At 35.8% G+C, this 144,179-nt stretch overlaps 1 protein-coding gene across 8 annotated transcripts; it reads right to left on the bottom strand.

The window, feature by feature from the left end:
- Positions 1-8,227: 8,227 nt before the first annotated feature.
- LOC131051009 (CDP-diacylglycerol--serine O-phosphatidyltransferase 1) lies at positions 8,228-102,311 on the bottom strand. Of its 8 annotated transcripts, none has more exons than XM_057985345.2 (14): positions 102,017-102,311; positions 96,390-96,613; positions 95,513-95,578; positions 92,927-92,986; positions 92,626-92,716; positions 71,949-72,003; positions 71,671-71,750; positions 71,413-71,529; positions 70,842-70,926; positions 50,487-50,578; positions 47,944-48,197; positions 17,561-17,675; positions 17,224-17,312; positions 8,228-8,619 (listed from the first exon to the last, which is right to left on the bottom strand). In XM_057985345.2, exons 2-13 carry the CDS (start codon positions 96,557-96,559, stop codon positions 17,235-17,237), a joined length of 1,263 nt encoding a protein of 420 aa, XP_057841328.2. In that variant the 5' UTR covers positions 96,560-96,613; positions 102,017-102,311; the 3' UTR covers positions 8,228-8,619; positions 17,224-17,234. The 8 variants fall into 8 exon arrangements, with proteins under 8 accessions (XP_057841328.2, XP_057841329.2, XP_057841323.1 ...); XM_057985344.2 differs by lacking the exon at positions 8,228-8,619 and adding an exon at positions 17,036-17,095 and having other exon boundaries at positions 102,017-102,310; XM_057985346.2 differs by lacking the exon at positions 17,561-17,675 and having other exon boundaries at positions 102,017-102,304.
- Positions 102,312-144,179: the final 41,868 nt, after the last annotated feature.

The following is a 144,179-nucleotide window of genomic DNA, read 5'->3' on the forward strand; positions in this document are numbered from 1 at the left end:
AGGGATAGTGGTTGGTTTTGTTAGTGTTTACAAATAGGTTTGATTTAAGAATACACAATAAAATTAGAGGGAAGGGACTTACAAGTGTTGGTGAGGTGGGCTAGAGGATAAATTGAGATATATTCAGTTGAAAGAGGTTGAGGAAGAAGAACGACATATGTGGAGGGAGGAGAACCTACTTGGTACAAAGAGATAGGATCAACATGAGGGGGAGAATCACATGTAGGTAGGTCTAGTGCTAATAGATTCAAATGATAGACATTTTGGTGTATTGAAAGTGGAGGTGGGATTTGTGATAGGGAGGAGACTAGGCTAAAGAGAAAAATAGAATTCAACATAGGAAGGAGAGAAAGCAACTTGTGACAATACAAAGAATTGGTTTAAATTTTTTTAATTGAATTCATCATCATTAAAGGATGAAACATTAGAAGTTAGTGGAACAACACACTTACCTATAACATCCAAGAGAAGAGGTACAAAAGGAATAGAAATATTAGATATCACCAATGCTACGAGGTGGGATACATGACACAGAGGAGGATGGTTCATAGAATCCAAGGAAACTAATGCAAAAGGCATAGAATCATTGTTGCATAAAAAATCCTTGGTAGAGAAAGTTGCAGTATATTGTAAGCTCTTGGTGTGGTCTCTAGAAGAAATATATAGAGACACAACAACATAAGTGAGAGAATCTACTATTATCATGATTCTTGAACTATTATTAACAACTAGGATGTGCTTGGTCAAGATAGTTTATGGATGCATAAATCATCTTGCTCTTCCTGCACATTCTTGGTGCATCCATCCACAACTAGTGTGAGATTCAAGTAGAAAAGGATAGGTTTAACCTCATTATCTGCTAATATCTATTCATAACTAGGTTCTTTATGGTAAGGAGTATCTACGAAATGGTAGGCAAACCATCTCGTCCTTCCTATGTATTCTTGGTGCATCCATTCACAACAAATAAGTCAAATTATATAGGTTTTAGAACATCAAAATTTATAAAATCTCTAAAAGCTTTGCCATCCATGTCTATGTGCACTTGAAATCTTTTAGGGGTCTCAAATTACACATTCTGGAGCTATTTGTTGAAACCATTCCCCTAAATAGGCAAGGGGTGGCCAAAAAATAAGTTTGTGTTGTCAATTTGGGAAACGTGGCGAAGAGGATATTGGTGTGAAGAAACAACAGACATAGGGACAATCATCATCTAGTTAAACAATTTCAATGACCTTCATCATGGAAATACATGTTGGAGCTTCTAGTAGCATTATGTTACCACTGAGATCTCCATTGAACCATAAGAAGTCAGACCTATATATTGTAATATCTTGATTGTCAAAGGCTTCATGATTTATTGTACATAGTAGATAGTCCAGGAGTTAGAATTTTTGGTAAGAACTAGTAAAAACATTTGTATTCCATTGGAACTCATCAGGTGCTTCTTGCAGAAGAATTTGAATACTATACTCTATGCCTAGCTAGCCTTTTGTACTTTGTTCTCTTTCCAACAACGAAGAGTATGTGGCATGTTGTGTTCAATATTTTGGGATTTTTTATTTCCTATTATTTCTAATTATGCTTTTGTAATATTTAGAATGTTGAACTACATCTTGAAGTTTTAAATTGTGTCTTTTCTCTTTCAAGATCTTTACAAATCTATTAATGGTTATGGATTCCATTATGCATATTTGATTGCGAACCTAGTTAGACTTTGATGCATCACCTTAGAATAGGTTTTTAATTTATTTATTTTTTATATCTTTTCTATCCCTTTTCATTCTCCCTCATGAAATTTGAAGAGCCAACTTCTAAAATACTAGAGGTTGTTTCATAGGCCACAGTCCCATGTCTATGAAATTTCCTTACTGCTCTTTAAGCATTATCTTGGGAAATCAACAATCTTTCTCTCATTTCTCACATCTTGTCCCTATGTTTGTTGTTTCTTCACACTAGAATCCTCCTTCCCATGTTTCCCAAATTGACAATGCAGACTTAATTTCTGGCCACAAATTGTGTATTTAGGCGTTTGGTTTTAAAAAATATCTCAAGGATATGAAGGCTAAGACCCGTACAAGATTGTAGGTGAGCATAGATGTGGATGGAAAAAACATTAGAGATTTTACCACTTTTGATGTTGTAAAACTTGCACTCATTGAATTGTTGGCTATAAACAGATGCACCTAGAATATGCAGGAAGGATGAGATGATTTTCCTACCAATTCACATATAGGCTTTACCAAAAATAAAATGGTTGTGAATAATAGTTCAATGATATTGATAGAAAGAGGTAAAACCTACAATTTTTGTCTTGAATCTCACGTTGGCTATGGATGGATGGGCCAAGAATGTGCAAGGGTGAGATGATTTGCCTACCAATTCATATATAGTCTTGACCAAGGATAGTCTAGTTGTGAACAATAGTTCAAGAATCATGATATTGGTAGACTCTCTCACCTTTGTTGTTGCATCTCTAATTACTTCTTCTAGTGACCATACCAAGAACTTAAAATATACTCCAACTTTCTCTACTGATAATTTTTTGCATAGTAGTATTTCCATGGCTCCTACACAAGTTTCCTTGGATGCTATGACCTAGCCTCCTCCTTGCCACATGTCTCACCCTGGAGCATTGGTGATGTCTAGTATTTCTACACCTTCTAAACCTCTTCCATTGGATGTTATGAGTAAGTGCATTGTCCGATTAACTTGTAATGTTTCAAACTTTAATGGTGATGGATTTGGTTGAAAATCTCAAAACAATTCATCTTTTTTTCTCACATGTCAATGTCAAATTCTATTTTTCTCTTCAACCTATCCTCCTCCTAGCCACAAGTCCCACCTCCTCTCTCAATACACCAAAATGTCTATCCTTTGAAGATGTTAGCACTAGCCTACCCACATGTGATTCTCCCCCTTGTGTTGATCCTATCTCTTTCTACCAGATAAGTCCTCCCTTCACATATGTTGGTCATCTTCCTTATCCTCTTTCAACTAAACATGCCTCAATTTTTCCTCTAGCCCAACTTACCAACACTTGTGTTTCTCTTCCTTCTAAGGTTATTAGTTATAATTTAAATAATCTTAATTTTAGTCCCCCTCCCTCCAAAATTATTGAAGATTAGGAATCTAAGCTAGTGGTTAACCTTTTTAATCTTCTAATTGATCATTTGGCTATTAAATTTGTAAGGTGGGGTTTAGGCTTTGCATGTGCCTCGCCTTTGATCTCTAAAGTAGGTTTCCTTATTGAAATTAAAAAGGTCATCCAATCTCTTCCTAATGACGTGGTAGATTAGATTAGACAAGATTGTGTCATTGGTTTAAAATGTGCCAATCCCCCTAAGCATAATGTCACGAGAAATGAGTTTAATGCTTTTAGAAAATTAATGAATAATGATGATATTGTCATTGTTAAAGCGAACAAAGGAAATACAATGGTCATTCTAGATAAAAGAGATTATGTCAATAAAATTCATGACCATCTTTTCAATAGTGGGAGTTATAGAATCCTCCCTCATAATCTCGTTTTCAAGATTGTTAAAAAAGTTAAGTTTGCTATCTTTAATTCACCTTTTGATAACTCCACCAAGAAATGTTTCTTACCTTATAAAGAAATCACCCCACATTTATGGAACCCCCAAATTTCATAGATCTAACATACCTCTTAAGACTATTAATGGCACTTCCCATTCCCCCACCTACAAATTGGCATCTTTCCTTTCTAAATTGATATCTTCGCTAATAGAAAATTCAAACTGCTTCATTAAGAACTCCAAATATTTCATCATTTTTTTTTAAGATAAAACAATTGAATACAATGATATCCTTGTCTTCTTTGATGCAGTGCCCTTATTCACTAAAGTTCTTGTTGTTGACTCTGTTGATCTAGTAAATAAAAAAAATAATGACGATATTGCTTCTTTGGTTGATATTTTCCTTCACTCCACATTATTCATATTCCAAAATGTGGTGTATGAGCAAATAGATGGAGTTGCCATTGGTCCCCCCTTGTCCACCATCATGATTGTTGCCTAAGTTTTCCACCCCATTTTCAAATTCTCACTTTCCACATTTAAGTCAATCCAAATAATGCTTAGAAGCCTTAGGATCTCAATTAATGCACCTTTGTTCTTCAAAAGCTATTGCAAAACTCAACACTTAATCATTTTCATAACTAGTCAAACTTAGTTATGTTTTCATGATGGATTTTGTGATGATTTATCATGTTATTGCATCAACACTTGGAGGACTTGTCCTAATATCATTGCATCATCAAAGGTATAATCATTTCATGTTAGCATTTCAATTCAAGCATTTCAGATTTAGTATCTACCCTCAAGGGTAAGCTCTCTTTCTAATCATCAATGTTGTAGGGTTAATTCCAACTTGGGGTTTGACTTAGGCAAACCCATATACATCCCAACACCATTTTTCTCTTCTTTTGTGCATGTGTACACTCAAAAAATAGCTTTCAAATTTAGTTTGAATGTACGTGAGCTCTCAGGACATAGAATCAAAACTCCTTAAGGAATTTCATCGGAAAAGGGCAAGATACTGACAACAAGTGCCATAGCTCTCCAAAACTAGGCACCTAGCACCATATTCCAGGTGTTTTGACTTATTAGTTGAGGCAATTTGGAAGCTCCTAAGACCAATTTGACCCATTTTTAATATCTGGAGCCTTGTCATTACTATGGCGCCTATTGACATAGTCTTGTCAGTTTGAGCTCAGATGTCAAACACAATTTCCTCTCTGCATCTTGTTTCCAATTTTGTACCTCTTAGTTAATTCTCATATTTGGATTTGTGTTTTTGTGCTGATTATTGCCACTTTTGCATCATTTGACCTAGTTCTTGCATTTTCAATTTCTAATCTAATCCAAACTATCAAATAAAAAAGAGAACACTCAATCATTGTGCCTAGATTTGCCAAGGGTTTGTAATTGGGCCTATTGGTTGTTCTCCAATGTATTTGGTGGGATTGGGTTTGATTTCTAGTTTGCATGTTTAGACTAGTAAACCCCTCTTACTTGCATTATTGATGTGTATTTTTTACACAAAAGGTAAATCGACAAGTTATAGATGTACATTGAGTAAGATAAAGTTAAAGGACAACAATGATTTGAATTATTTTTTTTAACAGTAAAGTCCCTTAATAAACTATAGCATACATGTATTCCCCTTATAGATTTGGTTCAACTATAATACCTAAGGAAAAAAGGAAAAACCTTTTTCCTTACAATGGGGAGTTTCACTTCTAGTGAACTCATGAAAATAATATTTATAAAGACTAGATGACTACACTAAATAAAAGATCTTGAGTCCATTTCTTCAAACTTGCAATTTACTTATTCAATGATAAACTTGCTAATGGAGATGCTCACCACCTAACTATAGGGTTTGTAGAAAATACAACCCTAAGCTAAGAGGCCCTAAAAAAAAAGATGGTCAGAAAATAGAAAGCTAAAATAAAAACTCACACATAAAACTACACATGGTAGGATACCATTGAATCAATGCATGATTCAAACTAAGGGGGAGTAGAGGGGCAAATCAACAAATCAGGAAGAAAAAAATAAATTTATCCATACACCATACTTAAAAACTATTCTTCCATAGAACCATTCATAACTCTCCTCTAACAGTAAACTCCTCTAAAATAGGTCACAATCCTTCACAAAATACCTCTATTTCAACACCCAAATCCTTTTAATCTAGATTATGTACACAAAGATGCTTCCCCAAGTAGGTTCTTACCTTCCTCAACTTCACACATGGCTTTCTCTCATCTAATTGAGAGATCCTAAACCACCTTGACGTAACAAACATGAACAAAAAAAAAACATGAAAATCAAAGCATTCGTGAACAATGGAAGAGAAACAACCATAGAGGACATACATATGTAAATTTAGTGGGGAAAAAATTAATTAATAAACTAATTAGTAGAAATAATAATAGCATATTTTTAAAAATAAAATAAAAAAGTAAATAAGGATTCTTGTAATAAGGAATCCAAAACATCACTTGGAGATTAATGCATAAGTTAGTAGGATATTTGGAAGGAATGAAAAGTTAATGAAGATGAGTTATAAATTTTATAATTTTCATAACTATCTCATCGGTGAACCTAGACATGAGATGTGGTCAATTAAGAAATTATATTTATTCAAAATAGAGACATATATGAAAAAGAACCCTAATAAAGAATTTGGATAATCAATTTAGATTATAAGCTAGTTCAATTTCATAACTAAATTATCTATCTAGATTAATGGTGTTCTTTGTTGAAATAATTATGGTGTGGTTTAATCTCCTTATTTGAAAAATGATAAGGTATCACCACAAATTATGCATGTTCAACATACAAGTAGGATATTAAATTATCTTCTATATATTCTTATCAAAATTGTATAAAAGAATCATCAAGCCTATAACTCGCTTAAGATGATTGTTGATCTTCTATAAATTTAAATGTACAACCTTAACTATTTAGGATATAAGTGTAGTGGGTCAAATGTACTCAGCATTAAGTGTGAGCCTTTATCTTAAAAAAAATATGAGTGTTAGCAAGTCATTACGCATTTTTTTATGTTTAATAAAAAAATAGGTATATTTTTGTAGCTCTTAGTTGAGATTAATAGGGAAATGTCTATTTTAGTGTATCACCCTTTGAATTTTAGTCATTTACATTTCTACATTCCTCCCCTTTTCTTGGATAGATTTAGGCTTAAGCTAGAATAGACACCTAGAACTTTTTTGATAAATCACTCCCAAGTCTAGAAGACTTTACATATTTTGATTCCCTACATGTAGGTTATTGCAAGATAAATCTAAGCATCGACAAAATCTCTTTTCTTAAAATGTAGTCCTACCTCAAATTTTACTAAAGCTTACACTATCATGCATGCTGATGGGCAACTTGGGAGAGCTTCCTCTACTACCCTGCTAAGTCTTCTCCTAATTTAATCCACCTCTTCTTCCATCCATTTTTCCTTTCCCTCTAGCACTCTTTTTTTGTCATCTATTTAGATTCACCTCAACCTTTAACTCATATTGGCATGTGTTGTTAATGGTGTAGAGTCACAACATACCCATCTCTTCATATATGCCAAGTCACATGTGATTGACATAATTTGCCACCTTTATTAGTCTAAATCATGATACCCAAATAAGAAAATGTTAGTTATATGTATAATTATTTAGTGTACTCTTTTATACCAACCTTCTAGTGTTGTAGGTCCTGTGGCTTATTTAGTGAATCCAATGAGTAGTCCTTGGTAGGAACATAGCCTTCAATCCCATGACCATTTCTCCTAGTGTTTGGTCTTCTTATTGTGATTCCTCACTTTTTGAGATTGTATCTCCTTCCATCAAAATGTTGAATAGCTTTTAAACTTTGTTTAGGTTATTGTAACCTTTTGTGAGTCAAATGTGTCTTTCAACTTGAATAACCCCTCCATCTTCATGATTCAATTAATCAACTCCTCTAGATGTAACATTAAGAAAAAAATGATACCTCTATCCATGCACCTCACCTAATCCTTGATATGACCCTCAACAACATCTTAAAAGTTGCATCAACACTCTACCACTTTTGCATGATACTACTCTCTTTCCTCTTCTCTTTGCTTCTCCTCTAAGTTGCTAAGTCATATTGTTAAAAAAACTAAATCTAACGATCTCATTAACATCTTGTTTAATAGTATAGTGACCTCATCCAATCTTCCAAACACATTATATACACCAACTTAGCCAACACCAATGCTTTTGGATGGCATTGTTGACTATAGGTTAAAAATATTTGTTAGTGTAGCTATAGGAAACATCACACACAAATAAATTCACTTGGATATAGAAGGTTTTGCTCTAATGTCACTTAATGTAGCACAAAGTTTAAGAGTCCAAAGAATGACTATCAAATCAAACAACTTGGTAAAAAAAACACAACAATGCAAGAAATGTAAATAAAATGGAAGAACTCAAAAGTCTTATTATTTTTTATTGACAATAATTAGTACATGACACACAACCTAAAATATTGCACAAGGCCTAAACATCAATATCATACTAATATTTTGTAGTTCAAAATATAAGCTTTTCCTAGAGTAATCAATGACTATAAAGAGAATAGGGATATGTATAGTTACATACAAAAGGGCATGAAAACACATCACAACTCCTAAAGAAAGGGACGACCTCCTAATTCAATGCACATCCCTAGAGTTTACCAATATTTATTTAAGGGGCTATAAACAACCCAAATTCCTCAAGACATGTTGCAACAATTTGAGATCCAAGGCCTTCATTACAACATGATAAGTTAAAGCCAAACTAGATCATGGCCTCAATTGATTTACCTCCTACACACTCAACAAGAAGATGAGGAGAGAAGTATACACAAAAGAGAAAAAAAAATCTCCATTCAATCATAAATGAAGAAACATGATTGAGGATTGTAACTAGAGAAAAACACAAGAATCACACACGAACTCAAGTGACATTCACACCGAGCCAAGTCCCATCATGTCAAGGAAACATCTAGAAATCACCGAGATCACTCACAAGAAAGGCACGCTCCAACTCACGACTCCAACTCATTGCACCAAGAGAGAAACCTACAAAAACAAAGAAAATAAAAAATAAAAAATATATTTTGATTATTTCAAGAATGTTACAAAGTCAAGGATTCTCTTACATTAAGATAGATCACATAGTGGTTAATATAATTGCTATAATATAGTAGTTACTAAAATATAAAGTAAAGAAAAGGCACTTGAATGGTAATTATTTTGTTGTGAACCAAATTTCAATGTTGTTACAATACTTACGAATGCAAGAAAAATGGTTTAAAACCATTAAGCAAGTCAAAATTAGTTTTGACAATTGGGTTTATAACATTGATATTCCTAAGGTTTAAATTCACACAAACTAAATGCAAGTTCCTCTAGGAAAAGATCGAAGAAAGCTTAACCTTCCTATGAATTGGAGGAATGGTGAGAACTCAAGTAGGGAATCAAAAACACCATATGGTAAGAACTCAAAAGGGATCAAATATGTTATGTAAGGGGACATTGAAATCTTACTCTTCCTCCTCCTAACTATGTAATACAAGATAATATTAAAGTTTTAGGAGACATTCAAATAGGTAACCTAGGAGATTTGTTTAAATTGACTAGCTAAGAATGAAAATCTAAATAATGATTAGGAAATAAGTAGGAAGTTTTGGTTCCAACCAACATTTTATGAGAATGTGGATAATGATGAATGCTTAACTGGAAAAAAAGCAAAGTGTACCTTACACCCTTTATTCAATACTCAAATAAACAAACCATCACCCAAGTTTATAGTAAAGGATTCTAAAGATATTGTTGAGTCTAGGTAGTAGGTCTAAACATACACTTTGAGCTGCAAGATTTGGGCTACAATTAAAAAGCTCATGTAGTTATTTTTAATTGGATGATCAACCTTCTCTATGGTGACAAAACCAAAGTACCTAGAATAATTATGCCTCGAAAGCCCTCACTTAAGAGTTGTTTGAAGAACAATTTAAAGAGATACTTAGTTAGCCACCCATACGAAATAGAAAATAATTTCAATTGTTTCAACAAGAAAATTGCACTGTGCCTAAAAATAGAGCCAAGTACTTGAGTCTCCTACACTATGTAGATTTAATGTGTGATTATACCAAAGTTCCTCTTGTTGGTGTTAAGACTTAAAAGTTCTCAATGCTTGCACTAGAAATGACTGAAGCTCTTCTCTATGTCATAAGTGATTGATACTCTCTACGAAGCTCTTCCCTCTCTAAACAATCTTTGAAAGATTAAAATAGAAGCCTAATGTTTTCAACATTTTCTCTCAATTCTTGTGTATGAAAGTGAAAACCTTATTCTTGGTTTTGGACATGATTCCGAATGTTGTGATGAATACAATTTTGTGGAATTTATTCTTCTTGATCTCACAATGAGCTTATAAAGGTATTGAGGATTAGTTGAAACCCTAGGCCATTTTCTTGTGTAAAGGCAACTAGGCTCAATCTGAAACCTTGTCCAACAAATTTTAATAGTACACAAGTGACTTAAAATTCCTAGTATTATATAAAGTTAATTTTGATAGTAACACTTGTTTGGAACCCTAGAGTTTTATTTGTAATCCTTTTACTTAGTTGGGTGGAAACATAAGGATATAAAATTTCCTTGGAGGTTTTATTGACACCTTGAAGTCTCTATAGATGCTAAACTCTACATATTTTGATTCCACCTCTGTTTTAGTTAAGCTTAGATGTTCAAATGCGCATTCCCTAAAATATGATTTTTGACGATGAGGCTGGAGCTCAATATTCCTTTTTACTATGTATCCATAAAAGTTGTGTTCAATCTTCCTTAATCTAAGAGCACCTATGGGCTGACAATGCACTTAGATAGGAAAAGATAATTATGTTTTAGGGCTCTTTCTCTACAACCCTCGTGATTATTTCTCTGTCATGGTTTGGGTTTAATTTGAACTGATTCTCTTACACTATTGGATCAATTCTAGTGATCGCATTCCATGGGATTTATATCCAGTATGGATTATTTTAACCGCTACTCTTTTGTGACGAAGAAGTTAATGTCCATGAATGAAGATCTATTTGTATATGTTGTTCTAGGGACTATGATGTAATGAATTAAAAGTGATTTGACTTGTTCTTATTTGATTCTTGTAAGTCGAGTAACCCATATTGTGGTAGTTAAGATGTTAGTGTGATGTTTTATTGACGTTTGATGTTTTGTTGAATATATTTTGTTTGAGAAATTTGATTGCAAAAGGTTGAGGTGACAATGGGTTTAGTCTTGTGCGCATGTAATGTAGGCACTAACATCATCCCTATAATTCCTCAAGCATTCTGCAATGTTTCGACATTTGACATCAAACAAAATGGTATCTCTATCTCACTTGGGACAAACAAAATGGTATCGTTCTTAGGTCTATGAATTCATATGGGTAACAAGTCCAATTCCAATATTGCCAATAATATATAGGTGTCAAGGTGATGATGAGTCATCTTGATAGGCATTGAATGTTGCTATTTTATTTGTAGATCTAAGTCATAAATTGAATAATTGTATTCATAGGTCTATTTAATATTCTATTATAACTGAATAAAATGTAGTGGACACAACGACTTTGTTGTGTATTGATGTATCACAATGGTGACAAGTAGTTGAAAGTTGTGTATCCTTTAGAAGGAGATTGTAAGATAACGTTTCCTAGAAAAAAAACTTATCATTATTAATGGCACAATAGCTTTATATTAGGGGAGAGGGACAAGTAGTAGTTGTTTGGGGTCGAATAGTTGTACACTCACTTGTGCTTATAATATCTAGTCTTGCCACATATTTATACTATATATTGTAAAGAAATAAAGCACTTGTAAATAAAAAAATTACTAAATGTTAGTCAAAATGGACCAATAATTGAACACAAGAGAACCTATAAATGTTATATAAAAAAGACATAAATACATTATTAACAAGTGAAATAAATCATTTTTTGTTTCAAATAAAATATCATAGCTATCCACTATAAGTGTCATTTATAAAATAAGATTTTCATTTAAACAAGTATTGTTATCATAGTGAAAAAATATTGTTCTTATTTGTACAACTATTGGTATAGCAATGTATATGCATTGGAGTATTTAATATTAATAATTTGTCTTATCACAAATATAAAAGGTGAACACCTTGTTTTTTTCCATGAAATGTGAGAGATGTGAGAGATTGTCCAAAGGTTTTAGTATTCAATGATTGGTCCCTTTGTGTTCAATATAGTTGTATTTTATATGATAATATGTTGTTTTCATAACAACACATAATTTTTTGTTTTCAACTATTGGTCCTTTGGTATTGGATATAAAAGTTAGAGATAACACACATTTATGATTACTAATAAATATTTGGTCCATTTAAGTTACATATAAATCAATTTTAAATAAAAATACGATATTATACTAAATTACAGATGATATTTTTTTATTCAACTACTAGGGATTTTTAGATTAAGTTTTGGTCAAGTCTTTAAAAAATCTTTTTTTGGACACTTCGCACTAAACGTGTTATTTTAACAAGTTGAGTGATAATCATGCCTTCAAACCTTAGTTGTAGTTAAGTGTCCATTTTACATTTATAAAAAAACAGAGGTCTTACAATATTCCGTGTGACGACTACATGTTGACAAAATTGTCCCTCGTCCCTAATGAAAGTTAAATTTGTAAGATGAGATATTGATCCTTGATGAAAGTATTTATTAAAAATTGTTTCCATTGACATTTGTGAATATGACTAAAATGATTGTGATCTAAGTTGGATTTGTAATATGAGATTGATCCTTAATGAACGGATTTATTGCTGAAAATTGTTTCCATTGGCAATTGAGATTGTGACAAGAATGGTAATTGTTAACTACCATCTAGATTCTATTATAGATGCAATCATGTTAGCACTAATCATGTTAGTGCTATTCTAGAGATTTGGAAAGATTAGTTGAGACTTATGATGGTATAGACTTTTAACAATTGTCAAGGAAAAAGGCACATCAGGAGATGTGTTCTTTAGAAGAAGAAGAAGAAGAAAGAATTTTAACGTCCATGAGGCTAAGAATAGCCTATGGGACAATCTGATCAAGCTGAATCAGTTTTTTAAAGTCTGATCTCTGCTTATTCACGCTGATGATGAGAGCACCCATCTTCACGATATGCTCCTCGCTGAACAGGTTATACCATGTGCTGGCAGTTAGGAAATTGGCAAACTTCTCCCAGATGACTTTAAGTGCTTCACACTCCAAGATAAAATGTTTTTCAGTTTCCATGCTCCCGCTGACACAAAACGGGCAAACTCTTTCTTCCCAAATCTCTTTTGGCCTTTTCCACCGGTCTCACACCGAAGTTGGTGAGAGTTGGTTCTAAGCTGTGCGATTAGAATTTTAGCCTTCCATGATATATTAGACCCTATATAGACTTTTTGAAGATGATCATAATTGGGGTTGAACTCATTAATATAGTATTGTTTCTTCCTTCCTAACCCAATACTCCAATTTTTCTTGTAAAACTTTTCCATAACGAAGACCTTTATCTCCTTGTTGTTTGTGGGGCATGAGTTCAAAAAAATATCCCATTTTTTCAACCATTTGATGTTTTGTTTCATCCACGTCTTCTTCCTTTTGCACAAAGTGTCATTGACAACAACCTTAGGCCATCTATCTTCTCCCATTTGCTCGGTTCTTTTTAAATAGCTAATGAGACGCACCATAGCAGCTGCCTCAATAGGGGCAGCACCCGTTTCACTTAACATGATATCATATGGGACCGTGCTTTTAATTTTGAACTTACTTGTGATCAAACGTTTTTGAATTCTCTCAATTTGCTTCCATTGAGAATCTAAGGTACTGTTGGCCCAAACTTCACAACCATATAGAATAACTGGCAACACCAAAAGCCTAAAAAGTGTTTGGATGGTTTTCCAATCCCAAAGCTTAGCCTCTCTGCATCTATTTTGAAGTGCATAGAGTGCCCTCTAGCCGCCTAGAGTTCTCTTCTTCCTGCAACCTTCCCAACTAAGACTCTTGTTGAAATCAATTCCAAGGTATTTGTAATCTGCAACTTCTTCAAGAATGCTACCTTCAAACTAAAACTTATGTTGCTCTTGTTTCCTTCTACTTGAGCAAACCATGATTTTCATCTTGCTGATATTAACTTGCATTCCCACAATATTGCAAAAGCGCTCAAGGGCAAATAAGTGCTCTTGCAAACCAAGGGCAGAATTAGCAAGCAAAATGAGGTCATCAGCATAAAGGAGCAGCCTTATCACAAATTCACCCAATTGAATACCATCACCATTCTGCATGTTTAACCATTCTTCAAGTTTGTCAATGTATAAGCCAAACAAGGTAGGGGAAAGAGGACACCCTTGTTTGACACCAATATCACTCCTAAAACTAGTTGAAATGTCATCAGGAGTTCTGATTTTCATTTTAACCTCCTCATAAAGCCTATGAACAACAGCGCTAAGATGAGCCGGAATACCAAGCTCTTCCATTCTGTGCCACAGTTTGTCACATGGGACTGTGTCAAAAACTTTTTTGAAATCAACAAAGCAATAGAAGACATCTTCCTTTTTCTCCCAGGTTTTTTCGATGATGTGTCTCAAAGTAATACCGTGATCAACTATGGAATGTTTAGGTCTGAAACCAGCTTGGCCTTTTGCACGTTTATGATTTTCTTCTACCCATTTGCTGATTCTATTTTCTATCATGCTGCCAAATAACTTAGCAAACAAATGATTGATCATTATAGTCCTATAGTTGGAGGGGTTATTGACATCTCCACTTTTGAAAAGAGGTATAGCAAGACTTGTAGTCCAATCTTTAGGAAACCCATGAGGAATGATGTTATCGAATATTTTTGCAATATGAGGGGCAAGGACTTTCATGCCCCACTTGAGAAACTCTGCTTGAAGTCCACCTAAGTTTTTAGCTTTACCAACACCAATTTCTTAATACCCAATTCAATTTCTTGCACAGTGAAAGGATTAGTAGAAATGTTGACCAAGGGTGGGGGAGCCACCTCCAAATCATGTTCATAAAGTTGCCTAGCATAATCAAACCATTGAGTGGTTGTGATACTATTGTCAATCTGTTTCTTTTTTGATTGCAGCTCTTTCCAAAAAAGTTTGGGATTATATTTGCTAAGAAAAATTAACTCTTACCTCCTAGTACACATAAAATCGGCTTTCTTTTTCTTTAAAATTTGCTTGTAAGCTTTGATGTGAGTCTCTTTATTATTTGGCTCTTTATTATTTGGCTTTCTTAAACCTCTTCTAGCCATTTTGCATTCCTCATCAAACCAAGCATTCATCGGGAAACAATTTGTCTCAGATTTTTTGTTTTTTGTTCTTTTGCATTTTGAGAGGGCCACATGGATCAGATTTGTTAACTTATGACTGTTGAGATCATGAAATGTCTTTTTATCCCATTTAAGAAGTCTCTCCAAAGCAGCCTGGAAGATACAAGCATTTTCTTGCGTCAAAAAAATTTTGCCCTTTGAATGTTGTTGTAGGGAAGGTTGATTTTTTTCCACATAATACCTCTTTTCTGCCCAAACAATACTTAAATAGATCGGTTTGTGATATGATTTGAGGTCCCATAAATGTTCACCAATCACCATATCTTCGATTTTTTCACATAGGCTATGCGAACAAACAACGTAGTCAACCACACTTGCCCCATTGTAAGTGTTGCAAGTGAAATTGCTGGAATTTGTCCATCTAATCAGACCATTACAGATAATTAAGTCAAACATGCCACAGAGAGTAAGCAACTCTTCCCCAAATTGGTTGCAATCATTGGTGTCTTCTGACACTCTCTCCCATTGATGATTTTCTTCTTCTAGGAGCCAAATAGGATTACAATCATCTTTACAGCTAAAGATGAAAGCCTGTTCACTTGCAGTTCTAGCATTGAAATCCCCCACAAGGAGGACCTCGCCAAGCTCAGAGAACACATCAATATCTTTTTTTTGGGCAGCAAAAGGGTCTTTGCTGTCAAGACCACATTTCTTGTAAGTTTTGGAGACCTGCGGAGCAAAATAACATGCTACAATCCTAATAAAATTGTAATTTTCTGAGATCTTAAACCATAAAAACTGTTTATTGGAGTCCTCTTTTTCAAGCTGAATGAGACGCCCTTCTTTTTCTTTCACTAACACCAATATCCCACCATGACCCTTGCCATTGCTAGCTGCTTTGTTCCACACTGTCATTTTTGAATAACCTTCGAACATGGGAGTTTTACAACCTTTGTGTTCATGAGTCTCAACAAGACAAATAACGTCTCTACCTTCCGCAATAGGCCCTAACCTAGGCCCACGTCTCCAAGGGTAGCCTCTACAGTTCCAACAAATAACTTACTAAATAGTTGGCTGCATAGCCCATTACACACTTCTTTTAGGGATCATGTGGTCAGTCACAGTTAATTGCTACCCAGCTAGTTGTTGCTCTAGAAACATATAAAAATAAATCTTTGAACTCCACAAGACTAAACATTGGGACAGTCAGCCTTACCATCTTTGCCATCTTTGACTTTTGCAATTCAGTCCTTTTTTCTATACAAAAAAATGACCCCATTGACAAGAACAACAATAATGAGGTCGTCCTTACTGGAATGACCCAAGATCCAAGATTGCTATCTAAAGTAGGAATGCTTTATTTGAGGATCTGATGAACTTGAAAAGAGGAATCATCATGTGGTTAAGATAATTGTTATAATGAAAACTCGGTGTTGCTGTAATTCTTAGAAAACCAATGCAAACGATAAAAAAATACTTCAATTACAGACTCTGAAAACTTTGTCTCTAATAATAATAAACAGATTATAAAAAGGCATATATTATGATTCTTTCATTTTCTTAAAACAAACTTGTAGTATTTATCTGTCCACCCTATCTCTCGTTTCAGCTAAAGCTTCTTTAGGCGTCTTTCATTGATAATGGGACTATTGCATTAATTTGTTCGCACATGTTATGCACATATCCATCAAACTGATTGTCATTACACTCACTTAGATCGACAAAAAGGTATCCTACTACATTCAGTAAGAAAAAAATGAAGATATCTGTATGAAATGGATCGAAAACCAGTGTTGCATCTGGTGAACCAAATCTCCACACTTAGCCTCAACCTAACCACTAATATCTTGCTTAAATTTGTGTATTTCTTAAAGAATAAAAACAAAAAATGAAGCCACTCAAAAAGGTAAATAAGTTCAAGATTTTTAGACCATTTCATTAATTATTTTAAAATAAATAATAGTTAGCAAAACAAAAAGATGTAAAAGAATAGATATTTACAAAATCATTTTATAACCTGCTGAGAGAATGAAGTGATTGGATAGGGAAGGTACAAATTATGTTGCTTGTTTACGAATGCTTCTTTTTTCTATCCATAGTTCTTAAGTTCTTATGCAACTGTAGTGACCAACCTATCAGAAAGAGGACAAGCACAGTTGCAAAGGATACCCAAAACTTAAAAATCCATGAAGGCATTGGCATGGGGTAAAGACCTGTTCAAACACAAATAGGTTCATAGTCACTCACAAACCATTTCAAAAGATCTCATGTATAGGCACGGTCACCTTTAAAAAAGAATGATAACAGAAAAGACATGGAATAAACGGATAAAGAATATTACCATGTCCAAACTTAATGCAAATTAATAGCTCCACAATACAGATGGCAAGAGAGAGCCAACAAAACGTCCCCACCTTCTTTATTGATTTTCTGCAATCATCCAAAATGTTATGGTTTCAGTTCACAGTGTGAAAAATAAATAATTAGTGAAAATTCATTTGTTCGAACTATTTGATTGATTTATCTTTTAGGGTATTATTTACCAAATCTTATATGCAGGCATATACTGAAGGTCTCTATGCCTACTCAGAGGAAAAGCCACTCTTCAGGTTTGAAAGTATGTGGTTAACATCCAGAATTTTAGGATAGGGTTAGCAATGGTGGCCAGAAATTCCAACCTGCCAGAGCCAGTGTAATTCCACAGAAACGAAATGCCTATCCAAAGATGCATACACTCCTGGATTGTCAATTCCTTTGGCAATATTTGTTGACGAGCAGAGGTGGAAACTGTATCTGTCAGAGCCACAGTATCATTCCACAAAAGATATACCTCTCCAAAAATGCATACATTACCAGATTGTCAATTCCTTTGGCCACATTTCTCGGCAAGCAGAGCAGGTGGAAGCTTTATTAGCAGCCCTTCAAAGAAGGATAAGGGAAGATGAATTTACTGAATCTATGGCCATAGAAGAGCACAGATTAATCTCCAAATTGGCCATTCTGTCCTAGAGAAGAGCTGTATTAGAGGTAATGCTCCTGTAGGAGACTCCAATATTGCTTTTTTCCACAAATCTACCTTAAACATGCAGCAGATAAATACATTGCCAACCATAAAAGACAGCAATAGTAATTAATTATGTTCCTAGATTGAGATATACTGGAACATGCAACAAAATACTTCAAAGATTGTTCAGTAAAAAAATTAAAACAGAAGTACTTCACACACATCCTCACTAATAAAATATCCAATCTAGATGCTATTACAGCTCAAAAAGAAATGCTTCAAAATATTCCAACACTCCTGAATGAAAAGGATAATAGTACTTTATTCAAGCTTGTAATTGAGGAATAGATGGGCTGGTGTAGCTGGTTGATTATCACACCTCCAGAAAGGAAAATCATGATTGGATTATGAAGTAACTTCCAAAATTACCACAAAATACTCAACATCTAAGAGCAAAGCTCACCAACAGAAGAATCCTCTTGGGCAAGAATAGAGAAATGAAACTGAGGGGAAAAATAGCAATGGAAAGTGTACCAAGGCTTCTGGATATTCAGCCAGCTAAACACAAACCCAAAAATGGAGAATGCTGTAAAAGGTCCAAACTCAGCCACTTCTTATAGACAAGATTCTATGAAAAACTTAACAACTACTGCCCTCTAAAAAGATGTTGGGTTTGTTGTTTGCTCAAACTGTATGGGAGGCAAAGAAATCATTAAACATCTTTTCTTACAATGCCCATTAGTGAGAGAATTCAACAAGCAAGGAATCTAGTTTTGTATCCACTATCTTTATTAGCTCAAAGAAAAGATAAATTGCTAAAAATTTGGTATAGAATGGCCATGAATCCAAATTCAAAGCAATTCCAAAGCTTGATCAGATTGGCTACAGAGGTTTGTATGTGGAATATTTGGTATGAGAGGAACAAAACAACCCTCAAAAATAAGAACCTCAAGGGATCATATCCTCATGTTGGCACAAAATAACATCATAGAAACTGCCATAAGACTCAAAGACTTGTAAATATACTTCTAATCCCTACCATAAAATAAATGACTTCAAGATCACATCATAACATGAAAAGATCCAACCCATTATAAATGGCAACATGTCTAGGGCCAGTACTTGAAAGAATGTGATCGGCTTGAGCAAGGATGGATCAAGGATAGTTTTGATGGTGCTTCAAGGGACAATGCTCCACAATTGGATGGGTACTCACCCACTCTTCTATTACAACCACCTTGGCCAGCAGCCCAAAAATCTAGCAAAGCTTCTCAATGTTGATGTTGGATCATCCTTGTTCTTCATTAAGGTTACAAACTCAAGTGATAAGAAGGGCTCTCAAATAATCAACGAAATGATACAAAATAGCAAATAACCAAGATAAAATTAACATTGGAACTGAAGCCAATTCTTAACAATATTTGTAAAAGCCTCACAAAATTTGACCCCTATATAATCCTTGCTGTTCCTAAAATCCCCTATTTGTTTTCTCCTAACTGAGCCCTACACCTACTTCGCTACATTTCCTTTAATGATTTATGTGATTTAAATATAAAATTAGCGTTTAATCACCACCTATCCTTAGCAATTAGCAATTAGCAATTTGCATTCTTTTATTAACAAAATTGTGTATCTCCTGATGCATTGACACACCACTCACAATTACTATGGCACTTCTATTTTTTACCCAAAAAGTTTCAATGATGTGACAAATTCCATTTAATCTCTATTTAAATGGTTGTGTCGTAGCTTCACTGATGGTGGCTTGTGAAGTAATGGTGTCTTCTATTGAACATTCAAAATCTAATTCTCGAAATCTTAAAGACTTCATACAGCTTCAGTGGGGCTTGAAACCTATGTTACCCAGAGTTTCCGGGACGGGGACAGGGGTACATGTTTCCGAGACAGTAATTTTTTTTGCCAATTTTGGGGACAGTTAGGGGACGACTATATAAAAATAGGAAAAAATTAAAATATATAGGGAAATTTAAAATACTCATATGTAAACATGGATAAAGCATACACATATACATTATAGAACCTGAACATATAAGAACTAGCAGAGTTCTTATGCCAAATTTGTGTTAAATTGAGAGTCAAAGTCAAATTGCTTATAAAATTCACTGTCAAAATTCATTGTCAATATGCAGAATTTATGGGGACATCCCCTAGGAGTCCCCTGTCCCCGGGGCGTCCCCTAGGAATCCCCTATCCCCAGGACATCCCCGAGACGGGGACACCTGAAAAAAATACAAGGGACGTGTCCCCTGGTAACATAGCTTGAAACCTCTTCCACCTCTTCCATCTCTTTAGGGAACTTACAATGTTACAAAATATTTCTCATTCAATGATATTAATGGTCAAATCCAACGTTTATTTAGGGTTAACATCATCAAAATAGATAAATAACAATTGTGTCACCTTAACACCCACACCTTGAATTGGAATTAAAATGCATCCAATTCACCTCGTGGATTCTCCAAGGTTCAATTTTCTTAAATCAAAATTGTCCATGTAAATCCATGGATGTATTTGGCTGATTCAAAATTCAAAAGATTGAACCCAAGATAAATCCATGGCAATTCCAATAGCTTTGAGTACTTTTTTGGTCTTAAATTTCAATCAATCAACCTAAAAACCTAACTCTAAACACTAAATTTAACCTCAAAACAACTTAAAAACACAAAATTTAAACTCAAAACAACTCAAAAACACAAAATCAAAATATAGCCCTTCCTCTAATTTGTATAAGATTAGATAGAACATTAATAAAAGGCGCACACACACAATTAACATATAATTGCTACATATCTCATAATGTTTATACTCATATATAGTTTCATTGTCAAAGCAAAATAAAATACACTAATAGAATCACAGCTATCAAAAATATTTTCACTGTTATCTTGCAATTGGGGTTCTAGATCATCAAAATTCTTTGAAGAGCCAAGATAGTTGGATTGAATGACCACCGACTCTCAAAACCAAACGAAGATGTAGTATAGGATCCTCCTCCTATGTCAAAATTCTCAACAATGGTATTGAGATGTGTGAATACATTTATGGATACATCAATCACTTATCTCAAATTGCACATCCTAAAGTCTACTAGGCCCCTTTCATGTAATCAATGGAGGAATGTCACAAGAGATGAAAATTGGAATAAACATATACACGGTCCTTTGCCAACTTATTATATCATTTCTAAGTTCAAAATTATGAAGGACTTGGTGTTGCAAAAGAAAAGTGATAAATTGTGAAAATGACATTTACTATGAAAATTATAAAATTTTGAAAATGACTTTGCCCCCAAACCCCTTCGCCCATTGTTTTCTATGTTTGATGCAATCATTGCCATGTATTTAATTTTTAGCGGTTTACACTTTACTTAGCATGCCAAAGTTTTTATTTGTAGTTCTTATACATATTCCTTATACATCATTTTATAACTAATATTTCAAGTATTATATGTATTTTGGATCATTGTTAATAATTTCCACAAAACTGTAAAAATAAAATAAGCAAAAAAGTGAAGGGCAGCAAGGACTGCGAGATTAATAGCAGGTCCTTCTCAGTCATTCCTCCCTTTGCCACGAAGGCAAATAGGATCCCACTACGAGGGAGACAACGCGAATTGGAGACAAAACCAAGATACCGACACCTCAGCCAGGCATCAGAGTATAGCACAACAACGAAACATGTGGCATCAACAGATACAGAGACAAGATGAGAGGAAGGTGAACCAGAGTCAAGGTGCTTGAGGAAATAAGCAAAACAAAACCAAATCACAAAGGAACCCTAGATCTCAGAAGGATTGGGAGTAGAATCCGAAATCGAACCAAGGGCATAGGAGGGAGCTAGGTAGGATTGGTCACTGTCAAGCTTGTATTTTGAAATCCAAAATCCTTGGATCGGCATGGGCTCATTTGCAAAGCTTCGCATTCTTTGCCAGATGGTGTGGCAAACACTGCTCGATGGATAGGATTGCAGAATGGTGGGTTGATACATTCAAAGGATGGGTGAGTATCATATCTCTTGACCATGAATTTTTCATTATTAAATGCATAGATGAATTTCTAAAGCATGAGATCATATCGTAAGCCCTTATTTTTTAAAAGTTTTAATTTCTGCTACATGGATTGGGAAACAAACTTTGATCCCAACAAACAATTTATCAAGAAAATGCCCAAATGGATAAAACTAAAAAAAATGTCGTCGAAATATTGGAGCATGGAAGCCCTTAGCAAGATTGGAGAACAATGGGGATCATTCATTAGGGTGGAGGAAGATTTTTTCTTTGGTAAGATAGGATAGAAGTGAAAATTTGTATAAATGTAGATAGGGACCTAAAAACCCTAGATACTTTGGAAATTATTACGGCAAAAGGAAGATGGATTCAATTGGGCAGAATTTGGGGCAAATCCCTCTAGGGGGAGATGTATTCTTGGGCCAGGGTTTCAAAGTAATTGTTCATCTCGTATGCAATGTCACCCCTCGTCATTCAAAGCTTCATCTCAGACCCCCAATCTAGATACAAATGCTATGGCATTAAAGATAAAGATTAGGTCAAAGGGGAAATCTGCGGAATTGACACCCACGGAACTAGTGGTCCCTGAGGATTGCCCTAAAAAGAGGGGAATAGATATCTATCATTCACACCCTAAAATAGATACTCTAGATCCAATGTGCTTTGAGAGTCTGAAACCTATAATATTAGGGCAATAGGAAAATGAATTAATCCAATTGTTGGAAGAGACCATAGAACTTCAAAGGGATATCAATCTAAAACTCCAGGTTATTTCAAATGGCGAAACCCTTCCAAATGCCTTGAATTATGACAAAGAACCCCAAAAAATTCTAATCCCAAAGGAGCATGGTTTAGGGTATTAGGAGATAGAAGGGGAAATTGTGGAACATGTGCCTAATATTTTTTATAGCAATTGGACTACCGGTCCATCAAAGGTGGAGGTAGATAATATTGAAATCAAGGAGATTGAATAATCGGAAATAAATAGTGTGTGAATTCCTTGAAATTATTGAACAATATGGTAGAAGTGAACTAGAGCTCGAATCAACCACAAATTTGGATTCAAAGAAACAAGCTCTCTTATAGGAACTATTGGAGGGAGGATAATGTGAGAATCGAGAGAATGACCTCTTATTCAAAGTGTAGAGCAAACAGGGAATGAGACAAGCAAACAGATGGAGATGGAAAAGCTAGGAATCCACCAAATTCCATCATCCAAAGTTAAACTGGATTGTGGGAACAATCCAAATAAGAAGGTGGGTAGGAAATCTCTCCAAGAAATCAAAGCAAAGATATGGTGGTAGAGGATCAGCTCAAGATTACCGCTCTTTTTTAATCGGGGAAGGGAAACCCCTTTCGCCAGGGGCCATGATGCTCCTATCATGGAATGTTAGGGGCTTAAATGCCCATAACAAGAGGTGCTTGGTCAGGCGGAGGGTGTGCTTGACCAAGGCTCTTATAATATTATTACGAGAAACTAAACTATCAGTCATAGAAATGGAATTGTTCACAAGAGGATTCAAGATTGGATTCAATAATCAATGGATCAATTGGGTCTTTATTTGTATTTCCAATCCCAGGTTTTCAGTTCTAGTCAACGGTTCTCGCGAGGGTTTCTTCGAATCATCCAAAGAATTGAGGCAAGGAGATCCCCTCTCGCCTTCCTATTCATCATCATGGCAGAGGCCCTTGGTAGGGCAATAAGGAATATGCAAACATTGGGTTTGATTGAACGGATTAAGGTGACCAGCAACATACAAGCCATCACACATCAGCAATTTGTAGATGACACACCACTTTGTAGATGATACACCAAGGTTCGGGTCAACAGATTAATCAAGCAAAATCATAGGCATTCTTCCTTTCAACCTCTCCTAGTTTGGAAACCGATATATTGAGCATCCTCAACTTTAAGAAGGGGACCCTACCTTGGTCTTACCTAAAGCTTCCTTTAGATAAAGGACTGAGGAATACCAAGTTGTGGGATCCCCTTAAAGGGAAAATGGAGAAGAGGCTTATTTCTTGGAAAGGTCAATGGCTCTCTTGGGCCGAAAGGATCATCATGCTTAAGACTGTGATTTCATCCTTGCCTATATACTTACTCTCTTTCCTTGCTCTCACCTTTAGAGTAAATCATTTTTTAGTGCAGATGATGAGAAGGTTTTTTTGGTAGGGCTTGGCAAAAAAAGACAAAATTGTCCTCATCTCCTGTGAGAAAGTGTGCAAGCCTAAGGAATTTAGGGGGGTGGGTTTGAGGAATCTATTGTGGCAAAATAAGGTGTTTGGGGCCAAAATTGTATGGAGATTGTATAAGGAAACACAACTTAAATGGTCAAGGATACTACAGGATAAAAGTCTCAACAACAATAACCCAACATATATTCTTAGGATTGCCAATCATCCTAAAGGGTGAAGGCTTTGGAATTTTCTACTAAACTGCAGATTGGTAATCTCAAAATATGTCACTTGGGACTCTTGGAAGGGGTATTCAAGCATAGACAGTAAAATTGAAGTCAATCAGACCAAGGACTTTATCAAGAGGCACTGGGGCAACATGGTTAAGGACCATGTAGTTGTCTTTCAAAATAACCCTGCATTGGGTTGGAAATGGAGAGATATGGATTCACTCCCCTTGCCAGAGATAACATTATATAGGTAATGAATGTTATCTTAGATAAAAGGATTGTTTTCAAAAGTGGTGTGGATAGACTTATATGTGCAGGACCAAAGAATGGCATCTTCAATGCCAAAGATGGTTATAAGGTGGTGCGGGTTTTGAAGAACGGGTCGAATCAAACATCCCAACCCAACTATGTTAGAGAAAACATTGTCTTCCAAAGGTTGGAGTATTCACCTAGGCCGCTATCAAAAGGAGAATTGTGACAATCGAGAAATTTAGAAAGATGGGTTTTGTAGGACCCCATAAGTGTGTGCTCTACAAAAATGAAGAAGAATTTGTGGATCATTTTCTTTTGGGCTGTCCCGTTGTGCAAAAATGTTGGATATGGTTATGCGCAAAATTAGGGTGGATAATTGCCCTGCCAAATGATATCATGAGTTTGTTTAAAGGTTGGCCAATCATGTCAGGGGTGGGACTTTTTGGAGGTCTGTGGTTGTCAAGTCCCTCTCTACTCATGTAGGAGATTTGGAAAGAAAAGAACCATAGGATATTCAAAGATAAAAAAATGTGCATTGCTTCTTTCCAAAACAAAGTGGAAGCGGCAGTGGTTGAAGTGGTTAACAATAGAGCCAAGGGTCTCACAAATCGGTAAAGCATATTCATAGATTGGCATGGGAAAATGAGGTTCAATTGGTTTGGTCTCCACATTCCTCCTTTTGTGGGGATCAAAGAAAATGAAACTTCAAATGCTAGAAGCATGGCTAGATGGCAATCTCCCAAATTTGGGTGGTTCAAATTAAATTTTGATGGAGCCTCACATGTGAACCATGGTCCTTTAGGTGCTAGCTGCATCATCAAAATGCAGGATAGGGAGATTGTTGGCAGGTTGGTTGTGCCATTGAACGAGGACTCCAACAATGTGGCAAAACTCAATGCATTCACTCAAGGCCTATAATTTTGTAAAGATCTTGAGATTGACGGACTTAAAATTGAAGGGGACTCAACCATATCCATCAATGTTGTCAGAGAATGATCTACTCCTAATTAGAGACTTAATGCAATGGTGGAGAGAATATTGGAGCTCTTGAAATTTTTCAAGGAATACACCTTGAATCACCTTTATAGAGAAGCTAACACGGAAGCATATGCTCTAGCTAATTTGACAGCAAAGAGCAATGCTTTTGGAGCAATTGGGCCTCCATCGAATCAATGTGATCTTGGCTCCTAATCATTTCTTTATAAGGAGAGTTGGCATTGAAGGTGATTTGACATCTTAGGGCAAGTCTCGAATTCGGATCTGATAACATCATTTCCCTTTATGGTTAATGGATTCTGTGCGAAGTATAATCTTCTAACGATAGCTACAATCCTATTTAAGCACGTAAAATAATGATAATATCGTTTACTACCTCAATGAGGACCTTTCGTGGCATTTTGGTGTGCGCTCGGAGGGACGATATCAATCACATCATTCAAGAATGGTGATCTAGCTCTCAGATTGGCATTAGATAAAAGTACTAAAATGTACATCATAGGTGGCCTACAATGGTGCTCGGTTTGCGTGCCTTAACCTATCTATTTAACGGTGGTGGCCATTCTCATTGTCATATCAATTTTAGTAGTAACCATGGACACCCCTATCATTTTGCGTTGTGTTAAGATGTAGATGGCCTTTTTAGGATATATCTTTGATTTACATTTACATTCCATTAGTAAAATCTCGAGGCTTATCACCAATGAGGTCATTTGTATGGTCTTGGGGTAGGAGTTCTTGATCTCTACTAATTGTTATAGGTTCCATTCCAACATTACCTCCCGTTTTCTAGCCTCTTAGATTTGGGGGGAAACAAGGTGGATATTTTTCTACTGTTGCAGGAGTTATTCAAAGCAGAGTTCCTCCTCAATAACATTGACATGGTGGTGGTAGTTGAAATGGGTGTGGGGATTGAAGCTTTGACAACCTGGGGCGGCAGTGGTGCAACATCCCTTCTTGTTGAATATGGATGGCACTAATGTTGCTCATCATCATCAATGGGCAAGTGTGGGCCGAGACTTCTTGAGGAAAGGGGTGGAGATAGACGATTATGATGATTTCCATTGGCTTGATGACTTTCGGGAAATTCTCTTTTGTGATGCCTTCTATGAAGAAGGTTGATATGGGGTTGTGTTGACGTGTATTTTGTACACCATCATACACAGAATAAAATACCTTAAGGCATCTTATCCTCTCTTGAAAAAAGTCTCTAATTGCTGAACATTCGCATGAAGGATCAGTTAGGATGACTCCAATGTTCTGGTTAGTAGGGTCTCTACGTGTGGATAAGCACCAGTTGGTGTGATGTGATTTGCTGTGTCCTCGAGGGGATCTTACACTCCGAAATTCCGAAATCTTACTAAACTAAGAAGCTTTCAAAAAATAACAAAAGGGATAGGGTTTTGAAAGAAGTTTAATCTAATCTAATCCTAAAGATGACTTCATGTGGACAAGATTTGGCAAGATTCAACCAACTTCAATTTTGCCATAAGATAACAACTCAACTGAAATTGATGCGATCTTCTAAGGTAACAAAATGATATTCAATGCATCAAAGATCAAAGATACTACCACGAAGGTACATATCTAAGAGACAATAATGATTGAAGATTAAGGGATTCAAGGTATTCTCCAGTCGACCACGCAAGGCGTTCCTACAATCAGCAAGAAGCTAGTGGTTTGGATTACGAATCCTACCAAAGATCAAGTCTCACACTATGTCCTTCAAATTAACACACTACTTTGATTGAGCATGATTCAAGTAAATTGAACAACCATGAAGATAACCAAGAAAGTTGCAACAAAACACCATAACTTCAATATTTCATTGATTTCCAAGTCATCATGTACAACAATTGCTTGAATTTCTCTCTTCAAACTCAATCTTGCTACAAAGTAAAATTGCTTTTAACTCTAATCTCTCTAATACAACAAACTCTCTGATATCTATCTATTATAAATGAAATGAAAAATGAGGGTATAAATAGCATCCTCAATTACAATGAAAGGTCCAGATTGAAAGTAGATCAACGGTCAAGATCATGACACCTAAACCCTAATTAGGGTTTGTTACAAATGGCCTCCTTTTTACTGAACAATATTAAATGCATAGCCAAATATTCAATTTGGCACAAAAACCTAGGAGACATAAACCAATGACAATTAAGATGCCATGTCATCTATAACAACCTTTCATCTAGAATCTTATTGCCTTTCCAATTCTCTTTTTTAGCATATGCAATGAATCTTGATACGATTCCTTCGATCTCTGCAATTGGAATCTCGGGAAGATTCTTCATACTCTCTTCCAAGTGGATGACCTGATCGAATGCATCTAGAAGAGCTGCGTCCCATGAAGATTCAAGTTCCTTTGTTCTTTCAATCAGGAGCATGGTGGCAAACATTTGATCATATTGCTCATCTGTAACATTAGCGTCCTTGCAAAAGATGACCTTAATTCTATCCTCTAATTCCTGCATATCCACATCTGTCTCGACCTCGATCCTTCTGCCAAGAATGGTACGCAGTACCTCAAATACTCTGTCCTGGATCGGATTGATCACCTCCTCAACTTGGCCACATCTAGTACTGATGTCCTCAAAGAAAACACTCTTCATATGGAGTAAGGTTGACCACTGAAGCAAACTGTGAGGTCCTCCATCGATGATCTTCTCTTGTGCTAAGACCTTCCTTGATGTGTGTCTTATTACTTTCAAGACAGGAATGATAACATCTTTGGTATGGGCAAATGCGGCTACTGTTATCATCAAATTGTGGATTATCTCAAGAACCTGGATAGCTTGATGAATAATCTTCATCATCCTTGTTACAAACTCTAAGGCAACTGTATGAGATTTATCCATCCAAGTACTTGTACGTTGAACCATGTTCCTGAATCTTTCTGCTTCATTGATTGATTGAAGTGGAAGTGCTTGCACTGGTGATCTAGCTGGATCCTGACGTCCTAAAGGTTCATTGATGTGACTGAAATATGTCCTCCATGCACCGACCTCTCTCTCAAGCTTTCTATTCTTCTCCATTTCTTCTCTAAGCTTGTCTTTCAACGCTTCAAATGAATCGATGGCATCATCCAATGTCTGCTCTGCTGTGGATGGTCCTAGCTCAAAAGTCTGTATATCATATTCCTCTGCTAAGATTTCACCTTCATATTTGTCCACTGCTGGTGTAGCTATCTGCAGTTTTCTGGATCCAGTCTCATCTCGAATCATCTTGGACATCATGATAGCCTTCCTCTTCTCTGTTACTTCGTGTGAACGTCCAACAAGGCTCTCTAAATCAATTGCATTGTCCTCGTCCTCTACTACAATCACCTTGGTTAATCTTTCCTTCAACCAATCTGGGATAGCCGATCTTGTCTCTTGAACTTGAATTTCTTTATGCACTATTTCTTCTTGTCTGGGAGGAGATGTTATTTCATTGTCTTCTTCTAACTCATAATCTTGGAGAGATCCATCTGGTGACCCTTGCTGTGCCTGTCCTTCTTCCTGCCTGTCATTCTGTACCATTGACTCCATGGATTCTTCCACTTGAAGTGTCCTCTTCTTTGGTCTAGAAGAAGTACCGGATGATCGATCTTTGTTAGCCTCTTGTTTCTTCTTGGAAGATTCCCTCTTTCCAGGTCTCTCTTCCAAAGTGAAAGTCATAGCTATGCCTTGTTCTCTCAACTTTTGATGCTGTACGTCAACCCATCTGCGAGTACAAGACAAGACTGGTGCCATCAAAGTATCTAAATCCACAACCTCGGGCTCATTCCAATCCAACCTTATTGATTTGCTTTCTCGATCATAGGAAGACTGGATATGTCTGCCACTGTCCTGTGCTTGGTCGGCCACTCTGTAAATCCTGCATTTCCTGATGAAATCCAAAGGCAATCTAGAATGCATTTTTCGTTTCACTTCAAGATCATCTAAGAGATTCATCATAAAATCTTCAATTTCGTACTCATGCTTAAACTTCCTGCCGACTGTCTCCTCTAAATGTCCATGCGGATCAAAACTTTCTCTCAAAGCAAAAGATGAAAAAGAATACAAGGCTAACTCCTTCTCTGCGTCATCCATAGCTAAAGCATTAGGACATACCTCAACTGAATTGCCCAATATGATAGGTACCGGAATTCCATTCTGATGTCTGTGTCTGAATGCCTTCGCATATGCTGCCAACTGTCTTGTCACTTCAAGTAACACAATTCTGTCTGTCGGATATCTCGGCAACATGTATGGTGGTAAAGGACATCCATGCACTCTAATATAAGTGAACTTCGGAAACTGAATGAACCAAGCACCGTACCTCTTCACCAATTCCTGTGCATCCTGAGATAATCTGTTGTGAATCCCTCCTTGCAATGTCCTTGTGATGTTCATCGTGAAGGTATCATTAACTAACTTGTAGTTGCTTCCTGGCGGATGATGCAAGTGGGCATAGGAATCACAAGCTCTGACCTCGCCGGGTCCTCTTCCAATCACTCCTCTGTGAGGTAGTCCTGCGTACTCAAAACTCCTGATCAAAGCATAGATGACGTATGAACTCATGTGGAAGGACTTGGTAGCCTTGAGTCTCCTCAACTGTACGTCTAAGCAATGGCTAATCATTCTAGCCCAATGTATCGTACCTTTCCCTTGAACGATCACCTGAATGAAATAGAACATCCACTTCTCAAAATAGAAGGCGTGAGGGGCTCCTGTGACTCGGTTGAGCATTGTAATCAAATCTCTGTACTCCTCCTGGAAATCAATCCTGTGTGGTGTGTTCGGTACCTTGCTCAGGCAAGGACGACTCTTGAGTAACCAGTTCTTATTAATGATGCTTAGGCAAGTATCTGGATCATCTTCGTACATTGACCTGGCTCCCTCTATGCTCTTGTATATCATGTCCCTGTGCTCTGGAAGATGGAAAGCTTCACTTATAGCTTCCTCTGAAAGGTACGCCAAAGTGTTTCCCTCATTGGACACGATCGTTCTGGACTGTGGATCATAATGACGAGCACACTCGATCATCAACTCATGGCACTGAACAGCTGGAGGAAAGCCGGCCGCCTTAATGATGCCACTCTCGATTATTCTCCGGGCGACAGGTGATGGCTTGCCAATGTAAGGGACCTCTCGGAACTTCTTCGTGTTGAAGTTGCCTAAGTTTGTATCTCCAATGTTGCCCCACTTCGACACGATCTTGGTCTCCACTTCTTCGGTCTTTTGATCTTCCTTCATGAGAGCTGAACGACTGGTGGATGCTCCCGCCTTCGGGGTCACCATACCTACACAACATTTCATAATGAGAAACTAGATCTTGCAATAAATAACGTAGATTAGAGAATAGATTAATTTTAGGAAACCTCATGATAAGTCTTAGAGTTATCATTTCCTAAAAAAAACGATTGAGCTAGGAATTCAAAATTCAAAACTCAAAATTCAAAATTTAAGTTATGACGATCTAAAATTAAAACAATAAAGCAAATATCGCCATACCTCAATAGAGAGCTAACTCTAGAATGCAAAATGAATAAAATTCGCCTAGGCAAAATTGACGTTAGATAGTTTTGATGTGATCTTCAAATCAACGTTCCTCTTATCAACTTCGCCACCCTTCAAGTATTTGACGTGATCTCCAATGCCTTGGCAAATTCGCCACCTTTGGTATGTCCTTGACGTGATCTCTAAATGATCGATCCTTTGTCAATTCGCTCAAGTGAAAACTAAGTTCGCACTCTTCAAACACAATTCGCACTTTCTCCTTCAAGATCGCATGTAAGAAATGATAAATGATGATGTGAAAATGACGATCTTCATCTCCCTTTTATAAGCGCTTCTCACCACAATTACCTTAAGCCGACTTGTGCAAAAATAAGGCAATTTAAATGATTTTTAAATAAATAATAAAGCCGACTCTCATAAACCAAGCGCTTCCTTTGATTTTTTATTAATTTAATAATTAATTATTAAATGCCTGTTGACGTGTATTTTGTACACCATCATACACAGAATAAAATACCTAAGGGTATCTTATCCTCTCTTGAGAAAAAGTCTCTAACTGCTGAAGATTCGCATAAAGGATCAGTTAGGATGACTCCAAGGTTCCTTTTAGTAGGGTCTCTACATGTGGATAAGCTCGCCGTGGTATGATGTGATTTGTTGGAATCACAAGGGGACTTACATTTGGTGATTGAATTTCCGATCTACTTTGCTAGAACACAAGCTCTCACTAACTTAGATTAAAAAAAGGGAAAAAGGAAGGGGGTGAAGAGAGGATCTATTCCTAATACTAAGAATGTAGGAGCAATGATTTGATTTTTGATGAAACTCCAACTAGGTCTTGTTTTGACATCAATGGAACATCTACACAAGGCTAGTGCGATCTTCTAAGGGAAGCTTTATGATGTTCAAATCATCACCGCAGGCATAGATACCATCCAAGTTGATGCATATCAATGAAGAGGCGACAAATTGAAATTGAGCTTAAGCTGAATGATTCCAGTTGACTACACAAGGCGAGTCTGCAATCAACAAACTGCTAGTAGTATGGATATACGAATTCCATCATCAATCAATCACATTTCCTCCATTCAACTAATCATCTACCATCTAAGATTGAAGACTCAATAAGAAACCATGCAAATTGCAAGAAAACGACATATTTCACCATTACTTCAATGAAAATGGAGTTTGTTTACAATCAATGGCAACAATTTCTTGCCTTGTCCTCCTATTCTACTCTAATTACTATTCTATCAACTATATTCTAACTCTTCCAACTATTTACATGCTATCTCTAACTTATTGCTAATTATATCTTTTTTACAAATGAAATGCCTGGGCTTATATAGTGCCCACAATACAATTTGATGGCTTAGATCAATTCAAGATCAATGGCCAAGATTCAACAATGAAAACCCTAATTAGGGTTTGTTACAACCATTACATAATATTTAATGCTTGACCAATGATAAAATTGTATTGCTTGGACACATGTCCCCTCTAGAAAAATCGACCAATGGATAGCCGGGGTAGGTACATCGGAGTTTGTGCCACCTTCCATGAGTTAAGTACATTGAATCTGGACATGCTGAGGTGGACCACACTGATTGGAGAAATGATGACTAGGATGCCACCTCATCTGACACTTGTAACTTGGTAGATATTCAACTTGATGTTGTTGAGAAGTTAGCCTTAATTAATTCATCTAGTATTATCTGCTTCCTCAACGAGCCCTTGTTCTAACTCCTTTTGTCCTTGATGTGCAAGACGATGATGTACCTCGCCTTGGAACGCTGGATTGAAAGAGGTCACCCCTGTCCTGGCTTGATCGTCCCGGCGAAGACCGTCCTTGATCCGGCTTGATTTTCCTTGATGAGATCTCCATTTGATGCCTACACAACATTTCAAAATTAGAAACATGATTTTGCAATGAATAGCATAGATTAAATTTAGGAAACTTCATAATAAGTCCTTGAGTTATTATTTCCTAAAAACGATTGAGCTATCGGAATTCAAAATTTCAAAATTCAAAATTTGAAGGCTATGACGATCAACAATCAAAATCAAAACAATAAATCCATATCGCCATACCTCACTTGAGAGCTAACTCAAGAATGCAAAACAAGGAATTTGCCTAGGCAAAATTAACGTTAGAAGCCTTCAACGTGATCTTCAAGGATAAGGAACGTCCTCTTTATCAATTCGCCACCCTTGGGGATGTCTTTGACGTGGTCTTCAATGTCCTTGGCAAGTTCGCCTAACTTGAAACTCGAACTCCTTTGATAATGCTTGCACCTTCCCTTTGAAATTCGCTCCTCCTCTTGAATGATAATTTCGCACTTCCTTTGTATGAAATTCGCATATGAAAGAGGATGCTTGAATAATGATTTAGAAATGAAATAAACACCTCCTTTTATAAGCACTTTCCTCATGCATTACCTTAGGCCGACTTTGATAAAATGAGGCAATTAAAACGATTTTAAATAAATAATAATGGCCGACCTTGACAAAATAAACCCAAGCGCTCAACTTGATTTTATAATTAATTAACTTTATGCCTTTATAATTAATTTTTTCGATTTTTAATAGGCAAAATTAATTAATAAATGTTATGCGTTATTTTTAAATGCCATTTAATTAAATTTTGAAAACCCATCGAATTTAACATTTAAAAATAAATTCAAAAACTTGTTTGAACGCCAAAATTGGAGAATTGAGAAGAGTACAAACCTCATCGCCCTGGTCCCTGACTGGGGGACAGGAGCGATCCATGTCTTCTAGCTTGAAATTCATCGTTTTTGATTTTAACTCTTCGTTCATTGCCTTCCAAATGGCGTTTTAGACCCTTTGCAACTTTGTTTTGTCATAATCTTTGAAGAATAACAAGTGACTTAGCAAATATCGCCCTGGTCCCTTGGAGAGGGACAGGAGCGATCCATGTGTCCTGGCTCAAATTTGCTAACTTTCAAGCTTTACTCCTTGTTCATCACCTTGCAAATGACGTCCTTGACCTTGCCTATCCTTGCCTTGTCTTGGTTTTGACGGAACATGAGTGTTTTAATGAAAATCGCCTAGGTCCTTGTCCAAAGGACAGGAGCGATATAGCTTTTTTATTCAAATTGGTATACTTTTGACGTTTGAAACCTTTGTATATCATCTTCAAAAGACACCTTAGACCTTACATGATCTTGCAAAACCTTGACTTAACGTGATTTTCAAAGGATTTGGTCAATATAATCAATATCGCTCTGGTCCCTTCCTGAGGGACAGGAGCGAACTGGGATATTATAGTGCAAATCTTTCAATTTTGGCGACCTTCGTAACTTTGTGCTTGATTGAGATGCCTTAAAATGTCTTCACCATCATGTATCCGAACTTGGAGTGTCCCGAACTTGAAGAAAAGGCAACATAATCATCATATCGCCCTGGTCCCTTGGAGAGGGACAGGAGCGATCCGGGGCATTTAGGTCCCTTGTTGACATTTGGTAATCTTCAATTTGTCTTCAACAGTTTCAACTCACCTCCTTTCTTGCCTTCAAACCTAAAACTTGCTTGATCTTTGCCCAGATCGTACCTTATGAAGAATTTCGCTCTGGTCCTTCAGTGAGGGACAGGAGCGAATTTGACCCTCTAGGTAAAAACTTCATCATTTCATTGTTTTTGATCAAGTCTGGATGCTCTATCATGCTCATTTCGTCCTTCACCATGCCTTTGATGTCTCAATTCGTCCAAACACGGTCAGGAATGGCTCAAATAAGTATTTTCGCTCTGGTCCCTTGGTGAGGGACAAGAGCGTTTCGCCTTGGTCCTCCTGAGAGGGACAGGAGCGAAATTCGCTCTGGATCCTCAGTGAAGGACAGGAGCGAAATTTGACTTTTCGAACTCTCTATCAGGATAAATTTTATGGAATAAGTATAAGTGACATTTCCTTCTATGTTTCTTCTTTCTTATACTTTAAGTTATATTCCATATATACTTTCAGGATGTTTGAGAGTGGTTTCAGACCTCCAGGAGTTATATAGCAAAATCTAGTTTTTTGAGGTTTTTCAGTTTCCAGACTTAGTCAAATTTCAGGATCAGGACATTCCAGACTTAGCCAAATTTCAGGATCAGGACTTAGCCAATTTTCAAGATCAAGACATCACTCACGCCGGACTTGCTATCCATGTGATCCCCTGGGCGACACTCAAAATGCAAAGGCTAACTAACAAAACCCTAAAAGACCAAAAACAAACCCTAAAAAGCAAAAAACAAGGGTCCCCATTTGCAATGGGGCGATGTGTGAAATGGTCACAACAATGCCCTTGTTTATTATTTAATAAATTCGATTTTTCTCACAAGGCAAAAAACAATTAATTAATGAATATCAAGCGCAATTTTAAATGCTTTTAATTAAATATCGATTTTCTTAGCATTTAAATAAATTCAAAAATGTGTTTGAGCGCCAAAATTTAAAATGCAAACCTTATCGCCCTGGTCCCTTGGAGAGGGACAGGAGCGATCCATGAACTTGTCTTGATTCTTGCAATTTTTGACGTCCAAAGTCTTCATCTCCTCGTTGCATTTGGCATTTTCATTGGGTCCTTCGAGCTTAATTGACTTATCCTTGCGAATGAATGTCCTTTTGTGGTGATATCGCCCTGGTCCCTTGGAGAGGGACAGGAGCGATCCAAGTGTTTTCTCCTTTACTTTGCATCTTCGATCTCAAATTTTCATTGTAAGGCAAAAAATAACATTGTTTCTTTACTCCACGCTTGTTTCACTTGTCTTTTACAAGGCGTTTAGATGTTGGAAGGATCATCGCCCTTGTCCCTTGGAGAGGGACAGGAGCGATCCTTGTCTTCTAGCTTAAAATACTTCGTTCTTGATTTTAACTCCACGTTCATCACCTTTCAAAAGACGTCTCAAACCCTTTGCAACTTTGCTTTAACGTGATCTTCGAAGGATAACTAGTAACTTAGCAAATATCGCCCTGGTCCCTTGGAGAGGGACAGGAGCGATCCTCATAATTTCTCCTTGACCTTTGTAACTTTGAACTTCAATCCTTGTTGTGAAGGATAAACAATGCTATTCTCTCATTCCACTTTCGTTTCGCTTGAATTCCATAAGGCATTTAGATGTTGGGAGGATCATCGCCCTTGTCCCTTGGAGAGGGACAGGAGCGATCTTGAAGCTTGAGACAAAACGCGTCATCTTTCAACCTTAATTCCTCGTTCATTGCCTCTTAAAGGACGTCCTTGATCTTGCGTGATCTTGCCTTGACATGCATTTGAAGGAAAATGAAGGATCCTATGCAAATCGCTCTGGTCCCTTGGAGAGGGACAGGAGCGATATAGCCTCTTTGTTCAATTTGATGATCGTTTAACGTTTGAAGCCTTTGTATATCATCTTCTAATCATACCTTGGACCTTTTACGACCTTGCAAAACCTTAACCTTACGTGATTTTTGAGAGATTTGACCAATATAATCTATATCGCTCTGGTCCCTTGGAGAGGGACAGGAGCGAACTTCAAGATTTTGAGCTTGTCCTTGTTTCGACCAACTTGCAATTGTCTTCATTGGGTAAAACGTAGTCCTTTGATCCTTCTTGGTCGCTTGATATGTGATAAACTTTCAAAATTTATACCTTTATGGAACTTTCGCTCTGGTCCCTTCCTGAGGGACAGGAGCGATCTTAGGTGCTTTGGTCTCGTCCTTGCCCTCTTCAACTTGCTATCGCCTTCATCGTGTAAAATAAAGTCCCTCGATCCTTCTTAGTTGCTTGGTACTTGGCAAACTTTTGAAATCTAGGCATTTATAGGAATTTCGCTCTGGTCCCTTCCTGAGGGACAGGAGCGAGTTAGGTGTCTTGATGTAAATCCTTCAATGTTGACGACCTTTGATGCTTCGTGCTTGATTGAGACGCTTTAAAACATCTTCACCACCTTGTACTTTGTCTTGGAGTGCCTTGAACTGGGAGGAACGGCAATATAATCATCATATCGCCCTGGTCCCTTGGAGAGGGACAGGAGCGATCTTGCTCTTGTGGGCTTTATTTCACTTTATCACCTTCAAAAATTATCTTCAACGGATTCGTAATGTACCTTTCCACCCATCCATGCCTTGGAATTCACTGTAACTTGGCAAGAAATTTGTCTAAGACAAAAATCGCTCTGGTCCCTGCCTGAGGGACAGGAGCGAACTTGGGCATTTGGGTCCCTTGTTGACGCTTCATAATCTTCAATTTGTCTTCAATGGGTTCGATTGACCTCCTTTCTTGCCTTCAAACCAAAAACTTGCTTGATCTTTGTCCAGAACATGCCCTATGAAGGATTTCGCTCTGGTCCCTGCCTGAGGGACGGGAGCTACAAAGAACTTCGCCCTGGTCCCTGGCTGAGGGACAGGAGCGATTTTGGCATTCTGGACCATTCTCCTTCATGACGACACCTCAAGTTATATTCATTTGATAAAATGCATCTCTTTGGACCTTTTCAAATCATCAAGTCGTTAAAATCCTGCAAGTACAAGGTAAAATTTGATTTTAAGCTCCGGTCCTTCACTGAGGGACAGGAGCGATTTTGCTTCCTGAGGCATTTCCGTGTTCGTGAAATTATTCAATTTATATTCAACGGAAAGATCACGTCCTTCTCTATTACTTCCATTTCGAAATTCATCTTGACTCTGCAAGGACAATAAGATATTTGAAAACGAGCTCCGGTCCTTCACTGAGGGACAGGAGCGATTTTGCTCCTACAGGCCAAAATATCAAGATTTTACAAGTCTAATCACTTCCCAAGGCAAAAACAAATCATTTCCAATGCCCGGGATCAAATATCAAAAAGGTCAAAATTTGGTCAAAATTACTCAATTGGACAAAATTTCACGTTTCATCATCAACACTTAGACAAATTTAAGCTCTGCACTCAAAATTCCAATTGAAAATAGACCATTTTGGCGAATTCATTCCATTCAAAATTGCATCCAACAAAAAGAAGCTCAAAAAGCTCTCAAAACTGACTGGATTCTGGCTTGAAAAGACGGAAAAGGAAACCCTAAGGCCTGACCCTAAATCCAGACAACTGGCAAACTACCAAAACCCTAAAAAGCAGAGCGAAAGGCGAGCAAAAACGAGCAAAAAGAGGGGGGTCCCCATTTTAAATGGGGCGATGTGTGAAATGGTCACAACAGGTTGGAAGTTCAAAAGCTGGTTTTTTGAATTGCTTCTTTTTTATCTCAGCTCTAGTTGTATTGGCCTCCTTCATGGGGCTTGGCTTGGTCGATGGGGCTCACTTTCAGCAATGGTAAGAGGGATTTGCATGAATTAATCTAGAATGCTTGGTTTTAAGGTTTCTACAAGGTGGTTGGCTTTTGTTTAGGTTGGTTCTATTTTTTGGGTCAGCTTTGTAGGCGGTTGGTAGGAAAAGCACTTATGTTTGGCTTAAACCTATTTTGTGGGATTTTTGGCTATGATGGTAAGGTCTCAACCCTTTTTGTAATATGAATAGCAGATATCCATAATATTGTAAATCAGATGTAAATTTGATATATTTTAATATAAATTCTCATGGCTCTGCCATGTATTACAAAGCAAAAAAAAAGGTATTATATGTATTTGCATCAATCCCCATACCTCATCCCCCAATTGTCCCCAAACTTGTTAAAGAGCCCATTCATTGTCAAGGAGATCATGTAGCAAGATAATTGGATTGGAAGTAAGCTTTTTCATTTTTTCATTCTTCTTCATATATATGAGTTAAGATCTTTTCTTCTTCCTTGTTGATTAGAATGTCTTGTTTTCTAACTTGTTGCCACATGGATTAAAATGGCATACAATTCTAGCTCCATTACGCAATCCCACTACAAATCAAACCCAAAATCACCCTCATGGAAATAAGTTATCATGATAGATTAGGTTCCAAATGATAAGACGTATGTTTGGTTTTATACTAGGTGTAGTGTAAAATATACAAGCATCCATTTGGTATTCTTGGCATGGCCATCAAAGCTTGCCCTGTTAAGTTTCGATCAGATTTGAATAGTAGGTAGATTTAATTTTTGTTTACACCTTGATGACAATCTGATATCAATAGATGATATCAATTGAATCCTTCTAATTTGTTGTGTGTAATTCTGAATTCACTGAGTGTATAATCCATGATATGTTGTATGTGTGATTCTGAATTCACTGAATATCTATCTTCCACGATATACTAAAGGTAACAATCTGCAATATATATCTATATGCCACAATTGGTATATGTTCACGGACTGCAGTATATCAATTTCCCACGATCTATATATTCACGGATGCTTGTGTGTTATTGCTCATCACCAAGTGAGGGAGAGACGTATAATAATATATAGAATTCAAATGGCATCCTTCTAGAGATCGTGACCCTTCATAACATAAGACGTCTTTCTATAATCATGATCAGTTATACAAACCGATTCATACAAACCCGATAATAATGATTAATATTGATCACTAACACAAACCCGATAATGATAATAATCAATCCGATAAATAACATACCCGATAATAGTAAGTTTTGATTAAGGCAAATTTAATCATAGAAACCCCGATAATATATAATTGGATTTAATAATAATATTAAGGGTGAATGCAGATTGATTGATATAATCAATGTCGATAGGCCACTTACACATTTGATTTGCATAGTCGGCTTTATCGGATTCTGACTGAAGCTATATAATCAACACTCCCTCTTAGCTAGGGAGGAATCCTCCTTAATGTTTACAAGTTACATCACCTTATTGTGATGATTGACCACAATGGCTACATCCATGTGGAAAGAAAAGATATCACCTCTCTGTGATATCAACCATCATGGCTTATCCATAGATATCACCTCATGTGATATCCATCATTATGGCTTATATATAGATATCTCCTCACGAAATATCCACCATTATGGCTTATCCATAGATATCACCTCACGTGATATTCACCATTATTGTGAGATCGTCACCTCACAATGATGGTAAGATGCACAAGTGTTCATCATTGTGAGATCGTCACCTCACAATGATATTCACCATGGCTCATCCAGAGGGTAAACACACAAGTACAAGAAAATCACCACGGATTCTCTCACGTGGTGTTATCATGGCGTCACACACATGACATCCACCATGAACCATATCAGAGGGTGGAGATAAAGGCTTACACCACAAGTCTCTCTCAAAGAGAAATGCATTAACAAGAGTTTACACTTTAAACATCTTTTGAAGAGAAGAATACATTAGTATGCATATAAACAAATCAATGAAGCTGAGACTCAATCTCAACTAGGGCTTCATTCTCCACCATACCAAGCTTACCTCGAAGGTAAACAAACTTTATCTTGGAGAGAGGCTTGGTGAGAATGTTTGTCGTTTGCTCATCAGTACTAATGTATCTCAATTGAATAGCATTTCTTTCCACCATGTCTCTAACACAGTGATACTTGATCTCCACATGCTTTGTTCTATCATAAAAAAAAAGAATTGACAGAAAGCTTCACACAACTTGATTAATACAACGGCGAGCCCCAATGATTGCTCAAGCAATCCTGCAGGGATGTTTTGAAGCCACACTGCTTCTTGAGCTGTCATACATGCTATAATATACTCTACCTCTGCGGTGCTCGGTGTCACTGAAGTCTGCTTCCTGCTAAGACATCAAGGAAGACCCCAAACTGAAGCAACAGTCAGAGGTGCTCCTCCGATCAGTTATATTCCAGCATAGCAAATATTTGGTCTTGTATCAACAATCCAGTCTGCTGCCTATACATGGTAGGATCCATCAAATCTCCATGATGATGTGGCTCCCTCTGAAGCTCCAACCTTCTGACCTCCTTGTCTAAGGTTGCCTCTAATGAGATGTCAGACTCCCTCTGAATTGAATATCAACCTTCTGACCTCCTCGTTCAAGGTTGCCTCTGATGAAATGTTAAACTCCCTCTGAATGTTAATTCCTCCTCTTCAAAGAAACTGATCGTAATGACAACCTGAATAGGTTCTTACTCTTCGAGAGATGCCTCCAATTATATATCACCAACTCAAATTTCTCAGACACATTATGTAGCCAACATATTCAATATTGGACTAGGCCTCTCAAGGCACCATCACAATCCATGCATATAGAGAATGAAATCGATGTGACCAACCAATCACAATCGAGTTGCAATTCTCCTTCACTCTCAAAAATTTCTACAACTAGCATGAACCAACTCACAATGACTCTTTATTGCAATGTAGCTTGGATGCTTGCCATACACATGGTGCACTTGCACTGCATATCATTCCTATAGTGTGGATAGTAGCTCCCCCTACTTGGAGACCTCTAAGGCCAACATGGCTTCCTCATGGACTGTTTCACTTCTGCAGGCAAATACTTATAAAAATGGAAATGCAAGATCACAGAATCTCCACTAAAGTCCCCTCCATATTCCTCCTGAATTTTAATCTCTTCATCACAAATAGAACTCCACTACTCTTAACAGACTCTTTATTACTTTTAGCTTCTTTTGATGTGGTTCTAAAGATGTCTTGCATAGTAAGTTGAAGAAATTGAAAAAAAAAACGAACATCTGATGACAATGAACTTTCACAAATAACATGCATAATGTAAATACATATGAAATTCATGAACATCAATCAAACATGGACTACTTATCTCTTTATAGTAGTTTGAATAATCAGCAATTTCAATGTATGTAAAGCTGCTCCTGATACACGTTCTAGTCAATCATAGATGATGATCACTGGAAGTTAAAGACTTCTCACCACTCAATAACTGCTAATTTGAATCACCACAGAAAGTTCTGGGTACTCCCGTTGTAGGATGCTTGGCAAGATATTCTAGGCAATATAGTCTCAAAGTATGCTCCATGTGTAACCATAAAGCTCTGTCATAGCTCTTCATATTTGCCTACGCAAATCATAATACCTTCATACTCACGGCCTTTCTCTGCATGAAAGTCTGTTATTCTCTATCTCCCATATTTGGCAATATATCTCTAATGAAGACTTTCGAACATCATACGGATGGAACTCGATCAGACACGATCCGACTGTAGCAGTCATGTGCATTGTGCTAATGGACCTTCTAAACTTTACCGCCAATTGCACCAAATGATTGCTTTGGAAGTTTAGCAACTCCATCTAACATTCTAGAAGCCATGTTTGTTGTTTTAGGCAAAGGTAGCTTCCCTTCAACTTGAAGAAACAACATAAATTCCTTACTCTTACTAACAACAAGGTGTGTAGCCAACCGCCGAAGGTACTTCTCCAAAGCTATCCTTTGCTGCTCAATAAATTCTTCCTTGTGCATGACCTGACTTTCTACTATACTATAGTTTGGGCGAGAAGGGATGATAAAACCTCCATATGACTCAGCAGGTCGATCAGCTAGAGTCATAACATCGTGAAACTGCCACCTGACCTCTGTCTGAAGACCCCAAGGGGTCTTTTGTAGGCGACATAGGATGAGCTTCCGAATATGTAAAGCCCCCTAACAATACACTTTTGTAATCTCTATTGGACATATATGTCTGTGGGGTTTAATCAAGTGAATCACTCACCATAGAGTCTGCCATTAACATAGGTAGAGCCTTTTCAGACATGTAATTTTCAGTCCCCATCATGTTGAAGAGAAGCCCTAATTTCCACGCCTGCGTACCAAATCCTCTCAATCAAGCGATCCTCGATAATGGCAAAGAATGCAGCAACATTTCCAAAGACTTCACGAAGTTTGATGCACCTATCTTTGAACTTGAGACTGTTCACCATTTCAAGGCTGGAAATTGCTTCTTGAAGGTGAAGAAGGAAGGCTTTGTTGCTATCAGTAAATCTGATCACAATCGATTCAAACCCGCTCTGATACTATGTTAAGTTTCGATCAGATTTGAATAGTAGGCAATTTTAATTTTTGTTTACACCTTGATCACAATCTGATATCAATTGAATCCTTCTAATTTGATGTGTGTGTAATTCTGAATTCACTGAAGTGTATAATCCATGATATGTTGTATGTGTGATTCTGAATTCACTGAATATCTATCTTCCACGATATGCTGAAGGTAACAATCTGCAATATATATCTATATGCCACAATCAGTATATGTTCACGGACTGCGCTATATCAATTTCCCACGATCTATATATTCACGGATGCTTGTGTGTTATTCACTCGTCACTAGGTGAGGGAGAGACGTATAATAATATATTGAATTCGAATGGCATCCTTCTAGAGATCGCGACCCTTCATAACATAAGACGTCTTTCTACAATCATGATCGGTTATACAAACCGATTCATACAAACCCGATAATAATGATTAATACTAATCACTAACACAAACCCGATAATGCTAATAACCAACCCGATAATAGTAAGTTTTGGTTAAGGTAAATTTAATCATAGAAACCCCCATAATATACAATCGGATTTAATAATAATATTAAGGGTGAATGCAGGATTGATTGATATTATCAAATGCGTAAGGCTGATAGGCCACTTACACATTTGATCTGCATAGTCAGCCTTATCGGATTTTGACTGAAGCTATATAATGAACAGCCCAAGCAAGAAGGATGTACCTGTGCCAACATCTAGAATGTATGAATGTTTTGAGAGAAAAAGTAGAAACAAACGCCCTTGTACGAAGTCATCATTTGACAAAGAGAGCATCTTAATCAAGGATAACCTCTCTTTTCCCATCTCTTAGCGTTCATAAAGTTGAGGTAGGTAGCCAACCATTTTTTCCATGCACGAGGAAACCACTTACCCTAAATTTTGCCCTAGAATCACAAGTTCAATGAAAACAAGAAATGTAATATAGTTAAAGATGTAACTTTACCCAAATAAATGTTTAAGAAAGATAGATCCTAGTTGAGATCTTGGAATCTTGTTAGACAATGATCAAAAATATAATTCATAAAATCAATCATTTCTACTAGGGTTAAAGAGCATACATTCATAACCATCTTAATTTAAATAAATCATACAAATAATTCAATATCGGGTTTCGACCATAACAGGGCTTGGATGAGGAGACATGATAGGGTGCCTGAGACAATCCTCTCACTAAGCCCAAGAGTGGATGTACCATCCCTCTCAGCCCCATGCCATCCATCCATCATGAGGTGGTGTACTTAGTAGGGGAGATTGTCTCTACCCTCCCTATTTGTGCCACCTTATTCACCCTCCTATTATTCAAACTTCTTTAAATGCATTTCAACAATCAACATGTTAGAGGTTGGAGGAGAAACCACAATAGGATGTCCGGTGCATCCTTCCCATCTAAGCCCAAGGCCAAGGCACACCTTGCCCCCCTTGGCCTCATTTGGCAGGCCACCAACCATCCACCATGAGATGGTGTACATAGATGAGGATTTCACATCTGTTCTCCCTCCTTGTATTCCCTTACTAACCTTGTCTTGATTGAATAGACTAGGAATCTAGATGTTTCACATTATTGCCTATATCCAATATATATGAGAGGTTATACACCAAATATATTATTATGTTGCATACATATTACTGCCTATATCAATATGTGAGGAATTATGCATAACAACATTATCATGCTGCATACCACAAAGATGAATAAGATTGCTATTGTCTGCAATATATAGTAAACCTCTGATGTGATCAATTTATATGCTTGATTGCTGTTATCTTATAAACTGTTCTGCTCTCTTATGAGTACCGATGTTGCTTGGATTTATTGCTTGATGCCTTCCTCCATAGCGGTCTTCTACCTTTTATATCTTCATGTCTCTTTGAAGAGAGAACTTTTAAAAGTTGTTGTCCTTGAAGAATGGTCATACCCTTTCTTAATGATGCCTATTCGAAACCAATGCCCTGTTTTATAATGATTGCCGCACTAGACTTTCCTAATCGCTGACTATCACATCTACGTTTTTATCCTTTATTAATGTCTGTGATTAGCATATTTTATATGCCTTGTCTTGGAAATGGGTCGGTTAGCATAGGGTGTATATTTCATAATACAAAAACTAGTCAGCCCATTACTAGCGATCACAGTTAACTTTCACATCGACCAGCATTAAACAAGGAATAGAATGAAGTCTAGTTTAATGATTTGTTGAACCTTACAGGTCTGTCAATTAAAGGGAGAAATTAATTATGTGGTGGTCGACTTAATAGAAGATGGCAAAGTCTTATGAATAAGGCCATTTTCTGCATAGTTAAATTTTATTATTTTATCCTTTTTAGGGACGTAGTAGATGAAACATGGCATAGGCATGACACCACTACACATAAAAGAATGAAGGGGGCATTGGAAAAGGTATTTCAAAATGAAGCTTGATAAATTGTTGATCATCACATTGATGTGTCTATGCAAATAAATTATATTTCAATATTGTTTGATTACCATATTGGTGAGAAATGGTGAGAAAAAATAATGAGGCTCCAAAGACATAAAGGGCCCAAGTCTTAAGAAGGAGAAACTTTTAGACTATTGACTACAACCTAATAGGAATTTATGGATCAAGACAAAATGAAGACAAAAATGCCCATCATTTTCAATGTAAGGAAGGATGGTCTTGATCAATGTGATTGTAGTGTTCCATAAAGGGTTGATGCTTTTCAAAGTTGTGGATTATAATAGAAAGATGAAGAATGAACGATTTATTGTTGATATCCTTCTATGGGCCATTAAGAAAATGGAGAGCTTAAAACATTATCCAAGTCATAACAAATAAGTTATAACACAAAAATTTCTAGAGCGGCTAGTTTATTGGTCAACCTAATGCTAATATGAACAAAAGAAAGAGATGAGAGAAGAGATGTGTAATCTTAGGCAAAGATCGCATCCTTATATTATTGAAGGATATCTAAAGTATAAACAATAATAACAATAGGAAAAATAAAGGCAATTACATAAGGAGCGACTAGAAAAAGAGCTATTACACTATCACATTATTTAAAATTATTCAAATATACTAATACTCCCTTTAAAGACTAAAATGGAAGGATTTAAAGGTTTAGTCATTAAATAACTATATGGCTCCCAAAATGTGTAGAAATGAGAAGATATATATGCATAAGCAAGCTTCATGATGGTAGGTACTTGAGAAAGATATGCAAAAAGAACACAATGAACGTGCTATACTACAGAATTATCAATTGGTCTGCATGTCCTCTAAGGGATGCATCTAATTTTGTGAAGACATCATCATTCTTACCTTCAAAATACCACTGGGGCCTCCAAAGCACAAGAAGATATGAAAGACAAATTCTAAATTAGTAACAAACTTGGTATGGACTGATTTTCAATCAAAATAGAGACAAACTCAGTATGATGGGCTGATTCTCAATCAAAATGGATACACCTTTAGTTCTACAACATTGATTCACAAGTGGAGAAGAAACACCCAAAGGTTAATGCATTGGATTACCTCATGTAATGAAAGGTACATCTATCAACGGCTCTTCAAGTTTATGATTAGACCAAGTTTTGTAATGTCCCTTACTGGGTTCAGGCTTGGTTCAACCATAATTAAGCTATTTCAATATACTTATGACTTAAACTAAGTTGATTAGGAGACAAATCTATCTTAACGTAAATCAAATCAGTGATATTCCATAGTTCACCCAAGGGATTGGGGTTTTGTGTTAAAACCCTCTATTTGTTTTGCCCAACCCAAAAATAGAGTGTTCCTCCCTAGTCCCTACGCTCTAGTCAAGCCCTTATGTCAGGCGAGCCATCCTTCCTAGGGGAACACTTTGCAGTAATAAAAATCTATGGGTAAGATCTTGCCCCAATGGATCAATTTGCTACTAAGTAAATTGTTCATCTACCCCAATAGATAATTAACATGTGTCACCCTTATTTTGCAGAAATTGAGATGACTAGGATTGATTGTAATTGCAAGTAGATCCATGTTTTTGATTGTCACAACTACAAAATGACTGATTTTTTGTCTTCTATCTGATTGTGCAAGAACCAACGATTCTTCTATCATCACTCTTGCATAAATATAAAAATACTACAACAACTAATTTCTCTACCCACAACCCTCTAGGTAACACAATCCTGCAACTCAAGATTGGACTTTGCACAGCCTACAATCCTTCCTCCCACTTTTGCAAATTGCAACTACAAATGATAAATGTTTGGTGCGTGACTTTCCACAAATTTATTATGACATCCCACTATTTTCAATCTACAACTTCATTATTTTACAATCACATGAACTTTGCAACTCACAACAATTGTGTAATCTCACGACATCTATGCACCAACCCATGAGAAATATGCATGCAAGTGCTCTATGCATGACCCATGATTTACAGCAACTTTCTATTCCCTTAAACTTCTCTCCTCAACTTATTTCAATATGGAAATGTGCACGTCATTGCAATATCACAAATGCAATGGAGCTGTTATGATTGGTAAACACATGTACTCAGAAAGATGAAACATGCTAATAGAAATTATTAAGGATATTAGTAAACTCCATGCTCTATGCTAAAGATAGATTTGAACCACTTTTCAGTGGATACTGAACTTCAATTCTTCCCTCTGCATTCATAAAGAACATCCATGGATGAACAATTAAAAGAGTAAATTAAATTGAAATTATAAGAAATTGAACATGGCTGAGAATACAAACACAAGAATTGCTGAAAGACAAATTATGGTATCTTGATAAGAGCTATACAATAATAATTAATTTTTTCATATTAAATTTTTTCCTTGGAAAAATGAAAGGTTTCTCTAAAACTCATTCAAGTTAGCAAAACAACTATTAGAAAGTTTTTGTATAGAAGTTTATAGAGATCTGTGGATATGGCTGCATGTGTCTGCAGTAGGCATGGACAATGAGAGAGAGAGAGAGAGAGAGAGAGAGAGAGAGAGAGAGAGAGAGAGACCTGTCCTGCAAATATGAATTGTATTCACGAATGGTTGGTACAGCTATAAGCCACCATATAATCAATCTATAGGCATTTAATGGATTTCTAGGAGGAATCCAGAGACAAAACTTCAGGAAGAATGCATTGAGCTCCACTGTCAGGAAAACGATGATCAAGCCAAACACTTGAAAAAATCGCCAAGGACCTGATAGAGGTTGCCACTCATCCTTGTCCCAATTTGCAGGAGTGAACTGACCCAGTGTGCGTTTTACCTACAAAAGAAAAATTAAAAAAAGAAATCATAAATTTACTGACTAGAAAAATAAAATTTCATGCAATAGGTCTGCACAAAGCCATGGGATCTAAATATTTAAGCACTTCATCCACTTTCAAGTTCTCATAACCAGCTCAAACTTCGGTTTTACAATTATGCATATCAATTAATGAGTCACTGGCATAACAGAACATTATTTGCATCTTTTCCCTACATGTGTCATGGTAAAACAACTCAATGAGATTGTAAGTAACAACGAGACCCAGTTCTTCAGTTTTTTAATTTTATATAACATTTATTGTCTTTTCTGGGTCTTAAATAATGAGACTGAGAAGAATAAGGGACTTAGTTACTCTTTTTTGGATCTTAAAGAGTCTACAACATTTTATTTTGTATTGTTGATATATTAAATATTGGCTTGTGATAAAGTTTGTAAGAAATGCAATTTTATTATGAATATATTTTTTATAGTTTGTAGTCATTCTACCTCTGACAGCTTAATAAATATTCCCAAAATGGAAAAAACAGCAAGAGTAAGTGTTGTTTTCTTGGGAAAGAAGCCAGCTTTTATATTAATGTATTGCATGCATACAAATATGAAGTTGCTATAGGGTGAAAAGCCCCAAAGCATTTGATAAAATTCATTGTTCCTCCCCTATTAACAAATGCTTAAACGTGCTTGATGCTTAAGTGGTTCCTCTTGTCATGTACATATTGCCAATATGCATCAAGCAAGAATTCATTTGTGTTTGACTACCATGGAGGTCATCTTGAGATGTTCTTGAAACACAAAAGTCAAAATTCCTCAAAATTTAAAACCTAAAATACAAAGTTGCTTCCTCAATTGGATTAAGCATTAAAGTGCCTAAACTTTTAGGCCATGCTTTTTATTGCCGAAAGATCTAAGATGGACTACTATCAAACATGGAACTTGCATGAACAAGATTGTAACTTTATAGACATACTTCAGTTTTTATGTAGCATGTGGAGTGTGTGCTACCCATACGGTGCCTTTATTGGCAATATAGTGATGAAAAGAGTTCACTAGCATGGGGAAACAAAATTACAGAAGGAATTGAAAACTAACAGTTATAGACTAGACCTAAGGCAAGATCTCTAAAGATGGAAACCGGATATTTGAGACATACTGGTTCAATAGGAAGTCTCAAAAAGAAAAGAAAAGAAATTTATACTTAATTATTATAAATGATAGAAATGTTTCTCTCACCCTAGTAGGACGATGCAAGTTTGCAACACTAAGAGCCCTAATTATATTCTAATATAGATTGTATGAGGCAAATTTTGCAGGAGACAAGTACTTAAGTCAGTACATTTACACCAAAGTTACAAGGGAATGTGCATTGGAGTATTAGTTTGTTGCAAACCACACTTGGAAGGCTCAAACTAAGATCTGTAAACTGGAGAATTGCAGAATTTGATGACTGAACTGAACACATTCCAAATGAACTAGGAAACTATTAGTGCACTTTCTTATTAAATATTGGCTGTTTCAAATTTTGTTCGTGGCTGCTGACATTGTAATTTGTGACACACATTGCAAGGTTCTATTGTGAAGCTATTGAGGACTGTTGTCTTTGGGTAAAGGCTTGGGAGGATGTTATAATTTCTTGTTAACAATTACAGTAGCTAGCAGATTTTCATGTTGTCACTTATGAATTGTCAACATATACTGTCCCATAGCCTTGATGTCATATTGAGAAAAATTGTACATCACTGTAGTTGATAATCCTAGATGGTATTATCTCTTAGGGACTGAATTATTCATTTTAGCCCTCAACATATTGTTACTATTTACTAAATGTTCCCTGGAATAGTTGGGTGTTATTTGCTCATGTGCAAAATAGTATTCAAACACTAATTACAGAAAGTTGTTTTAAAAGCTGGGAAGAGAAAACAGAGAGTGATTAGGTAAAAAGACATTTAAGCTCAACCACCTTAAGTAGAATCATCTTAAGTTGATAAGAATCCTTATGTAGGAATAAGAGCAGCTAAAGATTTGTGAAGTATTTGAGAATCCTTCGAAGCATGCTATACTTGAGAATTTCAATTATAGAGAGGGCAAAAACATTTAATACTTGATAAAGCCTGTGCAGTTTGCCGTAAATAATGAAACAGATACATTCCACAGTTTTAAAAGATGAGACAGGTAAACATTATGCCTTATAAATACATCTTTTCCAGAGCATTGTGAATAGATTAAAAAGTTCAAAACACAGTGTGCTTTCCTACCTGGATAAGGAAAAGCCAATATGAAGGCAATACTTACCTTACCCATAATACTGCGCTGTCTACTTATTCCCACCCATTCATAAGTTTTCCCATCAAAATAGCGCACAGTTTTCATACCTGCCCATATACCTTCACAACAAAAAATAATAATGACTTTAGGACTAGATTTGGAAACTGCTCTAAACAATTTCATGATATAAAAGGCAGACAGTAAGGTATGTGGTTTTTTCTAAAAAATTGATTCTTCAATTTAGGCTAATTTACAATGAGGTGATAAATTAAGTATGATATTAGTGGCCCTGCTTATATTATTCTAATATTTTCTTGATGTCTTTTTTACATAACCATGTTCAATATTGTTTGCAGATAACTAGAATTCAAACTATATCCCTTAAAAAGATCAAAACTACTAAGAAACTCGATGATGCAATCTTCTAAATTGCAAACACAAAAGCTTCTTTTTTTCATTTGAATATGTATTTAGGTAAAGAAGGATTCTACCTTCTTGATACATGCTAATAAAAGCAATAAAAATATTAGCCATTATCATGATGTAAAATTGTCATTTGCTTGATCCTTAGGAAAAACAATGGATGACATATATAGAATTAAATACTATTCTTAACCAAAATCATGCAGATATAGTTTTCAGATGTCAAATATATCATTTCTTGATGTCTTTTCCCCATATCCATGTTCAATATAGTTTGAGACAACTAGCATTCAAAATATATCCATTAAAAAGATCACGAGTACTAAGAAGTTAATGATGCAATCTTCTAAATTGCAAACACAAAAGCTCCTTTTCTTTTCTTTTTCAATTTTTTTATTCTGCTAAAGAAGGATTGTACTTTCTTGATACATGTCAAATGTAAAACATCAATAAGAGCAAAAAATATATCAGCCATTATCATGATGTAAAATTGTTATTTGCATGATCCTTTGGAAAACAAAGGTGGACATCTATAGGGTTAAATACTATTATCAACCAACATCATCCACGTAACCACAACTAATTGATAATAAGATATATAACTAGCAAATCACGGTTAGCTTCTCAAACACCCAAATCAGTAAAACACTAAAGCCTCTAATAAATATGAACAGCATCCGTAGTTCAGTGGGATATCTTTTAAATGATGTTGGGATATCCCATTGACCATTTAATGGTGATATCTTTCCAATGATGTTGGAATATCCCATTGAACACTATGGTGATTTTTGAATTTTTTAACTGTCAAAATAAAAATTATATCTAATATTAATGGGTAAAAAAGATTAGTTATAAAAAGCAGAAACATTTTTTTCTGAATTAAATAAAAGATCTAATATATTCTCTCAAATTGTTTGCTTCTGTCCACAAAAGATCACACTATCCTCGATATGATCTCATCACTCACCCCACTTACACTTACTCCAACCATGCATTCATCAAAATTTTAGAAGTTCCATATTTTGAGGGAGGAAATTAATGTGGGGCCAAACACTAATACAAGCTTTTTAAAGGCAACCAAAAGAAAACTAAAGTGATCAATAATGTCAAGCCATGTAAAAGGAATATTGAGTATACATTCCTTATGATAATTCACAGTTGCCAAGAAACTCCACTATAGGAAAATGAACTATGTACTCATCCGTGTATTAACAATTTCTAGTAACTATGTTTATACATAATATAGTCATCTCCTTATCCATTTGTTCACATATCCTAATTTGATTGTTGTTCCCATTCCCATCGTAGTTCCGATACTCATGTCTCCTAGTAACTACATAGAGGTTCTTATTGTATGCTATGAAAAGAAAGATAAAGTGATCACTAAAGAGGAGCCAAGTTTTAAAGGGTAAATAAAACCCAATGAAATCAACTTTACACACTTTTGCCAAAAGTGTGTAATTAAATGGGAAAACTGAAACACTATGGCAAGCATTAAAAGATACATGCCACTAAAATGTTGTGAAGAAATCTAATGATATAATATTCAAAAAATTAAATCATTCGTTGCTTTCAATGCAAGCATCAACTTATGTCAGCTTAGATTTTATCCACAACAAACTTCAGATATAACAGCTCATCTCTCCAAAAAGATAGGATCATTCTCTCCCCAATAGCTTAATAAAAAAGAACATTTAATTTTCAATCTTTACATCTATATGGTATTTCAAGGAGGTAGTACTGCATTGTTAGAGATTCAAGGAGTTCCATATCTATATTCTTAAACAACCTAACCTGAAATGCTTGGCTTTGTTTCTTAAGGAGATGTTAGCATTTAGCAATATTCCTGGAGTTCACATAGACCCACTATATTGATTACATCTTTCATTGCACCTTGGTTAGTAAGAGTGACGGGTGGCTAGTACACAGTGATGTGAGAGTCTACATACTTGTAAAACCAAGGTTCAACAACAGAGCTCCTTCTACACATATATGATATATTTTTTTAAATCTAGTGGACGTCGAATATCATTACTAAATCTTGCAACCAAGCCAACTTGCTTGACTAGGCCCATATTACCAACTCAATTACTTTGGTAGATCTCAAATCTTGCATGTTAGAATAGCCTCTTCTCATTGGCATCTCAAGATTGTTCCTCAGATAGTTGCTTATTGCTTGCTAAGGTCTGATCCTTGAAACACTTAATCACTAATTATTTGCTGTGGGTTGCCATAATGTTAGGTTTGAAAATTATTGCCAAACCATTAAAAATATTTTTTTATAATTATATTCTAGTTTTCTTATTAGCACAGATTTCATCTACTGCAATCAAGTGGCAGAAACAAAATTCTCATTGGAAAATCCCACTAAAAGGGCTTATAATTCTTGGTCTATCTATTTTTCTAGCTGCCCCTTGATCCTCAAAGGTCACTACCAAGGAGCTCAAAATCTATATTCCTTAACCATTATCCATTTTCCTTTATTGATCATAACTGTCCATTCCTTTATTGGTCATATCTAATTCTAATCCCATATACTATTCTCATCGTTTCATCCCAACCTTGCTTATTTATCTTTTCACTTGCTTTGCTTCTTACCTTACAAGCCACCCATGCTTTAGCCCTTAACTAGATTTTTGGGAATCTATTTCTCAATGTTTCTAGTCACTTAAAACATGTTTCTAGTTGACTAAAGTACATTGAAAACTCTACATATAAATTCAAGAAGATGGTAGGTAGAGATAGCATCTCATAAGGTTGGATGCTTCCTCAGGTTTTTGAGGCCATGCCCTAGAATAGGGTTGTCCTAGGAGCAGCAAGATGGTGGTGAAACATCCCCCCATTCTACTCTTTGTCCTTACCCCAAAGGGGTCTCTCCCTAGGATGGCTCTACACATGCAAGGGAATGTCTCCTTCTAGGGTGACAGCAAGGCACCACAATAATTTGTAGCATCCAAACATCCCTCAACTATCTAAAGGATGGAAAGATGTCCTTTTATTCCTTAAAATAAAAAACCTATGGAACTTAAAAAACTTACGAAACCATAGCCCCCATGTCCTATGGCAATTCCAAGCGAGAAAGAGAGAAAAGGGAAGAGGTAATGCTGTCATTTCCCAATTCCCATTTTCAAGTTTCCACTTCAAATTAAATAGTTGCTTTTCTCATTTCTATAAAGATAATGTCAAATGGGATTGAAATTCCATGTATCCTTCAATTTTGTGCCTCATGCAATTCAAAGTAAGAAAAACAAAAAGAAAATTTGTGTTCATATAAATACAAAATATTTTAAAAATATGCTAAATGGGATAGCAAATTGTCTACTTTTGTGCCTTGTACGATCTAAAAAAAGATAAACAAGGAAAATCTTTGTCTCTAAATGACTAGTAATTGTCCTTGTGTTTGTGCAGCTAGTTAACTTTTATTTGTACTAGGTTAACCAAATAACGTCTTATGAGTCTTAGATAGCTAAAATAAGGATAGAAACTGTTGCGTATTCTTTGCTTCTATAATTCATGCAAACTGAAGTATAAAACTTTTATTTGTACTAGGTTAACCAAATAACGTCTTATGAGTCTTAGATAGCTAAAATAAGGATAGAAACTATTGTGTATTCTTTGCTTCTATAATTCATGCAAACTGAAGTATAAAAAAATAGCAGGAGCTTGGGAATCTAGAAATTTCTAGTAGAGGGATGAAAGAGGAAAAGGTCATCCCTAAAAGTAGTAGAAATTTCTAGTAGAGGGATGAAAGAGGAAAAGGTCATCCCTAAAAGTAGTTCAATTGTGAGTGCTATGGATTTTGATTAACCTTCCAAGATTTTGGAAGAGTTTTTCAAGGGTCCATTCAATAAAAAGAGCATATTTACGGCAATTTAAAACAAGATTAGATGCCAACAAATTTGCAAATTTAGGGGTGACTCACCCTTGTAACTTGAATATTATGAAATCATTACAAGAGTGAAAGCTCACTTCCTACACATCACTTGTAAAGGGATTTGCCAATTTGGGTATAATGTAATCTCTCACTTCAACAGAGGGAAAATATAATGAAATTGTTTAATAGTGATGTCTCCACATCTTTTGCTTCCACGACACCAACACCAACACCTTCTATCACTACCACCACCACTAGGAAAGTTCCTATTTTGTGTTGAGTATACTACAGCCTAAGGGTAAACATAAGGCCAAGGGTTTAGCTCCAAACCTAGTAGCACATATGATCAATTCATAGTAGCAAAAAAAGTCAATTTACCTCAATTATTTGTCACTCACTTCCCAATAATTTTCTTGCTCAAAAATTGCAAATTTTTATTTATAGTCAACCCAATTTTGACCAAATTTTTGGCCTTTTTAGAAAAATAGCAATTTAATCACAATTTTATCAACTAAAAAATCTTCTTTTTGTTTACCAGTCAACCCAAATATTTACACATTTTAAACAAGCTTTTCAAGGAAAATCACAAATGGAAAATGGTGATTTAATCACATTAAAAAAATGATCCAAATAATTAGGTTTTCTATGTTTTCCTTATTTTAAAAAAATTGATCTAACCCTAACCCAATTTTTCCTTGATTATTACCTAATTTATTGAAAAAACTCTTATGGTTTACCAATTTATTCCCAAGAAAGATTTTTGCTACTTTGATTCAATTTGTAGGCCAAAGATGAGGCAAATGATACCATTTAAAAAATCTTATCTTCCCATACTATTCCATTACACATTGCCTTCTCTCCATATTTTAAGAGACCATGTCAAGTGTTGCACAAGAAGGCCCTCCATATGTTCCACTAGGGGAGATAAAATTGACGATTAATATCTTGGATAAGAACTATTCTAAGACGATTGTATTTATTGAGGGAATGAAAGTCGCGTGGTTTTGTTGTGACCATTTCACACATCACCCCATTAGAATGGGGACCCCCTCTTTTTTCTTTTGGTTTTGCTTTCCTTTTGCTTGTTTTTCTCTCTGCTTTCTAGGTTTTTTGAGTGAGAGAGTGATTTGCCTGGGCTGGCTAGATTAGGGCTAATCCTTGGAAGCTCGTTTTAGGGTTTCTTTCAAGCTAAGTCTACTCTTGTTTTGGGAGGTTGTTAATCCTCTGCTTGGAACCTCAAGTTTACCATAGTGAAGCATGCCTTTCAAGAAAGTCAAGTTGGTTAGATCAGGGGGACAGAGCGAATAGGTCTCATGTCAGGTTAGGTCTAGTTTGAGGGTTTTCTTGTCGGAGTCATGTTTGTTTCCCGGTACGAGTCAGTTGAGCAGAGTCAGTAATCAGAGGAAGGTTGAAATGGTGAATGATAAACAAATGCCCCTGATGATGACTGGAGGCGTTTTAGAAGGGTATGACCAAAATTGTTGACTTTTGAGACATGATGGAGAAAGTTGTCATCTTTTGCATTAAAAGAGAGTTTTAAGCTTTGATGTGATGAAAGCCAGTCAAGGACAAGATTTTCGCTCCTGACCCTTCCAAAGGGTCCAGAGCAAAATCTCTCCTTGCCTTCTCTTGGCCCTGAAAACCTAGTAAAACCCTGCCTAAACCCAGTTGAGTGATAGATTTGTCCTGATTGTGAAGCAAGGGAGTTAGTTTGATCAAGTTTGATGGAAAATGAAGTGAACTAAGGTAAGATCTGGCCTGAGATGTCAATTTTGCTCCTGACCTTCCCAAAGGGTCCAGAGCGAAATTTTGAAAAGCTCTCATTTTTGCCTAGTGAAAAGCAGGATTTTGATGGGGATGCATGAAGGTCGGTCTTTGTTTACCTCTTAAGGAGATTTGGAGTTCAAAATGTCCAGAATCAAGCCTAAAATAGGATTTTCGCTCGTGACCCTTCTAAAGGGTCCAGAGCGAATTTCATCCTAAACCCTATTTCTTGCCTTGGATAGACTTGCAACCTTGTTCCCAGCCTGGAAAAGGATCTAACTTTGCCTTGAGAGGTGGTTTGAAACTTGAAAACTGAGCAATTTGGCTTGGAATGGAGATTTCGCTCCTGACCCTTCCAGAGGGTCTAGAGCGAAAATCTTATTAGAGCTTATTTCTTCCTAACTTTGGCTAAGTTTTGATGTGCAGGGTCTCTTGGAATGAAGATTGGACATTATTTGATACCTTTGAAGATTTGGAAGCTTGTAAAAATGAATAACTTTGGACAAAATGGTGAATTTCGCTCCTGACCCTTCCAAAGGGCCTAGAGCGAAATTCCCAAAAGCTCTTATTGTGCAGTGAAGAAGGTCAAGTTTTTGGCATGAATGAAACAAGAACAACTTGCTTTTGCCTCTTGAAGAGGTTTTAACTTGGAAAAATGAAGGATTTTGCCCAAAAGGAGAATTTTCGCTCCTGACCCTTCCAGAGGGTCCAGGGCGAAAATTCCTCAATCACCTATTTTTCTTGCAAAATCAAGTCAAGTTTTGGTTTTTATGGCTTGGATGAGAGAGTAGTGTTTTCTTCCTTTGAGAGATAAATTTAACTTGAAATGATGATGGAATAGGCCTAAAATGAGAAATTCGCTCCTGACCCTTCCAAAGGGTCCAGAGCGAAAATCTCTATAAGAGATATTTCTTGCCTTGTTTGGTCAAATTGAGGTATCTAAGACATGATGAAAGGAAGAAAGAGCATGTTGAAACCCTTGGGCATGTTTAGAAGTCATGAAAATGAAGGATTCTGGCCAGGAAAGGAAATTTTGCTCCTGACCCTTCCAAAGGGTCCAGAGCGAAATTCCTTATAAACCTATTTTTTAGCCTTTCTTGGACATGAAATCCTATTCCTAGCACAATCAGACATAAAATCCCACCTTGCAAAGAAGTTTCAAGTTTAAAAAGTTGAGTATTTTGGTCAAGATTGAGAAATTCGCTCCTGACCCTTCCAAAGGGCCCAGAGCGAATTTTCTCAAAATCACTCTTTGCTATCAAGTTTTGCTAAGTCAAGTGTGCGATAAGGTGAAATATAGAAGGAATTGCCCCTGGAAATGACTTGAAGTGCTAAGAAATCATTGAAAAGTGAAGGAATTGAGCCAAATAGTGAATTTCACTCCTGACCCTTCCAAAGGGTCCAGAGCAAAATTCCTAAAAACACCTATTTTCCTTGCAAGGTCAGGACAACTTTTTGGTTTTTATGGCTTGAATGGGTGTGAGGAGGTGTGTTTTTGCCTTTTGAAGATGATTGAGGTTGAAAAGGTGAAGGAATTGAGTCTAAGAGAGATTTTCGCTCCTGACCCTTCCAAAGGGTCCAGAGCGAAAATCCTAAAAACTATCCTTTATTCCAAATTTTGGACAAAACTAAGCTTGGAAAAGGGTGTGAGAAGAGGATTTGGATTGCCTTAGAGTGGAATTGGGTTGCTAAAATGCCAATTTTGAAGCCAAGAGAGAAATTCGCTCCTGACCCTTCCAAAGGGTCCAAAGCAAAATTTCCAAATTCTCCTTTTTCCTTGCAAATTTAAGACAAGATTTTGCTTTTCATGACTTGAAGAGGAGTGAGGAAAGATGTTTTATGCCTTAGAAGTGATTTGAAGATGAAAGGATTGGAAAATTGCTCTAAAACCTAATTTTCACTCTTGACCCTTCCAAAGGGTCCAGAGCGAAAATCCTAAAACCAATATGTTCCTTTCAAGTTTGTGCTAAGACAAGACTAGACCAAGGTAGGAAAAACCCTTGAGACAACCTTTGAGTGGATGTTTGTTTCAAAAAATGATGATTCTAGGTCATAGAAGGATTTTCGCTCATGAACCTTCCAAAGGGTTCAGGGTGAAAATTCCTAAATACCCCATTTTGCCTTGCAAAAACAAACCAAGCTTGGGTGGAGTGAATGAAGAAGACCATTGCCTAGCCTTGAGGGGTGGATTGAAGTCAGAATGATGGAGGAGTAAGCCTAAGAAAGGAAAATTGCTCCTGACCCTTCCAAAGGGTCCAAGGCGAAAAACATCAAAGACACCTTTTCCTCCAAAATTCGAGTAAAACTAGGCCTGGACTACAGTAAAAGAAGCCATTTGGAATGCCTTGAAGAAATTTAGACCTTCAAAAAATGAGAATTTTGAGCTCAGGAGAGAATTTCGCTCCTGACCCTTCCAAAGGGTCCAAAGCGAAATTCCCAAAAAGAACAATATTTCCTTCAAAAATTGATAAGCCAACTCAGTGATTGAGATAAATAGACCCCGGAGATTGCCTTGAAGGAGCTTAATGATCAAACTAAGGTGACTTTTGACCTAAAAGGTAAAAATCGCTCCTGACCCTTCCAAAGGGTCCAGGGCGAAATTCACATTTTCACCCAAATTACTCATGTGAAATGCTAAAATTTGGAATGCAAGACTTTGTTAGGTCAAAACAAACATGAGCTCGCCTTCCGGAAGATTTTGGAGTCAAGAAATGAGATATTCAGGACCTAAATGGAAAAAATCGCTCCTGACCCTTCCAACGGGTCCAGGGCAAAATCATCAAAAAGCCTATCATTCAACCTTGTTTGATTAAGTCAAGGGCAAATCGCAAGATTGTGAAGACAAGGACATTAAATTTGCAAATATTGATTGTGAAAATTTCAATTCATGAAGTGAACAAGCTTGGATGTAAAGTTCAAACAAGCCTTGAAGTGGTTTAGACCTTCATCATCTTGGATATTTCAATGCCTAAGGAGGAAAGAAGCTTCATTGAGCCTTGATCAAACCTCAACATTCCTCAATTTTCACTAAATTTGTCAAAATTAAGACATTTGGGAAGTTAGATCAAATTCACATGAATTAAGGCATTTGTAATTGAATCAATTAATTTTAAGCCTTAAAACAAATGAAAAAGAACACCTTTCAAGTCTTAAAATTAATTTTAAAATTTTAAAAATAAAGGTGAGCGCTCAAATTCATTTATTTGCTTTTACAAGCAAGTCGCCCCCCTTCTAAAAGGGATTTTATCTTGTTTTATTGCTAATTTGTTAGGTTGGCCTCATGGTTAATAAGGGTGAGTGCCCTATATAAGAGAGGAGTGTTGTAGCATTTTCAAATCATTCATTCATTATTCTTCTCATGCGAATTTCAAGAGCAGATTGGAGGAGCGAATTATACCAGATTGGAGGCGAATTTCTTGCTAAATTGGAGGCTAATTTCCAGAATTTACTAAGTGGTTGGAGGCTAGTGGAAGGCGAAGTTCTTTTGAAGGTTAATTGAGGCATAATTCATCCAAAGGGAGACCAAAATTCAATCCTTATCCAGCAAAATCTGATCTTCTTTCTTCATTTTTTCCAAGGTTCATAGTTAAGCTTTCAAAGAAGGAGGTATGAAGAATCAAATTTTTGAAGTTTCTATTCAAGACTTATTTCGATTTCCATAGCAATCTTTTAAAATCTAAGGCTTGAAAAATCTAATTTCCATTCATAATTAATTTGAGAATTTATAATTCTTGATTTATCATGTCATTTTCAAATTAATGTTTTGAATTATTCCGTTGAAAGGTCTTAAATTCTATGCTTTAAGGTATGATGCTTAAAGACTAATTTTAATTTTTTTTGTATAGGCATCAAATGACGACCCCCAAAGCCAGAGGATCTACTACTCAGCAGGCTCTCATCAAGGAAGATCAGAGGAGCGACGAATTGGAGACCAGGATCGTGTCCAAATGGAATAATATCGGAGACACCAACTTAAGAAACTTCAATGTGAAGAAGTTTCGAGAGGTCCCCTACATTGGCAAGCCATCACCTGTTGCGAGGAGGATAATTGAGAGTGGCATCATCAAGGCTGCAGGTTTCCCTCCCGCAGTCAAGTGTCATGAGTTGATGATCGAGTGTGCTCGCCACTATGACTCACAATCAAGGACGATCGTAACCAAGGACGGGAACATCTTAGCCTACCTTTCAGAGGAAGCTATAGGCGAAGCTCTTCATCTTCCGGACCATAAAGACATGATCTACAAGAGCTTGGAAGGAGCAAGGTCGATCTATGAAGATGATCCTGAGTCTTGTTTGAACTTCATCAATAAGAATTGGTTGCTCAAAAGTCGGCCTCGCCTGAACAAGATTCCCAATACACCACATAGGATTGACTTCCAGGAGGAATACAGGGACTTGATAACTTTGCTCAATCGAGTTACAGGTGCTTCTCAAGCCTTCTTCTTCGACAAGTGGATGTTCTTCTTCATAAAAGTGATCGTCCAAGGAAAAGGAATCCTTCATTGGGCCAGAATCATTAGCAATTGTCTAGACGTGCAGTTGAGAAGGCTAAGACCCACCAAATCATTCCACATGAGCTCATATGTTATATATGCCTTGGTCAGGAGTTTCGAGTATGCAAGGCTACCTCACAGAGGAGTGATTGGAAGCGGACCTGGAGAAATAAGAGTTTGTGATTCTTATGTTCAACTGCATCATCCGCCTAGAAGTGACTACAAGTTAGTCAATGAGACCTTCACGATGAATATTACCAGGATATTGCAAGGTGGGATTCACAATCGACTGTCTCTGGATGCACAAGAGCTTGTGAAGAAGCATGGTGCATGGTTCATTTAGTTTCAAAAATTCACATACATCAGAGTTCATGGGTGTCCTTCACCTCCCTACATGTTGACAAGATATCCAACAGACAGGATAGTACTACTTGAGGTGACTAGACAGTTGGCAGCTTATGCGAAGGCATCCAGACACAAGCATGGAAATGGAATTCCCGTGCCCATCATACTAGGGAATTCAGTTGAAGTGTGTCCTAATACTCAAGCTGCGGAAGATGCAGAAAAGGAATTATCTCTATACTCATTCACATCCTTTGCCTCGAGAGAGAATTTTGATCCTCATGGTTATATGGAGGAGACAGTCGGTAAGAAGTACAAGCATGAGTTTCAAGTGGAGGACTTTTGGATGAATGTCCCAGACGATTTAGAGGTCAAAAGAAAGATGCATTCCAGGCTACCCTTAGATCTCATCAGGAAATGCAAAATTTATAGAGTAGCCAATCAAGCCCAGGATAATGGTAGATACCTCCAGTCATCCTATGAGAAGGAAGACAAAGAAGTGAAGATAGATTGGAATGAGCCCGAGGTTTTAGACTTGAGAGCTTTGATGGCTCCCGTTTTATCCTGCACTCGCAGATGGGTGGATGTACAGCATCAAAAGTTGAAGGAGCAGAATGTATCTATGACATTCACCTTGGAAGCAAGACCAGAAGAAGGAGAAGCAAGTGTGAGTGAGAATACTTCTCATTCCAAAGGCTCAAAGAGGAAAGAAGGACCTGAGAAGAGAGAACCTTCCAAGAAGAAGCAGAAAACAAATCCTGATCGCCCACCAAGCACATCTTCTAGGCATGAAAAGGAAGCAAGTCAAGGGGAAGATCAGAGGCAGATAGTATATGAAATTGACGAGTCTATGGAATCCATGGTACAGAATGATAAACAAGAGAAAGGACAAACACCTCAGCATTCATCAAGTCAATCTCCCCAAGTTGGTGCTAATGAGCAACATGAAGAAAAGAATGATGATGAAGCAACATCTCCTTTCCGGGAAGATAGACCTCTACCTAAAGAAATACAAGTGAGGGAAACAAGATCTGCCATTCCTGATTGGCTGAAAGAGAGACTAACAAGGGTAGTTGTGGTTGAAGATGAAGAAGATGTGTTTGACTTGGAAAGCCTTATAGGAAATTCTCATGAAGTAATAGAGAAGAAGAAGGCCACAAAGATGTCTAAGGTAATTAGAGATGAGACAGGATCCAGGAAAGTGCAGGTAGCTACACCAGTGGTGGACAAATATGAGGATGAGATTCTTGCAGAAGAGTATGACTTAGAAACATTTGAGCTTGGTCCACTTACCTCCGAGCAAGCAATGGAAAAAGCAACTGATTCATTTGAAGCACTTAAAGACAAACTTAAAGAAGAAATGGAAAAGAATAAGAAGCTTGAGAGAGAGGTCAGTGCTTGGAGGAACTATTTTAGTCATCTTAATTAGCCCTTGAGATGTCAGGATCTAGCAGTATCTCCTTTACATGCACTCCCTCTTGAATCAGTAGGTGAGGCAGAAAAGGTGAAGAGCTTGGTTCAACTTATGAGTTCTTGGATTGATGAATCTTACAAAGTAGCTATTGAATTTGCAACAAGGATGATGAAGACAGTTCATAGAGCTATCCAGGTCCTTGAGATTATTCATAATCTAATGATAATGGTAGCTACATTCACTCACACTAGAGATGTTATCATCCCAGTCTTACAAGTGATAAGAGAAACACCAAGATGGATTCTGACGCAAGAAAAGATAATGGATGGAGGAGCCCATAGCCTCCTACAGTGGTTAGCTCTACTCTAGATGAAGGAAGTCCTTTTTGAAGACATCAACACCAGATGCAGCCGAGTTGAAGGCAACATTCATCCAATTCAAGATAAGGTGTTTGAGGTGTTGTGTACCATTCTTGATAGGCAGATCGAGATCGAGACAGATGTGGACATCCAAGAGTGTATACTACTATGTTCTTGATTGAGAAGACCAAAGAACTTGAACCTGGATGGGAGACGACTCTTCTCACTACTTTTGATCAAGTCCTTCACTTGGAAGAACGAATGAAGAATCTTCCTGAGATTCCCATTGCTAAGATTAAGGGAATTGTGTCCAGATTCATTGAATATGCTAAGAAAGAGCATAGGAAAGGGAGCAAAATTCTAGATGAAAAGTTGTTATAGGATGATGTGGCAACTTAATTCCTATTGGTCTATGTCTCCTCAGTATTTGTGCCAATTCTTTATTGGCTCTGGATTAGTAATGTTTATCTAAATGGGGAACTTTTTGTAACAAACCCTAATTAGGGTTTAGGTGTCAAAATCTTAGTCGTTGATCTTCTTTTGATCTGGGCCATTCATTGTATTTGAGGATGCTATATATGCCCTCACTCATTTCATTTTAAGGGGTTTGAGAGAGAGAGCTTAGAGTAAAGAAAGTTAGAAAGTTAGAGAGAAATAAGTTATTGTGGTAGCAAAATTGAGTAGTGAAGAGAGAATTTTGAACAAATTGTTGTCCATTTGGCTATGAGATCAATAAAATATTGAAGTTATGGTGTTTTATTGCAATACTTGTGGCTATCTTCATGATTGTTTATCTTCTTGAATCACTCTCAGTTGAAATAGCATTTAAATTTTAAGTTTGAAGGACAAAGTGTTGTGCTTGATCTTTGATAAGATTCACATTCCAAACCACTAGCTTCTTACTGATTGTAAGAACGCCTTGTGTGGTCAACTGAAAACATTGAGATTGATTAAGAATTCAATCATTATTGGAAGCATTGATATGTATCTTTATGATAGTATCTATATCCTTGATGATTTGAAAGCTATTGAATCCCCTTAGAAGATCGCATCAATTCCAGTAGAGTTGTAATTTCTTGGCAATACCGAAATTGGTAGAATCTTATCAAGTCTAGCCTTCATTGAGTCATTCTTAGGATCAGTTTAAGTCTCTATTCCCCGAAACCGTTATCTTTTGACATTTTTTGAAAATCTGTTAGTGTTAGGAAAATCCTGTTCCTTCATTTGGAAAGAGAGTAACACGGACAAGCTTTCTCTGAAAGTACGTAAGGCCCCTTGAAGAAATAGCAAACACAACGACCACTGGTGCTTATCCACACGTAGAGATCCTACAAAAAAGAACCTTGAAGTCATCCCGATTGATTCTTTTCGCGACATCTTCAACATTTGGAGACTTTATTCAAGAGAGGATAAGATACCTCTGGGTATTTTATTCTATGTTTGGTCGTGTACAAAATACACATCAACACGTTCTCACATGGGTGCAATTAAATCATGCAAAGATGGACAAACATCATTCATCATCCACTCATCCATATCATGGTCATATGTACAAAGGGCCTTTGCTTCTTTAGGTCAACTGATTGTTCAAGGAACCACAAGGATGTAGACTTCATGTTTCATATACTCAAAGATGTCATTGAGATTTCCCTTGATAATGTGGTGCAAGTTGGAAAATTGGAGCCAATGTGTGCAAGGCTTTGAAAATGTTGGTAAATGTTACCTACAAGCATATATATTTTGTGTGCATGTTGTAAACAATGCATGCAAAGACATCGAAAAATTGTGTGGATTAAATAGGTTGCAGCCAATGCAAGAGATGTGTAGATGTTTATTTGCAATCACCATGCTACATACACTACTTTGGTCCTCCAAGAAAGAATTTGTGTTAAACCTATTGAAACCAAAAATGCATCCTCTTTTATTCTCTTGAATAGAATGATTGAGATTCAAGAGCCCTTGTGACTAGCAATCAAGATACAAGAGTGGAATTACTGGACCAAGATGGAGATTAAGGGCTTGGGGTTAGGGAAATGATGGAGAGTGACTTTTTGTCAAACTCCAAATAAGTCACCTCTATCATATCCCTAGTTTTCACAATGCTTCAATGTAGGAGCTTTGACACTACCATCCTTGGGGAGATATATGAATGCATCGATAGCATGTTTGGCTAAATGAAGGTTGTTCTATGATAGAGAAACCCGTAAAGAATTTCTACAATGAGCATATTGAACCTATCATTTAAATTTTAATAAAGGTGGGAATAATCTCAATACTCCTTTGGACATGGCCACCCGTGCAATGAACATGAAGTAGCATGTGTAGAGGCTTGGTAGAGTTCACCCCATAGATAACATGGAGGTAAAGAGAGGATGCATAACTACCATTAAGAAGAGCAACAATACAAAGGAGGTTGCATCAATATGACATGAGTAGGTCAAGTTTGTCAAACTAAAGAGCTATTTGAGTTCAAGAAAGATAGATAGGAAGATTTCATGCAAAATAACCTAGTGATTTGGTGGCACTTGGATGCGCCTTCACCATTGCTTTGCACACTAGGCCTTTAGTTCCTATCACAAGTTTGTAGTTCCTCAAGTTTTGAGAGGAACTAGTTGTCACAACCTGTTTTTATTTTCTCATTATGTGGACAATATTTTCAATGTTTAAATAATTATTTAAGTGTGTGTATTTGATGTTTTGATATAATGTATTAAACGTGATGACACTATGCTCTACATGTTCTTATGTTAGTATTTTGTTGTTTTATGAAATATCCATGATTTCAATTGATATCTTGTTGCTCTAAATGTTTTGTATAGGTTGACATTTTTGAATAATTGAGGAATAAGATAAAATTGGTTATTTTTGGAAATCATATATAGCTATTATTATTGCTTTGCAAATATGAGCTTTTGATATTGACATGGACTAACTACTATCTATTGACATGAGGTGGAGGCTGGTTATATTTTTCCCCTCTCGCTTGTTGAGTTAGACCATCATCTGGGAGGAGGCTGATCATGATAGCGGGGCAATTGTAGCATACACTTTGAGAACCCACACACTTGCATGAATATATAGGTTGACTGTATGATGATGCATCAAAGACATGTAGAGGTTTTCTTAAGTATCATCGCAAGTATGTGTATGAAGTCTTTGATTGCCTTTGTATGGTTGCATGAGATCTCTTTCTCATGAGGGTAGTGTATATGTTTGTTTGAACATGGTATTGTGTGTTGTTTGGTGACTAAATTATTTAAAAAGAAAAGAATAAAAATATGTAAGCTGAAATGTGCATCCTTCTTGTATGATTAAATATCATAGTTTAGCTATTATTCCTGTTAAAAAGGTTAACTAGATATGAAGAAAAAGTATCAAATGACATATATCCGCTTGTTTTTGTTCCCTTGCCTTCATTTGGAAATGATAGATTCACTCAACATGGACAAAAAAAGGAGACTAGGAATAGTGGTCAATCTATTTAGTTTGCCATTGGAGTTTTAGAGGTGGTTGCGGTGGTTGGTAAGGCTAACTACATTACAAGAATCTTGGAGTTTTTGGGATCATTATATGTTTTCTTGGAGTAGAGGGTAGTGGTGTGAGTGTTCTGTGGGAAAAACTGCACTTTGTTGTCTGCCATGAAGCCCATGAGAGCATGAGAAGTACCCAAAATATGGAGACCATTTTGCATTATTTGGAAGGGATTTGTATTGGTTTAGGAGGAAGCTCCATAGAATACTAGTTTGCAGCTATCAATTGACAACTAATATTGTTTATCTAATCTTAAATCGACCTCTTCTTGGATGAAAAAATAGTTATGAAATTATTTTTTGTATGTTAGGTAAACCATGATGGGTGTTTGAGCAAGTCTAATTCATTTCATATACAAATCATTAGCATTCATGTATATATATGTGTGTGTGTGTGTGTGTATGTATGTATGTATGTATGTATGTACATACATATATGTATATCTATAAATACATATATATACATATGTGCATATATTGAAGAAAACACACACACTTATACTAAGAGGTGGGGTGAATCAATATAAGAACAACTTTTTCAATTTATAACTTTAGCAATCATACGCAATAATCAAAACATCCACAAGTAAGATCTAGCAAAATAGAACACAAGATGCACACACAATTTTACATGGAAACCATTGTAGGAGCAAACCATGGCAAAATATTGCTTTTTATAGAAAACTTCTTAAATCTTTGTAGGCACCAACACTCAGGAGACAACAATCCCCTCCACTATGCACCAACTCAGCAAGAGACTCCAACTTCAACAAAAATCTGATTTGAAATTCTGTTCTAAAACCGTCACTCAGATCTGCAATATAATCTTAAAAAATACTCACAAATCTGAAATATTCCTTCACACAAATCTGCATGGAGATCTTCAATAATTGTTCGCTAATCTGAATTATACCTTCACACAAATCTGCATAGTATCGCCTTGAATATCTTCACTAATATGTGTTCATAAATCTGCATAGTATCGCCTTGAATATCTTCACTAATATGTGTTCATAAATCTGCTCAAGTATATGATGAATAATTGCTGCAATAAACCTTTTGTTCTGCCATTCATACATAAGCAGGTCTGCTCTAAAAATCAGAATGATATTGCAATAAATTGGTGACCAATGGAGTGCCAAAAGACTCCTTTAAAAACATCTCACATACACTTTTTTCCCAACAGTCATCTCTCTTTCAAAACACCTCTTTATCATCAGGCACATCCTCGTAATGCAGGTCGGCCAGCATAGGCAGAAATATATTTATTTAATTTAATACCTTGCACAAAGTGGGCACTTGCTCCAAGGAGGGTCAGTTAAAATTATTTTAATTACCCTTCACAAGGGGCGGCTCCAAGAGGGGGTTCGTCCATAAAATAAAATATTATTTTGCCATAGATAAGTCACCTTTATCATGGATGCTATAATTTATTTGTGCAATTTATAAGTAAATTGTCTTCCCTTTGATTTATGAAATCTTGATCTTGGTGCCATAGATTGGGACACGGTAAATCATACGCCACCAATTGGCCTTTTGACATCAATGACAATAAATCCAACATATATAAGTTCTATTTCTTGTAATATTATACTTGTGTTTGTGGTCCTCTAGATGTAACCCCTACAACTATGATGAATACGTCTTTGCATCTGCAAAGTGTTGTCACTATGCAAATATGGCCATTGCAAAGGGCCTTTGGATTTTAATTTGCTAGTTTTTTTGGACATCTTTGGGCCTCCTATTTCTATTTCTATCCAAATTTTTTTATAGCAATGTCTTATACAGGTGGTTTCCACCTTTTTATTTAAAAGAAAACAATACGCATAACGCAATTTGAAGAGTTAACTAACATATGAAATATTGCCCTCAAAATAGTTTCAAGAGTCATCAAGGTATATAGCCAAGATAATATGGGCTATAACCAAAAAACACATATACATTCAGTTCATAGTTGAGTTTATTGTTCTTCATGCACAATTTCCAGCTATCCTTTGTTTGGTATTTAGCCATATAACTCCGCATATTTTACCATGTGTGTTTGTTTTAACGTGTCAGACTTCTAAATACAGATGTCCTCTCATCAATGATCTAAATACACAAAAGAAAGCCTTTATGCATTGCCACGCATGTATATACATTCAAATAATTCCAATGGTTGTTCACAACTTTGTTTATCAATAACTTAAAAAATATAAATGTATAGGCGCATTGAATGTACTTACCCATTTGGTATAGCAAAAAGATGGTATTTAATACCAATTAAGTTTCTTTATATTTATTGTAACTATTTAATACCTATCAAGATGGTATTTTAAATTATGGTATTTGTTGTACCTTACATTTTAATAGTTACTTTATAATCATTTTGATGATTAAAGCAATAGTAGCGTTATGAACAAATGACGACATTTTTGTATAGTTAGAATGCAAACATTATTGAATGCTTTTTCCAAAATGATGCTATAGTTGTATGCATTGTTAGTTCATTGTACACTCTAGATTGCATGTTTGCTAGAAGTCATCGATACCCAGAAGGTATTCAAGGTGTGCATGACTAACCATATGTGGTAGTGATTCTAAATACATACACTTGGTTCTCCAATTTGGTTTAATTGTCATTATTTGCCACTACTAGAAGGAAAACGAGTGGGCGACCACCTAGCCTATGTTTCGAGGTAAAGCATTTGGATGATGTTTCTACTTACAATTGTTACAAAGACAATATTGCTAGCACTCCAAAAGTTGAATAAAATAGTGGGTCTAACTATATTGTATTAAATCGAAAGTTGGATTTTGTATAGAAAATTCTCACTTGCTGCATGTACTTTATAGGAAAACAATCTTAATGTTTTATTGTATTACATTCTTTTCATTCTCGAACCTCATAAATGTTGATCCATGCCAGTTATTAAATGTTTTATCTAAGATAAGAAACTTTTGTGTTTTAGTTCTATTTTAATATATATACCTATATATATTAAGTGTCGATCTATGCCTTTTGAAGAAATATAACTCTTTTAGTGAAATTCTTTATTTGCTAAAGTATTATTAATATTTATTAGTTTTAATTTAGAAGCTTGTTATACTAGTCTGTATACCACTTCATCCACCCTATACAAAGGCACAAGCTTACCGAGTAAAGAAGCTTGTAGTTGTACACAATGTTTTGTGTCTCATAGACCACAAGATGATTGAGTAAAAGGAGAGCCTAGTAGTAGTGTGGGATGTTAATTCAAAGGAACTACTGCAAATTGATGAAAATCAACCTACACATACAAGGTCAGTCAACCTTGTAGTTGTACACAATGTTTTGCGTCTCTTAGACAACAAGATGATTGAGTAAAAGGAGAGCCTAGTAGTATTGTGGGATGTAGATTCAAAGGAACTACTGCAGATTGATGAGAATCAACCTACAGATACAAGGTCGGTCAACCTCTAGTTGCAAGAGTTAGATGAGCCTAGTAGATCTTGCCATGAAATTTGCATTAGACAATGAGATAAGTTAGACATTGTACTTTGTTTCCCTACGTGATTAATATTATAATCCATAATTGGAAATTTGGATCAGTTGATTGTCAAATTGTTTACAGAAAGCATAAATTATAACTTCCTTTAATAATATTTGTAATTGATTTTTAAAATATTAATTTCTATATTTTATTTTAAACGTAATCTCCTATCTCAATATTCTAGAAAAGAAATTCCAATCCTATCCCCACATTTCCTTGTCCCAAAAACATAGAGAAACACTGAAAATAACTAAATAAAGACACCATAAATATTTTGGAAACTAAAAGAAACAATAAAAATAACTGAATTGCCCCTTAAATGATTTACCAAATATAAATCAAAACATGTATAATGTTAAAACACTATAAATATTCAAGATAGCAGAATTATGCAAGTGTCATATCTAAAGGACAAGTTGGTATAAGCTGCCTCATATTTAAACTCATTTGCCAATCTCATTTGCTTAAGATTGGTGTTAAAAATAGCAATTTCAAGCTCTCAATAAAATATATAAGGTAATTTGGATTTCGGGAACTTCATTAAGATTTGCAAATTTATTGAATATTTGAAACATTTTGTACGGTCAACCATAAGATATTCAATGTGAATTAAGGGCCTAAAATGAGGAGATTTTGTAGATACAACATTAATTCAAGAAGAGAGGACTAACCAAACCAGTTGCAGATGAATATATCCAGAATAATACTGTCCCACCAGCATTCATTGAAATTAGGCAGCATGTGATTGAAAGTAACCTGAAAATATTCCAATATGATATTTCATCATATAACTACAGTCAAAAACAGATGGTAAAGCCCTTGCTCTTGACCATATAAAAAGTAGAAATTCTGATAAATTTTATTGCTGCTCATTTGGTTGCTTCTAGCATTCTAGTATTCCTAAAGATTTCATTGTTGTTTGAATAAAGATCTATGAATCAACATATTAATTTTATAAAGAAAAATAAAAAAATCAATAGCCACTGATTATCAGAAATAATGTGTGTTTCATCCATAGTTCAAAACCCTGCGAGTAACTTACTATATCACGAGTACTTGTAAGTAAAACCAGCAAGCAGTTACACACCAATAACTCACCACCAAGTTGTTGGCAAGTACTCACCACGTTTTGGTCCTATACTCTCCAAAACCTTTCTAGCTATGGAATTGAAGTAAATTCATTTCTTCTGCTTTTTAACCCTATTTTACATGTTATTTAACTTTAAAAAAAAATTAATATACCTCCATCATTTCAAAGCCAATAGACAGTAACCACAGAAGTGGTTGGTTGCGGAACATTATAGCTTTTCCCCACCATCCAAGAACATGAGCAATGACAAATTCATCGAACAATGTTTCCTGAAAAACAACAAAAAAACTATTAGTAGTGGGCCAACAAAAAGCTTCATTGGTATGCTGAATTGTAAGGTTATGGGAAAAGAGCAGCAGTTAAATGTATCTTATGAAATTTAGTTGAGGAAGTGACCGAAGACATCATACATAAACATTATTAAACCTTCTCTTCGGGTTCTCTGGAGTGTAAATACGACAATCTGTACCATATGACCTCTCTGGGAGTTCTACATTCAATAGAAACATGTGCCAAAACTCAAAATCTGAACAAATTTCAAACTCCAGGGAAACAGAATATACAAGATAAACAACAAATCAATGAACTAAATGAAATTAGAATCAGTTGTAACATAATTTTAACCGTCTTCCACTACTAATTTTTAATGTATAGAAAAATATTTAGTATTAAAAGGTTAGCACAATACCAACACCCAAATCAGGATGAACAAACTTCATGAATTGCCGGGCATCATCACGATTCTGAAAATTAAAAAAAAAACATCATTTGTGAATTTGAATAAGGTGGTTATGTGAATAAGGAGTTTCAACAACTTCACAAAGATGGTTTAAAGTTTAGTACTCATGAAAAACATTACAGTTCATCATCAAAAACAACTGCAACAGAAATGGAATTCGCCAACATAGTACAATAAAATCATATAATTTCATGTACAGGAATCAGCAACAGAGAACAAATATCATATCCAAACAATGAATATTTACCTCCTATCAATGACATTCTCACATACTAAGGGTCACTCAGAAACAAAAGTCATTTAGCAACCACAGAACACAGCATAGACAATTAAAATATGAATACAAACAATTGAGATTGTTGAAATTTTCTTTTGCATCAAATAATCAGAAATTTTTGTTATTAACAGCAAAATAAAATAGCTGCACTCATAGTTGTGATGATCCGAATTATGGATTCAGATGACAACACCTGAGTGAGAACCTGCAGTATTGTAAATTCTGTTACAAGAACCAGAAATCATAGAATTGAAGCAAGCCAAAAAGTACTCTATTTCATTCGAAAACCCAACATATAGAAGTTCACGAGATTCCAAGAGTCACAAAAAACCTCTTGGGAATTGAAGTCCAACAGTCATATTTGTTCATTACATAATAAAATCTAAAAACTACGAAATTTTCAAAAAACTATATGAAATTTTATCCTAACTTCAACTAGACATAACTTTCTGCTCGGGACTCAAAATTACGAGCCGTTGATCTCATTGGAAAGGTCTCCAAGAGTTGTAGACACGAATTTGAAATAGCATATGCTAGCTATGCTCTTTCAAGGGCTAAAAATGCCCTTAAGACCTTCAAAAATGCAAATTACTAACATATAGACAAACTAAAGTAAAAAAATATATAATTCAAATTTTCTTCTGATCATGTGACAATGGAAGTTCATCTTCAACAAGGAAGACCTTTTGATCAAAATAAAGGAGTTGGATTCAAGCCTGAATATGAACAAAAAATATTCATATACAGAGAACCCAAATTCCACACAACTCAATAATTGGAATGGAAACTGAAATTAAAGAGCACAATTATAGATGAACCAGTAGCACTATGATCTGCTTAGTCTATGATTGGGATAGAACTACAATCTAGAGAAAATTTCAACACCTAAATCAATTTAGAATACTTGAACTGAAAATATCCCAAACAACACAAGCGTAAACTATTAAATATAAACACAAAATATATATAGTAAAAGTTTAAAAGATTATCTACAATGAAACATTGCACACAAAAAGAAAGAATACAGATGCTACAATTATATGGGAAAGGAATATACAAACTTCACCATCACCGAGAACTTCACCATCACCGAGCCTAAGTGGAAAATGGAGATCCCAAAAGTACATATGAGAAATCATTATACAATGTTTAGATTTATTGGTTCATTTTTAACCTTACCATATTTAGTTAACTATGAGCAAATGTAAGAGTATAAGAAGATACTCAAATAATCTGCTTCAAGCCACAACTTATTCTATTTGTGTAAGACATCTACCATGGTTGCTAAGTTTGACTACTTAGTTGGAGCATTTATTACTATTAAGTATTAAATTTCCATCTCATTTTCATGTTCAGCATCATCCATCTACACAATCTTCACTGAAGACCTAGAGTCCTAAACAATTTTCCATGGGGATGCATCCCCAAAAAAAAACCAGACATTTTTAGGACAAGGATGTCCCCAAGACACAGGGACCACAAAAAAAGATCTCCTTGCCTTTGTGCCACCACCACCGCTTGTTAGGTCATATTTCTAAGATGCCTCTCTCCAAGAGAGGATGTCTATGAAACATCTCCCTATTTTGGGTACTTCACAAAGATGCCAAGATCCCTAGGACCCTCAAGTGAATTAGCTGTCTCTCAAATGCACCAAAAACGCCTAGGCATCCCTCACATCAATTCAAGCAAAAAGTGAATTTTTTTAAGAAATTAAAAAAAAAAAAGTTTGTGCCAATAACCCTAACCCTAATGGTCTATGGGCCCCACCCACACCCTAAGAAGTCACAAAAAAAACTATAAATAAACATTTAATCTTTACTCCAAATCACTCTCAACTTCAAATATTCAAAACCAAGGTTGGAAGTTGTGAGAGCATATGCCAAATATTCATTGGTTGAGTGAGAGCATTAGGAAGAGTGAGAGTAAGAGCAAGAGCAAGTACAAAGTCTTCATCAATCAATCATTAAATCAACACATCCTTCAAGCCTCAACATAAGAGCAAGTACAAAGTCTTCATCAATCAATCATTGAATCAACACATCCTTCAAGCCTCAACATAAGCTTTGGACCTTCATACTTCATTCCTAAATCTGAAATTTCAAATTAATGATCATGTGGCAATTTTTTTTGTTTGTTTGTTTTCAGATTAGTATTTAGCATATTAACTAATTTGGGGGTGTACAAATGAAATAGTAATAATAATTAAATTTTAATTTTGTCAATTTACAATTTTATAGTGTTGGCGTATGTATAGCTGCGGGAGAATCCTTGAGGGCCCAACTTCACCAAATGTGCAATTAGCCTTTGGCTTTGCACATTTGGGGGTTGGCCGACTAATAAAGAAGGGCGATTGTTTTTTATTAAAATAAAATATAAAATCATATTAGATAGCTTTTAGGGCCGACTCTTTGTGAAAGAATGCCTCTCCCTCATATATATATGAGTATATATATGAGGAGCAATCTCATTCCTTGTACAATAATCAGTTGTAGAAACATATGTAGTGTGCTCGGGGGTGACGATAGGAGTTTATCGTCTATGGTTGGGAAGGCAACAGATCTGATGATTTACCTGTGATTAATCGAGCACTACCATTCAACATGGTATCAAAGCAAGGAACGGATGAGGGTAGAAACTTCTTCTATGCGTAGGTACTTGAAGGAATTGATTCTTCTAGGAGAGAATATCTTGATGGTGCAAATCCTCCGCAAATCAAGCACCTCAAAGGCATTTCAAACTGAGTCGAAAAAACACAAGTTGTGATTGGACACCAACAACGACTATGTTTTCATTTGGTGGGGCGCCATTCCATTCGTCTCTGGCTACGTGACCACCTAATGCGGAGCTAGCACTTCGAAATCGACTCATCAGCGTCCTCAGTTGTATTAAAGCCTGTAGATATTAGAAGTCATCGGATTCATAGCAAACAACGCTCAAGACCTAGCAAATTGCTAGTATGAAACAATCTAGAATGGGGCCAATATGGGTTTAGCACTTGGGTGAGTATTAATTGTACACTAATATTAGTTATTTTCCATTGGTTGTACATCAGATATTTAAGCTCCTCTGATCACCGCTCAGAAAATTTGAATATTGAAATGATTATCTCAATTGACCGATTACAATTAAAAGTGTTCAATAGGGTTCTATTCTGCCTCTCACAAAGTTAATTCACCAAAAGATAACAGTGAAGGATTTTCGCAATATAGAGTTTGGGTTGCATATCACAAGTGTTGGAAGGATATTTATGTTCTGTGAAGCTTGTCAGATCCTCCACTCTTCGCGTCTAAAGACAAGTTTGCGAGGTCTAAAGCAAGCAGTGCTACGAGTGCGAGGTCTTCATTTGGCAATGAGGGGCGAGGTCGCCGATCTGGTAATTGTGATTACCGAAGAGATGGAGGCAGAGGCAATGTAGATTGCTATTCATTGTAGTGGTGTGGTAAATACATACCGTTCGCCTACAAATCGGGTGAAATGCGATGGGGGATGTGGTAGCAATTCATTGTTTGTGTCAGGTGTAGACAGTTATTTATATTAAGCCAATCGACTATAGTATGTTGTGCAAGATTGTAGCGAAGCAGCGTATCTTGGCATTATGTTGGAGACTCCCGTTTGTGCTTGGAACGGCAAACAATCTGAACGGAGGTTAGAAAGTTGATATCAGATTCAGAGGGAGTCTGACATTTCATCAGAAGCAACCTTGGACGAAGAAGTCAAAAGGTTGATATATGTTTCAGAGGGAGCCACATCATCATGAAGATCTTCTTAATGCATTCTTCTTTGTGAGAGAAGTTTGAGGTGCAAGCCCTTGTTAATGCATTCTTCTCTACGAGAGAAGTTTGAGGTGAAAGCCCTTGTTAGTGCATTCTTCTCTGTGAGAGAAGTTTGAGGTGAAGGCCCTTGTTAGTGCATTCTTCTCTATGAGAGAAGTTTGAGGTGAAAGCCCTTGTTAGTGCATTCTTCCTTGTGAGAGAAGTTTGAGGTAAAAGCCCTTGTTCCACCCTTTGGGAGTAGCCATGGTGGATGTCATGTGAGAGACTCCATGACTTAACACTTGTGTTTATTCACCCTCTAGGAGTAGCCATGGTGAACGTCATGATGAGATGACGACATCACGCTGAGGATTTCGTGATGGATACTTGTGTTCATTTGCATTTCCACTCATGGGAGTAGCTATGATGGACCCACCCTTTAGGCGTAGCCATAGTGGTTATGTTTATTTGTATTTCCATACATGGATGGTCCCACCCTCTGGGAGTAGCCATGGTCGTTGTCACTATGTGACTCTGATATCGAGAAGGATTCCTCCCTAGCTAAGAGGGAGTGTTGGCATATGTATAGTTGCAGGAGAATCCTTGAGGGGCCGACTTCACCAAATGTGCAATTAGCCTTCGGCTTTGCACATTTGGGGGTTGGCTGCCTAATAAAGAAGGTTGATTGTACTTGATTAAAATAAAATATAAAATCATATTAGATAGCTTTGGGGGTCGACTCTTTGTGAAAGGGTGCCTCTCCCTCATATATATATGAGGAGCAATCTCATTCCTTGTACAATAATAGAAACATATGTAGTGTGCTTGGGGGTGACGATAGGAGTTTATCGTCTATGGTTGGGAAGGCAACAGATTTGATGATTTGCCTGTGGTTAATCGAGCTCTACCATTCAACATATAGCAGGAATAATTAGGCATTTAATTTTATTTATTGATATTTTATGTTTTTGCAAATTTATATAAATATTTGATTAAAATTTTCATATTTAAAAGTCAAATTAGGATTTCATCTTTTGTGTATCCTCTACTTCTAAACTTTATTTAACCTAAAGTAATAAAAACAAAAAATCCTTGTGTCTTGAACCTATGCATAACTTAATGACATTATGGCGTATGTATGATAACCACAAATTACACTTGTTACAATGACACTAAGAGTTTTATTTCTCACTGCATGAGCAATGAAGAGGCGTTAACAAGAGGCTAAGGGGGTTGAATCTAACACTATGAGCATAGATGTGAACATGGTGACACAACTAGTTCTATAAGTAGTGCACAATGCAATTGCCCTTCCAAGTTATTAGAAGAATTTGCAAAGGGTCTCTTGATAATAAGTCCCTTTTAAATCAATTTGTGAGCAAATTTCAAGAAAAAACCTAGGGCAATGAGGGCAATAGGCTATGGATATGTCACTTCTCTCAACTTGAATTTCAACTTAGTGTTACAAGAGTTAAACCACACCTTCTTCATGTCCCAAGAAAAGGTGTGGGAGTATGTAAGAATTTGTCACATGAAAAAAGAGTTTAATATAAATAGGTTGTAGGGTTGCGATAACTGAACACTTTTACCTACTACTTTACCATTAAGGGGTTCTACTTCTACTAATACTAGGACTTCTAAAGATCCATGATTTAATTCCTCTTCCACTAGGGGAAACATAGAATGCCTAGTAGTGATGCTGCAAACACGATGGCAAAGTTATTCAATGTACAAAATAGGGATAAGGCAGATAATGCCATTGGCAAATTCTTCTTTGGAAATGGAATTCCATTTCATATGTGGTTCATTCCCCTCATTATAAGGAGGCTATGGAAAAAATAATAAAAGCAAGACCATCATAGGTGCTAACAAGGGAGAAGATGTTGAGGACAACAATCTTATATTAAGAACTATTCCAAGATTAATATTCTAATGGAGAAAATGAAGGCTACCTACGTCTCTAGTTGATGCAACAAAATCATAGACGGGTGGACAAACATTAGCCATTGTCCACTCATCAACATAATGGTCACATGTATAGAGGGCCCTTACTTAGGGCCATCAATTGTTAAAGAAACCGCAAAGATTCTCATTTTCCATTCCAAATCCTATTGAGGATGTTGGGCCAAAGAATGTGGTGCAAGTAGTGATTGAAAAATAAATTGAATGAATGATTCAATAATCGGATAATCTATTCAACAATATACAAGCGTATATATAGAGATTACAAGACGACGTTCTAAATTAAGAACAAGTCGTTAAAAGTGAACTGCTAAAAAGCTAAACGCTAAATAAAGCTTAAAAGCTAATTAACTAAAAAGAAAAAGCTAAATGCTAAATAAAGCTTAAAAGCTAATTAACTAAAAAGCTAAATGACCATTAAACAAGGAACTAAATATAGGTGACTAAAATATAATTAAATATTCTAATAGTGATAGATGCAACTTTCTTTTGAAAACTACATGAAAATTGATTAAGGCAGCCTATAAGCATATTTAGTAGACTTCTTTTGTGCATGCCATGACTAATGCACTAAAGGAAATGGGAAAAATCATTTGGATCAAAGAGGTGGTTTAAGATGTGCCAATGTTTATCTACAACATCCAAACTTCACATGCACTCTTCAAGACCTTCTCTGGGAGTTTTTGAAACCTTTAGAAACTTGATATGCATTGTACTTTCTCTTGGAGAGGTTTCTTCAATTGTTAGAGGCATTGCAACTAATGGTCAAGATAGCAGGAGTGAAAATGGTGGCCTAATTCCAAGTAAAAGTAGGGGAGGAGGGTGAAGATGGTAATGAAAAGTGATGCTTTGGGGCTGATGTGGGATACATTGTTGCCATCATTACTCTAGTCTCCAAAGTTATTAAATATGGGGATGCTAATGTACCTAGCCTTGGAGAGGTGTACAAGGGCATTGACTATATGCTTGGCCAAATGAAAGACATTGTACATGAGAAAGATCCCACATTGCAATTGTACGATGAATATATTCAACTAATGATTCATTGTCAATGGAAGAAGCTCAACACTCCCTTGCACATGGCCACCTATGCATTGAACCCAAATTAGTATGTGCAACAGTGCAAAGACATAATAGAGTTAACCCTATACAAGATGTTGAGGTGAAGGTAAGGTTCATAAAGACCATTCAAATGATGTATGATTCTACACAAGCTAGTGTCATTCATACTAGGTGGAAAAAAATTGCCACTCTTAGGGGATATTCGAAAGAGGCCAATGTGGAAAGGGAGACTATTGCACAATAAGATCCAATTCTATAGTGGACAATGCATGGGCTTAATTCATTGACAACCACATTAGCCATTTGTCTACTATTTTATTTCTAGTTCTCTTGCTACCAAAAGCAGTTGGTCTACTTTGATCCACTTTGTTAAGAGGAACAAACTTACCTCTAAGAGGGTAAAGAAGCTTGTAGTTATATATAGCATCTTGTGTCTCATTGAATGCAACATGCTTACATACAAGGAGAGTTTAGCATCCCAAAATTATGTATAGCCAAAGGAGGCAACACATTTTGATGATCATGGAACACAAACAAGATTGGTTGGTATTGTTAGTTAGGAGCTTGACCCTCAAGAGTCCAACAATTAAAGTGACAATAAGTTTGGCATAGAATTTTTGGATGAATGATGATTAGAGGCATTGGGTCATTGGTCAATTGTATTTGAAGTTTGAATATTGAATGTAATCATCATTTTGAATAATATAAAAACATTGATATTTGACATTTTCATTGTTGAATGCAATAAATTCAACTATTTCAAAGCTTGGCCCATTGATGGGCTCCCTAGGGTAAATCCTATTGGGGATGAAGCCCCTAATGTAAGTTGGAAAAACCGGAGAAGGGATGGGTGAAGATAAATTTTGATGGTGCCTCAAGAGGTAACCTGGGTATTTGAAGAGTGGGATGTGTGGCTCGTGATGATGAAGGGAAAATTTTAGTGAAAGGAGCTTAGAGATTGCAAAATGGGACAAACAATGAGGCGGAGGCTCAAGCGGTGTTACTAACAGTTGAGTTAGCTGGTATTCTGAAGGTCTCTAAACTTCATCTTGAGGAGGATTCAAAGATAATTATGGATGGAATTTCGAAAGGATCAACCCAATGTTGGTGGATTAACAAATTTATATCAGTTATTTGCTCAAAGGTGGCTGCCTTCCAAGATTTCAAAATTTCACACATTAAGCGGGAGGGAAATGTAGATGCTGATTTGTTGTCCAATGTGGCTTGTGACTTGGACCCCTTATTGATCCGATGGTGGGACAGCTTAGATGTGGAAGTGTTTTGGCAAGTCTAATTGGTAGTTGTCATGATGGTTTTTAGATTTTGTGGTACCGAAACATCATTTCATTCTCTGTGGGTTGCTCTTGGCACATATTTTATTCTTGCATCATTAAATTTTATGTTGTCACCTTACTTTGTCATCAATTCAATAGTTTTCGGGATTGGTTGTACTTGAGGTGGCACGTTTTATGGCAAAGGAAGGGGTTGGATGCATTTACATATTTAGAATTCTCCAAACTTTTTTGGCATTGTGAAGTTGGTTTCCTTTGAAGTGAGAGTGGCATTTACTAGTTTTGGGTGTAAGTTTGCCTTTGGTTTGCCCTGTGTGTGGAAATGGAGGCGAATTTTACTCTCCATTCATCGAAGCAGCAGTTGGCCTTTCTTGGGGTCATCTCGAACAAGCAACTAGGGGGAATTTTTCATTGTGATGAGAAGGCCTTTCTTGACATTATCAAGTGCCTTCTGGGACGGGAATACCTAGTCTCTAAATATAGGTACAAGACCAATATGGACATAGTGTCGATGTTGGTGGCCTGGGGGTTGAGTTTTGGAACCAAAGCTAAGGTTGAATGGGTTTTGAAAGCTTGTGTACTGGCCCATTCTCTGTGTGGTCTAGTTTCTTTGATGGCAAGGGCGGCCCTAGGGCAAGGTTTGAGGAGACCCTTCGAGGAGGGAGTGATGTCGGACGAGATTAATGTCCAGTATCAACCATTCATGTTGTGGAGGGATGGCGCGGATCGTGTGGTAAGGACTAATGAAGCTCGAGAAACATGGGAGGACTTACTGGTTTATGTTCGGTCTGTGGAGATTGAACGAGACATGGCATGAGCAGCAAAGAAAAAGCATGACCGCAATTTGAAGCTGAAGACAGAGTTTGCTGATGGACCGGGGTCAATGTCTAGCACAAGTGTGATTTGAAAAAAATGTGGAAGATGAAAGATGCGTGGTGGTGAGGGCTCGAGTGAGTTTTAAATTTTTTGCCCTAAATTTAGTGTCGTAGGGATATCGTGTTGTTTGCCCTGTTTTTTTGAGTCTTTATATTGTTTACTTCCTTAACTGATTATGTGTTTATGCCTTTTAAGTCTTTTTTAGCAGTACTTGTAATTTGGTGGGCAAGCTACCATTTTTGGCTTGATAATGTATGTATGTAGGTTGTAATTTTTGGTCTTGGGCCAACTGATTGTAGTAAGGGGATGGCGGGGTCTGTAGAAATATGGTTTTGGGGTAGTCAACTAGGTTTTCAAGCTTTTTGTATCCTGTAATACTTATTTCTTATATTAAAAAAATACTCATAATTATCGATAAAAAAAAGTATTTCAAAGCTTGATTTGTCATTTGTTATTCATTTTCTATAGCTATGTTTTATGTACTATATATTTGCATCACCATCCCTTGTCATCCCCAAATCTAGGCCCATGGTCCCCCATCCCTAAGGCCCATGGAATACTAGTGCTAAACCAATTTGAGGATATGTCGAGGTAGCTTCATAATTTACACTACATTTAAGATTTATTAATATGTTTCATTCATAGATTAAATTAAGAGTTTTTTAGATCAATGTTTTAGATCACACTTTGTGATCCATCATCAAGAAGATAGAGAGCTAAAGGGGCGATAATTGGTTAGTTGCAGAATTAGACATACTAAAAGATGAGGGGCAAGGGAGGGATTGCACATAGATCAAGGCACGAAGGATGACTCAAGCAAGACAAGAAATAATATGGGTAGCCAACATCACATAAGGAATAATGAATATAGGAAAGTAAATAAATACTTTTCAATGTGCAAATAAACATTTGAGCCACAATAAAATTCAATAAGACCCTTCATTGTGAGAACAAAACTCGACAAACTAGTGCACAACTCATGAATGATAATATAACTTAATTAAATATAAAGATATTTAACCTATATATGTATGTATATGTGTGTATATAGATACACACCCATATATACATATATATGTATATATATACAAAACAATTAAATGAGAATTGAATAAGGAGGAAAAATGACTATATATATATATATATATATATATAGTGATGTATGAAGGACAAATTAACTATGTAAATATTAGCCAATTAGATCTAAAAATATAGGTAGCCTATAACTACAACAACCTAGGAATATATAAGTATTTACTGGATCAATAATGATGAATGGAAAAGAATGAACAAAAAGACTACGTAACTGTATATTGATCAATTAAATATAAATATAAAGCAATGATGCAAATATAGCTAAATATATTGATATATAGCTATATATAAACAAATACAAATAGGTATAAAGGACCTCTCTCTCTCTCCATATATGTGTGTGTGTGTGTGTGTGTAAATAAATAAAGTAGGAATGAACAAATAATATGTAAATGAAAAGGTGTGTATAAATAATAATAAATATAGAAGACGATGTTCTATAATTAGAACATAATGTTAGAGTTAAAGACTAAAGAGCTAAACGCTAAATTAAGCGTGAAAGCTAAATTAAGCTTAAAAGCTAATTACATAAAAAAAAGTAAATGACCATTAGCCAAGGAACTAAAAATAGGTGACTAACATAGAACTAAATATTCTAATACCCTCCCTTAATGGTCATGCTATCTATCACACCAAGTTGCCCTCTAAATTTGAGAAACTTTGTCGGGCTCAAGGACTTGGTGAGGATATCTGCAGTCTGATCTTCTGTAGGAATGTACTGCAGTATCACTGATCCATCTTCAACATGCTGGAAGATGAAATGACAATGAAGCTCCACATGCTTTGTCCGCTCATGGAAGACTAGATTTTTGGCTAATTTTAGAACCCCTTGATTATCACAAAACAAGGGAGTAGGTCCTGGTTGAGACATTTGCATGTCTGCAAGCATCCTACGTAGCCAAATTGCCTCACATGTTGCCTTAATAGTTCCCGATACTCTGCTTCGATCGAGGAAAGAGCTATTGCCTGTTGCTTCTTGCTGGTCCATGTGACTACACTTGTACCCAAGCTGAAAACATACCCAAAAGTTGACTTTTTGTCGTCAACACAACCTGCCCAATCTGAGTCTGTGAAACCAACCAGCCTAGGATCTTTGCTTCTGTTGCACAAAATGCCAAAATCAGGAGTGCCCTTCGCATATCTAAGCACACATTTCGCTGCAACCCAATGTTCAACTTTTGGGGCTGACATGAAGCAAGAAATATAGCTCACAGCATAACTGATGTCAGGTCTAGTGGCGGTGAGATAGATGAGGTTGCCCACTAGTTGCCTGAATGAAGACTCATCCACTATAGGTGAATTTGATTTGGCTGATAATTTGAGCCCTATCTCCATAGGTGTAGATGCAAGTTTACAATCTCGCATTCGAAACTTATCTAGTAGGCTCTTGGCATACTTTGACTGAGAAATGAATATGTGGCTATAAGTCTGCCAAACCTCTACACCGAGACAATAATGGAAAAGTCCCAAATCTATCATATCAAAATGCTGACACAAATTATGTTTGACCTGCATGATCAGATGTGTTGCATTGCTAGTAATGATGAGATCATCAACATAGACTACTAGAAATAGAATATCATCACTAATATGTTTGACATACAAATTGGGATCTGAAGGACTCCTTTGAAAGCCTTGATCAATCAAGTACTTATCAATTTTGATGTACCATGTACGAGGAGCCTATTTGAGGCCATAGAGTGCTTTGACTAGTCTACATACCTGGTGTTCCTTACCAGCAACTCTTGACGTCCATTTGATGGACTTTCCATCCAAATTGAGCTGAGAGAGTGAGGACAAGCCTAATGGTACTCATCTTGGCTATGGGAGCGAATGTCTCCTCATAGTCAATGCCCTCCTTCTAAGAAAACCCTTTTGCCACCAACCAAGCCTTGTACTTATCAAGGCTTCCATCAGCTTTATACTTGACTTTAAACACCCATTTGCAGCCAATGGGCTTCTTCCCTGGAGGAAATATCTTCAATAAAAACTTCGAAAAATTTTAATAACAAAAACTTTCGAAATTTTTAATTTCCATGCTCTGATACCATGAAAAATAAATTGAATGAATGATTCAATAATCGGATAATTACATTGAACGATATACACACGTATATATAGAGGTTACAAGACGATGTTCTATAATTAGAACATAACGTTAAAGTAAAAGACTAAAGAGCTAAACGCTAAATTAAGCGTGAAAGCTAAATTAAGCTTAAAAGCTAATTACATAAAAAAAAGTAAATGGCCATTAACCAAGGAACTAAAAATAGGTGACTAACATAGAATTAAATATTCTAGTTGCATCATTCTGATCGCCATCAATCAAATTAGATCTGTTATTAAATTACTGGCACTAGCATCTACGTTCTTGGTGGTAAGCATGGGATGTGCTTAATATATATATGAAGCCTGATGATATTCTTATGCAGAACTGAGTAATAAACAAATATATATATAATTATAAAGGATAACATAATGATTATAACTACTATAATATATAGTATATTACTACCTAAGAATAAATTAATTATATGTATGTATATATTCAGAAGTAATAAATTAAATGAACAAGTAAAATTGAGATTATAAATCAGATTAAATTGTCAATTCGATATAAGGGAAAGATTATGATCGGATCCATGTTAAGAAGGTTTGTCTTCTAATCAATATAGTTTAAGTGTAAGAGTGTTGTGAAGGCTTAATTATGGTTTAAACAGCCCTAAAATTACTAGGGGACATTACACTAACACTATTCTCCATGCCACATAACACCCTCAGATACAAGGAAAAAACCATGGGCAGCTAGTTGATTAAGCAACGTAATGATTGGAGGATGTGAAATCAACAAGGATTGGAAATTGATGGTAGATACATATAGAACAACAAACAATCTCTACATCCTCAATAAAATCAAAAGCGAAAAATGTTATATGGGGCAAGAAGACGAGAGTTGGTTATGGCATAGGACAATGGAGCACCTATACTTTGACAATCTTCTCAAGATTTCAAAGCTCACAAACATCACTTGTAAGCAATGTCAGCTTAGGAAGCAAACTAGAGTGAGTTTAAAATCAAGGGAACTTTCTGCATCAAAACTATTGGAGCTTATACATGCAAATCTCTATGATCCAACCAGAACAAGAAGCATGCAAGGAGAAAGGTATTTTATGTTACTAATTGATGACCATTCTAGAATGAGTTGGGTCACATTTTTAATAGAAAAATCTGAAGTTCTTGACAAGTTTAAGGCATTCAAAGAATTAGTGGAGAACAAATCAGGTTTTAAGATCAAATGTCTTGGATCAAATAGAGGAGGAGAATTCACTTCCAATGAATTTTAAGACTTTCGTGAAAAGCATGGGATAAGAAGATAGTTTTTTAGTTGCAATAATTCCACAACAAAAATGGATTCATGCAAAGAAAGAATAGAATAGTCCAAGAAATGGATAGAGCCATGTTAAACGAGTAAAAGTTATCTGACACTTTATGGAGAGATGTGGTTCATACAACAATCTATATTTTGATCATGCATAAATTAGAGTAAATGATAACAAAATGCCATATGAGTTATGGAAAGGAAGGTTTGCAATAGTGAAGTATTTCAAAGTGTATGTGGTTCATACAACAATCTATATTTTGATCATGCACAAATCAGAGTAAATGATAACAAAATGCCATGTGAGTTATGGAAAGGAAGGTTTTCAATAGTGAAGTATTTCAAAGTGTTTGGAAGCACATGTTATATGAGGAGAGATGAAGAAGATCTAGGAAAGTTCAAAATACCATATGAGTTATGGAAAGGAAGGTTTGCAATAGTGAAGTATTTCAAAGTGTTTGGAAGCACATGTTATATGAGGGGAGATGAAGAAGATCTAGGAAAGTTCAAAATACCATATGAGTTATGGAAAGGAAGGTTTGCAATAGTGACGTATTTCAAAGTGTTTGGAAGCACATGTTATATGAGGAGAGATGAAGAAGATCTAGGAAAGTTTGATTCTAGAGCTGAAGAAGGAATATTCTTAGGCTACTCCACGAGAAGCAAAGCGTACAAATGCTATACTAAGAAGGTTGCACAAGGTCATTGAAAGTGCAAATGTGAAAGTAAACAAGGGAAGACACTATGAAGAAATACACAAAGATGTTCCTCAAAATGAGAGTTTGTAAAGAAGAGGAAAAAAAGGAAGAAATTGAGAAAGAGACAATTGAGCAAAGGGACCCAAAGACACTATATAGAGCACCATTCAAGATTCCATCTAGATCTGTCCAAAAGAATCATCTAGAAGACTTGATCATTAGAACAAAGATACAAAGATTCAAACAAGAAGGAGATTTACTAGCACATCAAAACATGTGTATCTATGTTTGCTCCCCAAAATAGAACCAAAGAACTTTACAGAAGCAAGGAAGGATAAACATTGGATAAAAAATTATGGGAGAGGAACTAGATCAAATTGAGAAAAATGAAAGTTGGAAACTTGTCCCAAGAATCAAAATTAAGAATGTAATTAGCACCAAGTGGGTATTCAACAACAAGCTAAATGAGGATGGACAAATTGTGAGAAAGAAAGCAAGATTAGTTTGCAAGGGGTATGCTCAAGTTGAAGAAAATGATTTCAAAGAAAAAGTGTCCCCTATTGTTCATATGGAGGCAATAAGGATGTTTTTTACTCTTGCTCAAAGATGCATAGAGATGGATACAAATATAGTATCGGATACGGATACGGATACGGATACGGCCTTTTTTAAGACCCCCAATATGGATACAACATTCATAACAACAAACACATACACATATATTTAACACAATTTTCTAAGTTATTAGAGGAGATTTTCATTACTTCAAAAGCAATATAGACACAGTTGCTACATAAATAATTATAAGTTGATTTAACAATTTACAATATGCAAAAATAGTAGAATTACATTCAAAGTTAACCCAAAAATATGGATCACTAAAATAGAAAAACATTCCATGTCTTTCTCATTCGTTGTAAGTTTTGTTTATACCAAATTTTTAAAAATATTTTTGGAAGATTTACATCAAATTTTAAAAAAATAAAAGCACATAATATTTGGCACGGTTGGAAAATCAAGGTTTTTGGGCACACGTGGATACGATATCCAACGTGTATCTAGGCCGTATTGGACATGTATCCATTTCAGCTACGAGGATAGGCACGCCCAAGGAGGGACAAAGGAGTATATGGCTACTCCGCTCTTGCTAGCTTCAAGAATTTCAAATTCTACCGAATGGATGTGCAATCTACTTTCCTTAATGGCAATCTAGAGGAAGAGGTTTACAAGGAACAACCAAAAGGGTTCTTGTTGTCAAAAAACAAGGATTGCGTGCAAATTGAAGAAAGAACTCTGGACTAAAACAAGCTCCCAAAGCATGCTATGCAAGGCTAGATAAATACCTGCAACAAGAAGGATTCAAGAGAGGAGTTGCTGATAGCAACCTTTATGTCAAAACCGTTGATGAAGATCACTTGCTAGTTTGTAATGTCCCCTTTTGGGATTGCCCTAAATGTTGCCCTTGTAACTATCAAAGTCTGTTAATTTTCACCCTCATTGATTTTGATATTAGATATTGGTCCATTGACTTTCTTGTCTTCTTTGATCTTATGGACGATTCCTCCAATCCCCCCTTCTCAATTGAATTAGTCTCTTCTTTATATCTTCACTTGTGGGAAGTCGCACCTCTTCATAAGAAATGAGTCATCACTCTTCATTGCTGCCCTTTGAGAATAATAAATTATTCTCCAAATTGATATCCCTTGCATGTCCTCCTTAAATGAGACCTTTTCCTTTTTCCTTTTTCCTTTTATATGTGTTAAAACTTTGCTAAGGAGATGTAAAAAGAATTTGAAAGGTCTATTCTCGTTGAGTCATCTTTCTTCCTTGGGCTACAAATTTCTCAATCAGATAAATAAAATTCATCTCACAAACCTAGTATATTAAGGGAATGTTGAAGAAGTTTAGAATGGAGGACAATAATCCTGTCAGCAAACCCATGGTAACAAGATGTAAATTAAGTGAGGATGATGAATCATCAAAGGCAAATCAAACACTATAGGTCAATGATTTGAAGCATGTTGTATGTAATAGCTTCAAGGCCTAACATTATTTGGCACTTGGTATGGTAGCAAGGTTTCAGGATGCACCTAAAGAAACTCATATGCAAGCAATAAAAAGGATATTCAACTATTTGAAAGGCATGTTGGATTTTGGCTTATGGTATCCACGAGGTGGAGATTTCACCTTAACAAACTATACAGATGCAGAGTGGTCTAATAGTGTTGATGATAGTAAGAGTACAATTTTGGCAGTGCATTCTTTCTAGGAGATAATCTTGACTCTTGGTTGAGTAAGAAACAAGCGTCAATTTCCCTATTCGTTGTAGAGTCAGAGTACATTGCAACAACATCTTGTTGCACAAGTTTTATGGATGAAGCAAATATTGAAAGATATCAAAGTAGAATACAATCATCCTATCTGTATTTTGTGATAATACGAGTGCAATCAACATTTTGAAGAATCCAGTCATGTACTCTAGAACAAAGCATATTCCCATTAAGTATCACTTCTTAAGAGAACAAGTGGCCAATCAGCAAGTAAATTTGGTATATATTGCTACAAAGGAACAGATTGCAAACATCATCACAAAATCCCTTCTTAAAGAGACTTTTGAGTATCTAAGAGAGAAATTGGTAGTCATATCACTCTCATCCACTCACTAAGTTCTTTGGAAGAAGCATGTGTTCAAGGGGATCTATTCATTGTCTTATGTTTTGACCCCGAAAAGCCTTTGCCATTGATGTCAAAGGGGGGGCATTTTAGTCAAGGGGAGAAGGTTGTTTCGGTTACATTAAGATTATTTTCTTTATAGGGTTGCCATCAATGACAAAGGGGGAGATTGTTGGAAATTGTTGTCATTGATGGAGGGGAGTTTATTAATTGCATAAATTTGTTGCTCTCATATGTTCACCCTCCTATAGGTGCAAGGAATAAGAAGTAAAATAAAATAATTAAATGTCTCTAAGGGCCAACCCTTAGCCTCTTGGTGCCCTCCCTAAATGATTTAAGAATTGCAAAATATTTTTTTATTGATGTGGCTGGCCCCCCTCTTGGAGTCAATCCAATTATGGGAATTAAAAAGCGTTTAAATATTTTTTCAAAGAGGAACGACCCCTTGAGAGGTATGCCCTACCTTGTGGTTGCAAATAAATTAAATAAAAAACTTTTTGCTTGAGCCGAACTTCATTGGGATGAGCACTCACTTTGGGCAAGAAGATGAAAAATAAATAAAACATTTACATGCTACATTGGCCGACCTGATGCAATTGTTGGTTGAAAAAGTGCATTAGCATGTATAAATAGATCGTTTGAGGTCTATTTTACAAGTAGACTTTAAATATATTTCATATAGAAGAGCAGAAATAGATTGTTTGTAGCAGATTTTTGAAAGACATTGTTGCAGATTTGTAGAGAGATATTATAGAAGACTTAAGAAGAATATTATTGCATATTTATGAGCAGAAATTTGTGAAGATTCTAAGCAGATTTGAAGAAGAAATTTGGGCAGATCTAAGAAATATATCGAGCATATGTTAAAGCAGATTTTGGCAGAGTTTTGAGCCAATTGTAAAGGTGAATTAGATCTAATTCAAAACGAAGATCAAGTTCTCATCACAATATTCTTTTGGAGGTTGATGCCTTGTATTCAAGTAGAATGTTGTCTCATGCTAAGTTAGTGCTCAATTATGGGGATTGGTGTCTCCAATGGGTTGGTGACAAAAAATCATCTAAAAGTGTTTGGTATCTCTTATGGGTTGGTGCCTATGAGGATTGAAAAGAGTTTCTAGTACAAAAGAAATATTTTGTGGCGGTTTTCATCCACAAGGGTTTCTATGTAAATTGTGTGTTCTTGTGTTTCTAATTGTGTCTCTTGCATATGTGTTACTATTGTTGATTATTAAGTTTTGAAGTATTGCTATTAAGGTTTTGAAAAGCAAAAGTTTGTTGTTATATTGATTCACCCCACCCCTATTAGTATATTTGAGTTCTCTTCACTCCCTCCCCTATATTCAAGGCATCTCCCACGAAATTTCCAAGATCCTTCTTAAAAATGGCTTCTAATGTGCCTTCAAGCCCATCTTGACATTGAGAAACTGTATCTCACATCTCAAAGACTCAAGGGACATTCTTCTTGACTCAAGAATCTACAAGGTTGTTTGTTCATGTGGTACACCTCATATAGGTGAAATGGGTTCCTCTTTTAGCAATAGAATCAAAGAGCATAGTGTCAACAATAGACGTGAACGAGTTCTCAAATCGGTCCTAACTGACCACTCCCGTTCCACCAAACACCATTCTATTTAGAAAACACACAAATCTTGTTCAAAGAAGATAACTTCTTCAAGAAAAAGCTCAAGGAAGCCATAGAAATGAGTAATCATCCCTCAAACCCTAATTGCAGTAAAGGGTGGAGTCTTAATTTTGCATGGCATCCCTTGTTATCCAACCTTAGAAACCAGCATTGCCCCCCCTTCTTGACCTCTCTTTCCCCATAGTCCACTACTAATATGGATTCCTTGAGGTTAAATGGATAAACTAAGACACGTTGCATGTTTAAATGTATAAATGTTGAATGTTAAATGGATAAACCTAGGTGTGGTGTGCCTCAATGAAAGAGGCTAAGTGCAAATCCTAGGTGAATTTAACAGAAAGAGATACCACTTAGTCATGACATCTTGTAATGTCCCTTTTAAAATTTTCCTTATTTTTGCCTTAAATAGATATTCTAGAATCACAAAAATACTTGTATAATTAACTGCAACTATTAAATTAACTTCAAACTTAAAATTTAAAAATATTAGACTTATAGTCTGCTATAATATTTCTTCCAATCTGCAGCTTTCTTATTTGTATAATTGTCTTGAAATGTTTAATAACTTTGAATTTAAAGCTTAAATACAAATATGAAAATATTCAACTTATAGTCTGCTAAAAAAATTCTTCCAATCTGCAGCTTTCATATTTGTATAATTGTCTTGAAATGTTTTCTAAATTTTTTTCTAACTATAGGGATTTTTATCCACTGGGAATGGAATCAAGGGTTTTGGAGTTTCATCCTTAAATCTCTGGTCTTCGAGGGGTTCATCCTTTGTTTGCTGAACCACATTTCACATTCCACAAGGGATGAAAATTAAATATAAAATATATTCATCGTATTGGTGAATCTCCTTGTTTGGTGTGTCTTACATATCTTTTTCCTTCAATGGTCACAATTCTTCACATGCCCCTAGATTTCAATTAAATTAAACTTTATTTTTTTATTTTTTCAATGTTTTAATCAAACAAAGAAAAAGATACTTTTATAACAATTAACTGTTAGCTATGATTGCAAATTGTTCCAATTGTTTCCAATCACCATATTTAATCAATGTTGTTCTCCAAAGTTTCTCAAGACTGCTGTAATTCGGAAATCTATTATTAAAAGTAAGGAAATCTATTGTTGTTCTTGATAATTGAAGCTAACATTATATCTAACCTTACTCTTTGATGACCCTTTATTGTCCATATGACCTTAAAGCAATGTTGATGAACTCTTGATAGTCATCACCAACAACAACATGCTGGCCAGCATCAAATGCATTCAAATTTCAAGTTTCAAAACAAGTACCTCTTTCCAAGATTACTTCTTTCTCTCACCACGTAAGGACCCACTATATCATTCTCACATAGTAAATACAATAATAATAAGGTTCATCCACAAACCAAATGATGACACCATTAATCTAATTGGAAAAATAAACGATACACTATATAAAAATGATTGTATACACGCAAAGAACACTATAAGCTAACCAAGAAAATTAAGAACAAATACTAAAAGTAGAAATTTTTAAATTAATAAAAAACTGCATGTAATATGCAATGAAGCTCAATGCTGCACTTCATTTTTGTTCTAATTGATTAATCTAGGAGGACTCGACAATATGAATCGTTTCTCTAATACCTTGTTCTTGAATTGAATTTGATTAAGTAATCAAAAACGAATGATCTCATGTACTTTCATTTTGCAACCGAGATGATGGACCAAGGATCGTTGGCCTTACAGAAAGGCTTGTGCAAAAAAAGTCAATTCAAAAATTAAAAAGGACTATGACATACCTTAGGATTGAAAAATTACCAGTCAAACAATTTGGCCATTTTTGAGGGTTCTCTTGAATGCTATAATATAGCAAAACATTAAAAAGAAAAAAATCAAGGTATATACTTCCGTTTGAGATCAAAGTCGGTACCTGAAAGAGCAAAAAGGTAAGAGATACTAAATAAATAACCGCTATTCCATGAACCAACCGCCAAATTGCTGGATGAGGTCTAATCAATATTCTGTTAAAGTCAATCCATATCACGTTAATCAGCAACAAGGCACATAATACTTTTGTTTCCAATATAAATATATGACAAATATATTGCACGTGGTGTTTCAAATCAACCCAAATCCCATGTAACGAAAGAGTAATCCATGTTCTGCAAAAACTAGTGATATTTCCAAATGCACTGCGAGAAGTATTAATAAGAAAAAGGTGCATTACTTACGTTGAAGGTGCTTGCAGTAAGCAATAACCAAGGAAAACAGCTACCATTGCCCAAACGCCCCTTAAAAAACACAAGTTAATATTATACACAATATTAGCCAAATATATATTTATGTATAAAGACTAAATCTTTCATAGATCTCAGTCACTGCTTATTCTAAAAAGCTCCGCCAAAACATGTAAAGTGATGCTACTATGTATTAAATCTGTCCTTACTGTTTAGTTATTAAAAGAAAGCGTGGTTTGTTTAACAATGGTAGGATCAGAAATGAATAAAAGCAAGTAATGAAACCAAATTCCAACAGCGTTTGGAAAGTAAAAATGAGTGTAAATGCAAAGTAGAGACTCCTTTCTGAGCTGTAATCAGCAAGATTACTCGAAGAAGCATGGAAAAAAATATTTGAAGCAGTTATAGTAGAGTGCCATTCTTTGGAAAATTTATTTCTCAGTGAAAATTTAAGAAAAGTATTACAGAACTAGAATTCACACCACTTTCTAAATTTACCAAAACTTTGTGCACTGATTCAAGGCAAAAAATCGTCAGTACATAGATATTCAAATGAAAACAAATGAAAAAATTAATGATAGCAGAATAATAGTTTATGTTAATGACAAATGTGCTTATATAAAAAAATAAGGTGGATAAAAAGTCAAAATTACAGGCAGCTACGTGCATAAACCAAGCTCTACAACATGCATTTAAAAAAACTACATTAACTATACAAGCAAGTAACAATGAAATAGAAAGGCAAACTAAAAGGTTATTTTAAATGTAAGTGCTTTATAAATTATCCTCCAACAAATACAACTTAATCTGCTCTGCCCAATCAGCACATCAAATCAAGAAGAACCAATCCATATTTCAAACTCAAACTATTCTTCCGACGATAGTGGCTAATATACATCCTCCATTTATCTTGAACCTCCACTCAAGAAAGAAAGAAAAAAGAAATCATATCAATGTCCACGAGTAATCAAATAAGTCAATAGACTTCAAAATTCATTCAGTTACAGCATAACAGAGGTAAAGGAGAAAATTATCCTCCAAATTGCATTTAAAGTTTAAATCTCTCTCTTTCCAATAGAAAGTGTTGATGATTTATAGATTCAGTCGGATAAAATTAAATGTTAAATTGGCCTTAAGGCCTTCAACATTTAATTATATATATCATTATGTTATTTATTATTATTATTGTTAAATTGATTAGATAATAATAATTAATACTATATATTTTGGTTATGTTCATCGATCTATTAAATCTTGTATTTAGATATATATCGATTAACATTAATAATATTAAATAAATGATTAATGAAAACACCGATTAAATATTGAGTTGCATATAATATATTGGGCTGCATATATTATCGGGTTGCATATGATAATCGGGTGGCAACATAACGAAGATCACCGATAGTTATCGGTGTGTTAGTCTACACCGATAGTTATCGGTTGTTAAGGCTAACACACCGATAACTATCGGCTGTTAGCATTAAGCCAACACCGATAGACATCGGTTGTAATACTACTTACACCGCTTGGCATACACCGATTATATCGGGTGTAAAAGGAGACAATGCTCTGCCATTTGGAAGGATATACAAATTAGTTCGTGGCCTGCAGAAGCATATCCGTGTGGAATCAGATCCTTCACTTGCTGTATAATTCATAGAGTTATTTGCTGTTCATATAGACACTACATAAGTATACAGTCTGCTGTCATAATTGGGGAAACCAAACTTATATATGCTGTGCATGATCATCAGCAAATTCATATAACTAAATTTAGCAGTCTAGGAGAATCTAGCGTCTAAAAGAGGAATTAATATCCTCATCATATTAATATTTTGCTTCAGAACTATAATATCAAAGATAAATTTTAATTCTGATCCATAAATTTAACAGTAAGCACAAAAGTGCACCGAAAGTATATGAAGTTTTGCCAGTCAATGATATACCTAAAATTCTGAATGTAAGCCAAATTTATCACATAAAAAACAAAGGGTATGCTCATAGCAAACACAAAGTTGCGTATTTTGGTGAAGCCCAAACAAAATTAATGGTTCGTCCTATGATCTGGTCATTTGACCCTTAAAGTTTTCAGAGTAGGTGTAGGAGAAAAGCAAAACAGTAAGCACGAAAGTGCACCGAAAGTATATGAGTTTTGCCAGTCAATGATATACCTAAAATTCTGAATGTAAGCCAAATTTATCACATAAAAAACAAAGGGTATGCTCATAGCAAACACAAAGTTGCGTATTTTGGTGAAGCCCAAACAAAATTAATGGTTCGTCCTATGATCTGGTCATTTGACCCTCAAAGTTTTCAGAGTAGGTGTAGGAGAAAAGTAAAACCAAAAACATAGTCTCTTCAAACTTTTTGCTTACTGTCTTATTATAATGGGTCAAATAAACACAATATCAATCATGTGTACACACTCAAATTATGAAACAAATCCAAAATTGTGAATCCATAAACATTACTGCTAACATTTCATCATAGAAAACCCCAATCATAATTCAAATTCCAAGCCTCCTAAACATCATTTTGAGAATAAATGAAATCCAGAGTAATATAGACAGTTACCTCTTAACAGAAGTTACTCGATCAGTGTCTACTGTTTTCGCAGGATCTAGTGCTCCACAAGCCCATCTAAAAACAGCATGCAAGTCAATAACATTGTGTGGAGTCAGACAAGAGCAGCACATTAGAACTTGCATTAATTACAAAATATATAAATTACGCAATTTACTTTTTAACAAAATGAGAGTCCCCCTGCACTGGAAACTGTTTCATCCTAACATTTCTAAGCACAAACAAATGGATCATCTTTTTTGTGCAAACATAACCTGAATAGCACAAACCAAGTATGTCCACATACACAATAAGCCAAGCATTCTAAACAGATTATACAAACACATTTTATGTTGTTTTTGTGTTGGGTATCAGTTCAAGTACATATATGATTAACAAAGCTTATTTTGAAGTAACTATAAAAGGAAAATCATACAGAATCCTTAGTGATATTAACATTATTTGCTGATTCGGTGGAAATTTTCTGCAGAGGGTGTGTTATGAACTGGAAAATTCCACAAAAGCTTCAAGTAGAACATGCTGGGGACTGGTTTAATTCCATGCACAGAAAGCACGAATTGTTACAAATTTCTCAAAATCAATAGAACTTTGGTGCTCTGTTTAATAACTTTGTTTTGTCTATCTTACCCTTTTTTGTATGTGGAGAGTGAGTAACCACAGTTATGTTAAATGTTAAAAACGAAGTGTCATTTCCTGTAACAAACTGTTCAGCTATGTTCAAAATAGGCATCATTTCATCTGCATGTTCAACTGGGTAGATCAAAAAAAAATTGGAATCTTTCCTCCATTATCAAAATCTTTATACAAAAGAAATTAATTACACCAAGAAAGGAAGCAATTGCCTGCAAAAATATGGATTTGCACTCACATTAATAAACCTGCACCTACGAGCAACAAGGATATGGTATGAGGCCTGTAAGCCCATGCTGTCCAAGGATCCAGTTCCTCTATACTGCTGCACAACTTTGTATCATCATTTTGTTCAGTTGTTTGTGCTTTTGAAACCATTGACATGGTAGCTTTATGTTGCATATCCATCTACACTGGTAACTTTGTCCACTGTTGAATAGCCAACAAAACAAAAATCTATTCCTGCAAAGAATCAATCGAAGTAAGTTGTGTTTGAATTCAAATATCAGTTCATACCTTCAAAATAATAAAGAGTAAAGAATTTAGAGAAGTCTTCAAGAGGCTAAAAGCAACATATTGTCTTCAGACTCTATCGACGCACTGTTGGGACAAGCTTCAACTTACCCATAAAACGTTATGTTTAATCAGAGAAACTTATTCCCTCTTAGTCTGGAAAGCATTTCAAGAAAAAAGTAAGATAACGTGAACTTTGTCGACATTAAGAGATTCTAAAGAAATGGAAACAGACATGTCATCTTTAAGAGAGTTTTTGTAACTCTACAAACTGTTTGTCAAACAAAGTTAGAAAGAGGTACAACTTGCCAGCAAAGAGAGCTTAGAAGCCGTTCCTGCTTTCCAACTCTTAAGTTTGAATCCATAATAATAGTCACGCTGGCCCAGTGATGCAGTCATACGCCATAGAATTCATCCATGTCTTAAAGTAAGGATCATGTGCAAAGCTTAACTGGCTAACAAGAGCGTGATGCCTTTTCGCCAGATGTGCTGTTTTGAAACGTACGTAAATATACCATAAAAGAAAAGGTCACAGGATTGACCATCGGGTTTATAAATGCTAAGACGTTATTTCTTCCCCTAGAATCTAGATTGAGACTCCTATGCTTTTTGATCAAAATGTACACCTAGCGCCTACATCCAACCACGGTGTTTTACAGTTCAGACTTCCGTATGCCTCTACAGTAAATGCAAGTGTGCTTTCATAGGAATTGCATTTATTTAAAATTATTTCAATAAAAGCCCATGTGACTTCATTAATTTTAGTTCTGCCAATCGATTACTCTATTCTTGTATTGTGGCTGGGCACTTAAATAAATGAATAAAATGTTAGTCTACTTATCCCCATTTTTGGTTTGCATCTCCACAAAAAGTTTAAATCCACTCTTGAATTATTATCAGAATTATCTATTTACTCCACAGCCATCCCCGTTTTGCAACAAGGGTTCTCTTGACAATCCTCACTCAAACAAGAAGATAATTTGTAGCCTACTTATCTAATTTCTTAGGTTCAGATAATTAAACCTGGCTTTAGCAATTTCCAACTAATACAAAACACTTACTGTAGCATGTCAATATATATTTCTCCAATCCTGGCTTTGCATTTAGATAAGAGATTTATAATGTACACAAAGCTTTAGTTTCGCACATATACATGCTAATGAATGCAGATTGACATAACTTTGAAGGGTGGAGTATACTAACAGGAAAAAATGAGCAACAACAAAAACAATAGAAGATCATGGAAGTACAAAATACTCCAATTAACAAGCTATCGGTAATTAAGGATTACATGTGATGGAGAAAGAATACTACTAGTATGGAAAAACTTTACTAATGGACCTGTCGACATGTAAAACTGGCCGAGCATATGCCTCAATTACTTGTGATGTGAAGAAAACATGTAAGCAAATGCAATGAACACTTCCGTCATAGTGCATGCCAGGATGACATCCTCATCCTGGACAACTTAGGACTTAAGGACTTAAAGGGATATCCATTTTTGACAGCCTGCTCCATTCGGTTCATAAAATTGAAAAAGAAAACAATACTAAAAATCCCTACCATTGTAGCTCCCTATTCGTTGAGTTAAATACAAGATTCCACAGGGACTCGTTCCTATGGAGCAGGGTGATGGCCCAGACATCCCGGGACTTGGAGGGGACATCTCTTTTTATAGGACTGGACAGCCTGCTGCATTTGGTGCATAAAAAATTAGGAAAAAAAAACGATTCTAAAAACCAATATTTGATGTTCTATTGGGATTAGTCTGCATAGCTTTTGACTCAAAACTATGTAGTTGAATCAGAATAAACATCATAATTTGGTACTGAAGAAACATGATTTAATAGCTGTGTTGCACGGGTACCCGTACCCAACCCCCTAGAACGCGTACTGGAGACTGGTACGCGTCTCCCGTACCAGAGACTCGTCAGGAGACGTCTCTACACATAGGAGACTCCACATCAACAAACCCTCTCGTCTCCACCCTAAATAACATGCGCAAAAGTCAAAAAGTTTGACGCAATGCATGGGCAGAAGCAAAAACCACCGATGCGAGCCCCTTTTTCAGACATTTGTATGACATTTTGAATGGACTCATTTCACATTTGTGTACTTAAACTTCAAAGTGAATGTTAATTCTTGTTTTGAAAGTTCAGTGCCATTATTTTTTCAGATTTTCTATAAATTATTAAATTATATTTAAAAAACAATTGGCGTCTCCAAGTACCCCCGTCTCCTATTTTGAAAAAATAGCAGTACCTGTACCGGTACCAGTCTCCAACATCTCCAAGTACCCCCGTACCCATGCAACCTTGTTTAATAGAGATTTGACTTAAAAACTATACAATCAATCATCAATAAAACATAATATAATTTGATGGTTAAAAATTTTTACACAATCAAATCCAGAAACTGTACACATTATCATATAATTTGATACATTGAAAACACTATCTATATTTAAATACTAGAAACCACAAAAAAACTAGGAAGGGGAAGAATTGTAATTACAAATTCAGCACATTGCAGTTTTTTTTTTTAATTTCAGCTGCTTTAGTTGTTCAAGTAATTTAAATGGCCGTCCCCTCCAACCCCCAAAAATTCAGCAAATTTTGTATACACGAAGAAACAATGACTAAATACTGAAGGGTTAACATATGTGGGCTAATCGGTAGTAGAGGTAATTCAAATGCATAGTCTTAAGCTGTAATAAAGCACTTCTGCAATTGGTGTTCTGCCATTTATAACTCGAAAGTTGTCAGATAACACAACTTAGCAATCCTGAAAAAAGGGCACATTCAAATCACTAATTCAAGGCGAATATTAAAATGGCTCAAAAATATTGGCGGACCAACGGTGCAAATTCATTCCAGAATGTTTAAAAAGAATCCAAGCCGTCCTATAAACCAGTTATTTGAACCTTATTACGCACTTTGTCTAATTCAATTCCTACAACGTAATTTAATGAGCTTGAAACAGAAGTACACGAGTACAACCTGACCTGTAAGAGTTCAGAAACTACTGCCGAAATAGTTCTGGTACACAGCTTTAAAACCCAAGAAAAGATTATTTTTCTTCTTAGGTCAATGTACGAAATATTAGGCTGACGCTATAAGAATGCCATTTGTTCAAAAAAATTTAAAAACGTTTCCGACAAAGCAAAACGTCCTTTTCTCAAAATAATCCTGTAAGATACCACGACCTGCTTATAGCAGCTTTCCTCTGGACACTTGAATAAAGGTGCCACTTATCTTCGTCGAGTCTTGTGGTTGCGCTTCAAAAACTTAATTGTCAAAAGAAAAAAACACGCTTCAAATAAATTGTCTCATGGGTTATGATTGTGCCAAGTTGTATCCCATTTTCCCGTAATCAGGGGCATCTTGATGGACGAAAAGATAAACAATCTTTATCTTCGAAAAAGCACCACCAATCCATCTTACAATTCACCTCATGGGCTTGATTTAGTAGATTCTCATCGCAGGTCTTCAGTAGATAACACGCAACATATACTTATGATTTATTATCAAGGGTGCAGTGTATTATAAAAATATTCTAAATTTTAGATATTTTAACTCATTAAACAACTTCCTTCTTAACTAATCAAAGTCCATATTTTATAATGTACTATACTGTTATCATTACGAAAGTGATCAATTTCGACTATAATACGCACATTCTGAAGTACGTTTGCGACCTGATTGGGCAGAATTTCCTTTTTAATCCGCTAGTATTTCACTCCGCTAAATAGCTTAAGGGCATATGATTCGGTCCATTTACAATTATTAAGTAATCATTAGAAGCAGACAACTGAAGAAACCAATTCTGACAGTAATGACCCACAGTTTGGTCATACCCACTGGAATGACAAGATCGAGGAACCACATATTTTATTTGGTACGAAACAACAAGATTTTGAATTAGATATTAATGACCACAGGTGATCAAAGAAGGGCTATTAAGACTGAAAGTAAATAACATCAAAGAAGGGCTATTAAGACTGAAAGTAAATAAGTGAAAACTGTAAAAATGGCCATCTCCGCTGGACTCTGGGATGACAAGACGGAGAGTACTCAGATTGCATCCGGTACAACTCAATCTTATTTAATTTTAAATATGTTCTCGTATGGCCAAGAGGGCTGAAAACAATACATAGCTGGAAAGAAAATATAATGAGAATCCTTGATGCAACTCCATTAAGCATAACAAAAGCTCAAGAAGAAACCTCTTTAACATTAATTAAAGACTCTAAGTACAGTATGTAGCTAGTAAACTGTAAAAGTATACAAAGAAAATCTTTAATGCACTAAAGCTCCATAAGTAACAAATGAGGCAGCCTACTTGAATGGTATGTAGAAATTTGGAAAAAGGTTTAATATTATTTTAAGTCATCCATACGTAGCTGTGAAAAGTATACAATGAGAATCTTTAATGCACCACCCATTAAAGAAAACAAAAGCTCAAGGAGAAACACATAGGCAGCCTAGTCAAATGATAGTAAAAATTGAAATTTCCAATTCTCTAATGACCACAACAGGTTAAATGGGATTGGAAGATAAGTGCATTTCACACGAAGGTTGAGAAAAAAAGCGATAAATCCATTAAAAAATATCCTGAATCAAGATATAATGTTCTTGTTGTGCCTTGCTGGGAACAACAAGAAGTTACAGTTGAGAAAGAAACTAACAATACAATTCACATTGAGATTGCCTAACTGATCTTATATATCATATTTGCTGACAAAAAATATTTTGCTGCTAAAGAATCAAAACAAAACCGACTCACACTTACGACAAGAACAGTAATCTCGAAGGTAAAAGGAAAACACAAACGGCAAAAATTATAAAGACTATGCACCATCAATCAAACAGAAAACGCCAAACGCCTCAGTCAATTGTAAAACCCTCCTTCCCAGGCAAATAAATAAATTATGCGATTAATTTAAACCTGAATAAATAAATTATGCAATTGGTTAAACCTATAACAAATATTCCACCAACATTTAATGTCCAAAAACATTAAGAGAACGATTTTGTTTTAATATACGTCCGGTGCTGCTCCCACTGATAACAATCAACTAAACCAAATCTTAACAATTTAAACAGAACATAATCCATCTTCACCATTTAGAACCAACTAAAGCAAAGCAAGATTAGCGACTCTCAAGAAGACCACAGTTAACCGTAAATACGGTCATACGGCCACCAAATTTGACATCTTTTGAGTTATTCGAACCGAAAACATTACGGCAGAAAATTGAAAGCGTTAACAACCAAACCCTAGCCTTAAAAACTACGAAAAAGAAGGCAAAGTTTTAATAATAAATGCTAAAAAGCGAAACTAAGACCTTACCTGAGGTCATATGGCAGAGCAAGAGCCTTAAAAGCCTTTATTTTCCCCAGCAACCAAGGGCAGCAGGCCACGAATGGAGCAGCGGCGGCAGCAGCAGCACTAAAACATGAGTATTTCTGTTTGCAGAGATTACGCAGAGTACTAAACCTCTCTTAAAATCGTTTTTTATGTACAGAATTGGCTGAGAGGCTCAAATTTACTGTCACTTCTTATGTACGGGACGGTGTACATGCATTCCATACTCTCTGGAATACACCCCATGCTCTCTGGAAATAATCTGTACAAGCCGCTTCTCTACCCTTTTTAGAACGCCATCTCTAGTGTACTCTTTGGCGTGCTACACGTGTGAATATCTCACTAGCTGTCAGTAATTGCTTTCAGTATTTTGGCTTTTTCGCACTAATTGTAATGTAAGTAATTTGATGAGCGCGTGTTTCCATTGAGAATATGGGTGCCTCTCCTGTTTCTTCGGCGGTTACGTGTTTTTTGAGGATTTCCTTAAAAAGGAACAGTTTAAAGTATTTCAAAATCTTTCAATTACATGTTTAAGAAGGATTTTTAAAATAGGTTTAATTGGGTTATATAGATGTTTGTGTCTTGTCTTGTGTTTTATATATATATATATATTTAGTGTATTACAATTTATAGTAAGATATGCATCTATATTTTGAAGGGAAATTTCAAATGAATGACGAATTTTAAAAAAAAAATATTTGTTTTATAAAGAATCAAGAGTCGATCTCCAAATTTGAATCTTAGTGTAGTGGGGAGTGTTGCATATTATGATAACCACTCTTGTCTAATGTTTTTGTTTTGGAGGATATTATATTATCCACAAGGAACTTTTAGCTATCCAATATGGGAGCATGAGCATTTGCATCAAAACCTCTTCAACTAAAACCTAAGAAGGGGTATCCTTTCCACTAAATTCATCTTGGCCATATTTCGAACCTCATCCCTTATGATGTCAAGGCTTTGCACTTAACAAGACTTGATCCCTAGTGGACTCATTTAGAACCATTCAACTTTACTAGCAAACCAAGGCCCCATTGACTTGTCCAATGATTTTTGAAGAAATGAACATATTTTTTTATTATGGAAATGTTTTATTTTGTTATTCAATAGACATGCATGTGTGTGTGTGTGCTTTGTAATTAAAGAGCTAAAACAACTCATTTGTGTGTGTGTGTGTGTGTTTGTGTGTGATTAAAGAGCTAAAACAACTCAAAAGTTGTTGTGGCTACAACTTTTAACAAGAGGAATCAGGAGCTTCTTAAATTTATTGTTTAAGAAAACATGAAGGTGAAATTTGTGTCCCTAACACTTATCACTACTCATTTTGGACTTGATTTGATTGTTTGTCTCTAATGTATGGTCTAGTATTGAAATGGCATATTTTATGTAAGCATTGGCATTTGGCCTAAACTTGGTAATAGTTAAAACCTAATCTTTAAGCACTACCTACTCCAAATATACATACAAAAACATGATTCTAATTTATAAATACATAAAGAGTAGGGATACCATTACAAGATCAAGGCCACATAAAATTTTAAGGTCACAAATGCCTAGATTAATTTCACTTATGTAGTTTTAATCCTAGATAGAGAACAAACCATTTTTCAAACTGCGAGTGTCTCACTATTGCAAATCTAAGCATAGATTCTCAAGACAAATTATAGAGTATGTTTTATAATAGAATATTAAATACACACAAAATTAAGAGCATTTAACCTTCTTTATTGATTTGAGAATTTATTTTTTATACTTATATAAACACGACTTTTTTACGTAGGTCAATTGTGATATTGATTGTAATATTTAGTTGACTTGCCTAGAAATTTAATGTGGAATGTATTTTGTCTCTAAATAAATTGATTAACTCAATCAAGCCTACACCCCTTAGGGTTTATATTATCTCAATTTTATTTTAATTCCAATATTTTATCATCTTTATAATAGATTGAAAACTTCCCTTGGTTTGCATTTCATTTTCATTATTTTATCTTTTACTTGTATGCCAAGGTCAACCTGATTCCACTAAGAAGAAGCCTTAACTCTACAATAGCCTTGACTTAGTATGAGGTTAAGATTGATGATTTGAATACTACAATGTACATTTTAATGGGGATTTTTTTTTATCATGATTCACACGTTACACATATAGATAGGAAAGACATTAATCTTACTCCACGAAAACTTATATCAAATATTTGCTAATTTCAATAGTGAAGATAATTATTCAAATTTGGTTGATGTTCTTGATAGTTCTGATACTTAATGTAAGTACATATGCCAAGCTAATAAGATGAGAGGGGGGGGTGAATCATACAAACTTAATTTTCCATAAAAACATCAGATTCAACCTCAATAACATATATTCAGTAATATATCCAAAATTGCTAAACATGCAAACTCAAAAGCATATAAACATCATAACACTCATAACACCAGATTTAACGTGGAAACCCAAATAGGGAAAAACCACTGTGGGATTTCGGACCCACTAAGAAATATACTCTTCTAGAGTATGCTCGGTTAAAAGCAAATCCTGTTAAAGATTACAAACACATTGCTAGATGTGACCCGGTTAAGGGATTTCCCTCAGATCTATTAGGATCTTCACCTTGTTAGAAGTGACCTTGTTAAAGGGTTTCAAACACTCAATCAGAATGTCACCTTGCTAGAGGGTTTTACAAATAAGACTATTAAGTCCACTCGATTAAGAGATTTTCTATCACTTCACAAAATAACAGTAATAAAAATATATCTGCAACTTCACATCTAAAATGCTAAAGCAGATTCTTATTTGCTCAATACAATATGGGACTCATCTTGTCCATCTGCTAGGCTCTATACTCTGTTATACATAACAGGTTTTCAAGCTTCAGTGCTCGGTAATCACTATGTAGCACCCCTGTGCATACACTTGCTCGCATCCATTGTTTATCAACAGTTCCCTATTTATAAACAATTTGCCAATCGCTTAATCTCCTTGATCGCATTTCCCATGATCAATCATAGCCATTAGATCTTCAAACTTTGTCCAAGTTCAATGTATTCACTGATCTGAAAATGTGTTACCCCGCCTTGGAACTTGCGTACATTTCTTGGAACTTGTGCTAGGGTATTGCAGTTCAATCTAAGTTGTAGATCTTCCTCCTGATTTTCCTTTGCCATAGATTCTTTAACAAACTTCATTCACGACATACCAATCATTTAATCATAGCCAGCTCATCAGCTTCCTTCATTAAATAATGCTTTTATTCATTTAATGCATTCTATTATTACTCGGTTGCAACTCGGTAAATACTAAACTTTACTTGGTAGACATTTTGCCTTCATTAACCAATAGCGATAATCTTAGGGTTTACCGACTAGGTTCTTTGCTCAGTAACATAGCATAGTATTAACCTTACAATCAATAACATATGTATGATATCAAAACAATCTAAACATCATGATCTCATCATTGTCTAACTCGGTAATAGTTGCCCATTGAATAACTTATTTCTCCCCTTATTCATCATATTCTTTTTGTGTCTTTTACCGACATCTTTATATTCATCAAATCATACTTCTTAAGATATGGCAACATCATACTGGATTAGAAAATCAATTTCTTGACATCAATGACAAAATAATAATATTAAGACAGTAAAACATCCTTGATCAGTTTTATCCATAATCATCAACAACCTTCTCAATATCCTTATTGAAATGCTAACAATCTCTCCTTGTCTGTTATAATGCCAACAATCTCCCCCTTTGGCATTGATGGCAAAACCAATTGATTTGACCTAATTGATTCGGATTGTTGCGAGATTCTGAAATGTTGAAATGCTCTCCTTCTGTCATCAGAATTCTCCCCCATACATTAGTCTTCTCCTCTTTTCTCTTTAGTCTTTTTTTTCTTTTCTTCAGTCTTCTCCCCCTTTGACAACAATGCCAAAAAGTAAAGAACTAAAACATAATTTCTTCTTGTATAAAGTGAATTCCTACTATTATGTATCAACTTAGTCTCGGTCAGAGCATTTTGTCTTCAATTCCTATTCCCTGTATTTGTTTCCTGCACACCTTTAGAAAACCTCCTAAAGTGTGTAAATCAGCATCAACTCCTAAAGATATTCTGTAGAGTCATCGAATTGATGCCTTCACCAAACTCGGTTAGTGAGTAGAAGATATGGGTGGGACCCCTAACTTCTGAGATACTCAAAAGTGTCCCTTGGCAGTGGCTTGGTGAAGATATCTGCTATTTGTTCCTTTGTACTAACATACTCCAACACCACTTTCTTCTCTAAGATAATGATATTTGATAGAGATGTGCTTTGTCTTAGAGTGCATAACAAGATTATTTGAAATGTCAATGGCACTAGTATTGTCACAAAATATAGTTACTAGCTCGGTAACTTTCTCATTTATACCTTCCAACAGTTGTTTGATCCATACTATGTTGGTACAATTCAATGTTGTAGCAACGTATTCAACTTCTGTTGTTGACTATAAAACACATCCTTGTTTCTTGCTAAGCCAACTCACTAGTCTTTCTCCTAAAAATAAAGCTCCTCCACTTGTGCTTTTCCTATCATCAATGTTGTCTGCCCAATCAGCATCAATATAAACTTTTAAATCGAAGTCATTTCCTTTCTGATATACTAAGCCATAATCCTCAGTGCCTTTTAAGTATCTAAAAATGCTTTTCATGTCATCAATGTTGCCTGCCCAATCAGCATCAGTATAAACTTTTAAATCGAAGTCATTTCCTTTCTGATATACTGAGCCATAATCCTCAGTGCCTTTCAAGTATCTGAAAATTCTCTTGATTGTTGTCATGTGTGTTTCCTTAGGATCTGCAAAGAATCTTGCAACTATACCTACTGCATGTGCTATGTCTGGCCTGCTATGAACAACACATTGCAACTTTCCAATCATGGATCGGTAAAGTGTCTCATCAATAGATGCAGATTCATCATTCTTTGATAATTTGCAGTTGGTAGTCATAGGAGTACTTACTGGTTTTGAATCCTCCATTCCAAATTTCTTCATGATTTCCTTTATGTACTTGAATTGAGTAATGAAAATCTCATTTTTCATTTGCAGTATATGTAAGCCTATAAAATACTTTATCTCACCGATTAATGACATCTCAAATTCTTTGCTCATTTCATTTCCAAAGTTCTTACATAGAGATTCATTTCCACAAAATATAATATCATCAACAAATATGGCTGAGATCAGTATTCCATTTTCATCATTCTTCATGTACATATTGTTGTTTTCACTTGTTCTTATAAAACCAATCTTGATTAAATAAGAGTGTAATCTTTCATACCATGCTCTAGGTGCTTGTTTCAAACCATATAAAGCTTTGTTCAATTTACATACCTGATCTTCATTCTTGTTTTCAACAAATCCTTCAGGTTGTTCAATAAAAACTTCTTCTTCTAATATACCATTCAGAAATGCAGATTTGACATCCATTTGATATATCTTGAAATTTGTGTAAGTAGCATATGCCAACAATGTTCTTACTCCTTCTAGTCTAGCCACAGGTGCAAAAGTTTCACCATAATCAATTCCTTCTTCTTGAGCATAACCCTTACAAACTAGTCTAGCTTTATTTCGAATGACCTCTCCTTTTTCATTCAACTTGTTTATGAAAATCCACTTTGTACCGATTACATTTTTGTCCTTCGATCTTGGGATTAGTGTCCATGTGTCATTCTTCTTGATTTGATCAATCTCTTCTGTCATAGCATTTATCCAATCTTCACTATTAAATGCCTCTTTCACTATTCTCAGTTCAAATTCAGATATCAAACATGTGCTCTGTCTCAGTTTGTTCCTTGTCATCACTGGATCATCCTTATCTCCTATAATCTGACTTGATGCATGATGTCTTCTGACATACTTGGCTAATACAGGCTCAGTAGGCTTTGTATGATCTTCTTCATCACTCAGTAACTGGATATTCTCTTCATTTTTTTCAACAGTTCTCTCGGTAAGACTTGTCGGTTGAACATAGACAAATTCATCATAATCTTCTAGTTCCTTGGAATTTCCTTCATCATTTCTTTCTGCAAATTCATCAATTTTCACATTTGCACTTTCTACTATTTTGTTAGATGATTTGATCGGACATTTAAATTCTTTACTCCTAGAAGAATAACCAAGAAATGTTCCTTCTTCACTTTTCTGATCAAACTTGCCATTTATATCATCTTTGTGTACATAGCATCTACTTCCAAAGATTTTAAAATAACTTACAAAAGGTTTCTTGTCATACCAGATTTCATATGATGTCTTCAAAGTACCTTTCTTCAGTTGTACTCGGTTCAGGGTGTAAACTGCTATGCTTGTTGCTTCTCTCCAAAATGTTTGTGGTACTTTCTTTTCAATCATCAGGGTTCTGGCACAATCCATAATAGATCTGTTTCTTCTCTCAGCAATTCCATTTTGCTGTGGAGTTCTTGGTGCAGAGACTTGTCTTTTAATACCATAATCATTGCAGAATAAGTTGAACTCATCAAATGTGAACTCTCCTCCTCTATCTGATCTAAGACATTTCAGTTGTCTTCCTGTTTCATTTGCAACTCTTGCCTTGTACCATTTAAACATTTGAAAAGCTTCTGATTTTTCTTTAAAAAACATAATTGACATCATCCTTGAGTAATCATCCACAAATAATATGAAATAATTATCACCATAATAACTTTGAACTTTCATAGAACCACAAAGGTCGGTGTGCACAAGATCTAAAATTCCCTTAGAAGTGTAAGACTTACTTTTAAAGCTTGATCTTGTCATTTTACCCATCTGGCATCCTCGACACATAGCATTCTCAGGTTTTTTAAGACTCGGTAGACCTCTTACTCGGTGCTTCTTGCTTATTTTGATCAGATTATCAAAATTTACATGACAAAACCTTTTATGCCATAACCAGGTATCATCTATCTTTGCATATAGACACTTATTCTGAGTTGAGTCAAGGTGAAATGTATTACCTTTTGTTTGTGTCCCGATGGCGGCTAACTTTCCATTCTTGTCATGAACTTTGACAATTCCTTTCTAAAATTCTATTCGGTAACCTATGTTGTTTAGCTGTGCTACAATCAACAAATTGTATTTCAAACCTTCAACCCAATAAACATCATTGCATCTTGCATTGTCAAGAAGTGTTATGGATCCTTTACCTTTTACTGGACATGGTGCATCATTACCAAATCTTACATAGCCTCCGTCATAGTCTTCTAACATAACAAACTTGTGTTTATCACCTGTCATGTGATGTGAGCATCCACTATCTATGATCCAAGAGTCATTAGTATTTATGTGAGATATTAGGGCTTTTTCTTTATACCTTTCTTCATCTGATCCATCTTTGATAGCCACATAAACTACTTCCTCTGTATCAGTTTCATCTGATTTATCATCATTGGATTCCTCATCAGCTATTGAGCATGTCTTTCTATCTCTTCTTTTGAAGTCTCGGTGTCCTCTGTAATGATTATCTTTCTGTCTGTCATCTCGGTAATCTCTCTTTTCAGTAGATTCTTTTGTCAGGACAGTTAGAAGCCATATGTCCTATCTTATCACAATTGAAATATTTCAAAGGTAGTTTTCCTTTATACTTACCTTTACCTCTCAGTAACCTTCTGGCTAATAGTGCTTCAAACTCTTCATGCTTTATGATTTCCTCATACAGTTTGTGTACTTCCTCCATGTTCTTGCGAAATCTTTCACTTGCTCCACTATGATCTCCTTCAGAGTACTTATACTTTCTTTCTTTGTAATCATTAGTGTAAAGCGGAAAATCGCGATCGAACCCTAGTTGCACTCCCCTCTTCCAACTCCAAGGAGAGAGAAGGGAGATTTACTAGGGTTGATGGTTTTCACTTAGGGGAGAGACTTTACATTCAAAAGAGGGGTTGAAACCCACAAGATCCAATCCCACACAATGCAAGATTGGATGCTAAATGTGTTTCAAGGGTTAAGAAAGCAAGGCTACCCTCTTTTGTAAAGAATGTTGATAGAAAGATTAAGTTAAGCATGCATAGAAAGTGACAAAGAATCACTTATAAACTGAGATAGGGATATAGGATGAAGCTGCGGACCTGGAATTAGCAGTAAAATGTCGATACGGCGCTGTCCTGCAAATTTGAGTAAAAGTCGCCGGGACGATGGCGCCCGACCGCCACGGTCCTCCGAAAAATCCGCGAAACGAAGGGGGATCTGTTCGTCTCTGCACAAGGATTCCAGATCTTCAATTTCAGCCGCGTACCTGCAACCTACACACAGAAAAGCGAAGATGATTGGGGGGTTAGGGATTAGGGGTTTGCCTTTAGGTCAAACCCCGGTTTTGGAATTAACCAAGAAATGAGCAAGTGCTGTAAATGTAAATGTATGTAAAACAAGTACTAATACCTTGTTGTAAGGATGTTTGTATCCTTATGTGCGAAGGTATAGATGTTGTTGTTTGCTGTATGTTGTATGTTGTATGTAGTAAGTGATCTCCTCTTCAATGGTTGAATCCTTGTCTTGAATGCAACACTTAGCCTTGAATGGAGACTTGAAATGATCAATTGCTTGAAGGAATGCTTGAATGCTTGAATGCTTGAGTATAATTTCCATGCCTTTTCCATCATGTCGAATGAAAGAGGAAAATGTAGTTTATATACTTGTCATTTAGGGCTGATAGATTGATTTTCCCGACCTTAGGCCGACCAAGGAATGTAATTTCCAATTTGCAAACAAAAAGACCCGAGACCCCTTAGGAGACCGGGCCCAAAATAGGACCCAGGGACCAGGGCGTTGGGCGCCATGGTCCTGGGGCGCCCTGGTCCTGAAGGACCAGGGCACTGGGCGCTCTGATCCCACCTCCCGGGACAGCAGGGTGCAAAGGAGGTTCAGGCCAGGGTGCAAGAAAATGCAGTTTTCAGTGTCATAATCAGGTTTCGGGGTCTCCATTTAGATTGTGTGTTGCGTCGCCATCGTGAAGACCGAAATGCAGTTGAAATTGCAAGTGTCGCAATTTTAGGACGCTACATTTAGCCCCCACTTTAGTGGGAGTATGTATGCTCATACTTCCAGTAAAGTACAAGGAAACAACATTGAAAAACTTTCACCACGTCAAGGAGGCAAGATACACCAAGCCCCCAGTGGACTAAGGATCTTACGACTTCGATTGACAAAGTAAAAGGGAAGATCACGAGGGAGAACCATGACTGTCAGTAGTAAGGTTCCCTCACTATGAGTCATGCAAGAAAGATATCAAAAAATTTCAAGGCAAGGTTAAATTTGCCAAGAAATTTTCAAGTATCTTGAAAAGATATGGACGGGATGTATGCCCCCCTACGTTAAAGCGATCGCACACGCCTCACCGGGGGTGATTGCTTTAAGGTAGTGATACATATAAGAATGAGAAGGGAAAGGAGCACGTTATCGCAAGGATTTAGCCCCCAAGTGTGAGATAAACCCAAGGATAATAGACACAAAACACAAAGCACGAGGTGACTTCGCTTTCCTCGGGGTCAGTATGTTGTATGATAATTCATGTATATCATATGTATGTATGCATAATTGTTCTTCATTCCCCAATCAAGGAAGGTCACCTAGAAGAAGGGAACACATGTGTCTTTTGAGTCAACATGAGAGAGATCGAGAGATCTCAATGCTTTGCATCGTCCTCAAGTAGACAACACTAAGGACAACAAATAGAAGAATGAGAATAACATATAGAAGAAGTAACACAAGAGAGGAGGAGAGAATCTGCTATGCTAATGTAACTAGTCTAGCATGTCATCTACCCCCCGATCTTGCTGATCAATGTTTCGGGAAGGCAGGGAACACGCTAGAGGAGGAACATCCAACACAGCAGATGGAGCTATCACCAGATCCAAACAAGGGCTATGTTCATATCCCAAGCCGCGGTGTTCTTGTCTAGGAGCTAGGATAAGTGCTTTAGAAAATTCATTAGATAAATGGTTATCAATATCAACAAGTTCATATTCACTATTAGAAGCAAGAGGAGTATCATGAATAACATTTTCATCTATATCATCATCAAGATTTATAAAAATAGGGTCTTTAATTCGCACAGGATCAAGACCATCATGCATCTTATGTTTAGGAGATTTTGGAGAAAATGGAATAATGCTTGTTGAAGGTGTTTTTGGAGATTGCAAAGTTTGAGAAGCAGCTGCTTGAGCTCTAAGACGACGCTTTCGTCGGCGTTCACGTGCAGAACGATTTCGTCTAGTCTTAGTAGGAAGTGGAGAAGATTGAGGAGGAGGAATGTTCTCATCCTTATCACTTGGGTGTTTAGGTTGTGGTCTCTTAGGCTGGATAATAGGAGAAGAAGAAGGTCTCTTCTCTCTATAGAAGGAAGGAGGAGGAACTGCTCCATATAAGGGAGGAATATTTGGTTTAGGAAGGAGACCAAGTCCATCATGACGAGGAGGTATAGGTCTGCTTTTAGGAAGTTTATTAGGCATAGACATAGTCACATCCATGGGAACGGGTTGGGAATCTTCTTGAGGAAAGACATTAGTTTTATCTTTCAAAGGAAGAACTTCCTTCTCAAGAATGATAGGAATATCAAGTTTAGGTGTTCTAGGTTCACTTAGAGATAGGATCATATCTGTTTTCCACTTTTGATAAGATTTGAAAAGATGATCACTTCGCGGAGGAAGAGATTGGAATTGTTTAGGCCAAAAGTAATCAAGAGGAACACTAGAGGTTCTTTCAGCTGGTTTAAAGAGACTATGATTGACAGTAACAACTTCACCATTATGGGGAAATTTCAAACACTTGTGAATAGGAGAAGCAATAGCTTTCATGGAAGATAGCCAAGGATAGCCTAGCTTCACACGAAATTGTTCGGAAGATGGAATAATAGCAAAGTTCACATCCAGGGATTTGTTATGGACCTCAATAGGTAATGTAAAAGAACCAATTGCAGGAGAAGAAAATGCATCAAATAATTTCACAATCACATCTGTTTTGTCATATATCACTTGATTCAATTGCAAAGTAAAAAGAAATTCTTCAGTAATAACATTAATCATGCACGAAGGATCAATAAGCACTCCACGGCAAGGTGTATTCTTAACTTTTGCAACTATGTATAAAGGACCATCAGGTGCCCTAATGGTTTCACTAGAATCAAATGTGATGGAAGGTTCTTTAGGGTTTTCTTGCTGCTCTACAAAGTTAATCACATTCGGAGTCATAGACACAAGACCATCAGATGAGAGAGAGGAATCATTAGCCTCAATTGCATTAGAGGTATGAGAAGGTAATGGATCAGTGAAAATCTGAAGATTTTGATTAGGAGGAGCTACAGATGTATTGCCTTTATCATTCACTCCTGAAACAGAAATAGTATTATTATCAATCAAATCTTGAATTTTACCCTTTAAAGAAAAACATTTTTCAGTATCATGCCCAGGCTGACGATGAAATTGACAAAAAGATTTGTTATCAAAATAAGGTGAAGTAATCTTTGCAGGATCAATTTGTCTTATAGGAGGAAGAGTAAGCACATTTTGTTCCAATAACTTATTCATAATACTATGCAATGATTCATTCAAAGGAGTATACTTTCTTTCTTTCTTGAAAAATTTAGAAATAGGAGGCACACCTGATGCTGCATTCACATTGTTGTTGATGATGTGTTCATTGAATTTGATGGAATCTCTGTTCGGTTTAAACTTCCCAAATGGTTGTTGACTGCTATCACCCTTATCACTCGGAGCCATAGGATGTGATTGTTCCATTTGACTCACAGTCAGTTGATAATTGTGAAGAGTTGCACACAACTGTTGGAAAGAAGTAAACTCAGAAAACAGAAGTTTGTCTCGAATATCTTTTTGTAAATTAGAAATAAAGATTCTTTGAATATCATTGTCAGGCACTAGAAAAGAAATTTGAGCATACAAATGCTTATATCTACCAATGAAATCAGTCACTTTTTCCTTAACACCTTGTTTACAATGCATTAAATCAATCAAAGTAACTTTAGGACTTATATTGTTTTGAAATTGTTGAATGAAAGCATTTGCAAGTTGTTCGAAAGAAGTAATAGAATAAGAAGGCAACGAGCAATACCATTGTAGGGCTTTGTCTCTTAATGTTCTAGTGAACAGTTTTGCAAGCAACCTTTGGTCATAAGCAAAATCAGTACATATTGTTTGAAAAGTCTTAACATGTGTTAGAGGATCACCTTTACCATTATAAAGCTCCAAATGCGGGATTTCAACATGTTTAGGAGGGATAGCTCGAACAATGTCAAGAGAAAGTGAGCTCGCAACATCAAATGTGGGCACACTAAACTTAGATTGATTCATAGAGGCAATTTGTTGCTGTAAAGAGGAGACAGTTTGTGCAAGATTGTTAATGGTCGCTTCAGTCGAAGAATTCATATTAGATGTGTTAGATTGAGATGGAGGTGTTATGTTATTGAAAGAAGGTAAAGAGTAAGGTGGTGGGACTCTATGATAATTAGTCATAGGAGATGATTGGACAGGAGGAACACTACAAGGAGGAATGGAATGATTAAACGAATTGCCCCCTTGCGTCATGTTCATTTGTGAAGATATAAGAGGAACACTCACTGAAGGAATGAATGAAGAAGTTGGATTAAATGAAGGAATAGGGTTAATTGAAGAAGGAGGATTGCCCCCATGACTAGTGATCACAGGAGGAACGTCTTGTGTTGAAGTAGTCATTATGTTTGATGTAAAGGTAGGTATGCTAGCAATAGAAGTCATCAAAAGAATAGAATGATTGTCTTGAGTAGGAGGTTGTGTATAACCTAAGGTCTCGGCACAACTTTTCACAGGCATCACATTTGAATCCACAATGTGTGCAAAACCATGCAAAATATCAATTCCATTCTTATCACTTTGAAGCATACGTTTTAGACCCTCAATTAAAGGAAGAGCTTGACTATCAGGGTATTCTTGAGACATCCATTGTCGAAAATCGTCAAATTGGTTATCCAATTTCGAAAGTTGTTCTTCAGAAACCTCATGGAGAGCTTCTTCATCATTAGGAGGATTAGAGGAATTACCCATGTCCTCGTTAAAAAGGCTATTCAAATTAGGTTCCATCTCCTCAGTAGTTAGACCTCGAAAAGACTTAATTCTACGGCTTCGTCTAACGGGAATAGTGTAAGTAGGGCTTATTGTTGTAAAACTCATGCACTAGAGAGAGAGAGAAGATTTTGAATTTAGAGGTAGCAAATTTCAGTAAAACCAGCCAATCTTCCAGATTTAAGCTGTTAAATACAATCAGGACAATCTCCCGAAATTTCGAAAAAAATGTCCGGGACCGTGGCGCTCGGAGTGCAACACGGTCCTTGCAACTTTTTTCAAAATTTGCAGGGATGAAAGGTATGATGATTTTAGAGCTAATCTGAAAAAATTGAGTGATTTTACGATCTGTAGATAGGCCAAATTAAAGTTGCAATCTCGAAATTGAACCCTACCAAGATTGTCGAAAAATGCAAAATTTGAATTTTGAAAAAGAGAGGGAAACTGAAATTTTGAATGTTATGATTTTAGAGGGAATGTCAAGAGCAATGCAATTTTTGAAATTTAAAAATTGACTCAATTTCACACAAAATTCAATTTTGAAAGCGGAAATTAAAGTTGTTGTAATTAAGCACTTTAATTCAAAAGTCACAAAATGTAAGAATTTGAATGAAGCACTGAAATTTCGAATGAATGCAAACACACTTTTCAGATTTAGGACAGTAAGAAACACAATTTTGACATGAATTTCAGTTTCAATGATTTTTGAATGATTAGAAGCCTTAAACCAAGCAATCACAAGACCAACTTTGACTGTAATTTTGAAGGTGTTAAAATTGATAAAATCAGCCAAAATTCTGGATTTTAGCAGGAAAATACAATAAGATCTAGCTCCCGAAATTTTGAAAAAAAATGTCGGGGACGATGGCGCTCGGAGTGCACACGGTCCTCCCAACTTTTTTCCAAATTTTCAGGGATGAAAGATATTGTGATTTTATTGCGAAATCCAAAGTTACAGCTGATTTGGAAATGTTTTGATTAGTGAAATTGTCAGACAAAGGTTGAATCAAGAGGGTTTCAAAAATTAGGGTTTTGACACTTAACCACTTAATTTTCAAAATTAAAGCACAAATATGAATTGATAATTTGTAATAGAAGGGCAGATCTAAAACAAGCATTAACAATTAAACATTTCACAAGTTTAATTACTTAAAAAGAAAATTTAGGGTTTTTATGCAATTAACCTCTAAAATTTTGCAAAAGATCAAACATGGAAATGTAATCAAGGAATCCAATTTTCAGATCTAACTATGAATAATCAGAAAGGATGTTCACGTCGGGTTCACCAAAATGTAAAGCGAAAAATCGCGATCGAACCCTAGTTGCACTCCCCTCTTCCAACTCCAAGGAGAGAGAAGGGAGATTTACTAGGGTTGATGGTTTTCACTTAGGGGAGAGACTTTACATTCAAAAGAGGGGTTGAAACCCACAAGATCCAATCCCACACAATGCAAGATTGGATGCTAAATGTGTTTCAAGGGTTAAGAAAGCAAGGCTACCCTCTTTTGTAAAGAATGTTGATAGAAAGATTAAGTTAAGAATGCATAGAAAGTGACAAAGATTCGCTTATAAACTGAGATAGGGATATAGGATGAAGCTGCGGGCCTGGAATTAGCAGTAAAATGTCGATACGGCGCTGTCCTGCAAATTTGAGTAAAAGTCGCCGGGACGATGGCGCCCGACCGCCACGGTCCTCCGAAAAATCCGCGAAACGAAGGGGGATCTGTTCGTCTCTGCACAAGGATTCCAGATCTTCAATTTCAGCCGCGTACCTGCAACCTACACACAGAAAAGCGAAGACGATTGGGGGGTTAGGGATTAGGGGTTTGCCTTTAGGTCAAACCCCGGTTTTGGAATTAACCAAGAAATGAGCAAGTGCTGTAAATGTAAATGTATGTAAAACAAGTACTAATACCTTGTTGTAAGGATGTTTGTATCCTTATGTGCGAAGGTATAGATGTTGTTGTTTGTTGTATGTTGTATGTTGTATGTAGTAAGTGATCTCCTCTTCAATGGTTGAATCCTTGTCTTGAATGCAACACTTAGCCTTGAATGGAGACTTGAAATGATCAATTGCTTGAAGGAATGCTTGAATGCTTGAATGCTTGAGTATAATTTCCACGCCTTTTCCATCATGTCGAATGAAAGAGGAAAATGTAGTTTATATACTTGTCATTTAGGGCTGATAGACTGATTTTCCCGACCTTAGGCCGACCAAGGAATGTAATTTCCAATTTGCAAACAAAAAGACCCGAGACCCCTTAGGAGACCGGGCCCAAAATAGGACCCAGGGACCAGGGCGCTGGGCGCCATGGTCCTGGGGACCAGGGCGCTGGGCGCTCTAGTCCCACCTCCCGGGACAGCAGGGTGCAAAGGAGGTTCAGGCCAGGGTGCAAGAAAATGTAGTTTTCAGTGTCATAATCAGGTTTCGGGGTCTCCATTCAGGTTGCGTGTTGCGTCGCCATCGTGAAGACCGAAATGCAGTCGAAATTGCAAGTGTCGCAATTTTAGGACGCTACAATTAGATTCATCAAGATGAAAAGAACTAAATGTAGATTCGACTTTATTTAATAATGACCCACTATTATCAAAGTTACTTAACTCAAATGCATGTAGCTTACCAATAGTAGCATCTAAAGAGACTGACATATTTGGTACAAACCTCAATTCATTGATTGCAGAGACTCAGATTGCATAAGCTGGTAGAAGGGTTCTTAACAACTTACTTGTTATGTCCTTTTCTTCAATGGTTCCACCTGCTCCTTTGATTTGATTGACAATGTCCTTTAGTCTTGTACTGTACTGGGTTATGTTCTCACCTTCATTCATCCTCATAGATACAAGTTGTCCTCTTAGCTATCCACTTTTTCTCTTTGAACATGTTCATCTCCTCCATACACTGATATGAGCTTGTCCCACATAGCCTTTGCATCATTGCAGCCTTCTAGATCATTAAACTCTAAATCGGTCAATGCAGATGTTATTTCAATCATTGCTTGGATATGTTCTTGCTTTGCCTTTATTTCTTCCATTGTCAATGGATAGGTGCTCGGTGTGATGAAATCATTCTCTAGATAATATACAACATATTCTCCAATTCCTGATAGGTGCAGCTTCATCCTTTTCTGCCATGTAGAGAAACTTGACTTGTTCAGCTTCGGTGCATCCCTCTTATACATCTTTGGATCTTTGCCTCAAGTACCTTTAAACTTTTTCTTCCGAAGTCCAAAGCTCTGATACCAATTGATAGTTCTGATACTTAATGTAAGTACAGATGCCAAGCTAATAAGATGAGAAGGGGGGGTGAATCATACAAACTTAATTTTCCATAAAAACATCAGATTCAACCTCGGTAACATATATTTCAGTAATATATCCAAAACTGCTAAACATGCAAACTCAAAAGCATATAAACATCATAACACTCATAACGCCAGATTTAACGTGGAAACCCAAATAGGGAGAAACCACTGTGGGATTTTGGACCCACTAAGAAATATACTCTTCTAGAGTATGCTAAGTTAAAAACAAATCTTGTTAAAGATTACAAACACATTGCTAGATGTGACCCGGTTAAGGGATTTCCCTCAGATCTGTTAGGATCTTCACCTTGTTAGAAGTGACCTTGTTAAAGGATTTCAAACACTCAATCAGAATGTCACCTTGCTAGAGGGTTTTACAAATAAGACTGTTAAGTCCACTCGATTAAGAGATTTTCTATCACTTCACAAAATAACAGTAATAAAAATCTATCTGCAACTTCACATCTAAAATGCTAAAGCAGATTCTTATTTTCTCAATACAATATAGGACTCATCTTGTCCATTTGTTGGGCTTTATACTCTGTTATACAGAACAGGTCTTCAAGCTTCAGTGCTTGGTACTCACTATGTAGCATCCCTGTGCATACACTTGCCCGCATCCATTGTTTATCAATAGTTCCCTATTTATAAACAGTTTGCCAACCGCTTAATCTCCTTGATCACATTTCCCATGATCAATCATAGCAATCAGATCTTCAAACTTTGTCCGGGTTCAATGTATTCACTGATCTGAAAACGTGTTACCTCGCCTTGGAACTTGCGTACATTTCTTGGAACTTGTGCTAGGGTATTGTGGTTCAATCTAAGTTGTAGATCTTCCTGCCGATTTTCCTTTGCCATAGATTCTTTAACAAACTTCATTCACGGCATACCAATCATTTAATCATAGCCAACTCATCAACTTCATTAAATAATGCTTTTATTCATTCAATGCATTCTGTTATTACTCGGTTGCAACTCGATAAATACTAAACTTCACTCAATAGGCATTTCACCTTCATTAACCGATAGCGATAATCTTAGGGTTTACCGACTAGGTTCCTTAGGGTTTACCAACTAGGTTCTTTGCTCGGTAACATAGCATAGTATTAACCTTACAATCAATAACATATGTATGATATCCAAACAATCTAAACATCATGATCTCATCATTGTCTAACTCGGTAATAGTTGCCCATTGAATAACTTATTTCTCCCCTTATTCATCATATTATTTCTGTGTCTTTTATTGACATCTTTATATTCATCAAATCATACTTCTTAAGATATGGCAACATCATACTGAATTAGAAACTAGTAAAACATCCTGGATTAGTTTTATCCATAATCATCAACAACCTTCTCAATATCCTTATTGAAATGCCAACAATCTCTCCTTGTCTGTTATAATGCCGACAGTTCTTTATTAAATTGATACATAATCCTTATATGATGGGGGTATTAAGTGCTATAGATCAAAGGATAAGATCGTCAAGTTTCTGAATTGGTGTGTGTCATCCCCTTCCTTCACGAGCCTCTTCATCTATTACACCCCCTTCTACATCTTTTCCTACATTAGTCGTGCCACATCTTCCTTCTCTTCCCTATAATTTTGGTAATCACTTTCATAGCTCTTGTCATCGATTCTCTAATTTAACCTGATTTACACATTGTACCTTCCACTCATCCTCTCATTGTGCTTTCTTCTCACATTCAACATATTACTCTTGTTCTCACTTACAGTGCTTCAATTTGGACTTATTTTTTTGTCCCTAAATCAACTTACACTCCACCTATCATTTCATGTTGCATCTTCCTCTCCTATTCCTAACATTCCTCTAATGTCTCCCTTACACCATAAATGTCATATTTCAAAGAATTGGTGATATGCAGAGTAACTTTGATATTGCGCCTCTAATAATCAAAATGATATCACAAGAGAAATCATTCATAGTATGATTTCATTTGGGTACTTTCCTATCCATTTTTAATTTGTTCCATGGCCCCTCATTTTGAAATCTATAATGGTGAAGGGGAATTTATGACACAATTGGGATCATTCAATGTTACTTGTTTGGATTACATATAGGATGATAAAGGGTGGGTGATTGTATTGTTCTATAAATTCTTGTAGTATCTAGACAGAAAATGACTTCCTCCTATAAATCCTCTGATGTAAGTATAAATGATGGAAAAAATGAAAGAAAAATATTTCAAATAATTTCTTACAAATTTAAGCCCCTAAAACGAGCTTGTTGAAGTAGATATATAATAAAAATAAAGGTTGGAGCACCAAATAATTTCTCAAAGAATGGAATGACCCTTACAAATATTGCTAGGTCAATGGAACTAAAGACCCTTAAAAGCTAGTTTTGAATATGCAACTATACTTTGTCACCAATTGAAAACATGCAAGGTGTGTGGTGAGTGTCATGAAACTCTTTATATTTAAATTATTAAACTTGGATGTAAGTATCTAGCAAATACATTGGTGCACATGTTTGATATGCAACATAAAACTTTGTAGCATTATTGATTTCTTATTTCTATAAATGTGACTCAAATGTGGATGATGTGCAATAGGATATGCCAAATACCTTATAGAGCTATGTAGAGATTCATTGTAAGAATTTTAAATTTAGAGGATGTTTTCATCCCAAGTATGTGAGTGTGCACTACTATAGATGCGTATGGGTATAGTTGACCACCTCTATTTGGTAACCTATCTACATGTAAAAACATATAGACTAATATAGTTACATATATATTATAGTTCATAAAGCTTTCCTAGAGTGACTCCACTTAGTGGATCACTATAATTGTCTCTTCTTGTTACACTCGAGTCCAAATGCTCTTCACCTCAAACACAACCAACATTATCAATCGACTCAATTATGCAAAAAAGAAACAACTACTCTTGTCACTTGGGTGGGCTCCTTCAACTCTTATTAGAATCAATCAATATTAACAAATTATGCTCAATAGGCTTCCAATATCAAATGATTCTACAATGTATCCTTGCACGGTAAAGGACTCTTACTTCTCTTGTTTGTGTGGTAGAAATTATGGGTCATAATAAAAAATAATGAATATGGATAACTTAAAACAGACACAAACCTAGATTAAAAAAAGGTGGTTCAACATTTGGCAAGGTGGGGTTTTTCTTGCAAGTAAACATGATGAGGAGTGTGGTGAGTGGCATGGTACTCTTTTTTCTTTATATTGTTGAAATGTAGCATCTACCAAACACAATGTACATGTACTTTTGTGCCTTGTTAACATCATATTCCCATGTAGGTGAATCTAATGTGGATGGTGTGCAATAGGATTTTTCAATGGGTGCCACTTGTTAGAATCTAAGAATGTTAGAAAGAACTATGCCTCATAAAGTGGAGATTTATTATAGGAATGTTAAATTTAGAGGATGTTTTCATCCCAAGGATGTGGATTGCACTATTATAGATTCATATCAGTGTTGCAATTGACCACCTCTATTTATCTACCTATCTACATGGGGAAAGATATAGACTAATCTACCTACATACCTAATGTGGTCCATAAAGTTTTCCTAAAGTGACAAACAAATTATGGGCCACTATAAAAAATAATGAATGTGGGTAAACTAAAATAGACCCAAACCTAAGTGAAGAAAGGTAATGCAACATTTGGCATGGTGAGGCTTTTTTTCCAAGTAATGATTTGATGGTTTTCTTAGAGAATTTATCTACCAAAATGAACATATAGTTACGTTAGCCCTTTGTCATAGGTAGTTTACCTCAAGTCATTAATGCTAATGGATTCTCAAGGGTGTCAAAATCAAGAGAGGATTGTAGAGTCCAATCTTCCTATTTACAATATTTTTAAATACTATAAATAATGAGAGACTTGATGTAGCATACATTATTTTCACATAGATGAGACCACTACAAGCATAATATTGAAGTGTTCATAGTGTTTTAGTAGTATAGAAGTGTTCAATTATTTTGCAATAGTATGCTTCATATATGAGCCTCTAATGTATTGTATTGTTTGGAACACAAAGGTAATCAAGATTGTAGAGAATTTTGTTCAATAAATAGATTTCATTGACTAATTTGTCATTTAAGAACTTGTGTATAGGTCTATGCAAAGTCTAAGTTTGTTGGGTAGAGAGATTCAAAGTCAAAGACATTGTAACCACACAAGTCTAATATTATAATGATTGCATGTACTAGATGTCAACTAAGGTAGTCAATTACCTTTTGTATTTTCTCTTCATGTGATGAATTGATGGAATTGTGTCTAGAAATTCCATATATTTCATGTGGTGTACATTTTCCAATTTATTTTTATGTGAAAAGATTGAGTAGCTTGTGATGAAAGTGGATGATTGGACCTCCTTTCCCAAGATGTAGTGAGATAATTCTTGGACTTGAAATTGAATCCCACAACTCCCAAAAACTACTTGGAACAAAAAAACCTATCCCATATGAAGATAAAAAGTCACAATCGAGTGCTATGCAACCTTGAGAGAGATTGAACAACAAGAAAAATTAATATTGAGATTAACTTGTATTTAATTAGATTAATACAATGTGAAATAATGAATGCTTATAAAGGAAAAAGATAAAAGCCATGATGAAACCTTAGGTGAGGATTAAGTTAGATCATGAAGAGTTTCCCCATCTTATGAATTGAGACAACATGACCTATAATTAGCTCAATCTAAATATAGAAAATCACTCTTGAGTATAGCCTAGGTAAATAAAGTATAGGGGACCTAAGTAAATAATTGATTATTAATTAATTACTAGGTGATTAGCCTATTTACTCTGACCATAATTATTTGATATCTGACATGATTAAATACACCTCATTTATATAGGTCAAATAGCATTGAATAATGTCACTATGTCCTCAAGCAATACATGACCAAATTCCCATGCTACATGAGAAAAAATTAAGTGCATAATGTTTATCATTACTAGAATATGTGGTACTTGGTACCCGTGAAATCACATTGGTGTACAAGTATCCATTAGAATGGTGCCTTGACACACATGATCTCACTATGTAACCATACAATGTAAGAGAAGCCAAGAATGAACTTGTGGTAGAAAATAACAAGTCCCAAGAAGTTATGCAAGTTTGAAATATTGTGTGGTGTTGTCCAATCTCAAGTTGATTTAATTTTGTAGGGTCTTCTTGTATCCTAGATTGATTGATTACGTAGCCAAGTATTAGATCTGTGTGGTACTAAAAGTGCATTTGTTAAGGTTTACCTGCAACTTTATAATCATAGTATATCCAATATGCATGATACCTACTCTACAAGCTCTTCCCAAGTCTTGCAAACAAGTATCTAATCTAAGTATATAAGGATGAATAAGTTAGTGGAGTATTGAAGTCATTCATTAAATTCATGAATGAGGCTAGAGAACTACTTAAGATAGTCATATCCATCCATTCATACAATCCTTGTTGAATTTTGAAATAGTTTTCCAAATATATTTAAATTTTATTGGAATCTAATGATATATTGTTTAAATGTTGATCTTAGTGAATTATTGAACACCTTGAAGATACTTTAACAATTTAGGAATGTGTGGTAGAAGATATGTATTTTTCACTATTATCTTGTCAAGTATGTGATACTCAATGCATATGTTCTAGGTGTTATTTTTCTTGGGCACAAGAAATATCAAGTTCTTGCATGGAAAATAGTTAAGTTTAATTTTTCAATAATAAAGTAGCTCTTTGATTTGGTGTCAAACTTTATCATTCACCCATGCAAACTTTGGTACAATGAGCTATTTGGGAGGGGACATTTAGAAACCAAATTAATTTGGTGTTGTGTCATGAACAATATGTTAGATGGACCTAAAATTCTTTAAATATGTCTTTATATTAGTGTAATAAGTTGTCAATCATGTGTTGTTGCAATAGGATTGACATGTTAGTGTGTCCTTCTAGTTCTCACAATATCCCCTTGTGTAAGTGAATCTAGGAAAATAATCAATAGTAAAAATCTTACAACACTATTTAGTAGTGATCAAGGCTAGTTTTTTCTATGATTTAGACTCATGGAGGTTGAAATACCATTTGTCGAGGTGTTTTGTCCACTATTATTGGTAGATTTTATTTCAAAAATGTGTATGGTCTTCCAAGTAATATTACACCAAAAAAATTAAGGAATGACATCACAAATGATGGTGTCCTACATAGGCTTGACTACATACTTGAGCATGCATTAACGGGTTTCCTGAATTTATTAGGAAGGTTTTGTACACCTTGCATAATATTAATTTAATTTAATTATGTAAAAATAAATAAATAAAATTTTATATATTGAATATAGAGGATAAACAACTACAAATATCAATGAGAGTATTATGTCAAAACCAGACCAACTTATAATAGTATCACGTCGGACATCTTACAGATATAATATACTAAAGATAAAGTCTCTCCACAGAACTGAAACCAAAAGAACCATAGTACCCACAACCAAAACTAATAAAGGCAAACTTAGGATAGTCAACTAGCTAACTATCAACCCAAGAGGTCCATCCAAGTGGACCTTCCATCCATATAACCTTCTTCCCTCCCTCACAGGAGGTACTGCTCCATGTGCAATAAGTTGAGCTAAGTACTCTCTTCCCACCCTCCTCCCTTCATTGATCTCTGCTACACAGGTTGCAAGAGCATTGACAAAAGGTGTTCTTTCTATGTTCTCCCTTCTCCATGTAAAGCCATAAGAGAGCTCTGAAATGAAGGCCCCAGAATGTCCATCCTCTAGAAATCTTTCAAATTTCTTTGTGGTTAGTCTTATAACCAGAGTAACCTGCGATTCAACATATTGTAAAGTCAATCTTCGAAAAAACTTAGTAATACTTCTAACCTTACTCTGGAACTTATCCTCATTCCTAATAATCCAAATATACCATAAAATTTCACAAGTAAGAACAAACCAGAATAGATTACAATCTCTAGCCAAGCCCTGTATAGATCTAGAAATGATGTCCAAAATGTTAACATTATTAGAAATAGAGATGCCAAATAAAAGCCATTTTTCTCTTGCAATGACACAATCAAAAAATAGATGTTGCATGTTTTCATTAACCCTGCATAGATTACAAATGTCAAAAGCATTTTGATCATTTCTATAAGGAAGTCTATTAAGATCCAACAACCACTTAAAGCAATTCTTCTTGGGAGCAACATTGCTACTCCACAATCTATCAAACACTCACCTCCATTCGTCTTTACTCCAATCAGTATGTCATACATCATTAGTATGGGAAAAATAGAATTATCAGCAACTAAAGAAATGTAAACATTTTTAGCAATAACATTATTAACCAACGTGCCATCCGACCGAGTGAAAGAGAGAAATCTATCATTATCCAACAAGCAACTCTTGGGGAGCTGCAAAATAACACATGCCTCCCTTAATATGGAGTATGTTCTCCAATTGGATGTAGGCTAGGGAAAGGTCTAGGATAACTCAGCCCAAGGGATCACTATCAATGATATATTTAAAGCATTTAATACCTCTGTTAGCCCAGCTCTTAGCCGAGCAACCTTGAAGAAGGGCGAGGGGCTTTCCTTTATGAGACAAGTTCCAAATAGATCTTTCACCACGTATGGATAGGTTGTTGTTGACCCTACAATCAGAAATATGGGCCCTAGCATACTCCCATGCTTTCTAGATGGTTTTAAATACTAAGGAACCTGAGATGACAACAAGAAAGTTACCAACAACTAGGTCACTAAAGGGGAGATTCTTCCATGCCTTGGCCTACTTGGGAACCACCATCGTGATGTTATTTTTTATCAAAACCTTTCAAGGTTCATTACCACTAAGAGAGGAGAAGATCCATTTGGTCGCAAGTACAATGCCATGAATTCTCAAACCTTTAAGCCCTGGACCACCATATCTCTTGTCCATGTAGCACCAATCCCATCTGACATAATGCCTTTTTCTGCCACCTCTCCCATCAAGCCACAAGAATTTCCTGATCACTTTCTACACCTCATGCACTTGATAATTGCAGAACATCCACAATGGTGCATAGTAGATGGTGTAGGAAGAAAGGATCTTTTGGCATACTTGGATTCTTCCTACCAGTGAGAGGTAGCACCTGTCCCATTTGTTAAGTTTCCTAATTAGTTTTTTCTTTATCCAGCACCACATATCCTTAATGCTATGTGGGAACACAGAAAAGGGGATGCCAAGGTATCTAACATGTTTGTCAGGCCCTCCCCATTGGTAACCATACTTGGCAACCCAATTGGGAGGCGAGTCTTGCCAACCAAGAAGTAGGGATTTGGCCTGTGAGATTTTAGCCCTAGAGGATTCACTGAAAATATTGAGCTTAAATATGAGGGACACCATGTTACCTTCCTCTATCTGAACAAAAATAGCAGTGTCATCCGCAAATTTAATATTCAGGATGTCTTCATTGTTTGGAAGTTGAATATATTTCACTCTAGGAGAGAGAGAGAGTTATCCTTGAGGAGATAGTATATGGCTTCAGATGCTATGACAAATAGGGTCAAAGCAAGGGGGCACCCTTGCCTAATCAATCTCCCTAGTATGAAGGTGTAAAGTGGAAAATTGAACCCCAGTGGTTCCCCACCTAAGAGAGAGAAAGGAAACCACTAGGATGATTTTCACTTGGGAGATACTTTACATTCAAAAGAGGGGTTGAATCCACTAGATCCAAATCCAAGGGGAATAAGGATATGAATATATACCAAATGGATTGCAAGAGTTACAATGCAATTTGCCCTCTTTTGTAAATAGATATGTTGACTTATTGACTATGTGGAAAAGGGAGATGAAATGGATGAAATAAGGAGCTATCGGTTTAGGATCGTGTTGTAACTTTGGATCAGAGATATTTAGACTGATATGGACCTACCCTACAAATTTGGAGAAAATTTGTTAGGAATGGGTTGAAAGTGTACTTGGTCCTCCGAAAAATCCGCGTGCCAAAAAGGGTTTTTCCATTTCTGCAAATGAAGCCCAAACCTGCAATTATAGTTACACATTTGAAACCTACACAGAAAAAAGAAGGGAAGAAGGGTTGTGGATAGAGGTTTGCCTTAGTCAAACCCCGATTGAGGAATCAACCTTGAAAGAAAGTAATTGCAAATGCTCAAATGTAAATGATGGAAATGTATACCTTGTAGATCTACAATTTGTTTATGATGGTTGCTTTGCTTCTTGAATGTAATCACAAATGTTGCATGCAATGGCACGTAACATGACAAAACCCTAACACACACATGCTTGCAAATGAATGTTGTAATGTTGCTCCAGTAGATGAATGAAGAAGACACATGAAGAAGAGAACTTGATGGATGCTTGAAGACTTGAATAGACTTCTATTTCATGCTTGATAGACATATTTAGACCTATTAGACCCATTTAGACTTTTGATGACGATGCTATGGATTATGATGATGCTTTGACATTTTGTTTCAATTGCTTTATGTCATGGATTACTATGAGGACTTATGACACTTTGATGATTTCATGAATGATGGTGTTATCATTATTCATCACGAGATTTGATGGTTATATACATTTGATGGGTTTCCTTATGTGTTCATGTACTTGATGATTATATGTGCGAATTACATTGATGGAATTAATTACATTGATTATGCACTAGATGATATTATGGATGATTTTGCATTGATTATGTATTTGATGTACTAACCCTATTTCATGGATATTTCTGATGAGATGTGTATATGTTGTGTTTGACCTATTGTTTGATTGTCTTCGTGGAGAATCAATGTCACATCACTCATTACGAGCGGGATGTATCGTTGCATAATTCTGCCACTTGTCTGTTATATATGTATATATACATGTATCATTGTTGGTGGTTGCAAGACTTGCAAGTACTGGACATTTATTCCTCCTGGAATCCCCAGGTGCGAGCTCCGTTGGCTTCACAGGTTCGAGTGTGTCCTTATCCCAATGGTAATATGTGGTTTTGGAGTTGACATGGGTTCCCTTCACATACTCTAGGTCTAAGATTGTCACTAGGCACAATTGGTCATGTCAATTGTCAGCTTGGCTCTTTCAATTTGGGAGTATGTTTGTATTGATTGATTCTTTTGGTATGAGGATTATTTATGTTGTGGTTGATTTTATTGTCACGTGGTTATTTATGTGGCATTGGATTATTTGTCTATTTGTTGAGAGATTTGATGGTTAGTATTATTTATTTTTAATTATTTTCTTTAAGCTATTTGAGCTTTTGATTATTTGATTTATGATTTTTAGAATTATAGTATTTATTTAATTAATAATTTTGTAAAGATTATTTAATAAATTATTGATTATTGATTATAGTCTAAATATTAATTAATATTTAATAATGGAACTAATAAATTATTTAATGGTTGATTTATTTAATTATGTTTTCTTTTGGTGAGTATTTAATTAAAGATAATTATAGTTCATAATGTATTAAATGATAATTCCTATAGGGCTATAACTTTTAAATACTAATATTTATTTGGTGGTATGGTAATTATACCTTGGGATATTAAGATATACTTATCCACCTACTTATAATATATGTTAATATTTCCTACCTACCCTATTCTCCTATTGGAGGATTTTATTTTGGGGAAACCCTAGGATATGGGAAAAATATTCCAAAATGGAATTATCCTATTGGTTGGTTTTCTAGGGTTTCTTGTTTATTGTTTTCTTTTAATGGATTCCCTATGACTATTCATGGGTTCCATTCTTTGGCTTTGGATTCTCGGTGGATTGCTTGGATTGGGTTTGGATTTGGATTGCAAAGCTTGTGGGCTCTCCTTTAGCTACCTACCATCACATAGGCTGCAAGTTGGAAGCCATAACCTTATTGTTTATCTTTGTTTTCATTGTCTGCAAGTGTTTACTCTGTGAATGTTTTGTGTGTGGAATAAGGAAATAGTTCATTTCATTCTCTCTATTCTTAATGGAAGTGATTGGGAATTCAATGGGTTATGAGATCTTTATTTGAATGAAAGTTTGGAAATTATCTTGCATGTGGTTGTCGTGAATGCACGACATGGGATTTATATGTATTGATATTTCTTCCATTTAAGATGTGATTGTATTTTATTATTGTTGTTTTGGAGATTTCTTTCATGTTGTTAAATATTTAATGGAGTTTGTGGATTTGAGAGGAGAGAGCCTTGTGAGCTTCCAGTCTGGCCTTGCCGTGAGGAAGACTCATAGGACTCATCTCCTTCTGAGACATTTCATATTTCCCTTGTTTTAATGTGTTTTTTATATTTAGAATAATTTTGTTGTTTGTATTTTTATGTGTGTCGAGTCTATTTCATGATTTGGATTCAAGATTTGGTGTTAGATGGTTTTCTGAACTTGTTGGAGATGTTTTTCCCTCCTAAAGTCTGCATTATGTTTTCAATTGGAATTCCTTGGGTGAATTTTATTCTTTCATTTTGTTCACATATTCTTAAATTTCATTTCGTGCCGGTTCGAACGAGTATAAATACGTCATATTTGGCTCATTATGTTTTGAGCAGTTTTGATCTCACACTTTAGCAGTTTTCTACAAAATTTTCTCTTTGTTTCATATGCGCTAAAAGAATCATCATATGCGCTAAAAGGATAGTCATATGCACTAAAATATCAGTCATATGCGCCACTTCATAGAATGTATGCGCCATTCTGTGTATTTTTTAGGGTTTGTCCAGTTTGAAGTCTATTTGATGTTTGTTGGATTTTGGGCCCTACCAAAGGCCTTTTCAGGGCATTTATGATGTTGTCTAATGTTGATTTATGATTATTGAAGTATTTATATGATTCATTTGCATGTTTTATATGCATTTTACTCTATTTGAGTTGTTTGTGCTTCCTCTCTTGTTGATGCGCCAAGAGAGAGATTGAGATTCTTGTGATTATGCGCGAGCAAGTGGATAGGCCTTGCTGAGATTATTTGATGATTCATTTCAGATTTGATGGCATTTATTATGGCCTTGATATGTTTATTTGGCCAAGAGGCTCATTGGTTTTTGGTTCTCATGTTGTGACATTTACCATGTTTCATGATTATGAGATGAGATTGTTGGTTGCATATGTATTGTTTATGATTTCATATTTATGTATGTTCTCATATTTAATTATGATTCTAGAGCCTCTTGCGTTTTCATGTTTGATACCATGTTAGGGGAGAGTGGGATTCCTTGTGACGATTGGGGTCATGAGAGATAGGCTTGCATGAGGTTCCTTGTAAGGATGCATGAAGTCTAGACCGCTAGGGCACATTGGGAGTTTATCATGTTATTGTAATCAAGTGGAAACTTAATAATAAACTCATGGGATGAATAGATAGATAATTAAATAAGATAGTTAATTTATTTGAGCCTCATGACTTAGTCCTAGGGAGCATGTTTTAGGATAAGCATGAGAAGGTTGTGAAGACAGTAAGCTAATCTCCCTTTGTCTCTCATAGGTTGAGATGGCTCCACATGTCCATCAGGATAAGAGCCTTATGTTATGTGTTATGTGGGTGGCATGTGATGACACTCCACTCCTACATGTGTTCCCTTTGATGATCTTATGTCTATTGTTTGTTGATTGATAAGCCTCTAGGAGTTTCTTATTATGGTTGTTTGTGTTGGTTGTATTTGCTCGATGCTTGAGAGTATTTTTGTAATCTTATCTTTTGGTATTAAATGTCAACCTAGATGTAGAGTGTGTGTTGGGATCCTGTGTCATCTCCTAGCATGGGGGGTGGTTCCTTTGGTTCTATATGGTTGGGTGGTTAGTGATTTTTACCATTGGGTTTTTCCCCTTGTTGGTGTTCTTCATGCATGGATGTGGATTCTCCTTCTTGATGGATTATGGATGTACCTTGTAGCATATTTATGTAATGAATATGATGGAATGCATGTATGTAGTATCTTGTATGTGGTAGATGGAATCATGTAAAAGGAAGAGCTATGTTCATGATGTATTGTTATGTAAATGTATTTGTAAGTAGTTCATAAATGGTAGTTAGGGTATGTCATGATTTGTAAATGTGGCAATGAGATGTATAGATATGTTTTTGATTAAGTAAAAATAGGTTTTAAGGGACCTGAAACCCAATTACATTCAAAAGATATTCAAGAAGGAAACAAAACAAGACAGCTGCAAAAGACTAGCAAAAAAACTAGTAGCAGAGAAAAGGACAGCAAGAGGCCAGCAAGAAATTGACCCCAAGCCCAGCATTACAAGAAAATTAAAAACTCTTCATAGTTTCCTCAGCATTCTACACCAAGAGAATCATTTCCTTGGCCGCTTCCCTCAGGTCGTTGTTTTCCTATCCAATCTGACTCTCTTTCATTTTTGTGTCCTTCTCAGCAGTAGTTTGCCTAGTTTTGCGCCTAGGGTTCTGGTGGGTTGGGCTGGAAGTTGGAACATCTTCTATAATTACCAGGTTCTTCTCCTGGTTTTTCTTTTCCAGATGATCCACCAACGCATTCATATTTTGGGAAGAAACTTTAAGGACCTGGAGGCTGTGGTTCATAAGGCTTTTCAATGCTTTCTCATTACGAGCAATCCGGGTGTTGACGTTGTCTTTGTCCTCCTCCACCTATTCTTTCATAGTTTTAATAACGTCCTCCAAATGTTTCAGGTCACCTTTTATTAGATCTTTCTCCAGCTAGTCCTCCATTTCCATTTTCTCCTTCGCTTTACTGTTTTATGTATCCTCATTCTGTTTCCCAGAGTCAGACATCTTAATCAGCTTATTGATCTTATCTTCTAGCTCCCTTTGCTTACCCTACATACTGGTGATGTTTTCAACAACCCATTTCTGGAAATTGAAGAATTCAAGGGTCCAGTTGCAGGCGGTGTCCAAGATGGTATCCACAGAGTCCTTGCTCTATTCAGTCTCCTCAGCATTAGGGTTGTCACCCTCCTTAGGATTCAGAGCCTCATTCTTGCTTTCCAAACCCTTAGGGTTAGAGTGAGGGTTCTCAAAATTACCCCCTTCCTCCCCTTCACCATAGTTCTCATCCTTGTTTGGCTCCATTTCAGTATCAGTGTCCTTATCCTTTCCCTCTTCTTCATCACAATGTACCTCCTTTTCTTCATGCTTTGTTTCAACTTTCCTTTTTTTATGGGTAGGGGTGTTGGGCTAATCCCCATTCGAATCAGAGTATTTGCATTTCTCAGATATATGAGCATTGATGATCAAAGGATCATCCTTGGTTTCCCTAGCCTTATCCTTAATATGTTCATATATAAGCAGAATGAGTCCCTGGTGAGCTAAAGGATAGGAACTAGGCTTTTTAGCATAGTCGGCAAGGCTCTCGTTTAGAGAGGATGCTAAATAGAAGGGAAAGGATATTTTAGCCCCATGACGGAAATGGTTTAGGATAGCGAAATGATAGTTATAATTTTTTGTAAATCTGCCATCCACAGTCAAATATTCCATTAAAGCCCTAAGAACTTTTTGCTAGAAAGGCTTTACCTGCTGGGGGGTGTAGTAGGATATGTTGTCCTTCTTCGCAAGATTTCCCTTCTCATCCTCCGTCTTTGGGAAATTTTTGAAAGCCTCAGCTACATACTTCCAATCCCTGTAGAATTTAGTCCCCTCCATCTTGAGTCCCGTGACCTCTGTAATCTAGTTTTCATCAATTTGCCAAATTTCCCCAAACAAGGTGGCTCTGTTGTTACTCCAGCTTTTAGCGAAACCGTAAGACACAGAGTTTCTACTTCCATGAAGCTTTTCCATATAATCAGTGAAGCCATGTCTGTGGAGCCTTCTCCAAACCTTTCTTTCGCTCTTCCAATTCTCGCAACCTGGAGGCTCGTTCCTGTTTAGGTTACCGCCCATTCTGATCTCCAAGTAAAGATACCCTCTGCTACAGTTCTCAATCCACGAATAAAACTCTGAGAACTTGTTATTTCTGGATTCCCCGTGTAAAGACTCTTTCATAATTTTGAAGTTGCTACTCATGTCCACACAAACCCAGCTATTATTACTATAATCTTTCACACACATATGATCTTGGTTATGATGTCGAGAAACACTCATAATCTGACAATTAATCTACCCTCAAAATTTGTCCTTGGAACTCGTTCCCCAGAAATAAATCATGAGATTAACTTGATCCATTGATGTGATCAAAGTATAATTGCTCTTTAATCTCCCATTTGATGTGAGTTTCTCCAATGTATTTGACATCCTTCTCCAAATTGAGCCCTTCATTGGCTAGGATATCTGCAACCTTATTGCCCTCTCTAAAGGTATGAGTTATACTAATGCTAACATAGTTGTTTAGAATATCTTTAGCATTTTTAATTAAATTGGTAATATTCCAAGAAACAAAACTAGTACCTTTGAGGGCTTGTATGATGTTTAAAGAGTCCCCTTCGAACCAAATTTTTTTGAATTTGAATTCCTGAGCTAGCTGGAGGCTCTTTAGCATTGTCAGAGCTTCAGCCACATGGTTATTTTGGGTCCCAAAAGGAGAAGCAAAAGCAGCAATGCAAATTCCTTGAGCATTTCTAATAACTCCTCCTCCACTAGCCTTTCCAGGGTTCCCTTTAGCCGCCCCATCAAAATTAACCTTTATCCAGTCATAATCAGGAAACCTCCATACAATGTTATCTCTCTTCTTCTTATTTTCCGATCTGTAGATCTTATGCATTAGGTTCCATTCAGTAAGGATGTCTTTTTCCATATCATTCATATCTGTAGTAGACCATTGCTGGTTATTCTTGTGAGGAATGTTGATGTTCTCCTTTATAGCCCTGCATATTTTTTCAAAGACCACCTGAGTATTACACTTAACTTCCCTAAATATCCTATTATTCCTTTCTTTCCAAATGCCCTAGCATATCATGGGGAGGGTCAAAGAGCAAAGGTTCTTGATGATTTGGCATTTGGTTGGAAAATTCCATTGCTAGATGATAGCCTTGATGCTCTTGTTCATGACCCAGTTAATTTTCCATTTTTCCCACATTTTGCACCAAATATCCCAGGTAAAGGAGTAGTGGAAAAATAGATGATCAACTGATTCCCCCTCCTTCTGGCAAAGCTCACATCTATTAGGGAATTTGAAACCCCTTCGGATTAAATTGTCAAGAGTAAGGGTGATATTATGAGAAGCAAGCCAAAAGAAAATGTTGACTTTAGGGATCAAAATGTTGTTCCAAACTTTACTCCAAATGGGATTGCTGGTTTGAGAGAAGGTGTTTTTATAGGCAGAAGCAACCGTAAATTCACCTTTAGGATCACTTTTCGAGAGGAAAACATCATCATAGCCTTTGTTAGGGGAAAAGGACAACAACTCCTTCTGGAGAGAGGAAAATCCAGAATGGAGGTCATCAAGCCTAACCCACTTATCCTCCTTCCGATAGTCACATACCATAAGCCCAAACCTCCTTTTACACTCTTCAATAATTTGACTGTTGTTTTGATCATAAAGGGCTTCATTCTTCATCTAGGGGTCTTCCCAAAACCTTATTTTGTCACCTTTTCCAAGGACCCATCCAACCCCAGCTTTTGCCACTTTTATGGATTTGGTAATACTATTCTAGATGAAGGATCCAGCAGAGATATCTTCAGAGTTAAGGATCTAGCCCCAGATGTATGGATATATTGTTGTTAAATGAAGGGAATGATTTCATGTACCCAAATTTTCCAATAGAATTGCAATTGAAAAAGATGTGATTTATAGTATAATCTTCTTGTATTGGTTAGAAGGGAATTTTATGGTTACTCTTTAGATTGTGATTTAATATGTGAAAGAACCCTAAGAAATGGAATAATCTTAAATATTAGTATTGAGGATGTTAGATAATATGGATAAGGTTTAGATAATGATGTCTCTATGTGTACGCTTTGGAAATTAGGAAAAGTATTCATAGAATGCAAAAGGATTATGGAAGGAAGATATTAGGATTCTTGTGTTATGCATTGGGGTTATTGTCAAATGAAATGATCATTTTGGGAAAGTGGTTGCATGTGTAGTTGGATTAGGAAAGGAAACTATTGCTACTGGATTCGTGGATATGCTTTTGGTGCTATGTGAAAACTACAATGTTATAAAGGAATTAGAAATGTGAATAGATCATGTTGCTATTAGGTAAATCATGATGGAGGAGACATATATGACCATGTGAGAATTAGAATGTAAAAGAAAATTGGGATTAAAAGGTATTGAGGCTTTAGAATGAAGCTAATATGAAATGGATTGATTTGCATAGTAATGGAATGTATATCGTGCTAGATAAATAGTAAATGACTTGTATATGATGTATGCCATGTACTTGTAATGAAGTTAATGGACTTATATTGGTATATGTTTGTAAGTCAATAAATTAACTTTATGATTGAAGGATTAGTGTGATGTTGTTCTTGCTCATGCTTAAGTAAATAAATAAGGGAATTAGTTTATCATATGGATTGAAGAATGAATTATAGTTTATACATTATGAGGAGATAATCATAATAAATGGAATGAGATCATGTTAGTATTAGAAGCGATTGAATTATGTTTAAATAGATTATCAAAGATGGATTATACCCATGCATTAGGATTGCATTATCTTGGAAAAGGAAAAGAGCATGTAGATAGGAGATGTTGGGTTAGAACACATTTGGATTTGGTGCATAAAATGAATGTAGGATTATGGATTTGTCTTGCATTTTAAAAGAAGGAATGTAATATGCTAGTAGAATGGTAGAATGGTATGCATTTCATAATGGATAGATAAGCTAGTAGGTTGCATATCTCAAGATTAGGAAATTAAATATGATGCATTAATTCAAGATGGAATATTTTTATCATGTGAGTAGGATGTCACTATGGAAGCTAATTAAGTAATGACGTTGAAGTACCCTAGGGAAAGGTTAATGATATTATGTTTTTTCTGCTTGCATAAATTAGTGAAATGTGGGATGATGTGTGTTCATAATGTTTAAATGGTTAATGAATGTTGTTAGATGGAGATGTTATGTGTTACATTAGTTGTTATTAGATGTTAATTAAAAAAAAAATCTCAATTAGTATGATAGATGATTAGTTTTCTCTAGGATATTTTGGGGGGCATTATATTTCATATCATAACGCATGTTGAAAACACTGGGATCTTTGGTTAAGGATGTTGCTATTATTCTAGTGAATGTGCTTTGATGTTCCTTTAAATTAAGTTACTACTTGAGATTTGTGTTGGAAGAAGTGTCATTGGAATTTTGGGAATCTTAGATGTCTATGCCTTGTGTTTCTCTCTAATCTCTTTTAGGAATCGTAATTTTAAGCAAAGTGTGTATTCATTTCATTTGCATGTCTCCAGAATAAGAGAAATGTCTATATGATCCTATCCGATCTTGCTTGCTTTGTAAATTTCTAGTGCTTACTTGAATGATAAAGGTTTCTCTCCTTATATATAAATAATTATGTTGTAGAATGAGAAAAGATTGTGAGTATCCTCTTAACTAATGTTATGTTCATCAAATTAGCCTGTTATGTTGATCTTCCTACAAATAGAAATGAAATGTTTGTATTATGTATTTAAGAATAATTTAGTATAGATCATGAGGTGAAATTGAAGAACTTGTATGTGATGCATCTGTATATATAAAAGTACCTTAATAATACATTTTTCTTATTTTTAATTTCCTATGCATAATGTAAGAAAGCTAGTTAGTGATGAATGGGTACCCAATAGAATTGTCAATCTTTTGTATATGTCATGTGATTTTGCATGTAAGAAATGATTTTTTGAGAAAATCATATATTTCAAGGATTTGGGATTTATAGTTGCATTTGTAATAATTGGGAGACCTTATGGAAAGTTGGAAGTTCATATCTTAAAAAAGATATAAGTAGTTGCATCTGACATGACTAGGAAATTCAAACTGACTATGCATAAATTTGTGTGTGTATTGATTGTGTAGCAGTATCCTTCCTTCCTCTTCTCTCTTTTGGGTAAAAGACTCAAATACTTAGGATTTTGTTGATATTAAATAAAAGGATCGAAACCATTATTGGTGGAATGACTTTGCATATATTAAAGAGAAGTTTGGATGGAATAAATTTGCATTGAAGATTGAAATTTAAGTATTGCATTCATGATCTCTATTCTTTAAAAGGGAAGAATTGATTAAATAGAATATTTCATCATTTAAAAAAAAAAATATCTTTCACAAAACTAAAAAGTTAAAAGACTAGATGATATAAATGTGTATTGAAGTGAGGATTGATGTATTGCATATGTAGAAGTTGTAATGATACCACAATGCCTTTATTTGGTTTGGCAAGACAAAAGTTTTAGCCTTGAGTAGGAGATGTGTGGCTTTGAAGAAATGTTATTATTGATTAGATGGATAGATTAAGAAGGATGTTACCTCCTTATCTTATTTGAATTCTAATAAAGTGCTCCCTTCACATGTGAGATAAATGATAAGTTGTCGTATGAATTTGTATCGGGTTTCTAAATGTCATTTTTCCTTGAAATGTTGAAAATACACAATCTATGAATGATAATAATCAAGTAATGATAGGAAGTGTGTTTGAATAGAATGATGCATATCTGTGGGATTTGTGTGATATTCGATGAAAGAGGAAATTAAGTTTTTGAAAGTAGGGTTGTGATATCCTAAATTTAGATAACTAGGAGTATATTAGGAGGTTGCTATTGGTAAGAGGTGTGGATGTGAGTAGAAACTAATATTAAAATTTTGGCTTAAGTAATGAGACTTGTTTTCTTGTTTAAATACATGATTGACTAAATTGCTTAATGACTTTATATAGGACATTCCAATCATCTATATGTTAGTAGTTGTGTATAGAGAGGAATGATGTATGGCATAACTTACTATCAAGTGATTAATTGAAGTTCTAACCTTTGTTTCTATTATAATTTGGTAAATATGATCATGGCATAGATGAGACATCTTGAACACTAGTCATAGTATGAGTGTATTCCTTGTGTGTGTATGAGTACATTAGTCACTTTATTTCTTCCTAGCATATGTCATCTTTCATAAAGAGTAATTGTCCAAACTTTCGTAAAAGATTGCATTACATTAGAGATGATGTAAGGGATATGGATATATGAATAAAATAAAGGTCTTAAATATATATAGCATGCACTCTCTAATACATTCAGGAAATTGCACCCTTGGATGTTGTGTAGTGGTTACTCCCTTTGGTGTGACTAATGTTGGTCACCTTGTGATGTGGGTTGGATGAGTCGTATATTTTGACTTGAGTTAATTTGTGTTTTGTGCGATGTGGGTTAGTGCAGGAACAAGGGGGGCCAAAAAGTGGCGATGTAAAAAAAATAGCCTTCTTCACTCGCCTAAAAATGCGAAAATCCGTGTTGACTTTTTGCTTGGCCTGGGTGTCAGTACACCTTGGCCTGGTAATTACCTATGCAATCCCAATATCCGATTTTTATTTGTAATTTTAATTTAAAAAATATATTATATGTTACATATTATATAATATATAATCTATTATTATATAATATATAATCTATTATTATATTATATAATAATATATATAATATAATAATGTAATATTATATTATATATAATATAATATAATAATGTAATATTATATTATATATAATATAATATAATATATTATTAGAATATTATATTATATTATAATATTATATTATATTATATTATATTATATTATAATATTATATTATATTATATTATATTATAATATTATATTATATTATATTATATTATATTATATATTATAATATATATGATATAATACAATACGTATTATATAATATAATAATATATCATATAATATATTATTATATTATATAATATATTATTATATTATATATGTTATTTAAAAATAATTTAAGTATAAAAATCGGATATCCGATTTTCTGAGACTTTTATATTTTGATAGTGGCAGCCCGTGAGTCATTTTTAACTCACGGGCCGTGCGATTTCATCACAATCCGATATCCGCTCCATCCGATATCCAGTTTTTTGACAAAGAATTGCTAAAAGATAGATTCAGAGGTAAGAATTTTATCGTTTTGAATCATTTTCATTCATTTTTTGTATTTTTTGTTAATGTTTATTTGATTTTTCATTGAAAATATGGTTTTTTTCATGGAAACTAGGTTTTTTTAAATCAAATACCTAATTATTTACATTCAATTAGGTTTAAATGGGGGATAACAATGAAAACACTGACGAACCACAACTACAACAGCCAAACCCTCATTTGCCAAACCCCCCCTCAATCCAGGATTTGATTGCACAAAATTTGAATGAATTGAGGGGGATTGCAGAAGTATATCGTAGGATCCCTCGTCTAAACCCAATGTTTGATCCTCTCATGTCGATCATAAAAAGTATGGAAACCATGACTGAGGAGCACGATGTCACCCTTTTGTGGCGAGATTCTTTGAGGGAAAAATATGCAGATGGCTTGTTGTATAAGGGTATCAAGGATCTTGAGATATCCAAAGCCGAAATCACCTCATTGTTTGTCAATCCCCGTACTAGTCAGCGCGTAGATCCCAAAAAACAAAACTTTCCATTAAATGGTGCACAAATGATGGGATTGTGAAAAACTTTTGGGATCGTTGGTGGATGGTTTTTGATAAACCACCCAACAACAATCTTGATATCCCCTTCTATTTTATAAAAAAATTGTATGCTGAGTTTGTTTTACACAAACATGTGAACTACTTTGACATCCATCCTTTCCAGGGTGTAGGTTTAGGTATGCCCCAAAATAGACCTGGGGCAATCAGAGTAGTCTAGGGCCCATATGTCCCCCCTCCTCCTATTGATCCCCCACCTGCAGTGCAGCATCCTGATATCATTCGTGAGGCGGCTTCACGGGCCATATTGACTATTCACTCCTTGAGTAGCCTTTTGGTTTCTTAGGCTATGTCAGTAGCTCAGCCTACTCTTGATGGTAGCAGTGCATCTGGTGGTGTTGACACATCATCCTCGGCTCCACACATATGTGTGCCCCATAGTTGTGCCATGTGTGGGCACATATGCTTGGGTCCAATAGGATAGCCCGTTGATCATCCTGTGGACAGTGCAGATTATGAGGTGCATGAGATGCATGATGCACTAGATATTATTACATAGACTGGAGGATACCCTGGGGAGTCCTCACATGCTGGAGGTGAGGAGGCACCATCATCATACATTGATGATGTAGTGGTAAGATTTGTATTTTCACAGTTGATGTTATATTTTAATTCAATATTTATAAATTAGATAATATTAAGTACTAATTTTTATTTACATGGTCTATTTAACAGTTGATGACCGAGGATGGGTTGAGATAGATTCAGGAGGGCACCTTGTCGGCCATTTCATTTGGCCTTGATAGCTTGATGGTACATATATTATTGCACCTAGTCGTTTGTATTTTATTGTACATACATCATTTATATTGGTATTAATTAGATTATGTAGTAACTTGCATGTATATCTTATTTTACTCTTGTAGGGCACATGCAGCATGAGTGTGGGGCAGTGTGATTTAGGATCTAGTAGTGCCTACACCCTTGGTGACTACACCCAGTATACTTGAAGAAGAAGAAGAGATGCCTCGAGTAGATGTGTGTTTATTTTATTTTTTGATTAGTAGATATAATTTGTTATTATTAGTGACAATTATATGCTAACTTGTATCAATGTCATGTTTCTGAACATATGTAGGCTGTTTATGAAAATATTCAAAACATACCTCCTCTACTGAAGACATACATCAAGAGTCCTGCAAAGCTGAAGAGAAAACGTGGAGATGAGGTAAACATGAATAGTTCAATTATAGTTCATTTTTATGTTAACTTTTCGAATGTGAATTATATAATATAACTAATATTAATCGTGTTTTGTTTTTCTTGTGCAGGATCCTTCAGAGCCGAGCAATGCGGCGAAGAGGATCGATTTTGATGATCCATTAGCAGCTTAGGATGTTATAGATAGTTTTGGGATGCTTACATGTCTAGTTGGCATGTATATTTTGTATATGGACATACATTCACGTATTTAGACATACATTTTGTTTCAGTTGGCATTTATGCCATATTTGTGTATGGACATACATTTGTAATCATTTGACATTTTTATATATACAGAAGTTGATATTCGATCATATAAATTGTTGCTCATCTATGCATGGTGTTATCATGGAAATCTTTAATCTTCATTCCAATAATTAACAATGGTTAATAATGGCTATTTAATGAACAATACAATTCATTTCATTTCATCGTAAGTGTTGTTTTTATAATGAACAATACAATACAATTCATTTAATGAACAATACAATTTATGAACAATACAATTCATTTAATCAACAATACAATACAATTCATTTAATGAACAATACATTTCATGAACAATACAATTCATTTAATGAACAATACTTGATACAATTCATTATTACCCTATGCATGGTCCTATTTTTCCCCCCACCTCGGTCGAACGCTCGGAGTTTTATTAGGGCAGCAATTTTTTGGTTGGCGAAAAAATCGTCAGTCTCACTCAATGGAATGTTGTCGCGTGGTCGATTTCTCATTCTTCTCATCGCGATGACGAACCGTCGGCTCTGACATGTCCAGTTAGGCATTATTACCCTATGCATGCTCCTATTTTTCCCCCCCACTTGATTGAACACTCGGGGTCATACCCTACTGGCGTCATCCATTGAGCGCCCTGAGTGCTCAAAATTGTCAAACTTTGATGGGCCCTAACTCAGAATCTATGGCACCTGCAAATGTTCTATTTAAACCTATGGGGCCACAAGAGGGGTCCCTACAAAATCATATCTCGGTTTTTCATGTTGCCCTATGGTTTATTAGGGCACCAATTTTTCGGTTGGCAAAAAAATCGTCAGTCTCACTCAATGGAATGTTGTTGCGTGGCCAATTTCTCGTTCTGCTTGTCACGATGATGAACCATCGGCTCTGACATGTCTAGTTAGGCATTATTACCCTATGCATGCCCCTATTTTCCCCCCCCCACTCGATCGAACGCTCGGGGTCATACCCTATCGGTGTCGTCCCTTGAGCGCCCTAAGTGCTCAAAATTGTCAAACTTTGACGGGCCCTAACTCAGAATCTGTGGCACTTGCAAATGTTTTGTTTAAACCTATGGGGCCATGAGAGGGGTCCCTATAAAAGCCTATCTCAGTTTTTCAAGTTGCCCTACGGTTTTATTAGGGCAGTAATTTTTTGGTTGGCGAAAAAATTGTCAGTCTCACTCAATGGAATGTTGTCGTGTGGCCGATTTCTCATTCTGCTCGTCGCAATGACGAATCGTTGGCTTTGACATGTCCAGTTAGGCATTATTACCCTACGCATGCTCCTATTTTTCCCCCCCACTCAATCGAACGCTCGGGGCCATACCCTACCGGCGTCGTCCCTTGAGCGCCCTAAGTGCTCAAAATTGTCAAACTTTGACGGGCCCTAATTCAGAATCTGTGGCACCTGCAAATGATCTGTTTGAACCTATGGGGCCACAAGAGAGGTCCCTATGAAAGCCTATCTTAGTTTTTCAAGTTGCCCTACGGTTTTATTAGGGCAGCAATTTTTCGGTTGGCAAAAAAATTGTCAGTCTCACTCAATGGAATGTTGTCGCGTGGCCGATTTCTCCTTCTGCTTGTCGTGATGACGAAACATTGGCTCCGACATGTCCAGTTAAGAATTATTACCCTACGCATGCTCCTATTTTTCCCCCCCACTCGATCGAACGCTCGGGGTCATACCCTACCGACGTCGTCCCTTGAGCGCCCTAAGTGCTCAAAATTATCAAACTTTGACGGACCCTAACTCAGAATTTGTGGCACCTATGAATGATCCATTTGAACCTACGGGGCCACGAGAGGGGTCCCTATGAAATCCTATCTCATTTTTTCAAGTTGCCCTACGGTTTTATTAGGGCAGCAATTTTTCAGTTGGCAAAAAAATCGTCAGTCTCACTCAATGGAATGTTGTCATGTGGCTGATTTCTCCTTCTTCTCATCGCGATGATGAACCATCAGCTCTAACATGTCTAGTTAGGCATTATTACCCTACGCATGCTCCTATTTTGCCCCCCCACTCGATTGAACGCTCGGGGTCATACCCTACGCATGTGACATCCATGAAGGGATATGAAAGGATATTTTGTAAACAATCAGAAACCTTTAATGATAATCAAGTTGAAGCCTTGAGATTTATGCAATATGGTTCAAGTCCAAAATTGTACCCTGAAGCCACACACTCTTCCCTCTCCCAGCATACAGTAATGAGTCACAAGTTAACATAGAATTTGGAAGGATTTGACGAGAGCATTTTGATTTTACTTATGTCTTGTGTATTATAATATAGACCAATTTGCCAATGTGACATCTTCATATGAGAGAAAAGCTTCATTTTATCTCAATACAGTTGTACCTATTTCATTATTAGAAACAAAAAATAAGTTCTGCACTAAACTACAATAAATAAATTAGTATCCTCTATATTATGGATTTGAATTGATGTTCTCAATTAGTTATTATTCCTACACCTCACACTGACAAGATTAATAATGAAATGACATTTATGATTCATCAAATGCTGACAAAGTGTAATCAAAGATCAACTTCAAGATGTATACAACATATCATATTCAACTTCAAGATGCATACAACTTACCATATTCAAGCTCATGCCAACCACCACTTGGATATTGTGTCATGTCGATTAAAGTATAATATATGTAATAAAACCATATAGTCTTACAAAAAAGCCATCATAGACCATCTATG

Source organism: Cryptomeria japonica, chromosome 6, assembly GCF_030272615.1.
Source record: "Cryptomeria japonica chromosome 6, Sugi_1.0, whole genome shotgun sequence".
Lineage (NCBI taxonomy): Eukaryota > Viridiplantae > Streptophyta > Pinopsida > Cupressales > Cupressaceae > Cryptomeria > Cryptomeria japonica.

Excerpts from the sequence above, each read along its gene's own strand:
- LOC131051009 (XM_057985340.2), bottom strand. The coding sequence starts at position 96,559 with ATGGATATGCAACATAAAGCTACCATGTCAATGGTTTCAAAAGCACAA. Across the intron at positions 71,751-71,948 it reads TCATCCTGATTTGGGTGTTG|AACTCCCAGAGAGGTCATAT; the intron begins GTATTGTGCTAA and ends TATTGAATGTAG. Across the intron at positions 48,198-50,486 it reads AGCGCAGTATTATGGGTAAG|GTAAAACGCACACTGGGTCA; the intron begins GTAAGTATTGCC and ends TTTCTTTTGTAG.